The 144,179-nt window shown below is 39.9% G+C and overlaps 2 protein-coding genes across 2 annotated transcripts; one reads left to right on the top strand and one right to left on the bottom strand.

Annotated features, from left to right (window-relative positions):
• The first annotated feature begins 41,377 nt into the window (after nucleotides 1-41,377).
• Nucleotides 41,378-111,647, top strand: LOC124171857 (terminal nucleotidyltransferase 5C). The gene is made up of 2 exons (XM_046551215.1): nucleotides 41,378-41,529; nucleotides 107,187-111,647. Exon 2 carries the CDS (start codon nucleotides 107,199-107,201, stop codon nucleotides 108,438-108,440), a length of 1,242 nt encoding a protein of 413 aa, XP_046407171.1. The 5' UTR covers nucleotides 41,378-41,529; nucleotides 107,187-107,198; the 3' UTR covers nucleotides 108,441-111,647.
• Nucleotides 111,648-138,327: 26,680 nt separating this feature from the next.
• LOC124170683 (probable DNA double-strand break repair Rad50 ATPase) lies at nucleotides 138,328-140,092 on the bottom strand. The gene is made up of 2 exons (XM_046549584.1): nucleotides 139,349-140,092; nucleotides 138,328-138,360 (listed from the first exon to the last, which is right to left on the bottom strand). The coding sequence occupies exons 1-2, from the start codon at nucleotides 140,090-140,092 to the stop codon at nucleotides 138,328-138,330; spliced, it is 777 nt and encodes a 258-aa protein (XP_046405540.1).
• Nucleotides 140,093-144,179: the final 4,087 nt, after the last annotated feature.

Here is a 144,179-nt window from a genome sequence, read left to right as displayed (position 1 = left end):
CCCTCATATCTGTCAGTAATCTGAATGATGTGACACATTTGGCAATTTCTCTTTTGTGGACAATAACCGCAAACCGCCGCGTGTCAAAATGAATGAAGTTGTTTTTTCAGCTCAACTTGCCGCTTGGCTAACAGCTTGGAAATGCATACTATACAGCGCTTTAGTCATGGTAAGCCTATTCTTCAAAATTTGATGTAAGATCGTGGCAATATTCCATCGAAAAGGAAACTAGTTTTTACTATATCACCATATCTTAAAAACACGAGTAGTTTTCAACCTATGCCGTTCATGCTCAAGTTATCGAGTTTTCGATCGCATATTCATTATAAAATAATAAAAGCAGGTGAAGATTTCTACCGTACCTTAAATTTTGGAAGTATCTACATAAATTCTTGTTTATCCCGTGCATCGTCATATTTTGAGGCAATTTTTGGCAGTTTTAGGTCATTTACTGCGTTTTATTGGTCAATGCAATTAGTTGACTATAAAATGTACTCTATTAGAGATGATGAATACATAGTTTAATTACGAATATGATTAATAGATAATAAATAAGATCGGTTTTTAGCTTCTCTGAAAATTATATCAACCTGGTACTTCTAATTTTATTTGCCCGTAATTTTCCGGAAATTGAAATTTTTTACGAACATTTAAGCATTTTTGCAGGAAGTATGGCCATTACCAGCCATCGCTGTAAGCAGTTATATTTGAGAAGGCATGATCGTTTTAAGTATGTCTTTTTTGGAATACCTATGGTGCGACCGAAGTAAGCTGAAATCATTTTACAAAATTTAATCTAAGGGGAAATTTTACGATGGCATCCATCGTTTTATATACATATTTCATAAACCACATCACAAGGTAGCTCATAAAGTACTGAGGGCATCAGTATTAGACCATTTAAGTTAAAAGTTCTTCTCTAAATCCAAATATATGGGTTTTGAATGTTGTGTCCATTTAGCTCATTATGAAACAGAAAATGGAAGTATTTTGAAGAAAGCAAAAAAAGCCTGAAGAGAGAGAGAGGAAAAAATCAAATTTCTTTTCATTTATTTGGATTGGTCCACGAATATTAATAGAGTGGTGTTTTGAATAATAATAATGCCACACAAGTTCCCGTATTAATTTATATATCACTTTCCAAATCAATAACTGGATCACATGAAAGACTGAGTTTGTAATTTTCACTTTTACAGCGCACCACTTTTAGCTTATGCGATTTGCTGTTTTCTTTTAATTTGCACTGGAGGGATGTAATAGATGTTGTGCCCGCATTTATGCATTACGGATATTCCTTGCCACCGTTAAAACAGATATTGCTGTAAAATAGTAAAACAATTTTTATGCTCACAATATTCTCCATGGAAGAAGAATGAGCGTGAAATTCCAAGTTTAAAAAATTCTACTTTGCAATGATATTCAGTCTCGCGCCTAATACGAGATTACTCCACATACTGACCATGAATGATTAGCAGAGACGCAATAAGACTCGCTTTCTTGGCCTAAAAAGGTGGATGTACGGTAATGGACAAATAAAAATCCATGTTAAATAGAATTTTTACTTGAGAAATTCATTTGCGCATGAACGTGGTATATTTTTTATCTATGTTTGTTTTTCCAACTCTCCACGAGGACTGTGAATGATCACAGTGCTGAAATGATAATTGATTTCTTGCTGAAGAAATATGCCAACAATCTTTGACTGAGAAATAGTGGTCCACAGATAGCTATACATTTTACAATATTATAAAAGTATGTGAATATATTTACAATTTCGTTAACGTATACTTTCCCCGTTTTGTTCACTGTATGTTCAAATTCCTGGACACGAGTTGACTACTCCAAGCTATAGAGCCGGTGTATAGCTTATGAAATTCACGCATAAATTGCACAACTGACGTTTGGCCGGATTAACAGCGATCTTCTAGCCAATATTCACTGCCGTTCAGTACACGGCAAGGGTGTATTATATCCTTTACAGTTACATTGTTTCGCGCGCTGTGCCGACTGTCTTCTCGCTGAAAACTAAAAATTCAAAAACATCGATGCATCTAGTAAGATAAGAAGAAGCCCTTGAGCCAAGAACGAGAAATGATATTCCAAAACTACTATCGAATAATTTCCCATTTTAAAGTGAAGTGAAAGTCAATTAAAAGTGTTATGAGGATCAGCGACTCAACCCGACGGTTGGTTGGTATAGGTGAGGGTAGAGCTCATAACCAAGCCACACATGCAGGGTAGGGTGGCCAGTTTACTTCGCTGGGCCACTTTCCCTTCGATTAACAGGCAATCGCTCTACCCATTACTCCTAGGAGGCTAGCTCCCCCCAAACACGAATGAAAGCCGATCTTAAAAATTGTTACGAATATCATTTACTCACTCAGGGATTTAATTGGCTGCTAATTGTGAAGAACGCCGAAGAAGTGCCCAAAACTTCGTTCTGTGAAGTGGAGAGACCCCATTAGAGCATTGCCCTTTAGATTTTCTAAGGGGACTAGATTGACTATCAAATGTCTATGGACGTCCCTAGCAATGAGGCTGTGAAGCTATTAAGGCAGCACCCCGGAGTCGAATGGCGTGGCTATAGTTTATTATGTGGCAGTCTGACGCACCCATCATTAAGTGGCGGGAATCGCGTCAATAGGTAGGTACGCGAAGTATTTTGGCCGTATTTATTTGTTAGTTTATTATGGACATGGTTGATTTCATGTTTTTTCTTGTGTCTTTGTTGATTTTTTCAGGCGCCCTTTTGATGTGTATTGTTGAGTCCTTAAGTATGAGCCTTGGCTCGGAGCCCAGTGCGGTTATGCATAATGCTGACACCTCGGACCAGTGTTGAGATTGAGACGCGGGAAGTCGGGTGCCCATCAGGGTGATCGTTGACTTCAGAGACTCTCGTCATTATCGATGAAGTCGGTATTTCATTTGTCGAAACATGGAAACCATTCCAAAGTACTGCATGAAACAAGTGGTTTTGCACTCAGTCACGAGCACAGATGCAATTATACTCGAAAGATGAAATTCGCCATGTATAAATCGTTGGTCTTGGCAAGTACGTATTAAAATTTCCTGGCAATCGTGAGATATAGGTTCGAATCCCGGCCAAGGCAAAAATTTTTAGGTAGATTTTACGATGATGGATGTTGTTCTTCGCCAGTTCGTAAAAATTTCTTTGGATCTGAGGACAAATTTTTAAATGGAATAAATTTAACTTTTTTCTCTTTTTAGGAAGCGCTCTTCTTATTTTCTGCGAATGGGAAGAAACAATAATGTTCTTATTTCTATTTTTATTTCTGAAAGATATTAGAATAGATTTGACTGCAATAAAATATATATTCGAAAAATTTCAAAACAATTATAATAATAATAATTACCTTGATAACCATTTACAATCCATTGCGAAGCATAAATGCTCTCCGCACACTGCGCCGTGGACGAAAATTGATGACGGCCCAAGAAAATCGACGACCTTCAAATATTTTAGATAAGTGAGCATGTATTTTATAGAGGCGGGATGGCGTATCCCTCAAATACTTTGGGAATACTGCCAGAGCAAGCCGCCTGTTCTTACGTCACCAGTGTCGTGAATGCCATTTGCTGTTTGGCTCAGCGTTGCGAATTGGGCGAATTTCAAATGGAGTTCCACAATGCAATCTTTCTGCGGTAAACCATCTCGTAAGAAATGTACGTACCAGAGAAGCCAGAAGGGGCACTTTACTCTGACGACACTTGTCTGCTTAAATAGCGCCTATATCTGATAAATGCTCTCAGGTAGGCAAGGGTCCAATTTTGTTGCTCCTGTCCAATCCTCCCATTTTTTATCCTCTTCATCCGTCTGATTTGCTAGCCATCTGAAATCGACGATAGTGCACCATCTAAGAATCTCATCCTGGATTTAGTTGATTTTTTGTGATTTTATTCATTCGTAAAGCAATGGAAATTCTTTGAGCCTTCCTTGGCGTCAATGCTTCCATAGAAGTTCACGTAAATTCAGCTGCGGGTACAAAGATGGATCTCATTTGAAACAGATTTTGGCATTTCTCTCCTCCGTAATAAATGAACTGAGCCTAGCTTTGGTTCTCACGCCGTTATCGCCGTAGATGTTTCGCGCTTCTTAACTTGACCTCTTTGAACCAGTTCTGCATTAGTTAATCCGGAAAAAAATCACGGTGTCTCTCAGCCAGGTTTTGTCTGCGTCCCTCACTTGAGAGTTATATTAGGCGTTGGAATTAGCAGTAAACAACCCGTTGGCAGCATATCTAGAACACGATCTCATGGTAATGCCCTTCGGACAGCCGGATGATTCAATCTTGTAGGGCATGCGGAGAAGTGCCAGCCTTTTTCTCTCGTACCGTTTCCCTCAATAGCACGCAAACAAAATACGTGTTCTGCCGAAGAAGCTACAGACATCATGGCATATTTTCCCCACCCAAACTTTTATGCCAGTTTGAGGTGTGACTAGGTTCGCGCGAATTAAGTCATCGCAAGTGTGCATTACAATCTGAAGGTCAGAGTGAATTTTTAATGTAGTTTTACAGTTAGACATGAGGTAGATTGGTATGATGTGGTATTTGGATGAGGCTAAGGACGACTAGGGTCATTTACACCATGAGGGAAGGGCAAGAAGAGAAGGGAGGAGAGAAACCCGGCGTCGGCATTAGCCTGCTATTAACGAAAAGCGCCAAAGGCTTAATTTCCGATTCGACTGACGGAGTGTTTTACTTGAAGTGCCTTCCTCGAAGCACTCTATCAGGGATTTGGCAGTCTCTGTTAAATATCCACCATCGCCAGGAAATGAACTCGCACCTGAAGAGTGGGAACCAAAAATTCTAGCCACGCCTACCGACCCGAGCTCTGGGAGTAAATTGAAGTCGTGGCTTCAAAAACGACACAAGTCCATGAAGCAAATTTTCAAGGAAAATATTATTTTTCTGTACATTTCCAAAGTCAGGGGCGCTCACCTGCTGATGTCCATTCCCCCCAAAAGCAACAGTCTCCCTCAGCAACGGGATTCCTAAGCAATTTCAAAATCCCCCAATTTTTTTTCTTTGGCGCAACTTGTGCTATGTACTACCACTTTGGACGACCCTGCCCAAAGCAACAAACTTCATCACTTCAGCAATTATCCAATAATAGATGTATTAGATTACATAATATCCAGCCATGGAATATGATCAAACAAATAGATCTATTAGCCCTAAAAGTATGTATATTTTTTTCATGGCATTGGACCAATATCTTGGCTGTTTAATTGGAACTTGAAATGGTGGGGCCATAATTGCGTTCATCATAGTTTCTATGAGTCCAATGGCTAAACCATCCAGTTCACATCGAAAATTTGAAAAACTGCACGTTTTTGTATTGCTAGTGAAGTGTTCCTGTGAGCAGGAAAATTAACTCTACGCAGTCAAACAAGAACTAAGTATTCACATTTTTCAAATAAATCAGCAGAAAAATGGATATAATTCTTTTTGATCTATTTAATATTTTTGAAATTTTGCATTTGCTCATTTTTGTCTGACTTTTGATGTAGTTATTTTAAATTGCCAAACAGGGCATATTTTCTCCCTTTTCAAATCATTATTATTATTATTGTGTATTTTTTTCTATTTTATTATAATTTCTTTCTAAAACAATTATCCATCAATCAATGAGAGATGAAAACATTTCGATAGATTGTTGCTGTGGTTATAATGCTTTGACGCCTTAGGTCAGTTGCGCTGAAATCGTGAGCGTGACGACCCTCACATTGCGACTCCATCCTTCCGACTTTCATTTGTATTTCATTTGTCCTTGAAGGTCCTTGTCCCTCCGTAGGCAGTCGTGCCTACCGAAATTATTCCAAGGAGGCGCATTCCCCCAATTTGCCCTACATGTGTCTATCGCCGCCGCCTTTCTCGCCATCATAAATATTATGTGATCTCGGATCACGTTTGTTCTCTGCAATTGGGACTTGAAGGCAACCTCGCTTGCGCATAAGTGAGTGTGAAATAATCGAAGGTTGAATCATCCAGCACCTCTACCACACTGATTGCAAATTACTGCATTAGCTGGAGACTACGTGGCGTACTAGCCATTTATCTGAAGCCATGAAGTTTTGAAGTATATCACGGTGTTTTCTCTTTCAAATTGCAAATACCTCAAGTGTATATGACAGGTGCAAGTTGTTTATATGAAATCCTTCATTGTGAATGCTCCCCCATCACGAATTCACGATCAAAAACGAATAATTTTTTCTATATGATTTTTGAAATAATAATTTTTTCCGATGTCATATTAGCTCGCTGGTTGATTAATTGGTTTATTCAGATTTATTTCCAGAATTAAGGGCGATTATTTCCTAATTTTCTTACTATAAACATATTGTGGCTCCAATAGCTGCTGAAATTTGATGGTAGCGTAAAGAATATCACGATACAGTGCCTAAATTCCGCATATTTTCACGATTTTTATGTTACCGCGTAACTGAAACCCGCTCTTACCAAAACGACATCGATATCCGATGCATACCCATAAGTATCGTATTAGGAATTTCAGTAATTATCGCAAGGAATGGCCATTTTTAAGATTAAGTCAGTTGCAATAGCTGAATATGAAATGGGTGGTCCAATTTTCCTCTCGAAATTCGTTGAAGTACTATGAGTAGAGCTTTTTTTAAAATATCGTCTAAGTGACATAATTGCCGTCTTTCTCGGTGGATGGCCTGGCGGGCGGACGCCTCACCTTGGTAAATATGTCGACACTATTTTGGGCGAGCGGTCTCGTTGCCAGCGAGCGTGCACCCCGCCGCGTGACCGTCCCGGCCCAGCTCCAAGTCGCTCGTGTAATCGTGTGTGATCCGCCCAAATGCCACGCTCGCCAAACACTTGATGATTCAGGGACCCTACTCGCCAATCTGCACATAGGCTGCCTTCCGGGTGTAAAATGGCATCTCACGAATTGAAGCATTGCAATTTTGCTATCTTGGCCTGTATCTGTCCATTTATAATCTCTAGTCCTTTATCATGAAAATAAAATAAGAGAGATAACCTGTAAAACAGACAGATTAAGAAATTCGTTTTTTTCCAGGATCGGAACCAGTGTAACGGAAGAATTTGGACTTATTAATAGGTTAGTTAATTTGCAGTATAGCCAACTAACTTATGTAATCCTTAAAGCTTGTTTCTGAATTTTCCTAGCATTTCAAACAGCATTTTTTGCATGTTCAAGCTTCTAGGCTTTCATGAAAAGTTTGCAAGTTTTGCCTCTGCTTGAATGTGGAAGTGTAATTTGTTAGTTTGCGTAACATTTCTTTCACCGTGTGGTTGCATATGGCCATCCTCTTGCATTCTGCATGCTGGTGATTGATCACTCCCTGTCAAGCACCCTAGAGGTGCCTCGCAGGGTATTATGCAAATTTAGCCTTAGCCTCTCTGTTGTGTTATAAATTAGCAGGATTGTCATTGGGTTCGTGTGGTGGCTAGAGAGTTGGCTTTTCACCCCGTGGATACGGGTTCAAAATCCGGTGAATGAGGAGATTTTTCAGACTACTCGATGGCTTAAGCTGTAGTGGATACAGAAACAACTCAAAGGGGCACAAGCGATATCTATATGTAATGAAAAATAATCAAGTTACATGCGTATTTTAAGAAAGTTTTATTTAAATTAATAATAACATATTCAAGATAATGACATCTTATGATATGAAAAAGTTACAATTGTGTTTCAACAATGTTAGGCAATGCGGACGGCCCCTCAAGGGGCGGAGCGCGTCCCTTGCGCCCCCCTTATGTATCCGCCACTGAGCTTGAGTGCTCTGTGACATATCAAGTACAACATTCCGTCCGTCGAACGGGACGTTAAGGCTGGATCTCTTTGGCATCTTCCGACAAGCGCAAGCAAATGCCGATACCAGATTTCTCTCTACCATAATTTCCTTTGACTTCCTTCATACGCCAAATGGACTCAGTTGTGGGCCATCTCATCCCATTACCACACCAACATGCTTCTCAAGTACAAATCCGCTATAAATCTTGCATTACAGCCAGACATGATATTATACTTTTAATATAAAAGAGTTGAGTCCGTAGTTTTAGCTAACGAGTATCTCCAGCCATCAGAGCTCATTATCATGCCCGCTCGATCCGTAGCACGGAATAGTTAATTTCAAAATTTCACAGGAATATGGTTAAGAGCTAACCCTCAACTAATTAATTAATAATTTTTTTATTCATTTTGAGTCATTTTAATTTTGAATGTGTTTTGTATTTTTGTTCTCACTATAAAACTATTAAAATTACTTTTATGCTGGCATTTCCGTTGGTATACTTCGCATAAAGTCTAGTCATCTGCATCTTTTTCTGTACGTGTAAACATGCATTTTTGACGGTATCCACATTGGATGATCCATGGTGTGGATGAATAAAGATTAAGTTCTAGATTAATATTAATGAGCAGAAACGGGCAAGGTGTCTTTTATCGTCACATATTATTCGTTCAAAACCAATGTTTTCGCATTAAAAATTTTGCGTATGCAGAGTAAACTCTTGTGAAAATCTGCCCCTCTTTCAAACACATAAATTTTGTATCCAAGAGATCACTGACAAAAAAAATTCAAATTAAAAACGTATAAAACGAATAAGATATGAAAATACAATCATGGATCTAAGGGAACAATTCATCAGATGCTACATAAGGAGCAGACTTCCCTATAGAAGCGAGGCTTGGAAGTTGACAGAAGCGGAGAAGTCTAGAGTGGAAGCATTGGAAATGTGGTGCTGCCGGAGAATGATGAATATAAAATGGATCGACCGAGTTGTTAGCGAGGAAGGACTAAAAGCCGCTATACACGGCGAATGATTTCATTCGCATGATCATTCAGCATTATCGTGCGCATGATCATTCACCGTGTATGACGGAGCAATTCGCGAATGAGCCTCCATGCGAATGAATATTCAGCGAAAATTAGAACATGTCATATTTTGCTCGCATGATTCTGTGAATGATCATGTGATCATTCTGTATGATCATTCGTATTTTCATTATAAGGAGAGTGGGAGGAAAGAGAGGTTTTCTAAAATCCTAAAAGACGGGACAACTTAGTTGGCCACATAATGATGAAAAGGCTAGTGGATAGAGAGAGAAATGAAGAGCTGCGTCAATCAGTGAAGCAAGTATTGACTAATGATGATGGCGATGATAGAAGGATCATTGAATAACTTTTGTACAATTTTAGTGAAGAAGCATTGCACTATTCCTTCGTCTAAGTTCAGTAAAGCAGGTCATTTTTGGCAGTCATATAAATAAATGTAAATAGGAAGGGGAATCGATCCATTTGCCTTTTCTGTGAATATTCGTGCTACATGTTAATGCAGTTATACAATGTGAGTACATTTTCACAGATTTTCATTAGGTACGTCGCCTTTCGACGCTGAGGCCGGTCTTTCGAGTACAAAGTTTTACAGGGTAATCCCAATTTGTTTGTGTATATAAAAATTATACAAATATAAATTGGGATACATTGGCTCCTACAAAACTCTGCTCTCGAAAATGATACCTAAGCGTCGAAATACGTCGCATCAAATAAAAATCAGTGAACATTTACAAATATTGTATGCCGTCATCAAGGAAAATATTTTTTATAATTTTTTATGCCATGGTATTTGGAGGAGGCGATTGACAGTTGAGAATATTTGCGCCATGAGGGAAGGGTAGGAAAGGAAGGATAGAGAGAAACCCAGCGTCAGCATCAGCCTGCCTTTCACGAAAGTTGCCTTGGGGACAACGGCTTATCGTCCCATCCGATGGAGAGTGTGCTGTACTTGAAGTGATCTCCACAAAGCACTCAACCAGGCGTAAGGCCTTTCTGTGGAAAGGTAAATTTTATATTGGTGTATTTAATGCGAAAATTTTATCTCGATCGAATCATATTTCAAATTGTGCCACTTTCTTTCCTTTTCCGTACGAGTAATTAATTAAAACATATTTGCAAAACTCCAATTCATTCAGCTCTATTCGTTTCTGCAAACGCTGTATCTGAAGCATGAGGAGGAAAGCAGGGCTCATCAGTGCTCATGGACGCACTGGAGCGGCTCAGTATGTATCTCCCGTCCTCGACTATTTCATTGTTCGGAGGGAAGGGTATATGTGGGCGCAGTGGTCAGGGGGGGTGGCGTTGAGGGGGGATGGCGATGGAAGGGTGAGGTGTTCCCTGTGCGCCGTCGCATGACATTCACATTTAGACTTCACTCTGCAGTGACGGATTTAAAAGGGGAGCGCTGAGGGGACTTTAACCCCTTTCCCCACAGAATCGTAACTTTTGAGCGTCGCAAATCAAAATTGCAAATCAGTTTTAGGCCTATTTCGCGACTTGGATGCAGTTAATGATGAAGTTCCGGGATTCGCGGTCATATGAGCAGAAGTATAGTTGAAGCTTTTTTTAATTTTCATTATTGTGCATAATGAAAGTTAAACTTTATCTTTAAATTTCTTTAAAAACTACGAAATTTGGATTATAAATAAGAATCTGATATCCTTTTATACTAGGTGTTAATTTTTCACTTTGGCAGTAATAATTTAAGTTCCTAAAACTCAATGAATATGACGGTATTTTTGTCTCTGGCTTGATTAGCTAACTGGTTGCAAACATGGCAGCCCAGAAAAGTCTCTTCATTGCTATTATTCAGGAGATTCGGGTTCGAGTCCCGGCTAAAGCAATTGTTTCTGTATGTCGAATATTACCATTGTTGTGTATTTACACCCGCGCGTGTGATTGAGTACAAATTTGCTTATTATATGCAATGCTTGTCCTATAGCACACCAACTTCCTGAATCTCTCTGTCCTTAGTTGAAGGCATACCACCTTTGCCAAAAATAACGTTTTAGGTGCTGAAAAATTTACGTTGAAAAGATCTTCTGCGGAATGTTCTCATATTCATCCTATCTTTATTATTTTCCTCGTGTTTTAAAAAATTATGCTATCCCATATTAGAGAGACGATTATGGAGTAAGAATGAACATTGTATTTGGTTTTCATTAATATTATGCCAGCTGATTTTTCTTTTAATACTAATATCAAGGAGCAAGTTTACTCTGATGAAAGAATTAGGCCTAAAGGGTATCTCGTGCCTCATATTTTTAGGGTACTTTGAAATGACTGCAATAATTAAAACTGCAATGCATCGCTCACCTAGTTAATCAGTCTGCGAAGCTGCTTTCATTAATTATATTTCCGTAAAATAGTGTACAGGAAATTTTACCTACCCTGAAATTCACCTCGAATTTACTTAGCTGGGATTCGAACCCGAGGTATGCTACCAGTAACATCAACCATCATCCGGTGGAGCGAATGTTATCGAACCTCCGGGTTTCGAATGCATGCTAAGCCAAATGATTTTTCCGTAGCGAATTGTACCCATGGTTTAAATAACTCTGCAGCCGTGCGCGTGACTGCGCTCAAATTTACTTGTTTCGTACAGTACTTAGCAACTAAGCCAATTAAATACCCATTCTTTTCTATAAGTAAGTTAAAAGGTACCGGCAATATTTCTTAAACACTCAATTTACGAGCAGCTTTAATACATTTTGTATAATATTAAGGTAAGCAAGGAAAATTGTCACCAACTTTAAATTTACTAATACACTATTTTCCACCAGATGAAGTCAGAAACAACTCTTTGTGCTCATGTTTTATTTTTAATACGCTGAATTATATGGTATCGTGGTTGGCCTTTCGTTTTGAATTAGATCCGTGTACTTCGTGGTGACGAGATTAAAACGTCGAGTTGTGCAGCCCGGAATCTTCGCTGAGGAATGTGAGTCTAGCCCGCTCTCAATGCCGCTGCGCCCTCCAAGGCGCCATCCCCGCTCCGCTCATTGAGATGCGGCCTCCCGAAATAGACGCACCTTTCGACGGGGTGCGGACGAGGATGCCGCACTCCCACCACTGCCGCTCCCGCGAGCGGATCCCCGCTCACTTGCCGCATTCACACCGCTTCCGTGGTGGCGACCCTGTGGTCTTTGATGGGGTCGGGAACCTCTTCACCTCGGCCCGATTGCCAAATGCATACCACTTGACTGTCGTATCAACCATGCTCCCTGGTGGTGGAAGCCGGAAGATGTCATGCTCCCTACTCTCTACACTCAAGGTGAATCAACGACCTTTTTACGTCCCTCTCACTGATAGCTCCAGCGATAACTTTTGTGGCTTCAAAAAAGTGTACCCATAATTTTCTGAATTAAACTATCATTCTACCATCCCTTTTTCCGTCGCTTATCACACCAATTCGAAAGTTTATTTTGTCACTCCTTCAGAAGCTTAACTGACATTAACATCGCTGTTGGCTGCCAGGCGTTCCGATTGGCTAAAAGACGATGACAGAGACGCACAGTGAGGGGTAATCGAAAAAAGCTGGCAAAAAATCGCTGAAGCCTTAATTATTGCTATGTTAATGAAACTATTTTAAATTATGTGTATTTTAAAGAAAGAAAATCTTATTTATGATAGCTTATTCCACAATATTTTTTTTGAAGGACGATGAAAATAAAAAAAATAAGGTTAAGTAATGCGAAGAGCATAGTGGGGTAAGTCGAATTTTTTTTTGATACGGGAATATCGACGAAAAGATAGAACGACTCCATTTATGATAAAGTTAAAGCTATCAAATAGCTGTGCAAAGAGTAAATAATAATTAAAAATTGCTAATGAAGGCTGAAACTTGAAATTATGGTCATTGAAGCGAAATGATGTAAAAAAATATCATAAAGAAATGCTTTTTAGCTAAAAAACAATGGCTAAAAATCTTAGTCTCAATCAGAGGATCTCATCTTTCAAAATATTTTCTTCCATCACCGGAATTTTTTCCACCTCCTCTGGTAATTTTATCCTTTACGGTGAACCCCCGAACAAGAAATAAAAGGATCTGATGTTAGCAGAAGCCTATGGCAAAGGTTTGTGGCAATCCTAGACACTTTTCTGGGATGTTATTCACGAAATCTTCTTATATACTTCTGCCGGGCTCCAAATGCAACTTTACAGCAGAAATAATATCATATTTCCCTATTCTAGCTCAGTGTATTAAAAATTTGTGAATAGTTGGACGCATGTTATACCATGGATAAAGTTTTTCGTACAATTTATCTGTTTTAAGGTAGTAAGCTGAGAAAATCATATCATTTACTTGAATTCCAGCTGATAGAATTCTCAAAATTGCTGAGAAGAGGGTGATAAGGTCGTCCGAAATTCCTAAAAAAGGATTTATCTTTGTGCTCTATTAGGATTGTCGATTAATAATTTTACCAACCCGAAGATATTTCAATAGAGTAGCAGGAAGTGTTAATAACTTTTTTTAACCAAATGTCATTCAAATTGAGAAATCTACTATTCACTCTGAGGAACGTATCCCAATTACGAAAAAAATTGATGAAAATACGTTTTTTTATCGCTGCAAGCAAAGTTTTTAATTTATCGTCTTCGAAAAAAGTTTTTTGTGTACAAACTCTAACACGAATGATTTCTTCTACTTCATCAACACCATAATATGTAAATCTTGGTGAGTCATTTTTGTTACATACATAACTACTCGGCAACTACGCTATGACTGTCCTTCGGCATAAACTTCGACAATGAAAACTTAAGGGAGACTGATGTTTAGCACTCGGCTAGAGATGAGCGAGCCAATAGCTAAGACGGTGTATTACGGAAAAACCTAATTTGTTGAATGGAAAAATTTGCACATGTTCAAATTAAAAGTACAAATCAGGGGATAGAGGATAGATAGAGGGATAGCCACCGAGGACAAAGACGCATGAACCGTTAGGTTTATTGCCGTCCGAGCTTGGCTTCCGCGCAAAGACCCAAGGGTAAAACCGTCATAAGATGGTACATATCACAGAGTCACCGCAAATGATAAGTAGTTAAATGCAATGCACTCGAGATTTAGGGAATATCCAGTCCCTCAAACGGACTGCTACGCTTATCACGCAAAGTTCCCGAGTGCCTACCCAGTATGTTGACTAGACTAGTAGACTGGGAGCGAGAACCGCCCGACATCAATTTGCTTTACCACGAAAAAATCGGACAGTTACCAGTGTGCACAGGATTTTATTGTTCAGTTACATAGAATACACATCACTCAAATTGTTGATGGAAATATCTCCGCGGAGGTAAGCGGAAATAAGTAAGTTTATCTTGATTTAGTTAAAATTTAAGCGAAAAACAGTTATTTTTTATTAATGTATAATGGTCATTCGGAAAGTGATATTTTCCAAGAATAATAACTTAATAGTATCAAATAGATATATACAAGCGTTGTAGAATAACCAATAGAACAATATTTACGTTTCATCCGCACACTTGGGCAACAAACATTGAGATATTTTGTAAAAAATTTAGATTTGGACTTACGTGATTTTTCCACTTTTTGAAGGATAATATAGATAAAACGAACATGAATACATAAAAATGAGTGAACTTATTCGGGTATGTAGGAATTCTAGAACAAAACCATGCAACTTTTAGATCAATACAAAATGATTTTAAAAATCCTTTTTTGCCAGCTTTTTTCAACTTCCGCCCACTGTGAGACGGTTTCAGCGACGTAAAAATAGACATGCACATTTATGCGACCAAAGATACAAATATCCATCCCTTGAGCAATCGTGGAAAATGATTGCGTGAAATAGTCATTTTTCGACATTGGAGAGATCACCAGAGCTGTCACTCTAATAGGAGGGAAGAAATGAACGTATGATCCAGGATGTAGTGCTCAAAGCAACATACAAGTGCAGAGTTACAAGAGAAAATTTTGATCCAGGGAACTGAGTATAAAAGAGGCCTCAGTCCACCGCCTTCGAGTTTCATTCACGCTGCTCCTTCAGCCGCGCTTCAATTGTTTTCCAACAATGCCCACGGTGCGGCGATGTGTGCAGGGCGATCCAATAATTCTAACATTTGCAATAGTGCATTTGCTTCGGCTAAGAATAGCATTGAATATTTATGAATGTAATAGTTTATATCATTCCATACATAAATATCGGGTAACCACCGCATTTATACTTTATTTCCCCGTGAAATTCTGATGCTTCGCCTTCAACTACAGTAGTAGCGGCTTTTGTTAATCAATTGAAATGTAATTTGGGCGCAGCAATTTTATTGGCCGACAGGAGAATTCTCTATTATAATAATCATTATGTAAAAGTCGGCTCGTTAACTATTTTTAAAATTTTTTGATTGCATTAGAGTTTAAAATAATTGAGAGACCCGGAATATTCTATAAAAACAAGCTTGACCATTTTCGTGGAAAACTGGTTTTGAATACCTCCAGTATTATTGTTTTTTATTGGACATGACGCAGGAAAAAATAATTTTTCAATTGCCAATGCGCGATCAGTTGCACTCAACTAAAAGGAGTAACAAGAAAATCGCGGGTTTTATTAAACTGTAGTTCCACTAAGAAGTTAGATAATTTGGCCGTTAAAAAGTCAGCCATTGAGCGAAAACCATGGATGCCTATTGGATGAAGTAGGGTGATTTTCCGGAGGGACAACATACGAACAACATATTGATGCTTTTGTATTGGTGATCAGGTCGACATCGGTAATTTTCGTTGATTTATTGAAGATGCGGGAAGGTTGATTTAACATTTTGTTGATACAGATGCTAAATTGCAGAGAAAATGAAATTTTCATACTTCTGCTACCTTTACATGATTACTTATATATTCCAATTAAAATCTACTGCATTCACCGGATTTTGTCACGGGATTTCTTTTCCCTTTTACAATTATAAAAGGTAATTTTTTGCATTAATTACTGTGATTTCTCCTTTATTAAAATTCAAATTCGTAGTATTAGCGTTGTAATCCCTTGAACACGAATTTTCTTCTTTATATTGCCGTAAGTACTAATGCACTCACTTCCGATGAAATGGATATCATCATAAGCACTCTCACAGATTAATAAAACACATTTAATGTTTTTTTCGACATTGTACAGATTGGAATGCATAGAACCGATAATTGTTATAGCGTCATTCTGCAACCAATGCGACACATCATACGTAATGTATTTGAAGAAACGGAAATAGTTCTTCGTAAACGCGATTTACGATGATATAAAGTATGAAATACATAGCTCATGTATTCATCGTATTCTATAAAAATTAAGTGAATAAGTAGTTCTATGTAAAGTTTCTTTTGTTAAGGATGAGTGACCGTACTTTTTACGGGAAATAACCACTCTTCAGAATCCATAAAAATCGACAGCAGCGTGAACCTTAGATGTTAGCCATCATTTGAAGATGGTAACTGCGTACTTTTCGTCTTAACGTTATCCATTTTACTGTATTAATGATGTTATAATGTGCATAATTTATTGTTGGCTGTCATTCAGTTTGCAGTTATGTTTGTCCTTTGACATCATCAGGCCAGGATGATCTGGGCCGCATATAACAGAACTTGGGCTTCTGTTAGCGCGGGTTATCAATATCGTGCTTTATAATTTATATTCAAAAAGAGCAAATGTATTACTGTTGTGATACCTATACGCAAATTCTGCAAACCTATGACTAACGCCAATTTTATCTTTCGAATCCAGGGGACGATGAAAGCGAAGAACGCCAAAACCGGGTGGTAAATAATTAGATTACTTTGAAAAATACTTCGCGGGGTGTGCAATTTTATCACTGAGAATAAAATGTTTAGTGTAGAGCTCAAAAAAGCTATCACAAAATATGGTCATTCGCAGCTCATTATACAGTTTTGCATCAACTCCCTTCATATTTGTATATCAGGCGTATTTTTTTCAGTACGGTGCTGAAACGAATTTCTTTTTCGGTGCATAGCTTGGATTAAAAAAAAACGTGTTATTGTTTCATTAGGACATAGTTTTCATAAAAATATGAAAGTAATACACTATCTTAAAAGTAAAATTATCTTAGGAGATGCCTCCACCGAAGTGCTCACGAACCAGTGCTTCTCATTGGTCGTAGGTTTAAATGCCCGGATGATCTAAATCATTGGTGGGACTTCTCGTGTCATACTGAAGCTTGTTGTTGTTGTTATTTTTTTTTTGCGTTATCACCAAACAACCTCACAAAGCATATTTAGTCTTCCAAGTACACAATTTTATGGGTAGCATAGAACAGTCTATCGTATTAACCCTAAAACGACGGACTGGGTCCAATGGATATATTGTTATATTATTCATCTTATTAGAGAGATTTGCGGAACTAATATTTGAAAGATGCTTTTGTGCCGGTATTCTGTATGACGCTTGATGCGTTATTTTATGCGTTGATGCGTTCTGTATGATGCGTTATCACCAAACAACCTTACAAAGCATATTTAGTCTTCCAAGTACACAATTTTATGGGTAGCATAGAACAGTCTATCGTATTAACCCTAAAACGACGGACTGGGTCCAATGGATATATTGTTATATTATTCATCTTATTAGAGAGATTTGCGGAACTAATATTTGAAAGATGCTTTTGTGCCGGTATTCTGTATGACGCTTGACAAACAATTTTTGACCTTCCGAGGACGCTGTCGGTTTAGACACTTTATACCAACAAAACCCGGAGAGCATGGAATAAAAGTTTTGAATAAAATTAAAATGTGGGCAATAAGCGGTGGCAGAAACCCGCAATCGTGAAATATGCGAGTATGTACCGACAGAGAGCATAATAAAAGCATGGAGGTCAATCAAGTAAAAGAGAATATTGACAGATATGGTTGATAGACTAAAAAAATCAGGCAGGAACATAGCATGTGATATTTTTTTCAAAAGCTTGTTTCCTACCCTCCAACTAATTTCCAAAGATTTAGAAGTTGTTGGGATGACGAGGAGAAATAAAGGAAAGATTCCACCCGAGTTCACGTCTGTAAAATCCAGAGAACATAATGCCTATTTGCTTGGGTTTCATAAAGATTCCATATTACCGTCATATTGCCCAAAAAATGAAAAATTGCAGTTTTGCTGAACACCATGCACATTCAGCCAAAAATTGACGACACCGCATAAAATAATAAAAAACCACAAGTGATTTATTTTATGATAATACCAAGAGTGGTGCAGATACCATCGATAAAATGGTGCGCAGCTACAGTTGCATAAGAATGAGCCGGAGATAAAATCTCGTAATATTTTATAACATTATTTATATCGGATCAATTTATACTTATGTCATACTGAATCATTTAAACAGTCAAAAGTTTTCAAATGAACCAATAAAACAGCGTTATTTTTCTATCTGCCTCGGAAAAGAGTAATCTGGATGCCCTGAAAGTGTTGAGTATCTCCAAGAGAGAAATCAACAATCGAAAGAATTTACATCGTGAAACAGAAAATGTGACACATCCCTTGACAATCTTAGCATTATTATGAGGAAAAGTAGATGTCATATTTCTCATTATAAATAGAACAGAAAGACACGAACTACCTGTTCACGAAGCGCGAGAAAAAAGCGCCAATAGCATTCAGAAATTTTACGCAATCAGTAATTGCAGTGGCATAGCAGTTTTTAATAACATTTGTAATTGTATAATTCTTTTTTTTTCATTAAATTTGCATAATATCTTATTTTACAGTGCCAAAAGATCCATGACGTAAGGTGTGTAAACGTAATTGTGTCAATAGATACATATAAGAATGTCATGCTTTTCTGCAGAATAAGCTCTCAACAAAATAATTTGACAGCAATAAATATATGTGAGCATATGCTGAGGAAGTAAATAAGATAAAAACTGTCATTTAGCTCAGATAAAAATTCATCATAAAATGATAACAGTTGGGAAAAAAATTTCAGCGTCCATTGGACCCAGTCAGGCTAAAACGCGACAATTGTTTTCATCCCTCCTAAGGTAAACAGTACATACCTGAACATTGAAGTCCACATCGCCTGCAGTTGCAGCGTTTGAATTAGCGTGAAGCTTTTTTGATGCTCAGGTAATGCAGCAATGGATCAACATATATTCCCATGAAATGCACCGTTTGGTGGCCGCTAAATTTTAAATCGTATTTTGTGAAGTTGAAAGGAAATAGCTGTTGTAGTCAAGAACGCTATTTTGCTGATATATTAAACAGCTGCTCTGGTTTTCGAATAGGAGTTTCTTAAGTTCCGTCGTATTTCAAGCAAAATATAATGTTTCAGTTACACTCATTTGTTATCCATTAGACTACTGAAGAACATTTTACATAAAAGCAGAACATCTTTCTGATACAGGCTGATTATTTGTGTTAGACCATACCTACCGGTTGGTTATATAGTAAAAAGGTTAAGGCTATTAGTTATTATTTGAAAGTACGCTAAAATGGCACAGATGACTAAGAAGCTTGAAAACATAAGTACCAGGTACTACAATGCAATTATTCGTCATCAAGTGCTTAATTTAATCAAGTCTGTAGCCAGTGATAACTTAGGCTCGCATATTTGTATTTCATTAGGTGAACCAAGTTATTCGATGTTTTTAGAAATTTACCTAATTATAACATGCGCGTTTTATTTATCTAATGGTATCAATTCCTCTTTTAAAATTTGTGATATATATTTATCAAAGTAAATTATTAGTATTATTATATTGGATAATCTTTCGCGAGTATAATCGTATCTCTATTTGCGAATGTATAGATGATTGAGGCATGATAAGAGAACAATAGTGTGCATCCGAAGAGGATATTAGTAAAGCATAGAAATCTAAACTTGATGTAATTCATGGTAAGTTTTACTTTCCAAATTTTACTGGCGCATAAACTTTTGCTATTTGCATTTAATTTCATTTTCGGCAATTCTATAAATCGAGGATGGTCTCTCTTTGAAAGGAAATATTATAGGGGAAACTAATCAGAAAATTGATTTACATGATCCATTATATGAAGATCCGTTTAAAGTTTTTGCGTAACTACTTGACAAGCTTCATCTGAACGATGGGCTTGCAAGTACCATCCCTTTTTTTATGTTCTCCACCTCTCGAAGACAACGCTCATATCACATCTGCGCTCATTTGAGCTTTCATTGCCCTAAAATATGATTTTGTTTCAGTTTTAATGAATAGAATTCTAATTCTAGCATTAATTATTTTCAAAAAATTGTTCGAGTAGTTGTGAGTCGTTCATTTTCCGTGCAGTATTTGTGATCTCTATTCACATTAAGCCGAGCTCATTGCCATTAAATTTTCACTTGAACAAGCGTTTCTAATTCCTAATCTGATATATCTGTAGCCTAATTCTCATAAAAAATTCCGCGTGTTTAAAAATAAGCTGTATTTCCTATTCTTACTTTATTTTCGTTTTGTAATCACTTCAATGCACAGAGGAATTTTAATTTCCATCTAATGTTTTTAAGTCAAGGTACACAGAGAGTATGAGGGTTCCAGGTGAACCCTTCGAAGGATACAACGCACCGGGGCCGGGAACCAAGCCCGTGGCTTATACGCCCGATCACCCATGGAGGGGCTGGAAAGGAAGGAAAAAGGATAGAGGCACCGCCGCGATGGGAGCCCGTCGACGCCTCTGTGAAAGAATAGGAGCGGAAGGGAGGGGACGAGGGAAAAACACCCCAACGCTATAGAAGCGAAGAGGGCCCTACTATTAGCGAAACCAAGCATACGCAATTAATGTTCTAGCGATCCTAGTGGATTTTCCTATGAGGAAGAAAAATCCATTGATCGAATCGCTAGAAAAGTTAAGGTACACAGTTGGAATGATTTCTATAAAGCAACTTTTGGCTGCTTGTTTTACAAACACTGGAATGTACCCTGAAAAAAATTCTGTTTCTCACTGCCGCATAAAAAAATGTTATCAAATTCGTTTGAAAGTTTTTCATCCATGCTCTTGCATAAACGATGAAATGAACCATAAAAGTAAATTTCAGCTTCAGGGCGCCCACTCTGTGAACTGAAAATCTTCTTGGATATGAAACCGGTGCACATGGCTTCCGGAAAGGCTTCAGAACGCTGTCTCTGTCTGAGACTTCAAATGGATCGTGGGACGATGCGATCATTTGTCTCGGACACACGCTATTAACTTTGATTAGATCGCGAGGATGCATGCAAACGCTTTGCCGTAATTTTCGTGTGCCCGTTCATTAGCGAAAATCTCATTTCCTGCGTGCCGTTGCTACTCGGCACGTGAGCGCTCGTCTCATCGCCACGGAAAGCGACGAAACGAAGCCGTGAGCGTGATTGGTTCGTTTGGCGAGCGTTTGGTGCACGTAGCGTTCTGCCTTCGTATTTGTCGACCCGTCCGTCCCGAATGCATGAAATTTGCGCTCTTGGGAAACAAAAAGTTTCCCAGCCCATCGGTTTCGCGACGGTATCGCAATGCATTGTCCTCATGGTCCACTGCCATTGGCTTAGACCCCCCATCCCCTCCCCCCTCCTACTTTGCTTCGGCATTTGCCCTCTGGCCACCATCGCAAGGCGTTGCTACGATATTGCTTGCTGCCCCAGTAGCTGCTGGAATACTCACCTGCTGTCTCCTTTGAAAAATCACCTTTCACAAGTGATGCCCGTGTTGCCATGCGAAGATAATTCTGTTATGTGTGTCACGTCATTGCGATTTTCTCATGCTCGTTCGAAAGGAATTATTTAATTCTTTGATTTTTCCTTATATTTTTCAGTAAGTTCCTAGTTTAACCTATTTTCAAATATTGGTTTGCGATTCAATTTTATTCCCAAGAGAATATAATGCATGTTTTTTATGCGCTGGGCATCGTCCGTGGAACAAATGAAAAAATTACACAGGATTGAGCACAATTAGTATTATTCTGTTCTGCGTTTAGCCGAGAGATGTATCATACATTTTTAAATGCATGAATGGAGCTGCTTCTGTTGTAAGATCTAGATAACAGGAGCACAAAAAACCATTCTCAGGGACTTGCGATCATACTATTACATTCAATTTCTAAGTTGACTTGGTCACGTTTTTTCAACGACGATTCCTTTGGCATCATTGATATTACTTTACTGAAGTAATGAAAGTAAATTAAGAAACGTTTTTTTAGCGTCATAAAAATCTGTTGCAATACAATTTCACTGAAGCTGTCGGGAAAAGCCCGGGAATGAACTCGAGTTTCCACGAAAAGGCTGATATCGTAATCTTAAAAAAATGAGACAGCAAATGAAGTAATTCAATATGAAATTTTCTGAATTATCAGCGGGAAATTTTATGATGAAATCTCATTGTAATTATAAGCTAAAGCTAAGCATTGATTCAATCAATAACAATTATAATTGGTAATTATCAAACTTAAAATTTAATAGATACGAGAGAGTATAAATTAGGTACACCATACCTATGTTATATCCATGATCATAAACATTTAGTCTTTTTAGCTGTGTTTATTAAAAAAATCTGTTAAAATTAAGATTAATTTAATTACTTGTTTTTTTCTTAGGTGTAATTGATCTATGAAATATGGCCTCAATGTTTAAGGCATTAGACATCTACCATTAACGCGTGAAAGTAGGAAATAGCGTTGGCAGTTTATCTAAGCTAATGGAATGTAATCGAAGCTAATGGAAAGTAATTTTCCTTATATCCTAAAATAATGATGTGTACTTAAAATACTGGTGAGCAACCAAAAGTCACGCCAACCCCTACACATTAAGTTGAACACCTGAAAATTACCCTGACCATCAGCTATACATTTTTAAAATAATTGGAATGCTTTTGTAACCTCTTAGGTAAAGCGTTCCCTTCCAATCGATTAATAGACCAAATTAACTTGATAGCTCCTCGCTGCGTTCATTAGAGAGCAGAAAACAGCTAGAAACTTGAGTCAAATAGCCAATGAGAAAATTAAGAAGCATTGGGCGATACATGGGAATTTAATGCGTTTGATACTGCTGCATTACCTCCTTGTTGTGATGATGGCATTGATGTGTACTTATTGCAAGTCATGAATCTCATCGATAGCTTGTGGAGGGAACCTGTGCAGTTGGCTTAGAAGCCACTTACTATTTCCCGAGCAGTATTAAAAAGATTGTGTAAATCAGTATTCCGAAACTATCGCAAAGAATACTCTAAAGGTATTTCATCTTTTATTAAAGACCCGCCTTTATATTTAAACATAGAAATTTTAGAGCCAAAGAATGAAACATTTCTCGCATGTCAGTTATAATTTAACCGAATGCCAAAAATGTTGAACTCTGTTGTGAGTTTCGGAGTCTTTAATCCTTCGCCCAGATGCACATTTCCTAAGACTTCACTGCAAGAGCACTTGCACTATGAAAATGTCTTACATTCACACTGTTAACCTCGTTCGGATGAAGAGATTTCTCAGCAGTGGGTGTGACCGGGTTTAAAGGGTCTGAAAGCTTTTGAAACTGATCATTTTGTGCCTGAAACCTAGGCAACATGCGCGCACGGCTACAGAGCTTACGAAGAAGCCGCGCACCAGGAGGACTGGGTAATCACTGGGGTTCAGGTAGGTGAGGGTAGAGCTCGCCCCAGAGCAGCTGCGAGTGCGCTTCTGGAGAGGGGAGACAACTCTCCCTGTGAACGCCGAGGATGCCAGTCGGGTGTGTGCAATGACTTCGAGCGGTATTCGAACCCCGGACTTTTGGATCATCAGCCGAACTCTGGGAACGGTGGAGGAAACGACCGAGGAGAGGCAGCGGTCGCGAGGTGGACGGAATGGAGGGGAGGAGGTTGGAGGGGAAGTCGGTGGTGGGGAGGTTACGATCACGTGTGGCCTCTTTCCGAGGGAGGGGTAAGAAAGGGAGAGCAGTGGGTTGGGGCAGTGCCTCTTACGTCAAACGCCCGAATCGCAGCCGCCAAGTCATTTGAATAAGCAACCTCACAGTGGGTAGGTCGGCAGATATCTCAAGAAAATCATATCGATAGCCGTTGCTCTCCTAACGGGCTCCCTGACTATTTTATTTAAATCATCTTCATTTGTCAACATTCCTAAGATTGGTTTGGCGCAGCTCTCCATTTATCTCTCCTATCCGCTAGTCTTTTCATAGCGACGCATTGCTCGTCTTTTACATCCTTTACAGCCTGTCCTATGTAACTCATTCGGGGCGCCGTTCCTTGCCCTTCTCCCCTTCCACCTGTCCTCCTACGATTGTTTTCAAAAGACAATCACGACTCATAATGTGGCCAACTAAGTTGTCCCGTCTTCTCCTGAAGGCTTTTAGGGGACTTCTATGTTCTCCCATTCTTCCCAGTACTTTTGCATTATTTACTCGGTCAATCCATTTTATCTTCATCGTTATTCGGTAGTGCCACATTTCGAATGTTTACACTCTAGGCTTCTCTTCTGTTTCCAACGCCCAAGCCTCGCTCTCATCGAGAAACTTGTTCCATATGTAGCACATGATGAATTTTTTCCTCACTTCTAGCATAGAGTAAATATACTTACTCTATGCTTCTATGCTTTTACTGTCAGCTGCTTCTTCTTTTTGTAGAAAGCTCTCTTCGTCTCCACTATTTTTTACTGGCTATTTTTTAAATTTTGTCGATCATGGTAATTTTTTTTAATTTAAAAGACCAGTATCCTTCCACTTCTTGATCCGTCGCCTACTTCTCGAGCTATTCGCAGCAAAAAAAATCACTGGAAGTAACCCTTTTTCCGATGAGTTTATGACGTCACGACCTCATGCGAAGCGATTCACCGCTTTTCAACAGCTCCTTGCCATGTGCGTGGGCAATGCGTGATGGTCGTTGCTGCTTACATTATTATGAGGGCTTCCTTTCTTCAGTTAAAAGGTAATGGACGAGTAAATTAACCAGAAATCAAAACACGTCACTAACTCATGAAATGAGGGCAGCAACTTTCGCGTTTTAATATTTCAAACTTACGAGAATGAGGGCTAATGGAGAGGTATTTTTTCACCGTACCATATCTTTCAGTGATTTGTAATACCAAGGTTGGTTTGATTTGGTGAGGGTATGAATTACGCCGCATGTGTATGAATTTCACGCATTCCAAGTAGGTCACAGCCTCCTCGCACATCTAGCATTTCTGGGGGTGTCCGAGGGCTTCAACCGGGATGAGAACATGGGCCCCCTCGATCAGCAGCGTTCTACCCACTGTGCTACCTACCCTATTTCCCGTCCATACACCCAAATATTTTCATAAATTGGGATTTCGGGTCTGAGTGAATTGCCCTATTGTGGGCTCACTATTGTGTTCTTGTTACAAGTCATTTTTTACATCCTTTACATTGAATAACGGTCGTCTTGTTCAGATAAACGGCTTAGGAGATGCAGAATTATTTGCAACATCAGGGAGGGAGGAGAGAAACCTTTCGCCGGCATTAGCAATTGGCGATTGGGGAAAAATTTAATATTGTGCTAATAAAAAAATCCGAAGTGATGGAGTTCAAATTTCCATATTGAAATTAATGATTGGAATTTTCCATGTTAATACATTTTATTATGACATGTCACTACATCATCTTGGAGGTACGAATGGTGAGGATGATGGCGTAACATTGAAACCATAGGTGAAAATAAATGTCACAGTCGTGGGAAATTGCAAGTATTTATTTCAATAATATATTGCTGCTTCCGACGCGCAATTTGTCTTTCGTACCAAACGCTGAGAATACTGACAACGAGAGATAATTTGAGCGTTAATGCTTTGTTATTTTGGAGTAAAATTCGCGATCGTTAGTGTCAGTCTTCTACAGCTAGTGTATTATCGTCTCAAAATTATTTTGGGAGAACACCTCTCCATAAGGTGATATGGCGCAGTGATTTCTCTTTCCTTGTGCCATTTATTGGTTATCATCGTAATAGTCTTTTAATGACTTTGGCGTCTTGAATCCCGAAATATTCGACGCCGCGGCCTAATCAAGCCACCGAGAAAGCAGGTGAGCACTCCCCAAGGCCTCCCTTGTCCACTCCACCACTAATCGTCCTTCACGTGAGCCCGGGAGCGAATAGTTTTGCAAGGAGAGCGCTCGGCCCATTCTCCAATGGAGGTCGCTGCAGCTCTCCGAAAATCACGGGCCTCCTCTTCGATGACTGGATGCGAAGATATCGAGGACGGCGTCCTTGAACAAACCGACTGCCTCCCGCCACCTTAGTGCGCTGCGCTCCAACGGACGCCACTCCGTTGCTTGCGGAGACAGTTCGCACGAAAAATGAGGAGAACTCCCGGCAACAGAGGGTACTTTCACTTTCTTCAGGACTTATTTCTTGTTAAAAAAAACTGCAGCTATCGTTGTAAGCTTTAAAATTAAAATTAATGAAAAAATTAATAATTTTCCTCGGTATTTCATCAGAAGTGAAACTATTATGGCCGAGTGTTTATTGTACGTTGACAGAAGTCCGCTTAATGAACCCTTAGGGCCGGTTTTATAATGTCTAATTAAGTTTTTTTCGGAGCATAAAAGACAGGCTTAACAACGCCTTCCACTTGTGGTCACTGTTATCATGAACTACTTTTCATTACTTTAACTTTCAAATATGTTTTGAATAAGACTACGATAGTATCATATTCCGTTTGACACTGATTAGACATCATAAAACCGGCCCTTAGGGTTCATAAGAATAACCCTACTCAAAGTGCAGCTCACACTCAACCACAACATTTTCACATTTAATGAATCATCAAGAAAAAACTTAAGGACTTGAGAATGTTGAATACGGGGAACTCTTTATGCTCTAAAAATTTCAGTATGGTAACGTAAACCTTTTAATAATTTATAATGTGGAGAAAGCTTCAACGAAGAATTAAGAGGACGCATAACTTCCTCTCCAAATGCGTATTTTCTGTTATTTTCGAGACATATTGCTTGTTTTTAAACTAACTCTATGATCTGCAAACTTTCGGAGTGCAGCCAGTAGACCCTTCTTGACATTGCTAAATCTGCCTCTCTGAAGCACAAAATGTTTTCATTTGAGGATTTACCGAGGGAATATTATAGGAACTGAGATACAGTGCAAAATTTTTATTATGGTGTACTCTTTATGCTCTAAACATCTCAAAACTTTAGCCTAAACATTAAGCTTGAAATAATGGATGAGTCACTTCCACTTTTTTGTCGATTCACATTCTTTCACATCGTTTTTCGATTCTGATTCCATCGATTCTTTATTCATACTAACAGGTTGGATATGAATTTGTCGGTAGCGTTGCTATTATTCATTTTTAAGAATTGGATGGAATAGAATAACAAGCACAATTACGTGGTCCAAAAATTATATTTATTGAATTAGCGAATTGATAGTAATATAGCCTCAGCTTTAATTAAATAATAAACACTCTAAATGTTTCAAACATAAATTGTTAACATAATGATTTAAAGTACACAATAGTTTTTGGCATCCTTTATGCTCCAAGCGTGTCGTCTGTTTTCAAAATATTTATTTTTCTGCAATGAATGGAATCGGAATCGGCTTCAGGTGCTCGATTCCGATTCCATGTCCGAGAATCGTTGGAATCGAGAATCGACATTTGGAATCGTCTCCTCCCTACTTACAACACACTACTGACAAAGATCGGTGAGACGAGAGTGATGCTTACCCAATAATAACGCATTGCTCCCGCTTGACCAGGATTTATTTGGATTTTTTTGCCATGTATTGCTTATGAAATGCTCCAGTTATCATATTCCACTATTCGAGGTAAATAATATAAATATACACTTCCCAGCGTTTTCCTAAATTTCAAATAACATTTGAGGGAGGTAAAATTTTCAATTTTGATATTTAGGTGAATGTTGACTAGAGTTTACATTCCGTACTCACTGCTATTTCCAAGATCGAACCGAGTTTTAACGAGTAATACATTAGGATTAAACAAATACTTGTGGAACGGCAGTGACTTGTCACCTTAGGTAAATGTCATTTCCACGTCATGGCTTTATTTCATTGACCGCTGTTCAAAAATTATGGGCTTTCAATTTTATTCATTCTCGATACTAAGTTATACTAAGTCATAATAATAAGATACTATTTCAAGGTCGGAAATGTTTTACTCCGACTTTCGGAGAGCGTTGAATGTTCGTGGAAAACATTCAGATTGCAACCAAAATATGAAGTTTTACTAGGCAAAACCCTGATCCAAAGTGCATCTTAGCAAAACAATTGCGATAAAGGGTAACGTTGGTTAAAGTCAAATTGAAAAGTTGAGAGGCAAATGACTCGCTTTCATATAAAAATATTAATAGAATAATAATTAATTTAACTATATCAATGCTAAAAAAACTGTTTATTTTGCACCGTCAAACGACCTCATCTCAATTGATAATTGTTTTTTTTAGAAATACATTACCGTACCATAGCAAAGCGCCTTACAAATCAATTAACAGCAACACAGACCTAATTTCTGATTATCAAAAATATTGCAAAAATAAGTACCTGCACCTCTAAGGCTCTCGTAGATGGTGAAAATAGAGATCAATGTTAAAGAGGAAATTGGAATGCCAAGTCATGTAGATATGCATAGGAATCTATAATATTCACTTTTATTTAATGGTCAAATCGACTTTTATGCCATATTTATTCAATTAAATCATAGTAAGATCAGTTATTGAAGTAATCTGATTACGTGCGAATCAATATCTACTATATTGAGGTACTTTCACTTTATTTCTATCATACATTCTTTATCATGACACCGTTTACATTAATTTCTGTTTAAAATAGCGATTATAAACCTGTGTTCACCTCCATTTTTCTCTTCGCGTAAACAAGCTTTTTCATTGAATTCCATGTAATTTTCGTAATTTCAAATGCAATTGCCATAAAAGCTATTGGGGATTTTTTGAACGAAATTCGGAAGAGAACGTATTTTAAAATCCCACGAAAAACATATCAACTGCGGCAAGGCATGCGTGTCAGTCTCTTCGTAAAAAACTCATGGCTTTACTGAATATCACTTCAAACTTTCGATTTCATTAAGGAGATATGTGGTGATCATTGTAATTACTTACACAAGTAATAGTTTACTTAGAGTTTTTGGGTTGTAATGCTCCTGAATGTAAAGGTTTACTTTACAACTTTACACTTTACAACGGCGAGACACGGATCTTATCATTTATTAAGTTCACGGGTTGAATCATTGCTCGCTAAATTTCGGCAAAAGTAGTTTATAACTGGCTCCACTACCATATTCTGAATTAGTAAATTATGCATGCCACTGGCTTTGCCCGGGATAAGCTCCACAATCTCTTAGCTAGAACTACTTCACTTAAATTCGTTAAGTATTTGGAGTCTCTCACGGTCCCTTTGTCTGTAAAAAGAAGTTTCCACTCATTGGTATAAATAGTAACTAACGCCTTATTTTATCTACCTAGCAAATGCGCAACAACATTAATGGACCTACACTCAAATGGCTGATAGTGGTGAACATGCTTTACCGGGATGGCTCATGAACGCGCCTGCAGCGAGGCAAATGGTGAGACGGAGTTTATTTTCAAGTCTAATGCCATGGACCTGCATGGTAAGCATTTTTTTATTAAAGTGATGGACTCCAATACAATACAAAAAATAATTATGTGACTAACAATGTGAGTAATATGAGGAAAAATAAACGAAATTTTAAAAACTAACTTATAAACTTGTCAGCAAACCCTCGTTACAGTTACTTGCATAAAATGAGTTGTTTCTTCCTCTTCTATCACGCCTAAATTTTTGTCGATTCACGCGCTTCTGTACTGACATCTCCAGTGTAACATTCCATATTTTTAATACCTGATACCTTTTCTTGGTTCATCGCTTTTGCATTATGATTTGTAATTATATTTGAGTACTTGATGTAGACGTAATAATATCATTTTCGGTCAAAGATTATATTATTTCAGCAGAGTGGAATAGAAAAACTTAGGAATACTAATGAAGTCATGCCTTTATAATTGATAAAAATAATGGGTCTTTTGGTTAAAAAAAAGGAATTCTATGGTGTAGTGGTACGTACGATCTTAAATAGCGAGCAAAACTCAATCCTTCACGAAAATTTATGGAGAGAATATTCCTCGAATTCCCCTAAAAGACGCCTTGTGGGTCATTTTGCTTCTGTATTGGACAGTTTGCAGTCACGCACTGTCATTTGTGGCGTTTCGTGCCCGCATAATGCCGTTTATCTGGCTTTCTCTGCATTCTCTGGTGATAAATATCTCTTATCTTCTTCTTGTCATCACGCCGCAGTGTAAACCACTCTTTATTTACTTTGGGCTCTCGGAATGCCGCGTGTTGCCTCTGCGGTGTCGTCCCGGAAGAGAAACCACTGCGTCGTGCACCGCGTATCCGCTCGCGTCCGTTGTATGCGATGCACACACTGACGAACTCACGTCCAGAGGCAGGAACGAACCCACGGGAAGGGGGGTTTCGGGGCCCCAAATTTTTTCCCTCCAAGCGACTACCCGAAACACCTGCTTAGGAAGCAACAAGCCCAGAGGCACTTATTCTCTGACCCTTCTCTTAACCATTAAAAGTTGTCTCAGATCCGAAATTTTCTAAAAATCGGATAATATTAACTGATAACACCACTGCCCTAGGGTTTTAACTGTTTTTGAAGAATCAGGCGGATTTTGGAAGCAAATGCTTACGGTGACCACGTTGTAATAACTAAGGCCGTTTCGGTAAAAATGTTGACTATAAATTTCAGCATTATTTAAACGAAATTTAATAATATTTACATTATTTTATAAAATTATGGTTTTTCATGCCACTTAGAACCAATTGGAATTATGCATTACTTTTTCACGTGTGTTTCCTCTCCCCCATATAGTCTGTACGTATTTTGTTCAGTAAATTTCGTGATTGTGATACACAAGATCAACAATTTTAACCAGAAACCAATTGCCCAAGTGTTGGGCTCTCATCCAAAGGGTCCCGGGTGTAAATCCTGGGATGCCTTCAAAAACTCCTCGAAAAATCCCAGAGTGTGAGGCGGCCCAGGAAAACTGGCCCCCTATCCTGAATGGGTGAATTTCACATGCAGATGGCTTGGTCCGAGGCAAGCTCTATCCTCACCTATCCAAAGCAACCGACCGATTGGATCAAGGAGTGAGTGAATTTAGGTTCTAAGAAAGCTACAAAATCATTCGAAACGGGAATCACATTTTTCCTATAAATTATTGTTCTTGGGTTTGACTCCGGGTAGAGCTGTTGAAGGCTTTATCTGGAGTATAACCCGAGAACACTTTCTAGACGACATTTCCCCAGAAAATCAACGATACTTAAGCATGCTCCTTTGATTGAAGCGCATGTGTTTGCTCTTTCTTGATATTTCCGCCCGCTGGAACACTCAGCCTCGATAGCCTAGTTCGCAACGAAAAGTTTCCATTGCATGCTATCTCGGAAATTTTTGACTGATTCGATAGTGCGCCAAGACGTCAAGCGTTTATTTACACAGGACATTTCGTGCGTAATGCCAGTTATAAGGCGATATACCTTTTAGTCGCGAAGCGTCAAACAGCCTTGAATAACCTGTTGAGTGGCCGCTTTGCGTGAGGTAATGATGAGGATATTGTTACTACGATATTAAAATTTTATCGATTTAATGATACTGCGAGTTCTAAACAAACTGACTACACAATCCATTGTTGCTTCTTTTTTAAAATTAGAATAGTCTCTTTCTATACCAATTCAAGAATGGGGTGCAGAAGACGGGACTGACTCCTCTCCACGAATATCATGCGAGAGAATTCTCCAGCTGGCCACCAAGTGCGTTGTCCTCCACCATTGGTATTGGTCTGCATTGGTTTACAAAAGTCGCCTCTCGCGTCGTTTACAGGCAGGGCGATCCCAATTTCTAGGGCAAATAACCTATTATTAAGACTGTTAACCGATATTAATATTCCTGATAGTATGATCAACCGTATCCATGCTTTCCTCGCGATTTGATATATAATATTGCAAATATTGGGAGTAACTGGATCTTTCTGTACTCAAGGTCGTGGAAATTTTTGATTACCCATTAAAAAGCTCACTATGTGGCAACAAATCAAGCTTCTAGGGGACGGACTTGGGCTGCCTCTATGCAGTAAGCAGTGAATCTTCCGGATTTCATTCAACGTTTATCCATTTTTCTGGACAATATTTCCTCTACTTTAAGTATAGTGGGATTAGCCTCGGTGAAAAATATACGGAATCACCCGCAAAGCACAAATTTTGCGAAATTTTCAGAGGGGAAAGACGCATTGATACTTTAACTGGATTAAGCACTCGACCGGAAATCGGGGGATTCGGGTTCGAGTCCCGGTCACGTCAAACTATTTTTTCTCTGTGGAGTTTTCATATTTCCTCAATGCATTCCCTTCCTCGTCTCCTTCGCGTAAAGTTGGCTCCTTGGCCGCATAGAGTAAGGGAATCAGTGGGGGTAGTCTTTAAAGATCGAAACCCGAATTGGCGGCTCGATTTGACTCAGGGATTTGTCTACTACGTCCCGCTCATACGCGAAAGTTGGTCGAGCTCGAATCGCAGATAGACCCAGCTATGACGCATGGTTCTAATCCGATTAGAACATTCGTAGGCAGTGCATACACCGCGGTGAGGATGGAATGGGAGACGCGAAATTATGGGGGGATTTCTGGGCCCCCCTCCAAAGCGTCGCGACCGAGTGGAGGCAACTACCCTTACTTTGCCCACTTGGCAATGCGTTACTAATTACTAACTCCATCGGAAGCGCTCCTCGACTTTAAAAACTTTTCCTTTCATGGATTCCTCAGATTTGGGAATGCAACGTAAAGCTATTACTTACTGTGTCATTTGTCCCCTATGTGCGCATTAAACGGACAGTCAGAGCCACTGAAGAGGAGGTTTATATACTTGCCGGCTTCTGGACCATTACCCAGTCTATACTTCTATTGAGATCACATTTGCGAACGAGCGGGCCATCTCAAGAAATCCGAAAAAGATCTCAATCGCTTTGCATTATGTTTTATCATTGGCAAATTGACCATTCTTGATTAAAGATGACTAAGTACCTTAATTATTGCTTACCGCGGACATTCGTAGATTGTAGGATGAAATCCAGTTTCTATTTGACTGCTTATTGAGTCTAAATAAATTGAATTTGGTCTAGAATGAATGATATCTTAGTATACCAAATGAGGCGCGTGATTGAATGGAGCACTGACAACAGCAGTGGCGTAACTAGAAATTTGCTTTGGGGGGAATAGGATGGCCTAGGGAGGCGACCCTCCTGTTCACTTTTTTGGAAAAGTTTTGGAAAATGACATGCCTGATTATACAATCTACATAATTTTGGCACTAAAAATTAAATTTAAGCAGGTGCAGATATTAAAGTTCAAAACTAGACGATAGTTTTAAATATTTTTTTTTCTTTCTCTGAGGATTGGGGGGGGGGGAATATATCCCCTCATCCCCCCCCCCCCCATAGTTACGCCACTGGACAACAGGTTTTGCCGCCAATGGAACCATGATATCAATTGCCTGCTGCTGCTCGCAGAAAAATTAATTTTACTTTGCGCTAGAATAGTGCTTCATTTCTGGAATGTTTCTTATTTACATTGCGTTATTTGTGTTCAATGTCAAATATTTTATTAATAACTGTATTTCGGTTACTTTCCAATCGTATTGCATCGTATTAGTATTTTCTATAATTTTTCTCAGCACTGCTGAAGGCTGTGTCTTTTCAGACTGATGGCATAACGTTTGGGATGCAATTGGGCATCACTAGGAATGAGAAATCGAATATAATAATAATTATAATAATTTCGTTTATTTTCGTGGGCACTGAGGCCCATGAAAAAATAAATGTACAGGTTTTTTTTACATTTTCAGCATTGGTACATAAATAGAAGAAAAGAAATAAAGAGAATCTCAGACAAATGCATCCGGGGCAGATCGCCAACAGCATGAAAACAATTCAGCAGAACTATACTTTCAACAAAAAATAAATGCAAAAAAATATAAATGCAAAAATGCCTCTTAAGAAATACGAGTCAATCCCTGAAGAAATTGGATCAGCGGAGACGTGGTCCAAAGGCATTTTCGGAAGTAAAGATTCGTTTCCGCCTTCCTCGAGAATTATATAATTCTTGCGTAGCTTTCCCGACGATGTTCATGATGAATCAGCGGCGGATGGGGGGCAAAGAGGGCCGCCCGCATTGGCGAACATTGCAGAACCACAATTTTAACTTTTATTAATCGCGAGATGGTACTGTCTTGTTAATGTGTATAATCAGTTTATATAGAACTTTCTTAAACTTTACATGTGACTTCATTGCTTTTTTATTATGATAAAAGTAATGGTAGATCATCATGGCATCTTTTGCGCCCCCTTTGAGTTTTTTCTGTATCCGATTCTGTAATTAATGCACGGTTCTGGGTTTCCAGCCGCGTTTGTTGTTTACAAAGTGACAACATTGTCGAAAGCCATCTTGCTTTCGCTCTCAAGTCCAAGGTGAGAAGCCCTCCCTCACGATCCCATGGCCACGCCGAAGGCCCGTTTTCTGCTGTCGTATCGGTGATTACAGTGACTGACCCCAACCAACCAGTGTAAAAAAACAATGAATTTTTTTCGCATATGGTTGCGTTGGTGGTGTGAAATGTTATTTGTGTAAAAAAGAAAACTAAAATCCAATAATTTGACAATGAGCATTAAGCATTTGAGTACAGTATAGTGACGTTAAAAAATTACTTTTCGCCGCCTTATATTGAGGTGGCTATTCTTAAGCTGAGTGGTGATGGATTAGCGCTCTCTTCCTCACGTTTCTGATTGGGTAGCAATGGCCTCAGCTATATGATATCATTCTTGTGGATTGCCTCCCTGTTCTGCCAGTGGTGTCTCTCCTTTTCCATTACGTTTGCTCCTTCAAAATCAATGTTATCTCCTGCCTCACCTCAAACGTGGTCTACAATCGCTGTCGAATTATGTTGTTTTCGTTTTGTGGCTCGTAAACTGCCTGTCACTTGTGCGTGCCAAATATGGCATCTTCAGAAGTAAATATTCGTTATATCTTTGGATTTTTGTTACAAATGAGCGTAAGGCTACCTACAGGTGCTGCACATGATACGCCGGGAAAACCTAAGATCATAAAATATTCCCATAATTTATTTTATTTGTTACCGTTTCCTCGACGGAAATTGGACTAACGGATGCGTGACTAGATATTTGATGGGTCAAATGACCTTGTAAATCGTTTGAAAAAGAATTTTCTTGGGTGAACAATTGGAGACTAGATAGATCATCCCCCATAAATCCTAGATTTATATCTGTAACCCTTTCTAACCAAGAACTGTTTCTGGGAGAAATCAAATTTCAAGATTTTTCATTTTGAAAACTTCAAAATTTTACACTCAATGATAAATATCCTGGCAGCTAAATATTTCGTCATGGGTATGGGTGTTTGCGTTAATGTCAGCCCTCAAGTTACCCATCGACGCGTGTTCCCGTGACGACGGTTTCTTGCTGTATCCTAAGAAGCGCATTATGCATCTCTTCATTTTACCCCTTCGCCTAGTTTCTTATCACCGACCTTCATCCATTATTTTCTACCTCATAAATTAGCGACAATGATATCGCCGCCTCGTACACCGACTGCCGGTCTCCAAGCCAATCCACTGAAATTGCCTTGCTCGAACTTGAGTGTGCTTCCTCTTCACTCAGCTCGTCCTCTAAACATTTCACGGGCCTCCCTTATCTCTTCTAAGATGCATCTTCTGGATTTAGCGACCTCTGAAGATTCGATTCGCAGAAAATACTCCCTTGGTGGTATAATTGATCTCTATTCATCAACATTGACTTATTGACTTTTCTTTCAGTCTTCTATCTTAGCCTTTGCTATAATCGGATTTTCTTCGCTTTTTGAGGCACAACCCTCAACCCACCCCATCTCCAAACAATATTCCCTTGACGTAGGCATATAAAACATCAACCGGTGGAAAACCCGAGAAACTTTTCTGCTTCTGATACGCCGGGAAAACCTAAGATCGTACAATATCCCCTTAATTTATTTTATTTATTACCGTTTCCTCGGCGGAAATTGGACTAACGGATGCGTGACTAGATATTTGATGGGTCATATTACCTTGTAAACCGTTTAAAAAAGAAATTTCCCAGGTGAACAATTGGAAACTAGATAGATCATCATCTATTAATCCTAGATTTATATCTTTAATAATAATTGAATCAGTTGCAAGTGAGCCTGTCAATAACGTCAGCAGCCGTGGAAACGTGGAAAAATTTCAAGCTTATAATTTTCTGCGCCATAAACCATGCTGTCTTTTTTGACACAGAAATGAATGGCGGAAATCTGAAGCAAATTTTAGATTTACATTCCCTCTTACATTACATTTTAAAATTACATAAATATGATTTTTTAAATAATTTCATTAAATAAAATATGTCATCAATGAAAATTTAATTAATTGTGCCCAAGAAATTAGATTAACGGAGACGTGTTTAAAAACGTGTTTTGTGCATCAATATTCGTTTCACCCCGTGGGTCCAGGCTCAAATCCCCGCAGAGATTTTTCATAGATTTCCCAATCCAAGCTTGATTACCTTATAGAAGACACTTCAAGCTCCGAACTCTGCCCGTCAGATGAGATGCCAATGTGTGGTCCCCTTGCCAGTAATGACTCAATTTCCCATCCCTGTCGCTCTTGTAAGTATCCTAATGTTTTCAAGGTTGGAGCCTGTGACATAACCGGCAATAGGTTGGCCAGTTAGTAATTAGCGTGTGGATAAGTAGATGTGGTCAGGGACTGGCGAGGACATCAATGTAATATTTTGATCTCATTACTTACACCTTGATCAGGGGTGCGAAGATAAATGTCCACAAGCCATATGTGGTCCGCTACAGAGTTTTTCGTATGGATGCGACTGTGTGGTCGACTACTCAGACACGAAGTTGCAATTCATTGAAAGAATTCAGTAGATGGAAGGGCAAGATAAGTATCTAAGAAAACAATCTCAACCGTCAACCTAATCTCTTCTAAGTTTAAAATTGAAAAAAAAAATTAAAGTCGCCGCTGATTCAGCGAAAAGATGAAAGCGATTTGGAAAAACGTAAAATCGCTTCATTCGGCAAATTTTTCATTTCATTCATTTCAATTTATTTTTGATGTGCGACGCATAATTTCACTGACTATAATCCAATTTTAATTGAATACCACTGTATGCGAGTACAATCATTTTAACAGCAGCCATCTGCTAAACTCGTATGGCTCAAATGAAATCACGCTGACAGCAAATTCCAAAGGGAATAAATAAAGGCATGAACCAACCTCTGCAAAAAATAGCTGAAATTGTTCCAAAGATTTCAGTTCGGAACTTAGAGAGTTATCCGAAATAGATTTTAGGAGAAAGAAGAAGACAATTCAATAGGCATAAGAGACTATGCTACTGATCAAATCATTGGATTAAGGCGATTCTTCGTTGAATTTCCGTTCGTTTAATATGCTAAAAGATACTACTTTTTACTTTCCACAAAGTGTTATCATTACCCCGAATGATTTCTAAAACATTTTCAAGGGGGGTTAGCCAACTTATGATATACGGGATGGAATCATGAATTGGCTCTCTACCTGCGTAGCAGACATTCAGATTGCTACAGAACTAAGGAAATATTGATTACTTTGAGTTTTTCCGCAATTTTCCGTAGCTGACACAGGTAGACACATCGTTGTGCCGACACTCGAGCCAGGTGCGAGATCTTAGGATAGAACAAGAGGACCAATTAATGAAAATATTGTATGGATGAAATATACGTCGAGTATAATAATAAATCTCTGAAAATATTCACACATTTACAATAATACCAACTTCAATGACCTTAGCTGTCGACGCACCCCGTAACCCCAAACCTACTACTACTACCCACTTCAAAATATTTTTCATTTTCCTTTTCATAACACCGCCTTTTTTAACATTGACCCGCTTCGTTTAAACCCACTTTGGAGGTGCAGAGAAATGTTTAACACACTCCTTCAAAGGTCTGAATCTGAATTTAATGCAAGATGTTTTGATAGAAATAAGAAAAATGTGCTTTCATGTTCGCACGCTGCTACGGTATGCGTCATCATTATGACCTTTTGTAACCTATGTTAGATTTTGAGAGGACTGGGCGTCAAATATTGTTTAGGACGAAGTTTTTGTGATTTACCCTGCCTGTATCTTTCAATTTTCCCAGAAAAAAAAACATAATATTTGTATGATTTTTACTGCAAAATTTGGAGTTTACAAGCTAGAGAAGAGTGGTTTTTACGAGGATTACTCTTTCCATATTTCATCTTCGAAACTCACGAATAAACCTCATTTCAGGTGGAAGAAGTTTTCCTGTTCTATCTGCTCGTAAATACTGAGTTCACTGATTAAATTTTGCTTATAACAATGCATTAGCCGTATTCATGAGAATGTGGTTGGGAACACTCCGTTTTTTAAGTGCGAACCATGTTTTTTAAAGCCCATATCGCTAGTTGTCTAAAGAAAACTACTTTTGGCCGCCCCCAAAATGCTAAAAAGAGATATTCAATACTCGTGCAGTTATCATTAGATATGTTGGCGGCACATCCGACTGCTTACGTCCACACGAAATTTGCTTCATTGTTATCGGGATTTTGTTTGCAGAAGGCCTTGTGCAGCCAGTCGGAGTGTCCTGAAAGCGTGATGAAAATATGGAAACATTCTTTACAGATTTTTTCTTCGTTTCGTCTCGAGAGGCAAGACATGGGCTTATCGTTTCGGATTTGAAGGGAAATTTTCCCAGATTGGAACTTGAGCCAAGATAATGGCTGATTACTGTGAGTGGTGTATTTCCCCGTCATCGCGTGTTGGTAAAGAAGTGAGAGCATCGAGACACAGTTGATTGGTTTTGCTTGTAAACATTCCGAGCGATACAGATATCCGATTCAAAATAACTTCCAATGAATGAATTTGAAAGGGTTGTCTTATAAATCTCTCATTCCTTTCTCGGTCATGATTAATATCGGTTGAGGATTCGATAATCTTTATGATATTTTTTCAGCAGCCAGGAGATGCTATTGAATAGCAATCACAGAAATATATATCACGCTCACAAAATGCTGGAGAAACATAATTATATGTTTCGTTTTTTTTCAACAACTGATCGTTATATATCGCCGAGATACAACTATGGAATCTTTCCCGACGCAAACAGACTTTAATATCTTTTATTCAACTGAAATTTCGTACGTTCTGTCTGAGAGGGTGTTCAATCCCATACCGATTGAGAGCATATTGCAGCGCCATGTTCATTCGATGCGCATTCACCTTCTACTTTTTCACAACCATCTAAGCCCCCTCGTTGCCGTTCACGGTGTACGGCAGCGGCAAGGCCGCGGAATCGAATTCCACCCGGGTGGAATTTTCACTACCCAAGGCTTGTCATTTCAATATATCCAACAATTTTACAACGGAATACTCTTAATATTTAATTTGCCTCACCAGCGATACCATTATAGGTGAGTCATCGCAAGCGAGTTGCGAATGCTTCAGAAAGACCGTATTAGATTTTGTGGAATGAAATATGCATAGCTTTGGCTTTCAGAAAGGCAAAAAGAGAGAATTCCTTAAGGCCGCTATACACGGCGAATGATTTCGTTCGCATGATCATTCAGCATGATCATGCTCATGATCATTCAGCGAAAATTAGAACATGTTCTATTTTGCTCGCATGATCCTGTGAATGATCACGTGATCATTCAGCATGATTTTTCGCATGATCATTCACCGTGTATATTACGGCCTTTAGATAGGCAGTGTTCTTTTTTCCTTCTAAGGTCATTCAGGGCGCGTTAGAAAAGCTTCAATTCCATTATTTGAGAACTCGTTCACATTCCGTTCGTTTGATTAAATTATGTGGCAAATGATTGAACGAATGCCTACCGAATCGATTATTCAAGCTATAACTTCTTCAGAAGATCTCAGACTATTAAAATATTTCTCTCACACACCAAAAGGAAAATCGATGCTCATTCTCATTAATAGAAAATTGGTTCCTTTAGTCTTGATATATTGACTTCCAGATAACATTCATAGTAATGTAGTCGACTCTATGGCATGAGATTTACACTTTCCGATTCTTTTAAACCTATCCTAATTCGTTGAGCTAATCATGGCAAGACTAGGCCTAGATGATATTTAAAATTCAACGTAAGAATAGAATATTTTTAATATCGATGATCAGCGCATTAGATTGCTAATATCGAGACGATGAAAGTATCACAATGTACAGTATCTTTATTGGGTGATATATCGGCACATTCTTTCTATAGGGCGACGTTTTTGGTCTGATGCTATATTACGATAATATCGTGATATTTGTGTTGTGTGCAGTGCATTAACATTTCATATTGGGCGATATATAACTTTTTTGTAGGAAAACTAAGCATCGCCAATAGTCACAACTCAGCGTTGGATTCCCAAATGTTTCAATTGAGTATTTTAATATCTTTAAATATTTATTTATATAACTCAGGCCTTGGTGAGATCCCATTGCTTTCTTTTAACTGAAAATTCAACCCATTCTGAGATAGCGCAGAGCAATAAAGCCAGTGGCCTGTGAACCCCCGCGAGGTTGGAAGACTTCCACCGTTTCCCTGAAGCAGGATCGCTACCGGCTCTTGAAAGATATTGGCTTTGAATAGAAAGATATCGGTTTTATATTCCATAGTCGCGGAAACTAAACAGGCGGCTCATTACGAATTTTTAAATGAAAATGAACACACGGGAAGGGCTTTAGGATCTTCACATGAATCTTTCAACGAGACATTCTACGCTCGAGGTGAAACGATGGAAATGAACCGTTCTTGTTCGAAGTGAGCCGTTACTCGCGCGTCGTATATAGTTAGTTACTCATTGAACTTTCGAACGATACCCGTATTTTATGTGTGTTGGTCATGAGCGACCGACATGCGCGATTGGGATCTTTTGTGTGATTGATTAATGAACGGGATCGCTCATACGAACGACACCAACTTTTTGGTCGTTCGCCACCAATTTAGTTTGTCGACCGTTCGCGAGCGATGTCATTATATCGGTCGTCAATCCTTCACAACCCAAGTCGGTCGTGATTGATCTATTTCAATCAGTATAGTGACCGATGATCGACCATTCGCGAATGACTCACTCAAGTGAATGATGAACGGTGATCGACATCACTGAAACGACCTACTCGACCCATTACTCTTTCCCTAAATCTATGACGTCATCAAAACTTGGACTAAAATTCAGAATGCAGCTAAGACCTCTGCAGCTTTCATTCGTCCCGCTGATATCCAAAGATAAGGGATGAGAAACTAGTTCTCACGACAAGGTACTCGCTTCGATGCCATTCGATTCGTAGCATTGAGCGAGCCGCGCTTCCGCGCGAGTCGACGCCCCGTCGAATGCCAGAGCAGCGACGCATGTGCGAGTCGACTCTAGCGGCTCCATTTGGCTGCGATCCTCGCGTGTCGCCCAGACAACAAGGCGCTGGGAGCTAAGCGTCGGTGAGACGGAGGAGCTCAGTTGATTGCAAACGCGTGGCGAGGTACAACGTGTGCAGCTCGTATGTGATCGCAGTCAGCTAATCGTGTCGTTTGTGATTGGAAGTGCTTCGCTCGTCCAGGCGTTTCGGCCAGCCAACTGCCAACATCATTTCCACTAGTACCCGAAAACAGGTGAGTTAAAGGAAGATTATGTATTTGCGGGTGCTAATTACTTACGGACTATAGCGCTTGGTTGATGATCCGAGGATATTGGGTTCAAATCCTGGGCAAATCCTTCGGTCAACCCATCAAAAATACCATGTGCAACATGGTCCCGGGGAAGGCAAGAGCCCCGAAAATGTGAAATGTACACGTATATGGTTCACCTCACCATTTAAAACATATGTTCGGGTGGAATCAGTGGTTGAGGGAAGTTATTCTCGAGATTTTAATCAAATCATAAACAGTGTTTGCTATATATTTGTTGCTTGTCGCAGGCATCGCATGTTATTTTTGTCTTTTGGGGGTGAATTTTTGAGGTTTTTTGTGGCCAACTATCAATCAAGTTGTTATGCTGTAAGAGGGTATACATAAAATCATGTTATTGAGAGACGTCCAGTGTTATCTTTTATTGCGGCGGGGTTCCATGCGTGCGTAAAATGCTCAGAAATGTTTGGATAACCAGATTTATTTCGGCGCGGTGCGATGTGGCGCTTGTGCATGCATTACTTATCACGGATCCCTTTCTCTTTCCTCGTATCTCATTCTTGGAAAATATTGCTTTTGAGGTATACATTGTGTTCTCAAGTCACGTGCATAAGATAATTCTGACGGAAAGGAGACCGAACAAGTTTAGAACTAGGCACCGCGCAAGTCATCCCCATCCGTCCCTTAAATCGTGCATTAGAGTTTCCGAAATAAATTTTAAGATAGACTGTTCTCATCTCCCGAGTCATCTTCGCCAATGGGAATCTGTTTGGTGTGTTGACTGAGGTACGGTCGTACCACCCCGAGAGTTCGGGTTCAAATCCTGACGGAGATATTTCCCAGAATACCCAGTCCCTGCTCGGTTGATTTTTGGAGAGCATTTTAATCCCAGCAGTTCGTCCGTCGGATGAGACGTTAAGCTGAGATCCCCTTATAGCCTTTCGTTGAGAGCATGCTAAGAAGACGCCAGGTTTCCTCTACCCTTCCTTCATGGCGCAAATGACCTTAGCCATCTGTCCTTCTCCTCTAAATGCCGTACTACTCATCTTCTCTCGTATATTTTTATGTATAAGAGTGCTTTCGTATTCCGTGAAATAAAAATTTCACTACTTTTCATGCTGTACAGTCCCTTTCAAAAGTCAGTCCACACACCAGGCGCAGCCGTCTCCATTATTCTACGAAGTCGACCTTCGCGTATTTCTTACGCGTTCCTTGTCCACTGGGGATCGATTTGACTTATTCGGGTTGTGTGAATGGTGTGACTTGACTACTTTAACCCTCGCCAAGAGCACCAAGCGCGATTTCAGAGGTAGGAAGGCCCCGTGAGCTCCCCTCCCCCCCCCCCCCCAAAGTCAAACAATTCCACCATCGAAGAAAGCGGAGAAAAAATTAAGGGTTTTTCCGGCAAGTAACCAACCCCGCGAGGAAGAGAGGAACATATTATTCGTTTGGTATACTTAGACAGCATATTTAGTACAAATAAGATTTTCGGAGCACTTCGAGCATAATAATCGAATATTTTTTCTCCACATCGTCATGTGAAGAACACGTAAATATATACGCCAATGTTAATATTGGCATTTGTGTCATAGTTACCATCCATGCTTGCGTTCACCCGTGTTGGCGGTAAAGGGTTTTCACTCATTTGTTTCAATTTTAAAAAGTGACATTGCCGTTATTCCCGAGGTTTGTTTATTTGGAACAAGTGTTGCCAACATTTTAAATACTGCAACTTATTCCCATTCTGTAAATAGAAAATTAGAAGTATTTTAATTTTTACCTGGTAATAACTGCCGTCAGGACAATTGTTTTGTGAGAAAAGGTAATTTTTACATTATATTTTTCGGATGAGCAATCGAATTGCCTTTAATTGCTTTTAAGATACATATAATTTTTCACTGAAATAAATAGTGAGATATTTATGGGCTATGAGAAAAGTGGCAGGCTTTTATACCACAATGCGTAGCTGGATATGTTGTCCTTTTCATTCTGGGGAATACTCGTACATCAGTATTGTTCAGTGCTTTTTAAGAAATAGTGCGATAAACATAAGCCTGCAGCTCGATTCTGTAAATGTCATACCTGTGCTTCGCGTGGTTCGAACCACAGTGGAGTTCTCACGCCTCTCACCGTGAAAGACGTTCAAGCGATCCTGTAAGCCTGTGTCGTGAGATGTTTGACGGATTGCGAACGATCACTTCAGTTTCTTATGTTGGTAGCTGTGCGGATGCGAGGAACGAATCAGAATCTCCGACACAAACGTACTTCAGCGGCCAACTGCAACTTCAGTTACCATAGAGAAACATATACAATGCCGTGGAATATTCACTCCCAACGTAAATAATACTTCTTTACTCAATTTTGAGTGAGGTCTTTTCTTTTAAAAGTACCTATTGATGATAAGTTACGGTTGCTTAATTAGTTAATAGCTATAAACTGTATATTCCCTCTTTTATATGTTGTCAAGTGCTGCGTATCAAAGTCAGTTATCACGTAGCGGGCTCGTAATTGCACAATTAGCTCTAATTTCCTCATGATATGGAGCTAATGCTTACGCGGAATGAGAACAAGTGTTATTTTATTATTTAATAATGGTTCACTCTCGTATGAGTTTGAGCTGTTCTCATCATTTCAGTACATAATTTTAAATGCGCTGTGGTGCGTATACATATGTCTGATTGTGCAAGCACATGCCACTATTCACGATTTATACTGATTAAAATGTTTCTGGCGCGAATACGAGTAGATTATTAACAGTTTCTGCTAAAGGACGAGATGTTTACATGTCTTAGTATTTCTATTATGTCAACAGAAAAACGAATCATGTTGGTCGTGTTACTGAACGGCAGCAATAATGCATGGAAGAGATGGAATAGATGATCAATGTTTATCTTAACGTACTAAAGTATGCCCCGGCAAGCCATCTAAACGTCTACGAATTAATCGTGGTGTGAACTCAGTGATCCATCGCCAATCTCGCGTCTCGAAGGGATTGTTGATATCGCGTATCTGCCGTCGAAGTATGTGCATCTATTGCCTCCGTCGACATTGATGCTCATGCAAAAGTAGCGGAGGCATGTAAAGAGCCTCCATTCTCGTTAATGAAAACAAATCGAAGGCTTGAACTTACGAAATAAATATTAAATAAATCTGTTAACATTCAATACCGCACAATACTTTTACCGTTGGTTCTACTCCAAATTAATATGAACATTAAGTTGTGAGTATTTTACTTGTACATTCTAGAAGATGTACAAATATAAGATAATTGTCAAACCCTCAGCGCAAGGTTTAACTTCCCACCAACTTCAATCGCAATGAACGCCAATCAATTTAAATAGGACGCGAATGTAAATTTAACTTTATGCATTTCTTTTATTTGTTTTTAATAGATATTACTTATGCGAAGTGACAATATGAAATAGCCACCATCGTAATTAATGAATAATGTGCTATTAATTATCAATCACAGCGTAAATTCATAATGAAAAATTAGAGCGCATTGCCGCGACGAAGCTACCACGGACCCTCTTGGGCGTGAATACTTTCACGGACGCGGCTGTGAGAGTGACGTCACTAAAAAGTTTCAGAATCGCTCCAGCGTCAAAGCCGTGAATACATTGACGAAATCCGCTTGTGACGGCCATATCACATTTACAGAATCGAGCTGCTGGTATTGTGATTGTAGGTCAACCATGGTGGTCATGAAAAAACATAATTTACCTGCCCTACTGAAATGAAAAAGGGAGTGTACATAATGAATATTAAAGGTATCCTGATAATGTTGGATTAAATGGAAGATTTTACGAATCATCCCGCCTTCGCCCCTCCCAACTTGCACTTACCACTATGTCACAGTAACTCCCATTCGCGTTAGGCCCTATTATTCTCTCTATATCCTTACTTTCATCCTTCCCCTCCCCCTATCTCTAATCTCTCCTCTATGGATAGCACCTCTTCATTCCTTTTCCTCTACGTCTACCTCACCTTTTCAGTTATTTTTTGATATTCACATCACGGATGCCTTTCATCTTTTCTTGTCCCTCTTTCTTCGTCGTCAAGGTTTCCGCACCATAAAGTGCTACATCCGAAGCAGTATATTTGTTAGCTTATAAACAGATTCAATTAACTACGCAGAAAAAATCAACAGGTACTCATGATCACTATTTGTTCACCTGCAAGACTGGCTCAAGGTATTCATTATTTGAGTGTAAGTTCTATTATTGCTGAGAAACCCCTTAATAAATATAGTAATGTGGAGGAAATTGGCACGATTGATATCATCGGGCGCCAACTCATACTGATTCTAGCACAAAAAAAAACGAAAAATGGGAAAAACTTAGTTTGACCTCTCAATGAAAGGGGCAAAGATAAAAATGTACTAAATGTGCCTTCAAATGTTAATAAATAGGCAAGTCATGTAATTATTGCTTCAGATGGTTTTTTAAGTATCAAAAATATATTTATGATAGCTATTAAGGCATTCGAAAATTCGATAAACATGAAGATGCGGGTAAATTAATTACCGATACCTGGAATATATTGAGCATTATTTAAATATTTGCTTAGGGAAATGTAAGTAACGACTTGAATAAATAACTTACGAGATAAACAATAATTAACACACACAAGTATCTTTGATTTCTCGTGTGAAGAGACACTTAAAAAACTGTACGATTATATGTATCCCTAGAAATAGTTTTGGGAATAATGGATGCGCCAATCAGTGTGTCTAATATTTTTACAATTAGAGCAATATGCATCGATAGTGTTTGCTAATTATGTGTTAAAAGCATAATCTAGAAGTTTATTTCAAAGGAAACTTTCAGAATACTCCTCAAACGTGAATTCCGATTTCCGCTTCGGCCTTATATGTGCGTTGCGACGCAAATACCTATCGCTGTTTTTGAGCATAAGGTACTACTGACTATCTATCTCAGAATAAGGGTGAGAAGCTATGCTTCGCCTTTTGTTCTGGCACCGGAAGTCGGGGAAGGGAAGAATTTAAGAATAGAATGAATGCCTATTTGAGAGTAATTGAAACTGGCCCTACCAATGCATAGGCAACCCTAAGTTCGATCTCAGCGGAAAACGAAGTTGCTCGTGCTAGCCGTTGGGACAGACTTTTGAAAGTGACTCTACATTAAAACTATGTCCAAAAGAGCTAATTATTTTGAGGTAATTAACATGCATGATACTTGGTTCTAATCGCCATATATCCTGGATATTGCGTTTCTAAGTATCAATTGGTCTTTTCGTTGTTATGGCATTCATTGGTTTAGCTGCATTAGTACTAATGTGTGTCAATTACATATCGCGTCAACGTTATAAAGTTTTAAATGGTCTTATTTTAATTGGCTGCTTTCAATTAAAATTCTCGTGAATGGCGAGCACATCAAGAGGGAATTGATTAGTCATGGTGATGTGGAAATATGCAGAGTTATTCATTAGCCATAGTGGCCGCGGGGTAAAAACCTCGCCGCGAAATCGAAGGTCGCAGGTTTGAGTCTCACCTGGGTAGGTTGCCCCTATTTTGGACATGGGTGTTTGTAAGCTTCCTAACTTTTTGTTCGTTATGTACCCCTGCTGTAAAGGCCTTTCGTGTTGAAGTAAAATAAGAAAATATTAGTAATCCTTTCTATGTAATTTCCATAAAACGGGAGAATAATGAACGGAGGCCCACTTGAAACGATTTTGGTGAAGTAGATAGTAGCAAAGAAGCAATGCTTATCAGTTTTACTTTCAGGTTCTAAACCCTCGTAACCCCCATTTTTACGGCATTTTCGCTGATTTTTTTAAATTTTATTTTGGTGTTCTCTTTATGCAGCACTTATTCTAGTTTGTGTTCCCCCCCTTCCCGCCGTGCATGGGAATTCTCAACCTTCTTCCGACGCAACACCCGTGAGTGCGTCCATGTTTTAAATGCTACCGAACAGCTGAAAGACTGTTTAATGGACGTAAAAATTTTAAGAAAGGCAGACAAAAATTAAATTGAATTCCATGCAATGCTGAGGAAAAATAACTTTTACGTGTAGTATACGAACTTATTAGGGTTCTAGGCTGAATTTCGATCGCGTAAATTACTCGGATGGCCCTTAGGTCGACTAGTCCGAGCTCCTTTTAACGCGTTTGAACTCAAAGTATGAAGTTAAAATGACGCACGCCTACCTCTCATCCGCTCGTTTTTTTGCCTTTTTTTATGTAACCCAAACAGGTGTGCTATCGCATGGAAATATTCATTTTAAATAGAGTAAGCAATTGTCAACGTTTGCCTGTAACTAAAACAAAAAAAAAATATGAGAATACTGGCCGCACTTTACGATAGCCGGAGGTAGGCGTCCTCGCCTTGAATGCCCTCTTCTTGCATAAGCGTTAAAATTGATACGGAATAGAAACAAATAGCTTGAAACTCCTAAAACTCAATCATTCTCCGTTGCCTGCACTTCATTTGCGTGTCTACTAGATTGATTACTTCCCCCTTCTCCCCTTCCCACAGCCAACTCTCGCCACGGAGGCGTCACACCTGGTCATGCGGTCAAGCGCATTGAGGAGGAGCAGTGCTATTTCAAGGGATCGTGGGTCTTTGCTTTTCCCATTAGATATTTAGCATTTTTCCTGTGATTGAAAAAAAAAATCTTCAAGCTCTCCCCCGCGATTAATACGAGCCTCTATTCACCATTCACCATTGAGCCTCTAGATTTTTTGTCACTCACCACGCAATTAAATGGGTTTACCAAACTCACCATTCGCGTCGATGACGAGGGCAGTTTTCCGAATTTAACGGAGAAATAATAATTAGTTAGCCAAAATTTACATTCATGTTCATGTACCTAGTTTTTCAAATTCTTAACTTTTCAGTAGTTTTCCTCCCGTTTAAATTACTTAATGTAGTTGAGAATAAACGGATGGGTTTGGACTAATCACCCCATTGCGGACATTTTTGGAGACCAATGAAAATGCGCCCGAATTGGACACTAACATCAAACTTCAACGGGAAGGACTGGTCTCCTCCATGTAATCAATCCCCCTCATGCCCCAAATCAGACCGTGGCTCATCAGCATGGCCCGATGAGTGACCTCTTATCTCACTGGATTCAATCCTGTTGTCATAGCGGCGAGACCGTAACGCCACGAGCTTGCTTACTTTCAGAAGAAGTCCGGGATTGGGTTGGCCTGATGGCTACCATTTGCTTCTTTTCCTCGAGGCCCGAGTTCACACCCGCTAGAAGCATATGATTCAAATCTTCCGATCCCGGCTTGAGTGTTTCGCGCTTTCAGTGTAGCACACCGTCCGTTGGATGGGACGTTAATTCCTGTTCCTCTTGGTACCTTCTGTTGAGAGCGGGATGTCGGCGCTGTGTTTGTCTCCGCCATACCTTCAATACCCTTCCTTATGGTGCAAATTCAAGTGCTGCTAGTCACCCCCTCCCAAAACCTAATTTCCTCTCATAAGTCGGTCCCAGCAGTCAGCGTCAACGTTTTCCACTGAACTTAAACTTTGGGGTGCTTCCGATGCCCTCGCTAATATTTCAAAGGGTCACTTGACTAGTTCTCAGTATTAACGCATGCCTTCCCGAGGAAGTCTTCCTTTTATCTTTAAAGGTCTCGTTATCTTCCGTGATATACGACAGGCAGTCACAAGGCAGAGCGAAAGTTCCATTAGAGGTAATTTTCACTTTGAAAAGTTCTTGTGCGTCCCGCAGAAAGAGAAGAATAGTTCAGCGTAGCAATGGGAATGAAATCACCGATGAAAGAGATTTTGTTGGTGGTTTGTATTTTTACTGCGGGAAATATGCGATGCGTATAATAACGAAAGGTAAACAAAAAAGTGTAAGAAAAGCTTGATTTTTGACAACTATTTAGGGAGCAATGTTTAGAGCGGCCGTCCAAAGCACACTATAAAGCAGCACGAGAGCATGAGGGAGATTCTTCAAAATCCCTTGGAGCAAGAAATATTTTACTTTCCCTATTTATGAATGGTGAAATTAAGAATATCATTTTCATGCTACTCATTGTTTTTACAAGCGTGTGTTTGAGAAATTGACACTTATTTGTTAGTCAACATTTTTTTATTGGAAATATTTCTTAGTAATTATATACCTAATTGCATCAAATTTGGTCATCAATGTTTTTATATTGGTGTGGTTCGTAAAAACTTAAATCGGATTTAGAGCCAAGTCGACGGCTTGAAATCATTAAACATTTAGACTCCCAAATGGGGCATCACAGTATAGCTCATTTCTGGCCCGATCCTATACAGAGGTTTTTATGAATCATGTGCCAGGAAAGTAACAAATAATTAATATGGTTGCTTGAAGTTAGGTCTGGTATTTACATAATACACGTTGGGAGGATTAAGAGCAATCTTTTTCAAACTTTTTACTCTTTTGGTATCTTTACACACCATTTTCCCCTATAATTTGGAGCTTAAATTAAGATTTCTTATCGTTAATTTTTCAGCAGGAACAAGTATTATTTCACAGCTTATTTTGTAGTGTAGAATCTTCGAATTATGCATTTCCGGTTTAAGTAGCAATAAAAGGTCTTTATTTTGCCATATAATAACGCTATAGTGGTATTATAGGCTACCGCGTGATAGGATATGCTTATTTGGCGAGGAACACTGCAAATTTCGGGTTTATGAATACTCACCTGATGACAATAGTAATCTGAAACATGCAACTTGCAATTATTTTCTGCACTTTCCTACTTCATCTCGACTCATTCGGTGGATTAGAACTATACTTACCTAAGTGGATGAACTGGCGAAATGTATTTATCCGCATACTAGAAGTTGGTTTTCTTCCATTTATGCTAAGAAATCTTTGAACTAGCATACTTCTCTCCAGATGGAATCAATATTCTGTTATAGTGTCATATTAACCCAATCCTATTGCTAGATCGGGAGTCAGGTGAGATTAAATGTATGGTTATTAGGCAAAGGCTCGATAAAACTTTGGTTGAGGGAAGAATTTAAAAAATCAGTTACATGGTGGAAAGTAACTGGATAAGGGGAACTGATCTCTACGCCCTCTATAGAATCGCAGATAAAGGAAGGGTCTCCAATGTTTTGCGTTCATTGGAGACCCTTTTTTAACCGTTAAAAATAAATAGAGCTTCACCTTAGAATGAGGTGAATTTGAGTGCGCCTTCGACTTAGTCTACTTATGTATATTCTCGCGCTTTTACATGTTTTAACCTGAGAATATTAACTTAAAATTTTGTAAGAAATTATTAACCCTAAAACTTACATTAATTTCTAATGATTTCGCATGAGCTGGAATCGGTCTTTTAGCTACTTTAGGACAGCTCATAAAGTGTTTTGTAATGCTCTTCGCATGATGCAAATCACCCACAAAAATGTTGTGTGTTTTCCGTCTTCAAAGGTGAGATTTTCAGCAGTGGAAGGGGGTTTAATAGTTTTCCGAGACGAAAATCATTCTTGCATCTCTTGGCTTTTGCAAACGGAGATATTTGACTAATTTCGAAGCCGATGTACACATATCAACTCCTAGTAGAGTCAAAACGCAAGCGTAACTGGCACTGATCGACATCGAAAAAAAATTTATTTCTCAAAAAATGGTCGTATCCAGTCGCATGGAGAGATTTCCTTATTTGGAATTTAGTGAAATTTTATCTCCCCTATCTGAGGTCAGCAGTAGCAGTTGATATATTATGACGACAGTCGGAATAGTATGATTAGAGTTGGAATAAACTTCGACATTATGATAGAAAAACTGGAAAGAGTACGATAAGTACTTATGTGAGGCTCTGAGTTTCTTTTCACTTATTTGAGGTCACTTGAGACCTCTTGTGGGTGAGAGGTCATGATAAGCCAGTTCTTAATCTCTACGGGATTTTTGGCTGGCTCTCTGCTTGTCATGGGTTCAAAGATAACTTGATGACGCTTCTTTATTCCCGAGAGGGGGAATTGGCGTATAGCACACTCTCCCACCCCCTTCCTCATATCTTTCGAACTTGGGTTATCGCGCGAGATTAATAACTTCGTGGCTCCCTCGCCGATCGCCCTGCATATGAACCCCATGGCATTTGTAAATTATTACTCTTTTGCTTCAATTGTTTCATTCCTTCATTCGTTTCATTACAATTGCTTAAGGATTATGAATATGTCCTCTATTCTGGCCTTTTCCTGTAATGGCTCAACAGTTGATGGAAATTCCATTCGTTATTTCTCGTTAATATCAGCTTATAAGTGGAAAGCCCTTGATCACGCCAAAGGCTAAAGAGTATTGCACACTGCTCACTGCCTGAGCAACGTTGTCTAATTCGGCTATCGAATATGCTTTTTATGAACTTATTGCCGCATTCCGATTGAATGAAAGGTTGACGACTTGCGATAGCGTGCCGTGCAATTCTCTTCGGATGAAAATAAAAAGATTTCCATCTTAATATACCAACCAAAACATAATTTTTCTTTTCCAGATATATATGATAGCTATATTGGTTGATTTCCCGATAGCGACTTTTTCCAGCATTCCAATTATTCCCATATATTACCACTTTTATCATGGTATGACTTCCAGCCTTCGTCGATCAAAACTGCCTAACCCTTTCAGTGCAGCGAACCAATAGATCGGCTCTTACGTAGTACATTTCTTTTAATTTGCTTCAACTCATTACATTGATACATTTTATTTTGGTAAACGTAAAAATATTTTGTCAATATTATCCATATTTACCTCCATAGTTAAAAAATCGGCCTGTGGATATGTATAAAAGTTTTGTATTGTTTATTTTCAGAGATGCCACATTTTATGAAAATGCCCTCCACATTTCTCGCCAGTACCCCAGGAAGAAGGATTGCACGAAGAGGGTTAATGCATTTAACGATATATGTCGTAACAAGTGTTGAATTGATGCGTCGATGGATGTTTGCTGAGCTGTTACTTTACCTGTATAAGAAAAAGGAGCCCTTACCATCTCAAAAAAGCATTGCTTAAAATATATTTCTACTTTGATATATACCACAGCAGCAACTAGCAAAAAAAGAAATTCGACCATAAAAGGCGGAGACTGCAGCAAATGAATTCTGTATTCAATCGTATTTCATTGTATTGCTCAAATACAAATTTTGGCATTAGTTTATAGTCTTCTGGTGAGTTAAAAGCGTCATGTCAGGCCCGGACCATGGGCGGAGTGGAGGCGGCACGTGCCCTGGACGGCGGATATTAGGGTGTGGCAAAATTCAAAAAGTTATTTAGATTTTCTAATTAAAGTATTTTACAATCGTAATTAACAAATTATTAAATATTAATTTTAGTAAAAATAACTAATGGCAAAAATATATCAAATAAATACCTTACGGGGTAATATTTTAGTGGTGTGAGAGGGGGAGGGAGGGGGCGAGGGGGAATCGGGGGCGGGGGGAAGCAAACTGGTATTTCCCCTCTCCTGACAAAACTCCTAGTTCCTGCTTTATGTTCTCAACTATGCTTAGTGGCCGTGTTTGGCAATAGCACGTTGTGGAATTCAGTGCGTCAGTGAAGCGTGCTCCCCGAATTCCCCAAGCCCTTGTTATCAGTGCGGAGAGGGTGCGGTCGGCAGGCCGTCTGTCAAACGGCGCCTGCCTCGAGGGGCCATCGCCCCGGGCAAAGAGCGACACTCGGGGTCTATCTGGGAAGAGTTTTAGTTGGGGATTGATGGGCTGCACGTCTGTCTACCACCCGCATGTCTCCTTTTATAAGCTCCGGGTTCCGGGTGCCCGATGAATTGCGGGCGAACACGCCACGCGTGAATGCGTTCACTGCCTCCCATCGAGTCCTCATGCAGCGAGCAGCTGTCGCCGAAAGCAGTGATATCGCAAGTCAATTGGCGAGGGAGTAAGAGGGACAATTAGGAGATTATTTTTTTCATTTCACTTCTTCTCGTGTGAAAGCCAAGTCAATTTGGAGGAATGTAACATGTAATGGCCGCTTTGAAATGAACTCCTGTCTCAAATTTTTCATTTCGGTTGGTATAAGTGATATAAGTTTGTCAATGCTTGCTAGCATGATCTTTTTCTGTGGTTAAAAATTATTCCACACTTCCACTGACTTCGTAGGCAAGTTCTTGCTTATTATGTCTCGCTTCTTCAATCATAAGCTGATATACTTCCTTAATCTGTATATTTCATGATTTCGTTGTTACTTCGCAAGAATTGTCACAGAATGAACACATCTACTGCCCTCCATTTACCCCTACGTACGAGGATTTCAGGCGCTCACCGTGCATGTGTTGATTTTGGTTTCAATTTTTTTCCCTCAGATGGAGACTTAATTTTCCTTAAAATGAATAAATCTGTATTGGAACTCAGTGGCAAAATTTTATGGTGCAAAATAACGAAATTCACTAGTTGCGGATTACATTGGAACATCCTGGTGTTAGTTCAAGTCCTTGAATTGTCGCATGATTACTTTTCTCAGTAAATTTCTGACATTCTGTATTATTCGGCCAAATTACAACATCATGCAGCAGTGTTTCCAAAATCATGGATTGATGCTGCACGCATGTGAATTTTATAACCGTTTGGTAGGAAAGTGTACTGATTAAATTTCCAATAGAGAAAGGACCTGATTCCATATCATACAAAACTATTTGTGACGAAATTGGTAATAATTCTTGACTAAGTGCGATGCCCTTTCATTCTATGGGCGGATTAAAGTTGCTATTTTGGAAGGATTCATTACTTTCCGCGGCGCCGTGGTGATATGCAATGCCTATCAGCTAAAATGCATCCGAGGTCTTACGTTCGTAGAAAAATGGCTTTCAGATATTCATCAATTATTTTTACACTTTTTTTGTTAACCTAGTGACAGAAACCTAGTAAGAGAAAATTGGAGAGCCACATAAAAAATTATTAAATATTCAAATTTTCTAAATATAAAAGGGGTCGGCCACCCCCATAAATGCGCTCCAGTTCAATTCATTCTTAGCTAAAACCGCGAGTCATCCTTGCCATCGCTTGAGATGCTACATTGGTTATGGTCATTTTGTGTGCATTGGGAGGCTGTATGACTATTTTCCATCCTCATTCGTAATGCCAGAGTAGCGTTGAGGCGCGCTTCGGAGCATCCGATTGGCCCGCGGCGAGGCTGGCTGTTGGTTGCCGGGCGGCTTTGTGCCTCGCTCCCATTGGTCCGATTCCCGGCGACAGTGGATAGCACGACTCCCTAATCAACCACCTCCCTCCCGAGACATTTTTCTGCCTCGCCCTTGGCTTTTTCGACTTTTTTTCGCACGGAATTCTGCTGGCGAAATGCTGGCAAGAGGCCAATCGACGGTGGTGACATCCGCACTGATAGTTGCAGAATCGTGGTTCCTTAGCGCCTCCAATTTCGTCAGTTTTTCCACCGCAGCTTGAGAGCAATGTTTCATGTACACTGGCGGTATAAATGGACTGGTTCCCATGATGTCGCATAAAATGCCATTCGTCCTGATCATGTTGACGCGGTACGTGGGGATGAGTTTGTCAATTTTATATTGCATAATTATAAGAAATTTCACTCCACTACTGAATATTAATTTTAAAATAAATAAGCTATCATCGATATACCAGTAAAGGCATACCTAGTTTCCAAATGAGTATGCTTGCAAGGATTAATGCGCGGATCACCGCACGGGAAGTGTCACAAAGGCAAGTATCGCCCGTCATATCTTAACTTTCAATACCAGATTTCTTAACCAGGGGGGCATCACTGTCCTGAAAGCTTTTAAATTTTCATTTCTAGGTCGACTAATTTCCTTCAATTTTATTTGTTGGCAACATTCATTCATTTCATTGGTTTTTCTGCGGTGTTCCAAATATAAATGAAGCAATGATCAAATTTTTCATAAATACACTTACCAATCTTGTGTGATGTGTGCATGATGACAAGTTCAGACACTTTATGTAGATCTGCTTCCTTGAGTCAACATCATTGGCAATGAGTAATGCGTCAATCGCGAACTTTATCTCAAAATAAAATATCTTGGGATGGTGACGTCGAAGATATTATTCTGTCCGAGAAGCGTAAGTGTGCTTGAAATTATGTGCACTTCAGATCAAGTAATTCTCACATTTTTTCCCTATGGATGCTTATTAAAATTAAAATTGTTTGCCTACTTAGAAAGGCGAAATAAATGTGTAGGTTACTGAATTATACTGAATTTTAAAATGTTTATTCTCAATTATGGTAATGTATTCTAATTAGCTAGTTACATCGAGCAATTCTCGTAGGTCGGCCTACCTGGACAACTGCTTTTACGTTAGCCTCCCTGAAATGCATGATCTCTCGCTGTCAAAAGACCTTATTGCAAAACAGTAGCCAGTATGTACATGCACGAGTATGTGAATGTATCCCAAAATGCATAACAGCTAAATTTTGTCGTTATGCGAAATGAGGCAATTTAAATGTAATTCATCCTGATTGTTCGCAAACTCGTGCTCGAAGGATTCAATTATTGATGTTTTTCAAATTTATCATGACTAATATTTCTTACGTGGGCGGTTTATTTAGCGTGTTAAGTCGGAAGTCAGTTTGCGAAATTTTTTTAGGAATTAACTTAGCCCCAGTTGCATACAAATCATCATACCAAGAATCATTTTCATTCTTAAATGTGAAAGTGAAATATTATATAATTATTTTCCAAGAAGAATACGCATTTTTTTACCAATTACTTGTCATGAAACCGTCCTTGAGCTCCTTGTTTTAAGTACGCGCTGCTGAATGTGTCACTCAGCTTTATCGCTAGTAGGTAGTTGTGCTCCAAAAACTAGTCGTTTCAAGATAACTGAGTCATCCTGTTTGAAAACAGCTGGCCGCAGAACGGTTTCGAGTTTTATCATTCTTCAACAAGTGAATATATAGCACCATTCATTTGGAAAGCAAGTCTGCTTCTTCTTTTCCATTGGATATTATAGCCAAAAGATAACTTCGTTATGCAATCCAATAAAGGTTTTCTCCGTTTTGTCTTTTTTCATACTAGCGGTACAAAAGAATTCGAAGAGACGTATCCCGCTTGATTTATGCTTCCGGAGTCCTACCGCGTCTTTAAATTTCGCAGAAACAGCAGTTAGATTGGCCGGGGAGCAATCCATGAGTTGGTTCACTAACGGGAACAGTGGGTGCCATTAAGATCAACGTCAGTTCTGACAAATACGCGTTGCATGTGAAATTGGTTTTCTCAGTCTGCTGATGAAATAATCATGTCACTAGCGTATCATATCTACAAATAAATAAAAGCATTCAATGAGAGACGGCGATGAGTGACATGCTTTTCAGGCATGTCGTCTGTTTAATAGGCCTTATTTATTTTTACTCTCCTCCACGAAGTGAAACATTTTGAAATCCATAATAACTGAAAGGAATGCATAATAACTGTTCCTCAAAAAGCACATTTTTTACCGTCCTTGAGCTCAATGAGTGGCATCCCTGTCTTCTATGCAATGAGTTTAAACCATTGATAAACCTTAATTTCAGCGACGTATCATGAGAAAAGTATAAAATGTGTTCGTGAGCTATTCGCTTCATTTACTTACATGCCTATTCTAGCGTGGACGTTTTACCACTCTGAGGTAAGGGCTTTATGATTTCAATCAATTTCCTCCCCCTTCCAATAAATTTTGAATTCCTTGCTAGCGTTTTATATCTGTCCGAAGATTTCCCATCGATCTTGTTTTTGAAATCACATGTTCCTCAGGGGTAGATTTTTGCAATCATCTGTTTGACATTTTTGTTACGCTTATTCAGAGCTTGATTCGGTATTTGGTCTTACATTTGAATGCTTTAGCATGTTTTAATTTTGATTTCATATTTTTCTTAATATTCCAATCAATAGAAGAATACCCATGCAACAAAAAATTCAATCATGCATGGTGGTTCAATCCCATTAAAAAAGTGTTTCGGCCTATTCTTGGTAGACCTTAATGGATCATTAATTAAATTTTTAATATTTCGTTGTTAATTTATTTCCGCTACTGATTTCAACACATAGGTATGTGCTAGCTTAGGTATTGGGATTTTTAGTGTGCCCCTCAGTAATGGCCCATAGGTTTTTAAATCCGTCAGGCCATTGGATTTAAGTGAATTATTTTGACTCAAATGTCTATCCGCAGTTTTCCTACTAGCTTTCATTTGATCGCTAATTGGTTATTAACCCTTCCATGATGTCAAATGTAAATTATCACGTTATTTTCGGTATATGGTCATATTTCTCGCTTTCTTGTCTAATTTCTTTGTGTGGTTTGGGGGGAGGTGCGTGCGTGCGTGTCATTCTTGTGTGGCGATTGGTTCGGTGACATGTTCGAGTCACATATCACCGATCTAATGTCAGTGGAAACTGTGAAATCGATTCCATTCGAAGTTAATTCTTTTCTCAAAATGCAGAGCGTCATAGGTAAGAGTAGCGGTCGCCGAAAAATCAATGTTGGCATGAATTAATGCTTCCTCTTAGTAGTTCCCCGCGTGTATCCGCAGGAAATGAATCAATGTTTGCTTATAACTTTCTTGTTGTTGAAATCCAATATGAGTGGGTTGGAAACCAAGGGATACAAGCGATTTCTCTTTTCTATACAGAGTTAGGTACAGAAATTAGGTATAGAAAACAAAAGAGATCAACTATTTACTAAGCAGTGCATTTGATTTTCCACTTTGATGTCAGCACAGAAAAGAGACTCACTCGTGTCCCTTGGCAACCAGGTTTTTGTGTATTTATTCTAACAATTAAGTTAACCTAACCCTATTGAGAAAAAAATCACTTGTACCCTTGGCTTCCAACCCACTCATATATAGTCCTCAGCATGTTTTGATCATAAATGTTGATTTCCCTGACTTTTTTGCTTAAAAAGATGAAGAAGCAAAAGTGAACTTACTAAAGACACGTGTCGCAATCGCATAAGTATCATAATCTTTCATAGTGACACTGAGCTTCTTTATCCTAATATTTTCTCTCTTGATTTTCCTGCTTAAGTCTCCCTTCGCTCATAATTCGGGGAAAGCATTGCGGGCGATTCGTTGTTGTTTCACGTTTAGAAGAGCGCATAAATTACGCAACCATTTATTCCATCTCTTTTAAAGAATCAATAGTGCAATCGTTCACGGCTACCTTCTTCAGTTATGACTCAAACGACAAGGATTCTCATGGATTTTTCCCTTTGAGTTCGTCTTTTATCGATCGCTGAAAATGTTAATGTGCTGATCAGAACCCGATTGTCGTTAACGGGTGACTATAACCTCACGTTCGACTTTAAATGGAGTGAGAAACATAATTATTGAGCGAAAGGCGAAAATAATGGAAAGAGTGCAGATGATAATATTGTGGCTGAAGCCAGTGGCGCAGCGAGGGTATTGGGGATTAAACCCCCCAGAGCTCGGAGAAATTTTAAGTTTTATCAACTTTTACTTAGTTGGATTGATACTATTAATAGAATAGTGTAAGGATTAATAAAATATCCCTCAGAAAGCCGTAAACCTCACCATTTTGAACTTTTTATCTTAAAATCCCGCAATATATTAATCTCGCACCTACCGCTTATACTGGTGGATATTCCATAACCCCACACACCCCGTTATTAGTTGCACCTAAACCCCCCAGCCTTAATTCCTAATTGCGCCCCTGGCTGAAGCAATAAGTTGATAAGACCAATTTCACGTGCACACTTTTAGATTCCCTGCGAGAAATCTCCCCCGAGCGGTAATGAATGCATTTTTCCCACTGGATGGTTTGTAGAAAGTCATATTCGCCTCGACAACGGTGCATTTGAGTGAAAATGCGAGTGGAGCCGTCCACTGAGCATGCGTCTCGCATACGCGAGCTGTGTAGGCCAGAGCTCCCGTCGTGCATTGCGAAGTCTCTCGCCGAGGAAGCGTCGCTGGTCGTCTGCGATCGGTCTCGCCGCGCTGCTGCGACTCTTCCTGTCGGCACCCGGAACTGTTCGCATCGACCTTGTGACCCACACAACAATGGGCCAGACGGCGAAGAAAGTGTCGGCCAGGAGGAATCCGCGAAGGCGCGCTCTCCTTGCATTCATTGGAGCGAGGGTGTCGCGCGCAGCCGGCATGATATTAGCACATGGAATGGCAATGGGAAATCTCTAGATACCCTTTTGACTGGGAAAAAAATTGCGTCAAGAGTATCGACAATTTCGCAATGGTATTCATGGAGTGTTAAAATCTCATTAAAAGTGCTTTCCAATTCTTCGGCACAAGATATTGAAACGAATACTGCCCAAGAGGTTGTGCCACTTCCTGTCAAAGTTTTCATGTTAATGCGTGCTGCGGTTGGGGCTGGCTTTTGTATACTGTTGGAAGCTCCTCTAAAATATAGCGTATGAGTTAGTATGGTGTGTACTTCCTAAGTGAATTGTATTACCTCGCGTAATTGTAGCTGAGCTGAGTATCAGCATCTTGCCAGTTGAATTAGAAATATTTATCTCCGCCGGTCGTTTATATTTATCGTTTATAAAATATTTATCGTTTTTTTGTGACGGATTATTCCCGTTAAAGTTATGCTGCCATCTTAAAATTTTCGGGTTAATTAATTAGACTTTTTCAACACTTATATTCTTCGCAAGAATAAAAACATTACATCTTAGAAAATAATTATAGGTTAAAGTAAAATTTTCATGTTAGAGGTGCAAACTAATGACGAAACAGTCTGATATATATGTACTAAAATTTTAAATATTATGTTAATCCCAAACCAAAAAAGAGCACTCAGGAAAATACTCGTGGATGAAGTTGAAAATGACCTTTAGGATTTTCTTTATTTTGCTTCAATTGATTGGTCAAATTATTCTCCGGGAGATATTCCATGAATAGATAGTTTCTATCCATCTCAGATCCAGTAAAATGTTTCAATGATGTTATTGAAATAAGATATATATCAATATTTTAAGCCATATAAAATATCTCTTACTCAAACCACCATTAATTAATCTTCTACATAGATTATTGACTGCTCTAAATCTTCAATTCAGCTACTATTTGGTGTCAGATAATCTTAGTGCAGTCTCCTGCCACAGTTTTCACAAGCGATCGCTCTGTAAACGAATCGTTGGGGTGGATTTTATGTTCAAAAACGTATTGAAATTATGAAAAATTAAAACTGTAAAGGGTCGAGCGATTTGTAATTACATCGCACCATCTGGTGAGAGGCTTCTACCTCCAGAAACTTACATTTCAAAATATGCTAGTTAAACTCAATGATTGGCATTGAGCCAATGCAGATCCAGCTATAGCGTTTCAGACCAACGTGAAAATTCCGATTAAATTTCCATATCTTCTTTTTCTTCCTTTTCTTTCTGAATATGTAATTGGCAGGAGGAACATGTGTGAATATAAATGCTTATTATAGGGACGTAGGTTTTTTTACTTGGCTTCAACTGGTCGAGCAGAGTTTCATAGTCACCATCTGTCATCGAATGAAGCAATAAAGGAAAATTCTCCGAACGTGACATAAAAGATATTTTCTTACTTTATACTTGTATTCTCGGATGTGTTTCTGATTTCTTTCCTTTAAAATGCTGAGTCCTTCTCCTGCATAATAAACCCATTAATCCTCAACGAGTAATTGTTTTATTAGCTCAACTTTGGTTTGATCTCCTGACCTACAAAAAGAAGACAATTATGGTTCTAACAAATGTTTAGATGACTGATTCTGACAATTGCTTTTCTCATGTTTAACTGAATCTTCAAATCTTTCGGCTTCGACTATGACCACTAGCCATTGGCAAACCGTGGCTGCCAATTTTTTTCGCAATTCCGCGCATATTTGCTTCCGACGCCTTAAATTGCATTTGCTGCATACTGGATTTTTGTTTAGAATTTTTCAGGAAACAGTACAAAATCTTGGTTTATTTCCTAACTTTGCTTCTTCATACCATAATTGCTTTGTAGTTTAAAATTATTCCATTGTAGAGCTCTCCATTAATATACGGTACATAAAATGGCAAAGGACTCAACGGATTTGTGCATTGAAGTCCGTGGATCGTCTTTTACGGTGTGGTACGGATCGAAATAGGAAATTTTCACTCGTGATTTGTATCCTCTTTTGGCTGTCATTCACTTTGCCGCGTTAACTGTCTCCCACGCGAGTTAATTCGCGCATCGATATCCCAATCCACATGTGACGAATAAGGAATCTATATTGCGCCATTATTTATCTCGCAGTGGAAGCGGAGAGCATATTAAAGCAGCCATTGATGGCCTTATCGTTTCCAGATAGGTGTTTCAAGCAAATCATTCATATTTATTTCCGAATCCCCGTGCTGCCGCATCACACGGTCTCCATGGTAACCGTGCTCCGCTTGCAGTGCTGCAATTCCACCCGGCTCTTGCTTACCCAACTTTCCTCGAAGAAGACTCTCGTATGTACAGTCACTCAGTCTATGTATTTGCGGTTTTATCTTTTCAACGGAACTATTAGGGGCTTAATTTTTTTCCTTCGGGGATGCGGAGTAGCTTTGAAACTGAAACATTAGCATTGTTTACTAGGAAATTCCGACGGTTGGATCTATTCATTATTAAAGGTAATGCATGGAGGCCTCTTCACTCTGCCCCGTAGAGGATTGGTTTATGTTGCCACTCAGGGCGTATGGTAATAGGTTTTTCAGATCTCCTCTGCAACGCCGAGTGCAGAGTGATCTCTGATGTGCGTATTCTTTTCATTATAAAATGCTCTCTTCTCCTGAACCACAAGGACCTTTATCCTCTTCGAGTCACTGTCTTCCTAGCTCAACATTGTTTTGGTCTCATAACAAAATATAGATTTATCCTCAGTGCATGCAATACAGTTTTTCCAACATGGGGAAGAGCCTTGAAAAGTTGTGGATTAGATAGGTTATATCTTCACGATTGTACTCCTATTCATCTAGGTCATACATTCCACCTCTGTACGCGATTGTGCATCTATATATAATACATCTAACATCTCTAGGGTGTTTGGCAGGGGGTTATCAATCACCTGCATGCAAGAGGATTCAAACATGCACACCACAAAAAAATGTTACAAATACTAACAAATAAAACTTTCACATTCATGCAAAGGCAAAACTTACCAACTACTCAGGAAGGTAATCTGCCTATGAAACTAAAAAATGCAAAACATTCTGTTAGAAATACTGTATTTTGAAACATACGTTAAGGAATACATGAGTTAGTATGCTACAATACAAGTCATTTAACCTATTTGCGAATCCAAACACTGCCGTTATAGTCTCTTATCGATCGTGGAAATAACGACATTCTAAATTTATCTGTTCGACAGTTTATCTCTTATTATATTTGTAAATTCGGCTTATAGCACTTTTAGTGGCCGACTGAGGAATCCTGAGTGGCATAATTCTTTGATTTATTCCTCAAGTTAACACAAGATCATGAAGCGTTCACCTAAATAAGATTGACCCTTGTCCTAGGTATCTAGTTCACCACGTAGACACAGTGTGGCGCGCTGAGGCCAGCGTTGGTGAAAATGTTCAGTTTGTCGCTTGGTCTGGGGAGAAATGTGTCGTGAAAACAAACATCCCCGTGAAACGCGAGAGCCGATTGGATTAGCACGGTGCACGTGGTCGGGTGCCGCTGCGTTGGTGCGGCCTTGCGAAGACCCGCAAGGTCGCTTTCCTCGGCTCCTCGGACGGAGGGCAGAAGCCGCGCTTGGCGTTGCGTGACGTCACAGCCACGGTGATACTCGGAACAGAGCTCATTTCATCGTCATAACTCATTCCCGTTGCCTCGGCGTCTTGTACTTACAAAATTAATCATTGAGAGTACATTTATACCGTTTCACTAAGAAATGGATGTTTATGTACCTGGAAAGCATAATTGTCAATGTGTTGATTGTAACTAAGCTAATGTCATATCATATTTAGCTTCTGGTTTTCGCTGTGGGTCTTTTTGGGACTTCAGTTTTGTAGTTACGTCATCTACCCGCATTAATAAATGGTCCTTAAAATATTTAACCGTATTTAAAATAAATTTTGACAGCTGGTTGTGTTTAAACCTCGACTATACCGTTCCACATGTGACGAGCAGATAAGAATCGATTTGTAGGATGATATTTACCCCGCCAGACTTCCCCTTTCCCCCATATAATCGTGACTGCCATGAGTATTAAGATCGGCAAAACGTGGAAAAGGCAAGCCTCGCCGCTCGTGGAGGAGCTAGCATTTATTGTTCTATTGGTGAGGTAGAACGGTTGCAGTGGCAGGAAAGTTGCGTGGTAAACGCGGTCATCCGATTCTGAAGCCAATGCTGCATTGAATGTTTTCCCTTTCCCTTCGCTCTTTATCCACATCTATATGATACCCTGCGAGCCAACTTAGGGTTGTGTGGCAGGGGGTGATTATTTTTTTCCCGGACTTGAACTCTCCTACATGTCCGGACCACCACAATTGCACTTGCAAAATTAGGTAGAGGTAAGCTCCAACGGTGCGAACTCACACCATTCATTCCAATATCTACGAAAGCACTTCCGCAAACATGGCATCTATCACAAACTTACGATACGTACGCATCGACTAATTATCACTACTGGAGCTGTGATTCAGGAATTAGTTTAAAAAGTATTGAGTTACTAAACTGTCTTAAAAGAATACTTTTCATTACAGTGAGTTCTTTTGTGGTCTTCTCTCTTGTAAAGAAAGCATTTTTTAACACCTCTGTTCTGGAAACTACGTCCCTCATTTGGCGTTCATCTTACAATCTGCTATAATTCGTAGGGGTTCTGAAATATATTCTTCATTTCATGTCAAAATATTTCGCCCTGTAACTTGTACATACTACTAACTATAACATTTAAATTAAATTCAGACAATAGCGTCCATTTTAATTGTAATTTTAGTTCGTTGTCGTTGAGACCTTGGCTCACACCTGCGAATGTATCGCACCTGCGCTGTTCCTTCGTGAGCTCGCTTGCGCTTCTCGCTTCGATTGAATTTTCCAAAAAAATAAACACTGCTGATAGCACTCTAAAAGAGTAATGGCAAAGTTCGATTAAAATTTGCATGCTGTAATTATCGTATATTTATTAAATGTAAGACATTTTTCCGCATGGGTCTAGATTCGCATGGCTGTTCCTACTCTCCAAATACGTTAGTGATTTTCTGCCTTCCTTGACATTTTCCTTTACCAATTTGCTACCGTATTCGGACCCTCAATTTTGCTGGCGCCTTTGCTCGCCAGCATTAGTGATAGTGGGTTTTAATCGATCAAGTTGGCGTCTGCAGTAATGAGGAAGGGGAAACCGTGAACAGCAGTGTTACAGTATACGAGGTGCATTCAAGCGCCAACAGGTTATTCTGCACAAGGAACTGTTGCAATCATGCTATTAATAATTAATTTCAATTTTTATACTTCGAGGAAAATGCTTTTCAGTATCAGGTAAATTAAATGATCAGACCTAGTATACTCCTACTAGTTTAGATAACGGCACAAATGAATGATTTGGGGTAGCACGGATTCTGTATTAACTGACTCAATTTCGGGCTATTTTGACGCAACTCTCTAATCATTTCTACCGTCACCTAGTCTTGTCAAGTCTTATTTTTTATAAATTTACCGCTATGAAGCTTTTGGATCCATTGAAATAAAGAGTTAAATTCCAAGCAGGGAATCCAGTGTTTAATATAATTTTATTTGTCAGAATGCAGGTGTTAACTGTTTTCTCGATTGATTCAATGATATGAATGAATAACTGGTCTGATACAAGCTGGATAGGAATTTCCCACGTTGACATAATGCCACTTCGAACATATTGTTATTGATTACACATTTATTTTAGAATTTTCACAGCTGTCGTGGCCAACTGCTTATCAATTCTTTTGCTATCTCTTCTTCATTATGACCGGGGAAATACCGCATGGCTCACTCATCTTTCTCCTGATAACTGCATTTGCATCTACTCGCCGTTAGGTTATTCTCCATTTCAGTAGGTAGAGACTGGCGAAAAATTGACTTGGAAGAAGAAACAAGTAATCTTGACGTAAATTATACTTCTAGGCTGAGATTTCTTAATTTTTAGAAATTTGTTGTGAATGTTAACGTGCTAAAATCCTGCGTGATGTAAAATGCGAACGATATGTCATTCCATCCGTCACTTGAAAGTGTTTCTAATTTTTTGACCAAACATAAGGAAAAGTAAATGAAAGAATTATTTCGTACGTGTAAGTATGCTGTAAGTATTAAAAGATGTAACCATTTTCCGATTTAGCACATTCATAGGATTATATTTTTTGTTGCAATTTTCTAGTTTTCTACACTTTTCCTCCATTCTATCGTAATGAATACTTCCACATAATATTCTTCGAGTCACCTCTAGGGTTTTCGGCAGGGGGTGACTTGTCACCATCATACAGCAGGATCCCTACATGCAAACCTGGCTGTCATAAAAACACATGCATAGTAACAATTACAGCACGTACACAATCGTGCAGGTGGTGTGACCTTGCGACGAGTGCTTTGCTCTATGCGACCCAAGATTTCAAGACAAATACGCACATAGAAAGCCGAAACTTTCCGTTAGTTAATAATAATTCGTTTCCAATTAGTATAGTAAATGCATGTGAGGTTAGAAAAATGCAAGTTGTTTACCGCGACGAAGTATGGGTCAAATGTAAGAAATCCTTAAGGCCGTTTTACACGGGGCACGTTATTGCGCAGGGTAGAAATGCATTTCATTCTCAATATCGCATGAAATTGCGCGAAAGCACGAAATAAATTTGAAGAGGGGCTATTTTGCTATCTCACGTCCATCCATTCTCGCGGGTGTTCAAGCAATTCCCCGCTCTACACGACGCAATTTTGATTGCGACTTTGTACACACCTCAGATTGTTCAATTACGCACCCCGTAGAAAACAGCCTTTATAGTTCCCACCCACTTACACGTAGTTGGTGACACCGTAGGCCTATTTACTGGATCAGATTGAACCTTCGTTCAGGGATGGAATAGCTCAGAAGTGTGTGGGTAGCAAGGAATCTCGTGCAACCAATGCACAAAACTGAGGATTAACTGAGAAACGGTAGCATGAGCTCGTAAATCTTCAACACATTTGTGAAAGGGTTAAATCCATTAAATTATCGTCGCGGATAGGTGGAGAAGTAGGCGGCGGGTCGAGAAATGGAAAAATACAGATGCCTTTAGTCTTCAAATTCGATCGTAATCGGCTGAAAAAATGCGTTTAACGGGCCTATTTTTGATCCAACTTAATGCGAATTCACTAGAGACTGAGACATAGACTCGCGAGCTGGTGGTGATAGTGCGTGCTCTGGAGTGAGCTCTACCCTCACCTATCTTACCTAATCTTAGAGTTGAATCACGGTGTGAGCGTCATATGGTAAGTTCGTCTTGAAATGGTCTTATGACGTGAGGGCCTTGCGACATAAGCGGCACCCAATGCCTCTGCCATTTGCTTCCGCGTCGATTACGCTTTTACTCTTCGTCACATTATTGACGTCGGCACGCTTCGATGGAGCGACGCACGGAAGATCAACGTGTGTCAGGAAGTTGAAAAACCATGACATGACCCATGGTGTGGTCTAGAGCCATGACCTTATAGATTCTGTATTTCTGAATGTCGGTCCAAATCGGATGTCTTCAAATTTATACGATTACGGGCATTGTTTAGAAGTTTAATGAGTGGACCGCTTGCAGCGCCCGAGTGACGGATCACTTAAATGGCTCACTTCAACGAGAACGGTGTATTTCATCGTATGAAGGTTGCTGCCTCGACCAATGAGTGACTCATTGAACGGTTCATTTGAAGACCCAACAGCTCTCCGGATGTGGTCATTTTTATTTAGAAATACAGAATGACCCTCCCTCGTGGGTAGACCAGCGTTTCGTTGCTGACCAGAGGGTCACGGTTTCCATTCTCACTCAAAGCCTTTCTCTCACACACGAAAATAAAGTCGTCGAGTTGCAAGGTGGCACGAGGAATTTTGAACGAGTGAAATAAACGAGCTTGTAGCTTATTTCAGGGTTAGCACCACCCTAGCCTATTATGTAAAAATCTTGAGTCTAAGCTACGTGAGCAAGTCATTACGAATGAAATAGCTTTTTCTGTGATAGTGTTGAGTCGCTCGTGGGTGCCGTTCTTCCAAGTATGCGATCGATGTAGCCGTTGCGGTGGAAGTGTTGTAAATCGGGGGTCTGTTCCCATAGCCCATGGGCCTCACTACGCAGTTATTTTCTGCGTATACTATTGAGATTTAATGTCATGAGCGAGTAATGCAGAATTGCACCATATTTATTTCAAATGTCACGGGAAAATAGTATTTAAAAAATACGTGTCCTTCTCGTGTCAATTTAAATATGGGAGTCCAATGCATGCTGCATGCTGGTGATTGATCACCCCCTGCTAAACACCCTAGAGGTGGCTCGCAGGGTATTATGTAGATGTAGATGAAACATGGAGCCCACGAGTAGGATACGGTTTCCAAAGCGTGTTCTAAATCGTACTGAAGTTAAATAAGTATTTAATCTTTTTCCCTTTTAATTTTTTTACGGTTAGCAAAATATCAAATGAAATACTTATTGATGAACTAGCTTAGCATCTCTGTGGCGATAATGTTAACGACAGTTGGAAGTCATTTCTCACCCTTCTGAGAATTTATTACATGTAGACCCGTATGCTGTATATAATTATGTTGTTCTTTAGCAGCCTTAATCCCTTTTCCGGAGCTTTTCGTGCAACTAAAGTTTTTTACAACCCAAGAAATCTCTTTCGTTATTTAAATCTCAAAAAACAAAACATGGACGGAAATGATAAAATAATTGACTATAAAAGGACGCACTTAATACATTTAACGTTAAATTAACCTTAACCAAATTCTGAGCACAATCTCACACTAAGTACTCTCCACGATTAATATATCACTATCCAATCTCTTACCTGGCCTTTATTACGGATGGAAACTTTCAGACACCTTGCGAATAGAGTTCACATTTATGGCGTTTTACTGGCTTACAATGCTTGTTACGCATGAGAAAGTCAGAACATGGGTAAATTGGGTGGCAAAAAATGGGTGAATGCCGACGTAGTTTGGCGTACGTGTAATAAACACGCTCATAATAAGCCCACGGCTGTGTAGAGACTGCCCTTACACGTTTCTGAGGATGAAAAAAACAGTGCTACATAAATAATGTGCTACTAACTGGGGTCAGCTGACACGGGTGGCAAGCGAAAGTGAGAGAGAGAGAAGTTACCAAGCAAAAGCGAAATTAAAATAGTGAGTCTTACATCGTCCACATATTTGATTTCCGTAGCATATGGTTTTTCTCGTAATTATTCTCGGTGATATCTCGACGGAGAGATGTCTAATTGGCAGCTGGCTGCCATGGAGAGAGTAACAAAGTTCATTTATCAATTTTATTTAACGTACATCATACGTATAAATAAAATTACAGGATGAACGGTTATAAGAAAGATACTAATTCTATGTATTGTACGACTGGTCATGTACATAAACTATGCTGATTTAAATTCAATTTTGTACAAAATTTCCATCATCTTCGAGCAAAATATCCTTCGATTCTCAAAGACATTTTGGTCGTTACATGGTGTTTTAAGGGATTTGCAAAGTATACTTAAAGGAGTAATTTTACAATAGAAGGCCTGCAAGGTCCATCGTGCGACATCAAAGGGTGCAGCGTACGGCACCCAGCCACTGCCTTGGGGCTCGCGCGCCCATTCCGTGCCGATCACATTTCGCGACTTCGTCTTCGCGAGCGCGGCTCGTCTCGAGTGGATGCGGCCGAAGGCGGGTGCCGTTCTCGCGATTGCGTCGTGCGCGTAGCGGTTAAACGGAGCGGGGGGAGCTGAGTGTATTGTGGGAGGGGGGCGTGTGCGTTGCTGTGGGATGGGGAGTAGTGGAGCAGGCGGCGTCTCTGCCTGCGGTGTCGCGCCATTTTTCCACACCGGGCGACCTTCAACTTTCACTTTCTCTCCCTTCCCTTCGAAGGCTGCCCCCTCCCCTTTCCCATTGCCCCCCCTTCTGCCCCCACCGCCAAAGATGCCTCTCTCCACCGTTTCACCCAAATCACCCTCGACGGATACACTCTGCGTTACGGTGAGGTAGATCTTTAGTGCGTGGTTAGTATTCCCTCTCTTTTGTGAACAGATATTATATGGCTTAGTTTGAATACGCCTATCTGCATATCAGTATGATAATGGACATTAGAACGTACTTACACTGAGTGGCAGCATCTTCTGGTGTTTCGCACCGTGTTCGTTGTTTATAGTGACAAGTTCGCCTGCGTTCCACCAGTTCCAAGTGTAGAGTCTACTACTACCTCGCTTGAAACCATAGAATGTGCTACCATTCATTACTCAACTCCGTGGAAACTTTCGCCCTATGATATCCATTCAATGGTTTCCGGCTCACCTTCGCGGAAGTTGAAGTTCATAAATGGCGAAACGAAGTCGTTTTGTCATTTGTGATTACTTACTCCTGGCTGGATTAATTGATTGAAACATTGCATAATTTCACTCTGCTACATATTTAGTCTTTTCCCCATTAACGGCGGATATGGGTCATTCTCCCACAATCGTACAAAATTATGCCCATGGGCTGCCATCAAGAAACCAAAACCGGCAAATCAAAAAAATAAAGAGGCAAATTATTTTATGTACCCTTTCACTAATTTTAGTGATAAATTAGCAAAGAAAAAAATTCCCCAAATTTAATGTCCACGGACTATGACTTGTCATGCCCGTGGACAGTCCCACATAGATTTTCGATGATGTGTTTATTGCATTAACAACCTTTACTGAATAATTTATTATAAAATCTACGATTAAACAAGCTACAGTAATATAAACATTCCAAAACAGTCTTTTGGGGTTTCTTTTATTTCATGGTATTATATTATAAAATAAAAAACAATTGTCCTACCGAAAAAAGCAATATCCGTGGGCACACTGGAAAAAGGGGGAATTATTCTTAGGATATGGTTGCAGCCCTGAACAACCAGTGTATAGAGAAATATAATGTCATCTATATTTGTTTATTTAAGTTTATACTTGCTTTAGTGAATATTTCCACGCTGGAAGAAAAATTTTAAGTAAGAGCCAAGATCATCAGTCACGTCCGTGGACAGGTAAAAATTAGTAAAAGTAAAATCTTTTACTAATTACAATTGAGATATGTTTTGTAGCTATAAAATGCAAGTTCAGTGTAGTAAGAACAGAGCCTTATTATAAGTCCCAACTATAACTTAATTTAAAAGGAATCACCATGCCCATGGACATCATGTCTATGGACTGCAGGTCCATGGACATGACAAATGGTAACGGACATGATGATACCTACACTGACTAGTTACACAAATGTCCAATGACAAATTAAAAAATAAATGTCTCGTGAGTAATCACAATATTGCGCTTCTGCTATGTCCGTGGACATATATATCATGTCCGTAGACAGCACAAAAGTGAAAATAATAGTAATTGTAAATATTACGAACGATCTCTTCCACTTACGTCATTAGATTGTATGATTGACGAACCATAATTACCCAATTTTGTTTCTCAATAAACAATTTTTTTTCATTTTTCCTGTAGAAAATGTAAGCTTTTTGGAGATTGACCCACATCAGTCATTTGGTTTCCTGACCAAGGAGACGAACGATTTATAAATACGTCGCTATGCTTTCCCCTCCGAAGTGCGGCGCTTTTAAGTTTCGGGACCCAATGCAAAAAGGGTCCGGGATTTCACTTAAAATTAGAAACAGTACTCAGAGACCTGAAGTCTTCTCTCTATTAGCATCATCTTGAGATAAGGCTCGATGTCATAATGTTTTCCATACAGGTATTTTGTTGAGTATTTATTGCTTCTATAAAAAAACGTGAGATAGGAATTCAACTCCTTCATTTGGCAAGTGTTTACATATTTTGAGCGAGTTTCTAGCATCAATATTTGCTGATATTCTAATGATTAAGGAGAGCATTTTACCAAAAGTTTATAATTTAAATCTGAAATACGATATTTAAATTTTTTATTTTTATGTTTCATAATTCCCATGAATATTGTTTTGATTGCTCAAATTTTATCTATTTACTTTTTCGCCGTAATAAAATATTTTCCATTCTTTTTTCATATCCGGGCTCTGCATCGGCATTATTGAAGTTAAAAATATTTTCGTAATTTTAGTTCATCAAAACTTTTTTATTTTAAGACTTCAGACTTTTTTCTAAGTTAATTTTTTTCTTTACCCGCTAGAAGTCTTCTTGAATATGAAATACGTTGATGCACGGCAAAATGGAAAGAGAAACGTCACACGCAGCACACATGTATCGTGTCTTGTGTCTTTTACCACTTTTACTGCATGCAACACACCTTCATGACGGTTGCCTTAATATTGAACTCTTGGGTCTTCTTGTGGGTCTAACCGAAAATTTTCCATTGACCTCCTTCCGGAGGCAGGTTTTTGGTGTGCCATCACCGTATCATTTCTCGGAGAATAGTACCCAAGTGGAAAATATTCAACAGAAATATTTTTTTCGACACAAGTTCATGTAAATAATGTGCATTTACTCCTGCCAAATCCAATGAGTGATTTTTTTTCCACTTGACTAAATTTTTTCGATGCATCTGAGCATCCTGTCCCTTCTTTCAACCATACTATTATAGTATTTTAACCGACCGCACACCTCGGTCAAAAAATAATCATTCGTATTTGTCGTCCTTCTTACCCGTCTGCATTAACTTCTCAGTATAGGATATTGATGGCATCCATACCTTTCTCTTATCGTAACATTTCAATGCCAGAAGATTATCTGGCGGTCTGTATTGCATGTTTCCATTTTCGGCGTCTCCTTTACACTTTTTCTGGCGGTTCCGCATTCATTTTGTGGATATGTCCTGAATCCAGGAAAATAATAAGACTTGTGCACCAGTTGTCCGCGAGCAAATTATGACTTTTAAGTAAGAGTCCATTGAGGTACAAACGATATCTCCCGATTTTCCTGAGTCTTCATGCTGCGGCACTGTTTCGGTTGTTGAATCCGTTTAGACTTAAAATTATAACATATCCCGTGGCACAATCACAAAAATATACGGTCATTATTCTAAATGACTTTTTTGAAAGGAATTTACTGCTTGAAAGATACTATTCTATTAAATAAATGCAAGATTTCGTCGATTTCGTCGTCGTACAAATTAGCGGAGGAAAAAAAGGATTGAAAGAAGCGCTTTTTCAGTCCACCACAGGCAGAATTTTTAATTGTCGATCACCAGCATTTCATTTTTCTGTTGAGAAAAATAAAATCGGGTATCTGTCTATAGACATATAATTTCTAAATATAGGCGTGTTGATGAGTGGGTATTTGGACCAGTACTCGTGAATTGGAAGTTTTAGTGCCAGGCATTAGCCAGGATATCGCCAGAAAATAATGCATTTCGTCCAGCCACGTTTTGCTCACTCATTTGAGGCGATGCCAAATTTCAGCTGAATCTTTAACGGTAAATATGCAAAACCTGTTAGTTACAACACTAAATTTGCTGTGAAAAAAATTTAAGAGCTCTCAGAAGCATCTGCCTCACAGCCAGAGAAAGAAGGATCAAAATGATGTAGCTTCGGCGAAAAGTCTTGGGTTAGCCAAACAGTACCTTTTTCACTTGTCTTCTTTTTCTTCGACGATTTTTTTTTCTCGTATTGAGAAGAAGACCCCTCAGACGTAACCTCGGAGAAGCGCAGCTCCCGCAAAATTCTTGATGTAGAGGGCGACGATTTAAATGCTAATTCACTATCAACCTCGACTGAAGTGGTTCCTGGTAAAATTTCATCGTCGGAAAGACGTACAGGTCTCCATCACCACTATCATTCCGAATGGATAACTCTAACATATGTTGATCGCTTATGAATGATCTCTTCGCCACGATTTCAGCAATAGAAATCTGAAGCGACTGAATTCAGTGGTATGCAATTTTTTCTCAGCACTGAGGAAGAGGTATTCAAGCACAGCTCGACAACCGAACCGAGACGCACGAACTAATGAGTCTAAAATTTAGTTGGTCCTCAGTTCATAGTATTTTTTTGACTTTGAACGGGAGTGATAATACAGATATTTTCCTAGAAAAAACTAGGATGAAATTAACGCGTTGATGAAGTTTCGGAGAAGTCCAAAACGAGTATTTTTTCCTTATTGTGGGGCATATTTTCTAAATAAAAGCAAGGAATTCATGTGTGTGACATGAGCTTTTATCAGAAAATCAATTTTGTATCGGTTAATTATTGTCCAGTTAGTGTTGTTTTGCGAGGCTGCACGTGGAATTAAAGCGCATTTCATCAGCACTCAGTCCTAAATTGCAATTAGTATTTTAAGTTTGTTGGTTATTAATTATTAATTTTAATTAAATTCATATTGAGGGTAGAGTTTCTTTTGAAATTTTAAAAATATGAGTTGAATACAAAAAAATTAATTATGAATGAGCAATTTCTGATTTCGTAGTACATAAAAAACTCTTTGTAACTAAAAATAGCTTAACACATAAGCCCATGTCGCTTGGAAGGGCGTATACCTGCAATGCGCTGAACTTCCATCTTAGCTTGAGATTAAGGTGTGGTCCTTGGGAGAATGAATGAAAAAGTAGGGGATTTGACTGTGTACTTGCTGTAGAATACGTCCTCTGATGTATTGAAACATTGCCTACGCATAGATACATGAAGAGCCTCTTTGAAGTCCGTACAGCAAGCATACATAAGAGTAATATGCGCCGTCACAAAAGAGTTAGCAAACTCAGGCCGGATTCAACAATAATTGTACCTTCTCACGGGAAATACACAGACAAAAGGTGTCCTAAGAATGCCACGTAAAGGATAAAAACAATTCATGGTTTTATAGGCTGATCTAAATGGAAATTAACTCGGATGTATTCAACGCTTATTTCAAAATTGTCCAACGCCCATTCGATGCCACAGTGTAATAATCCGGTTATGGTAATAAATGTAGCACCTCCCTTGGGAATGTTGAAGCAGGTGTGGGATTTTCAAATACGAGGTACGCTCGGAAAGTAATTTCCGTTTTGAAGTTAGAAAAGAGCAAGTGCAAATAATTGAAGAAATTTATTGCGTACATCTCTACCACTCTAACGCTATTTTCGTCGCAGATCCCGTGATTTTCCAAGTATTTGTCATAGCCTGGCACAAATGTTTGCATACACTCTTCGTAAAATATTGCCGCCAATGGTCATCCATCAGGTTATATGTTATTCAAGCTCTTCTTCGCTGTTTGTCGATGTTTTTGACCTTCCTCCGTACAGTCTCGAACTCGCTCCAAGCGAAATTCACTTTTTCTGCATCTGAAGAATTTATTTGATAGTCAGCGGTATAACAGCAAAGAAGAGCTGAAAAAACATGATCCCTCATGGATGACTACACTGGCGGCAACATTCTACAATATTTCCAATAGAGTGGTGGATATGTGTTCTATAAATTTCTTTGAAATATCTGTATTTGTTTTTTTTTTTAATTTCAAAACAGAGCAGACCGAACGTACCGCGTGCAAGGTTAGGTGAGAATTCACATAGTTCCAATCCATTTACTTGGCCATGAATATGTAATTATGTCATCGAAATACTTCTCAGCAATGTGCATATAACAATAGGGTAGTTTCCTTCATCAAAGAAAACGAAAGGCATTGTTTGCGATTCCTTACCCAACATAAGTGTATTCATAATATACAAATTATGTGGTTTTAGAAATACCGGTGTAGACGAATGGCAATAGTCAATTTTTATCCTCATTTGAAAAGGGCCAGATTGGCCCCATGCGATGATACTCCACGTGACATCACAGGGACCTAGTTTCTATAAGAGTGGACAGGAGTTTTAAATCGTCTGAGATTAAAATGCATACTTGAGGCACATAGCTCAGGGTTACATGTCTTAATAATCACCGATTAAAACTGCCTCAGGTCGGAAAGTTTTCTTAGTTTGATAAGGTATTAATAATCCTTATTTAAACCAAGCGCCACCAGCTAGCAGGGTACTCTGCTACCTGCTAGCATCTTGCGTCGTATCAGCGCTCAAGCCTCGCCCCAAGGTCACCTCACTTGCGGCAGCGGGAACCAGAACGACGTCACACTGAGTTTTCCCGGCATTCATACTTAGCCGTCGCGTTTTCGCGCGCTTGAAAATTTTCACTTTTAATTTAATCGCAGAAAATAGATATCGTCATTTAAAAATCTAAATGCGTGAAATAAGTACTCCAGGAGTAATAATCTTTCGATTTAGGCAATCAAAAAAATAGCAGGAAACCACCCTATTGAAGAACTAAGCGTTTGGTGTTAGAATGAGGATTCATTGACTATGTGGGCCCCTACCACGCATCATGCCAGTAGAACGGGCGTGGAGGGTCAATTCCGTCAAATACTATCTTCTGTGTTACCCTCAGTCTCATCAGGATGTATGAGGTAATTTTATCTCTATTGAACGATTGAATATTGTTGAACGTCTGTGCACAATTAATTTCTGGGCCCCATGTCCCCTTCTTTGTTGACAGGAGATTTTTCACATTTTTCTTGTGCTCGTAACAAATTACTTGATGAAAACTTTGATTTTTATTTTGAAATTTTCAGGTTAGATAAAAAAACTCCATGATCAATGAAGGACTCCTTCCCAAGCAAAAAGTTTTCACTTCACTACACCCGTAAAAAAATTGAGCCGAAGCAAGGGATCACCATCATTCTCAGGCCTGCTATTTATTTTTATAATTTCCAATGCCTATTTAATAAGTAAACCAGCTGACCCGGCTAACTTCGTACCACCTAATAATCAATGAACAGTTTAGCTATATCAATTACATATCAAGAGTGACTGTACTAACTTTGACTAACTATAATTAAATTTCGCTAAAATTGCAGACGTAAGTATGACAGTGGCTTGTTAGAAAGGCAATTTCTTTAGTCAATCTACATAGTGTACACCGCCACGCACACACATTTTTTCAAAAAATTTCGTATTTTTCTGTTTAAACTTAAGAAGCTATGGACATTGTGGTCTTATAAAGCAAGTAATAAATTCAAATTTTTATGCATTCATTGGTTGCCTATTTGTTTGTTACACTAAAAAAATATTTTTGAGCCGAATCTGTTGCGTAAATTGGCCACCGTTGCAAGTTCACGCCACGCTGACCGACGCTCAAAATCCCATGAAAATAAGCCCTTAGGGAGCAACAGAATAAACGTGCACCATGCGCAAACGTACCCTATCTACCTACACATTCGACTTTGTCATCGTTAGTCTAATACCTACTGATATACAACAGTTTTTGTTTTGTTATCAGGCACAAAAAAGTGGATAGTTTACAACAAGTATGTAACTCCCACTCATCCATTTCTGATTTATATAGTTATCAATTATGTGCGGAAAGTCTTATTTGATGAGCTCCTCTTTCAATAAAACGGAAATGCAAAAAATTCCGAGGAACTGAAATCAATACGCTCGATTCTTTAACAGGAACACGATCATTACCAATTGTCAACAATTACTTGAAGATTTGTTTACACGCATGGTAGTGACGTGTTTGTTGAGACTCAACTCGGGCTGTGTCATCTATAATTAAATTATTTAAATATTACTTAATGTGTTATAACGATTAAATTGTTTTTAATATTGTTACAAAGCTGTCATTAAATTGGTAAAAACAAAACATCATCTAGTTTCGACCAACTTGAGAGCTTTTGCAGTATTACTAACTCCTAAAAATGTACACCTGAGATCAAGTTCAACTTTTTTCGTGAACTCTCACTATTGTTTTGATATTTATCCTGTTATCTGGGGCTTAGACGAATTCGAAAAACCCAATATCATTAAAATCAGTGCAGCCATTCTCGAGTAAAAAAATAGTGTGACTAACACGATATAAGAGTTTCTTTCTTTCACGGGGGCGGCGCATCTAGCTGTGATCATCGTAAAGCAGTCTGAATAACTTGGAATAATCATGGAAATTTTTGCACACGAATCACGGGCATCTATTAAATTGTTCAGCCAATAATTTGAAGATCATTTTCCATGTAAATCACTCTTGAAACAATCACCATTTCATTGCTATTAAATATCCCTGTCTTAGGAAATAATTTTTTTTTTGACGATCAAACGTCAAGTAAGATACGAAATATATCAATGAAAGTACACATAACAATTACCCGAAGGTGTTTTAAACCACAAGGGGCTCGTGATTTTCTGAAACATGGTCTGCGAGGCCGAGAGCGTTTAATAGACACAATTGAACTATTAAGCTATAGGTTTTTAAAAGTTTTATTGTAATTTTAACTACATAAATGTTTAATCCCTATTAACTGCATGTAGCAATATGAAATGGAAGTTGATAGAGCGATATTGGTGTCTCGTGAGAAAATTATTCATCGTAGCAGAAAATCGAGCCATTTATCTTAAATCACGTGGACCTGCGTGCGTACTACCGTGCACTGTGGGATGTGGGAGACCTTATTTTGGGTGACGTATTGATCGAACCCCGTAATTTTCATTTGCTAGTACTAAAATTTCGATTGCCATTGACATACTCAGCATTTACCTCATTATTATCAAGATGGAGCTGATAAGTAGCCTTAAATGACAGGTGGAGATACTTGATATGATAGGTCACTCGCAACTGATAGTTAAGAAAAAGGAGTGTTAACTTTAGAGTATTAACGCTTTTTTGCAAGTGGCATACATTACATAGTGTCCTCCGCTGATGCAATCGAGGTCGTTCATGGAAGAGGTACGACCTCACACCAGTTTGCTCCGAGCAAATATTTATCACTGCAATCCGGGATTCATTGGAATGATTAATTTGATATATTCTAATATTATTGCGGGAGTGAGCGTTTTAAAAAATTGCTCATTTCCATGCCTGTAATCTTTGGATATAGTTTAAGAAAACCGGGACTATAGGTGTCGCACCATTTGGATATAGTACTTGCCAGGTCACAAGTCCACGGATATTCTGTCCCAATCAGCGAAACAACAGTATCTCTTTTATCCATGGATAAATAATGTTTTTAGGAATATAATTCATGAGAATCTTTGCTATATAATTTTTAAAAGCCTGAAATTGAAATAAATGAATTTTTTATCTTAAGCTACACATAAATTGTGATGGGGAATGGGGTATGACTGAATTTCCTGGTTGAGAATAGTTCGGAGCTTTTCGCTGAAACAACGCAATCCTTGTCGTTACCCGATCTTATTTCTAAAGAGTTATTATGTGTAGTCTTTCGTTGTCTTTTTTGAATTTGTTCTTTCGTTTCATTATGTGCTTTTCAATGCATAGATTCGGCATTCAACAAAAATTCTCAGATGCAAACGTGAGGTTATGTGCATGTTGTGAGAAGATTCTTTAGAGGTAAAAATGAGAAAACAAAGGGGAAATAGTAGATAGTTTTGAGAATAGGAGGCAGGTGAATGGAGGAAGGTAAATGGGTATGAATTGGAGGAGACGGTAGAGCGGTGAAAAGGTTCGTTTCCGCTTGTCCGCAATGAGAGGTTAGCGGGGGGCAGCGGTTAAGGAAGAGCTCGGATTAACCGCAAAGATAAGACATCGGAGGTGCCGGTGTTGCCAGTTAGTTTTGTCTCAAAACCAGAGTGGTACGCGCGATCCGTCAGCACGTTCCGATTTGGTTTAATTTCTCGCCCCCTCCGCCCTCCTGAGGATATTCAACGCTATAACTCCACGCAGCGCTATATATATAGTGTTCCCCTCTCAATAGTGATGCTTTTTATTGAGACAGCGAACGCTAGCTAATTGTAAGTACCGTAAAAATTATTATCTCTCATGCATTACTCGTTTTTATTGCTAATTTCGCTTCCAGGGTAGCATAATTGTTGCATCACTTATAGCTATATTCTTCAAGTTGCACATAGTTTTTGGCTTTCTATCTAATGCTACATATTAATAGTTAAGATTTATTTATTAATTTGTAATTAACATCTACCAATTAACCTCGCCATTTGTTTTGACGTAATCTTCAAATTGATCTGTCGCTACTATCAAAGCGTCGCCGACTTATCGCATAAATCTCATCTTCCCCTTCCGCGTTTGGTATTACCAAGCGATGCCTTCAGTCATATTTTTTGTTACATTTCTCGATGCCATAATTAAAAATGCGGAGACACTGCACTCCTTCGTCATACTCCCTGAAATCTCATATTGACTATACTTGACTTTCAAGACTGTTGAAACCTCATCTGGTCGACGCTTTCTCTGCGAACGGCGTTAAAGCAAAAACTGCATGCTTAATCATTCAGATATTGATATGTCGTATTTTATTTTGAAGTCGAGCTTTCTAAACGGGAGAATTTTTCTATAACTTTGTGTGAGAAGTATTTCTTCCTTCACACGGATGACAGTGATAAAGTTGAATGTTCCGAATTGATTTCATAGTTAATGCAATAAATACGCAAAGATGTGATTGAGTAATCAGGACAAATACTTTTCGTGGACCTTTCCATCTCCCGGGTTTTCGCCGCGTTTTGTTATCAGAGGTGACAAGAGATCCACGAATTCTGAACGCCACGGAGGACTAAGAGGCAACAATACAAATACTGCTGTCTTATAACTATTAGTACTACTGTTTTGATTTGGTCAGCATTCTGTACGTCTTCAATTAATGGTAATGGCCGGGAGAAGGTAAATACCATCTCACAATCAGTAACACTTGGTCGATAAGAAGCAGTTCTAATAATATGCTAGAAAATACCTATAAGTAAGCGTTGTAAGTGAAGTTTTGCTCTGTCACACACGAGCGTTGAAGATACGAAGGAGGCACCAATGAAGCCTTTTCACAGATACGAAAAAACATAGCCAACCCTTGTTGATGAATGATGTTGTCACACGCTGTTAATTACTTGTCTGCTTGTATTTTGTGTGTCAGTATCATTCATACGGCAATGCATTCACTGAATAAAAATTGATTTCAGCACCTCTCACCATATATCTCTCGCAAAACGTGCAATAGGGTATTTTCTTTCATCAAAGAAAACGAAAGGCATTGATTGCGACTCGTTACCCACCATTAGTGTATTCATAATATACAAATTACTTGGTTTTACAAATCCCAGTTTAGACCAATGTTAATGGTCAATTTTAACCTCATTTGAAAAAAGTCAGATTGGCGCCCATGCGATACCACTCCACGTGACGTCACAGGGACCTAGTTTCTATACGAGTGGACAGGAGTTATACATCGTCTGAGATTACCAATGCATGCATGAGGCACAGACTTCAGGGAAACATCTCTTAATAATCACCTATTAAAACTGCCTATGGTCGGAAATTTTCCTTCGTTTGATAAGGCATTAATAATCCTTATTTAAACCAAGCGCACAATCTGCTACCTGCTAGCAGCCAGCATCGCAGGGGCGCACAATATCCTCTACCCAAGGTCACCTCACACGGAGAAAGCGGGATTCAGAATGACGTCACACGGGGTTTTCCCAGCATTCATACTTAGCCGTCACGTTTTCGCGCGCTTGAAATATTTCACTTTTCAATTAATCGCGAAAAATAGATCTCGTCATTTAAAAATCTGAAAGCGTGAATTGCGTACTCCAGGAGTAATAATCTTTCGATTTGGGTAATAAAACAATTATAGGAAACCACCCTATTATGACATTTACCTTTACCTAATCGTAAAAGGATACTGATGCACATAATTCTACTAAATTAATAATTGAAGTGTGGAGAGAATTCAAAACTGGATTAATGTATTCCCTTTATGAAGGTTAATTGCTCCTTGTTTTTGTAGTAGTCACCATAAGCGTGAGCTGCCACCTCATAGGATTTCGGCAATATCAAAACTCATCGGATGAATGTGGATTCGATCTCAATTTTCTTCTCCATCAACAAGATCATACTAATTTGAAATGTCAATGGTGCAGTCCTCTTCGGGTATCTTCTTAGGAATGATGGTATTCCTATGTAAGCCCCAAGTACAATTTTTTGCTAAAGTTTCGTCCTCAAAAGTGCACGTATGATGGGCGTGGCTATAGCGAGTTAGCGAATAAATGGGCCATAGCGAAAATTCAAGTCCTGGTGGAGCTAATTTATTGCAGACCCTGCCTTGCTGTTGTTCATCCTCCACTTCCGTAAAGGAAGGGGCAATACAAGAAACTCACTTAAGGAAATAGCGTCGATGAAGGCGGCCGAAAAATATCATTAGCAACGAAAATCTGTCACACTTCCCCGCTATCAGCGGCCAATTGTTATTATAAGATTCTGCATTCCTAATGTCAACAAAAGCAACTCCGAAGCTTTCACAGGCATTGTATCTCCTTTTGATTGCTTGTCACAGAGTGTAGTAAAGAGTCCTCTCTCCTACATTTAAAATTACCTCTGCAAGGACAAGTCCACATGTCTACTTAATTTTCCGCAGTTCCCTTAATCGTGCCTTTTTTTTGGAACTAAAGATTAAGAATGCCTCATGCCTTTTTGCATTGCTTGCTTGTTTCTTCAATGATAAGATGTTTTTATGTCACACTCTCCCACTGTTCAATTCGCTTCTTCACGTATCCATTTTCAGTCTGAGGATATGCACGCTGGTCCCTTATGGCATTTTTATCTCTCAATCCCTTCCTCGTGATGGCTTCCGCTCATCCATATTGCTACATTCACCTTCTCAACGATTCCTCTTCCCTATGCCCCTATCTTTACTTTCTTCTTGATTTATTTTGTTCCTTTTTTTAGCACAATGCCGTTCTTCCATACTTCCGATCAAATATGTGTACATTCTTTTTTATTTAAGTACTTTTTCATCGACTATCCATGAATTTTTCGGTAATTTGTACTGAAGGCTTCTTTTGTAGGCTCCTGTTCAACAATTTGAGTATTCCATGACTATTTTCCACCGCATTTTCTCTTAGACGCTTCGCCTAGGTTCATTAGTCTCATATCCATCTTAATTTCTGTAGCCTTCTGTGGGTTCAATGTGATCTCACGTACCATTTCAGTAATACATCCTAAAAACTGCAGTTATTAATATTTCCGCTGGCCTCATCAAAAAAATCTTAAGTCCGTTATGTAAAACAAAGAAGAGTTTTGGCACCCTAACCTGGCAATGGGAGTTTAATTTCAACCTTAAAACGTTTTCTACATATTTCCGCTCATTATTCCTCACGAGTGCTCTGTAGAAAACAAGGTTCACGAGAAATTTCGGGGTGAGAGTAAATAATATACACTTGACAATGAGGTCGATTTAATTCACACGTGATTTTTAAGAGATCGCTAAAAATGTTAGTAAATTCCATGTGCCCATCGGAGCTGAGAATTTCTCCAGCGAGTTTTCTGCGCGCTTCACAGCCCAAAGCTGCGGAACGCTTTGTGTGGAGCAGAGTTGGAAATGAGCGTAGCCGTTGTTGTGTGCTCGGATCATTTCTGTTTCTTTGCCTCTCCGCTGCGACTCCTTCCAAAAATAAACCCTGGCGGACGGAACCCGCTGCCCTTGGCCCTGGCCTTGAACTGCTCGCATTTGTCGCCATGGCAACGCTGAAAGCAGATCTTATCGCTCTTCTTTGCCGTGGATGGCGTCTGCACTCTCCGTGCGGAGACTGTAGCCGCACCTGTGTGCTGCGCCCAAGATGCGGATGGAACACCCGTTATTCCATGCATCGCTTCGGCGAATCTTCCTTAGTGCACATGATACTACCGAGGTATGTCAAGCGCACCAGTCTGCTCATCAGTGAGGCAGAAGTCGATCAGTCGAATTCGTCCATGTTATTGAGAAATACTATTCTACATACATATGCACAATACTTTCCGAACCACCTCTATGGTGTCAGGCAGGGGGTGATTAATCTCAAGCATGCAGCATGCAAGAGGATTTACTCGTGCGCACCTCACGGTGATAAATAATGTTTCGCATAGTAACAAATTATATTTACACATTCATGCAAAGGCAACACTTGCCAACTACTCATGAAGGCAATCTGCCTATGAAGCTAGAGTATATAAAACATGCTGTTAGAAATACTACGAAATGCTATTGTACATTAAGGAATACATAAGTTAGCAGACAACACTACTAGTAACCTAACCTATTAGTAAGTCCGAACTTTTTGTAAGCCGAGCTTTTTCTCTAATTCACTACCTTTTCAAATGGATGAGAAGCACTATTGCAACTAAATTATCAGTTCATTGTGAGTAAAGGTTGTATTTCTTCCATTCAGAGCCGTTTCATAGAAATAAGGCTTTAAGGGAACGATTTTAATTTTGTTGACTTTCGTGAATATGCGATTTTTTTCGCTTATTTGTTTTCGAAATGCGTTAATAACATCAATTGCGTACCCAGGATGAAAACTAGCAAACCGTGGTCGTTCAAGTTATAACGCATAAAAGGTTATGAAACCAAAATTTCAAGAAAATTAAAACTGCGTTTTTTTAGTTCTTAAAACTATTTTCTCCGAAAAATGTTTTTATTTTAATTATACGATTTACACTTAAATCACTATTCTTGGATTTAAAGGAAATAGGCTCAAAATTTTCATTTACAACTAAATTTACTTTAGCTTGTAGGGGGGTGCAGCTTCCCACTTCTGCCACCCGCTGGGTACGCCCTTGAACAATATTACGATACCTTACGTGGATTACGGGAGCAACTTTGTGTGAAATAGTCTGATCATTCAGGGGAGCAACTTCACTCTGAGTGGAATGTTATTCGACATGTACATTTATCGATGCTTGGATACGGGGATTTTTATGTGGTGGATCCCAACGAAACGGCTGTAATCTATTAGGCACTTCAAAATTTTATTATTTTAGTAACAGGTGGACTTATGGGAATACTTTTATGGGATGTATGGCGTTACCTACCAGTGTGTTACTCTTCTTCGCCTTAATCTAGTTCGGTAGAATTTCAACATAATTTGGGTGCTTATACGTTACGAAATTGCACACGTTCATTTCATGCACTTTTCGAACACTCGTCCGTATTTGCATTCATGCACTCACTATACTTACACAGAATGCAGGTATTCCTAAGGTTGTAGTTGGATACTGGATGTAGAAGACCATGTTCTGGGAAGCATGTTTCGAAAGTTACACGAACCCTGCCATATCCTTCTCTTGTTTCTGTCAGTGGTTAACCTTCGTAGGGATTGAATGGTATGTAGCTATAAATATAATGATACCAGAGAGGTTGTGTCCGATAAGGAATCGAGATTTTTTCGGTAAACGATAAGTCTTTAAAATTATTTCCCTTTTTCCGTCTGAATGTCTACCTCTCGTGACAGAAGTTTTTACAAGTGATATAACATGTGTTGTATCCTTCCTGGGATGTTGGTGACTCCATTTGTTGTATTTTGTTGGATGAGGACTTCGTTTGTGCCAGTAATCTAATGTGCATTATAAAAAAGAATTCTCCGTGATGAAGAGGAATAACTTCACCGAAACGTTTGAATTATTTTGACGCAAACAAACTATTCCTTGTTAGGACATTGGTCTTCAGAGCTTGACTCTGGTCTTTAGTCCGAATAAATGGACCGAAGTGAAATTAAGCCCAGAAGTCCTGAAACTTCACAATCAACCACCCGAGTAAGCGTATATAAGAAAATAATCACCTAGCCAGCACTGCAGAGAGGACGCACCGGAGGTTTTTACTTTCTATTCTCTCGGTTTAAAGTGCCTGTACTTTTTCTCAATCTCATTAGCGCCTCACCGTTATTCGGATGTTGGCATGTGTTGTTTCCGCGATGTCCTTGGCTGCCGAAAAGCCTCCACGCCGGATGCGATGACGACGGATACTCTCGCGGCATGGAATGTCGACTGGCGTGCATGTCATCACATTCGCTCGATTTCCTAACCTGACTACACTCTCGTTTTCGAGAGGCAGCCTCGAAGCGGGCTGCAACAAGTGCGGCACAGTTTTCATGCGCAGGAGCGCGGCACGGAGACGGAAATTTGGAGCGGGGGATACTATTGGGGGGGGGTTCTACCCCGACCTTTCGATTGGTATCCTAACACTGACAGAATGGCCTCCGGTTAAAATTCTTGATCTTCATCATTATGATCGTGAATTAAACTGAATATTATATTTGCATACTAGGGATGCACGGATCCAGGGTTTTTTCGGATCCGGATTCGGATCGGATCCTTGATTTTAGGAGCCGGATCCTTCGGATCGGATATTTTCGGATCCAAATACATTTTCAAATTCCTGCAATTAAACGAAGTAATTATTCAAGTTTATTCTGGGTACCGCGTTATTTTGGCCTTAAATTATTTCAAAAACATAAATTTAATTACTTGTTTTAATATTTTAACAGATATAATAAGAGAATTAAGAAACCTTACATAAAATTTACGGCAGAGTTAAAATTCCCTGGGGCACTGAGTGCCCCGGTGTACGGAAATAAAAATAAGTTTTTGCATTTTATATGTTTTTTAACTCTTAGGGGCACTCAGTACCCCAGTGTACGGTTAGTGTAACAGAAATGGAGGTGTACGGTTGCAGGTTTACAATCGAAGGAATGCTTTTTAAATTTTCATACACATTTTAATATTTTTATAAATTAAAAATCATTTTTGTAAGCTTTCAAGTTGTTTTTTTAATATATTTACATGCTCAGGGCCTGAACTGTTACGTTTGGGTTTGGAAATAAAAATAGGAAAAATCTTCAGATAAACCACTTACCAGTGGCGTAGGACAAGAATCGCATGCGACACATCCGAAGAGAGAATCGAAACTCTTTCCACCCTTATGGGGCGTTGTATTCACTGAAGCTATTATTTAAAAATTCGGATCCAGATCCGATGTCTTCCGCGACTTTGGATCCGATGTATCCGATGAAGGGCAATATCCGCGGATATTTGGATCCGAGGTATCCGATTCGACCATCCCTAGTGCATACAGATCATATTCGAGGTGAAGAAACTCTAAAATACCTAAACGTAATACCTATTCTCACTTGTACCAAAGTGCAGAAATTTCCCACTCCGCCTGTGGACAGACTCATAGCCAGAAATTTTCTTTAAGGGGGGCTTTGGTGGTATGCGGGTTGTCTACACTGGTAACTTTCGTCATGTCTACGCCTCGGAAAATTATAAGTTTCATTTGATATACCGCAAATTTAGCTGATGCTTGAATTTACAGTTATCGTAGGTTTTTATCGAAACAGCCGTAGTTACTATGAATTGGTATTCGTAGAAATATTTTTTCGAAATGTCTGATTTTTCCAAAAAAAAATGTTAGGGAATAAGTGGTTGTAGACGATATTATCCGATTTTTAGAATGTGTCGGACCTGATAACCTGATCTCACGAAGTCAGAGGATGAGTTCTACTTGTCTCTTGGTTGTATGGCGTGCCATCTTTACAAAGGATGTCGTTGGGACTGAAGCAGTCAAATCCCACCCCTTGCAACGTGCCTGGATGGAAATGATTAGATCGACTTAAAAATCATTTGGCGTTGAAAAAATGCCATTATTAATGGGAAAGATGTTTTTAAAGAAATTGGCGAAAAAAGTGTTAAAGTGACTCAGGCTAATGCATCGGTTTTGCTCTGCGGGTGAAAGGTGTCAGCGACCGATATTTCGTCGCGAGCGTAGGCAATAATTGCCATTGTCCTTATCACAGTATATCAGAGAAAGGTAAACAAAAAACAATTTTAGTAAGGAGAATTGCATTCATATGGAATATGGTAACTTAACATTTTTTTCCCAAGGTGTTACAAAACTCGAAAATTCACGCTATCATTATGCACGAGTACTTCCAAATTTCGGTTAAAGTTTTGAAATTTCTTTCTACATCTACATCTACATCTACAAATTACCCTGCGAGCCACCTCTAGGGTGTTTGGTAGGGGGTGATCAATCACCAGCATGCAGCATGCATTTGGACTCCCACATGCACACCACACCGTCCAAGAAACGTCCCGTATAATAACAAACTATACTACTATATGCTGTTAGAAATAGAATATAGAATAGAAATTCAGAAACATGCAGTAAGTTTTACATAGGTTAGTAGGCTACACTACAAGTCATGCAATCTATTTATGCGTTCTATTGCTGCCGTTATAATCTCTTATTGATCGTGGAAAAAATGACATTCGGAATCTGTCTGTTCTGCAATCTATCTCTCTTATTTTATTTATATGATCTGATCTTCCGTAGTACGTTGGCGTCCGCAAGATATGGTTAACTTCGTCAGAAAAGACACTGCTCTTGAATTTATCTAAAAGGTTTAGTCTATTTTTCAATCTACGGTCCGACAGAGATTCCCATCCGAGTTTATGTAAGAGGTCAGTTACACTAACAAGACTATCGTAACGACCTTTCACATACCTGGCAGCTCTCCTTTGCACGCGTTCTAACTCTGTTATTAAGCCTTTTTCATGAGGGTCCCAAACACTGGCAGCGTATTCCAAATGTGGTCTAACGAGGGAAAAGTAGCTAATTTCTCTCACTTTGTCGTCGCACTTTCCTAATATTCTTTTAACAAAACCCATTTTACGATTAGCTTGACCGGTTATTTCTCGAATATGTTTATTCCACGATAGATCATTATTGAGTCTAACCCCTAGATATTTCACAGATTCAACTGCCTTTAACTGCGTGCCCCGAATGACATAGTTACGCTGTAGGGAGTTATTCTTCTTCCAGAAATTCATTACGACGCATTTTTCCAAATTTAATTCTAACTGCCAAGCATCGCACCAAGCTTCTAATCTCAGCCTGATATTAATTAAATAACGTGTATAGTGAATTTTTCATTTCTAACTGTGGATGATTCCGTGTTTGTGGGATATAATTACAAGCTACAGTTCAATTACCACCGTTTGTATTTTGGGAGTGGATTCAAAATTCACCTCGCACTCCACTGCCCGGATTTAAGGAAAGGTTTTAATAAATTCCCTCCATTTAACGCGTGTGTTATGCATAGTAAGAGATATCGAGTGTATGGCAATTGGTACTCTATAACTAAATGTCTGAAGATGTGACGACAATTAGGTCACTTTTTACCCATTTTTTCCTTTTATTTCCGATTTGCGTATCCTTCAAATCTCTCGTATTATACTACACATTGCATGCATTAAATTTTTATTGAGATTTTCAACAACACGTGTATCGACACTAAAAATTTATTGAATGCAGGAGAGAAACAAACGAAGCAATGGACGCATTGGTTCAAGTATTGTCATCAGATACGAAAATCTTTTTGGATAGTTTGCTATTGTGCTGGCATCCGTTGACCATCATCAGCACACATCTTTGACATAAATCATCAGCAATCTTTGCTGCATTCATTTGTTCTCATAAATTAGACCGAAATGGTGCTCTCGATTTCATAGTACAATGTCCATAATGTTGTGGTGCCTTTTTAGGGATTTTGGAGAAAAATGAATTAAGGGATTTCTATCGAGTGATTTGGCCCACTTACAGAGACCTTTCAATTGTGCCATTTGCTTTCTATTGTCGGCGTTGGGCGCGTTCGCGAATAGTTGCGATTTGCTTCACTAGAAGTGTATCCCAATCTGTAACGAACTGCGCAAGCGTGATAACCTACATTGAATTTTTGAATTCCATTTAGTCGTCTGGTAATCACAGGCAATATCAAGCAGTAACTTCGCCGTTCAAAATCGCAAGTACTCATAGGTGGTGTATGATATTCTACGCGATGACGTCTGAAATCTACGGCATGTCAACGGCGACAATTATGAACAAATCAAAGCGGTTGAAAATTTGGAAACTTTCCCAATTTTACGATACGAGCAAATATAGGCTTTTTAGTGGCTGATGCCAATATAACATGCAATACGGGCATGGGCACGCAATCAAGAAAAAAGAAAAAAATAATATTAACATGCGCACGCGTGTGCCGGTGTTGTGACTTCCCACCTTCCAGTCATGGCTTCATAATGCCGAAAATTACCGCTTAAATACACTCGGATAGAAATAAAGCACAGTTAACTGTCTGTGATTCAAATTCCTGCAAGCTGCATAGTAAAGAGAAAACGTTTGCCACACATATGTCAAGGTAAAAAATCATTTAAAACGATGAAATGGAAAGGGAGTTGGTTGGAATCGTCGCCCACCAATAACTCGAATTGTGCGTGTTACTTTCGCTCGATGATACTGAAGTAGGAATCTCCATGTTAGCCTCGACTTTTGGCCTCTACGCAGCCACCTGAAGCGCTTTTGTGTACGTTTATTCTGCAAACCAAACTCGCCTCAACATCGTCTCGGAAAGGGTAAAATGTGGCTGCATCGCTATGGGGTGTGTGGCGGAGACGCGAGTCTTTCTTCCTTGAGAGTGGTTTGTGTTGATGGCTGGTGGGTGGGTCCCGACCGTGTTGTCCCGAGGACCGGTTTGTCTCGGCGGTCGTCCTTGGGAACGCGGCGGTCCAGGAGGGGGGGGTGGGCAGGGGGTGGGGTGTTTGCCAAGTGAGAGTGTGCGGATCCTGCTCTCGGCTCGTCTTGCGCAGTTAATGACTCTAAAGGGAGTTCTATTTCTTTGATGTAAGAGTATTATTTGCATTTTTTAACCGAGTAGGTAGGCACATTTTACGAGAGGGTGTGCCCGTAAATTTTACAGAGGATTAGACGGTTAAAATGCTACCCTTGAACTGATGCTATAAAAAAAATGAAGGCACTAGTTCCAAGAAGCCTTCTTGACAGGTATTTAGGATGAGCACTTTTTATGCTTATCTTTTGGTGCTACTTGAGATGTTGCTTCAATTTTTTCTGGGATAGCGTATTTCATGCTCTAGCATGAGTATTCATGACTCGCGATCCAATTGAGGGCTTAAGTAGCTTGGCATATTTGCTGAAATAGTTTTTTTAGGAAACCTTTGGTGAACAGGCTTTCACTGCTTTTAAGTTAATGGCTTCAAATGTCGCATAACACCCAAGCGTTTTTATCGTTATCTCTACCAGGTATCAACTTTGGCATGCTTGCATTCGTAGCCCACCTGTAGAAGGTAACTAGAGCGGTGTGTTAATTTGCTATTTTTGAGTATCAGGGAATTAAAAGTACATTTTCCATTCGCAAGTAATGTTATGTCGCCGACAAAGTCCTGTAAGTGGGTTAATTTGGGCTTGGTCATGGTCCTGCTTTCTTTTCACTTTCTGATGCGTACGATGCCAACAATTTGGGCGCACATACAGAGAAAGAAGCAAGAATCGGTCATAGATACAGATAGAATTACTTTCCAAACTGTAAGTCATGATGTACCGGATTTGAGTCCATTTTCGAAATATGTCAGGACATAAACCATTAACAAAAAAGGTAGAAATAAAACGCGCGTATTGAGTTCCATGAAGCATTTATTAGAGTAATTTATTTTTCTGGTGTAGACCTGCCTGTACGTCCAGAAAAAAATATCACCCTTAATTTATCGATTCGGTCGAACCTAGAAATGTAATGAAATGTTACTATGTTCACTACATCGCTCTGAAAGTTATTTACTTAAGCAATGTAAGTCTAGCACGTTGCTTGCGAGTCTCAAGGGGCTCCTAACCTGAATAGTTTACAATCTGTGTGACGATTTCTGTCCGCTCGTAACAGTTCTTGATGAATTTTGTAGTTCTCCTTAGTGTATTATAAAGTTCACGGATGTAGTCCCCCAGTCAAGGAGCAAGCGGCCACCTTTTGGGGATGAAGTATCAAGTCACTTTTGCAAATGCGTTCGCTCGTAATCTACACTATCCCCCTCTCCAGCACCACATCCCCCTACTCCTCCTCCCCTCCCACCACTACCTCTCCCCCGCCCCCATCGCTTGTGTGTCCTTGAGGTAACCGTTCCATGCTCCGAGAGATCTCCGTTCCCTCTGGCTGCTCCAGAGGTGGGTTGGGGGGAGCTGCCTATTACTCTCCGTGCCCTTGTGCATTTCAACGGTTCCCCTGGAGAGCCCTCCCCCATCCCCCTCTCGCGCCACCTTTCCCCCACCCCCTAACATACTCCCCCCACCCCCTCAGCACCGCTAGGCTCTCTTTCTTCGCGTCCTTCGCCCCCCTCCACTCTTCAACCCGGATTTGATGCTCTCCTCCCACATCCCTGCCCCCTCGTCTATTTTTATGCATGGCCTCCCTTTGCCATAACTCGAGAGTGGCTTTGGTGGCGCGCGGGGATGCCCGCCGGGAGGCTGCAATATTTTTCCGCTCTCCCAGCCCACTGTCGCAGAGAGAGAGATTCCCGTGGTGCGAGCATTGATGACGGGTTCACGGCTAGAAGCTTGGACGCCGGGATGTTGCCATTAATCGCGTCGAGTAGCGTTTTTCTGAGCTAATGAAACGGTCAGCAATGATCTTTCATTAATCTCATTGGATGACTGCCTTCTCAGAGCATTTACTTGGTGACAATAAACACCACGGAGATTACTGTGGTGATGGGCCTGGGGTTCATGGCAAGAACGACGATCCAGGAATCGGATTGGTGTGGCGGCTAGAGGTTTGAATTCCCATCCCGTGGGCTAGGGGTTCAAATCCTGGCGGTGGCAAGGAATTTTCAGAGACAACGTGATACCTGCTTGAATGTTTTACGGATGACAGGCCAACCTCACCATCCGTCCGTTTGATGGGACGTTAAGCTGTGGTCCTCTTGGCGCCTCTCGTCAAGAGCAGGCCAATGCTGACGCCGGTTGTCTCTCCACCTACCAACGCTTTCCTCATGGCGCAAATGAACTCGGCTGTCGGTCGCCTCCTTCAAATATATATATACCAAGAACGACGAGGCTTAGGTGCCAGGATGTTGCAATTAATGAGTTTCCTTTTACTAATCAAATGACACGGTCAGCAATGATCTCCCTCACCTTTCATTTACATTGGATGACTGCCTTCTCAGAGCATTTGCCCTGTGTACATAAATACCACATTCATTGGGGGGCTCTCCATTGCCGTACATGGGTTGTCTCTTCGGGCCGTAAAAATTATCCTATATGCCCTTGAAATTATATTATAAAACAAGTGGAAAGCGTCCTGTAGTTATTTTAATAATCATTATTATACGTTAAAATGGTAAAATGTTACGCGCCGAAAGATTGGCCGGCTGCGTTTCGTATCCATTCAGAATTTGTGCGCTTGCTGATAAGCTGCCGTTGTCAAAATCACTCACTTTCATGTAAAGGATCACTTTCACTCCTATTCGGAGAGCGCAACTGAAGTGTAGCTAACGCTGTAGTTGAGTGGTAACCACCGAAAAGTGGATGAAGGCATGCACTTCTTAGTTTTCTTGCCAACTGGGACTATTTGGGTGGTAAATAAGTTGGGAATGTAGGGACTGTTTATATTGCTCCACATCTCGGCTACCCCGGGTTAAGCCTTCGGAGACGTAATAACACTCTCATGCGATCATCACTCACACACCCCTCAAACGGGACGGAGATGGATGACGTTTAGTTAAAAGAAAATTTGCAATAAGATAGCTTGAAATGTCAGGCCAAATTACAAACCATCAAGGTGGTTTGCCACAAGATGGTCATGTTTGTTGTTAAAGGATTTGAAAAATGGGAATTAACCTAGGGGAAAGCGTTTTGGGAAGTTTTCTCTGGATATTACAAAATTCCTCAAAGTTCGATGTGGCCCAGGGTAAGGAAATGCCCCCCCCCCCCCCCAACCCTGAATGTGTGATATTCTCGTCTGTGGCTTGGTCTGGGGTGAGCTCTACCTTTACCAACCATACCGACGCCCGGGTTGAATCACTGAGTGATGGAGAGTGAGTAGCGATTACGTACAAATAGTAGGTTTGGTTGATGTAAATCTTTGTGCCTCAAAACTTTGTTTCTCGTGGATCGACAGCAGTCGAACAACATTGACCTGGATTCCTGGCACACGATACATTTCATTTTCGATGATTTGAATTTCATCGGATAGGTACTTCAAATATGAGCCGTTCTGCAAATAGCTTGTCCCGCTGACAATAAACATAGCGAGTTAGAGGCTTTCATTGAAATTATGCAGTGTGCCTGCGTACTCTATTTACGCCGGCGAAGAATAACCAATCGAGTGATGTTCGACCTTGTTATATTCATTACCGCCGATTTCGCTTGCTAATTTTAATCAATCAAACCAATGTTGAGCTCAAGTTTCCAGATCTCTTCTCCTTTTTATCATATTTTCCTGCTTTTCCGTGGCTTAAGAAAAATTCATAACTGAAATTATTTCATAAATCTGATGAACCCAGCAGTTGAAGGCACGCACCTGGGTCAGTTGCACGACTAACATAGGGTCGAGCGGGGCTGCTAAGATTTTTTAAATGGTGTCTACAGCAGAATGAGGATGAAATAATTTGAAGCACGACCTTTTTGAGCCAGATCATATATTACACGTAAATTAATTCTGTTCAACTTGAAGAACTTCTGAACTTTATTAAAAAAAACTTGAGCGGTGCTATTTGAGCGGTGTAAATGATGAAAGTGAAATTCTGAAATGACAAAAGTGACCGGAGGTATTATGATCATATTAGTGCGAGGTGGTATCGTAGAATATCATACCATTTGCCCAATTTTAAGCAAAATAGGAAATTGATTCGTCACGTTTTAGTATAAATATAAATTCATTAGTATGATAGCAATCGATGTTTCCAAATCTCTTCAAAATGAAAACTTTTAAGAACCGCACTATGCCATATAATTTTGAAGTGAAAACTGCGGGTGTATTTTCTAGTGCAATTCCATAATAAAATACAGGGAAATTATCTCTATTGCACAGTATTCGATCCTGCTGACCCGAGGTTACAAACAAACGTTTTGCTTATCTCTAAAAATGCGTATACATTCCACGGTCATTCACCTTTTCCCCCGAAAATGTGCATTGGAAAATAGCTGTTCTATTGGCTCTGAAGCAATGCTTGATTACGAATTATAAAATTTCAAATAACGCTCAGGTAATTCAAAGGAAATTCATTTTTAATTACTAAAGCCCCTTATGATTTAATATAATCCTTTACGAACAAATTTACCACATTTTTCATTTTCCCCCTATTGCATGTGATACTCTCGTTTTTAGATCTATTAGAACTGTTTATTGTATGAGAAAGTAACTTTCAGAGAGAAAATGACGGTTGCCACATCCTGGTTGAATGATCTCAATAAACCCAGTAAAATTTGATCGGAATAGCCACGCGGGAGGTAATCAGATTATTTGATTGATGGACATGCACAAATCGTAGTAGACCATTTTTATTAATTTTATTGCTGGTGCTTGTATGACTTATCAAAAGAAATGGGAGTAGATATGCACTGATGAAAGAATGTCAAACCTTTTTTCAGTAAGGTGTCATATTAATAAAGCACTTGAAAATCGACTTCACCTGCTATTATGAGAATTCTACTGCAGTTACTGGTGCTGATAAATTCTTTGAAATTAAGCCTGCACTCAATGAGACATCGCTTTAGCGACTAACCTGAACTACAGCGTTTTCATCAGCTATGGATTTTCAAAGCGTGCCTATTAGTTAATTTGGTCTGAATAGCCTCGTGATCGAATTATCCCCGGCTAACCCTATGCCACAAATGAAATTTAGGTGATGATGATTGAAGGACGAATGAAATCGTATGCTGGAAGACGTAATCTTAATTGCATTTGGTGATGATTCGATTTTGAAGCGGGGAAGGTACTTCAAAATGAGCCATCACAAACAGCGTTCCCTGATGAAGGACACGCTGCCCGAGAAATCGTTATCTACATCAACCACTGGGGAAGCCGGAAAGCATTCATCATCATAAATGTCGGAGGAGTTGATTTGGGAGTAAGGTTTATGCTCCACTTTGCTTTGGAATCAAACTGGCATAGTTTATCAAGAGTAATGCGGTAAGGTTTTATCTAGCGTCGGTACAAGTTCACTGGTAAATTGAGTTATCTCAATTTGATGACAGCTATGTGCAGAAATAAAGGATTCATCGTGAAATAAATTGGGTCAGCAGCTCTTCGCGATCATCCTCCAAGGAATTTTGCCGGAAATGAGTGTTCGCAACGAATTACTACATTGTGCGTCACGTGCTTCAATAATTCCGCTATTAGACATGTGCTTATCGCCAGAAAGTTTACTTTACGCGAGAGAGGAATTATGATGGAATAGCGTAAATTCCTGAATTATTTCCCCAAATTGGCATATTGTGGAACTCGGTGCCCCTTGCTTCGCACCCACCATGGCGAGTGTGGAGAGCGTTAGGAAGTGAATTCGTGGCTGGAGGCGAAGTGGTCGGTTGGCATTAAATGCAAACAAAAAGTCTCGCGCGTAGGTGCACGTCAGTATATTTGTGCATGATACATGCTTTCGAAAATACATCGCGTAGTATATCTCTGACATGACGCGCACGTTCGCAATTCAGGAAGCCTATATCGAAAAAAAATCATCCCGGTGTTATAATGTGAATGGAGTGAAACGGTAATCGCATTCACTGGAAGGAAGTGATAAATTGTAAGTATTCACGTCATATATTTGTCTCTCGATCCCTGCCACCCACGCCCCATGGAAATAGTATGTATAGGGCAAAAATTCTGTCCCGGTGTGCTTGGTGTTTTTCGGAAAGAATTCCTTTTGCCGTCGTTCGGGGACTTCTGCGGATCTCTCCTCCGGGGAATCTTTGGGACGTTGACGCGGGAACTGCGGTAAACCTCGACAGACGACTCTAGCGGACCTCAAACCGGGAACGTCCAGGACCCCGACCATCTGCGCCGCCTCTCCCTACTCGCCGCCGCGTAAGTTTTCTATCCCAGAATCCCACCTCCGTGCGCGCCAGCCTCAAATCCCCCCGGACAAGCGTAAGATTGAAGTTAAGCTCCAGTAAAAGCCGAATCGATTATGAGTATTTGTATCACTCTCCTTTCTGTAATCTTATCCCGTAAGAGCAAAGGTACCAAGGATAGGTATTAAGACGCCCTTTTAAAGCGTAACAACCTGTAGCCCATCAAAGTCAATCTGGATGCAGGGCACGCAGGTCGGCACTTCTAGTCAAATTCTTCGAGAAACTGTGGAACAAGACGCGTTACGCCAGCCAGAACCTCGTATATCGTTTGTTTTTCTTAGCTTTATTGTTTATTTCCCATCGTCGTAAACCTGACCTTCATTAACAATTTTTTACAATATCACCATCTTGGTGGCACTTCATTAACAATTTTTTACAATCTCTCACCATCTTGATGGCAGGGTTCCACAATGCCTCACCCTAACCATATCTTCCCGATTGTAATAAATTGAATAAGTTGATTTTACTCTAGTAGGGTGGTTTCCTATTATTTTTTTATTGCCTAAATCGAAAGATTATTACACCTGGAGTACGTATTTCACGCATTTAGATTTTTAAATGACGACATCTATTTTTCGCGATTTAATGAAAAGTGAAAATTTTCAAGCGCGCGAAAACGCGACGCGTAAGTATGAATGCCGGGAAATCTCTCCGTGAGACTTATTTCTGGTTCCCGCTGCCCCCCTGTGAGGTGACCTTGAGGCGAGGCTTAGCGCTGATACGACGCAGGCTGCTAGCGGGTAGCTGAGTACCCTGCTGGCTGGTAGCGCTTGTCTTAAATAAGGATTATTAATACCTTATCAAATGAAGAAAATTATCCGACCTTAGCCAGTTTTAATAAGTGATTATTAAGACATGTTTCCCTGAGCTCTACGCCTCATGCATGCATTGGTAACCTCAGACGATGTATAAATCCTATCTTCTCGTATAGAAACTAGGTCCCTGTGACGTCACGTGGAGTGGCATCGCATGGGCGCCAATCTGGCCCTTTTCAAATGAGGATAAAAATGGACCATTGCCATTCGTCTAAACCGGTATTTCTAAAACGAAATAATTTGTATATTTTGAATACACTAATGGTGGGTAACGAATCGCAATCAATGCTTTTCGTTTTCTTTGATGAAGGAAACTACCCTATTGTGAGTTCATATTTCCGCACCAATGTAATTTCCTCATGTAAAAGGCATTGAACAGTTCCTTAAGCTTCTCTCTCCACCAGTGGCGCAGCGAGTGGGGGGTTTTGGGGGATAACCCCCTCGGAGCTCAGAGAAATTTTTCAGTTTTATCCATTTCTCTTATTTGGATCAGTAATACTAATAGAAAAGAGCTATGATTTGATATCCCTCATAAAGCCGTAAAACTCGCCATTTGGAACCATTATTCTTAATTTTTTTCTGTAGGAGGGCCCCCGCAACTCCTGCTTACCCTGGTGGGTATGCAATACCCCCACACCCGTAAGTACAAGTTGCGCCTAAAACCCCCTAGCCTTAATTATCAGCTGCGCCCCTGCTCTCCACAGTCAAAAGCTTTTGCGTAAATTTTTGGGTGATGTGCCGAAGTGTCTCTTACATCCAGCGAAAGTTTTCCCCTAAGTTTACTCCCAGTTTTAATATTCTTTAACTACACCTATGACAGTTGTGTGGCAAACCACCTCGATGATTTGTATTTTGACCTGAAATTTCTAACAATTTTTTGCTGTTGTTAACTGGACGTCTTCCATCTCGGCGCCGTGCTCCGAAAATTTTGAGGGGTTTGTAAGAGATAATCTCAGGAGTTTTATTACGTGTGCTGATTATTTCGGCATGAGCTACTTTCTTTCAACTCGTATTTTTTTACATTATTATTTTAGTGTCTCTAGACAACTTCTTATTTCAATAAAATATAATTGTGGAGAATTGTTATTTCATCTCTGATAACGTTTTTATTAGATTCTATCTCGGACGTAAAGTGTCACTCAGGAATATGTTTGTTTATTGGCGATCCCAAGAGTTTGAGTGTAAATGAGGAGGAAATACAGCGATTGCTATTAATGTCCATATAGCTAACAGTGCATGTATGAAGGTATCTAACTGAGAATTGGAATGAACTCAATTTGGCCGAGGTGCAAGATATGTTTCGCCACTGCCACCCCTACTAAATAAGGTATAATCGAAGGGGAGGGTAAAACGGAAGCGTGAGAAGATTTCAGAGCCCACGAGAGCGGCTTCATGATGAATTCAGTGAAGCTCGCGAATGAGAAGCGGGCTCGCGCTGGTAAAGGCAGTCGGAGGAAGGGTTACTGACACCGGTAGATGAAATATTGCATGAAGATAAATCACACCAAGGCCAAGGTTTTGGGTTCGATTAAGATTTGAGAGCGAGCGTCATGTGATTAGACGTAAAAGTAAATAGTCAAAGTTTTGGAAGTGGTACAGTTTACAGGCATTGTTACATTACAACACGCTCTCCTTATAATTAAAATTTTCAGAAAGAAAACTGCGTTGAAAAACAGGTGCTAATGAATATCAAATAACTGATAAAGGGACTTTTTCGCTAAGGAAAAAAAGGTTGGGAAGATATTCAAAGTATAACGCTTTGCGGCGCGGAAATGTGAACAGTTGAGGAGGAAGAGATATGACTGAATTAGTTCGAGGTAAAGGCGATAGAATTTAGGATAATTTAGGGGCGGAGAGATACACAAATAAGAATAAGTGCTGCACATGGTTGTTACGGCGTGGTGTGTATGGAGTACGAAGCGGGAAGGGGTTGTGGAAAATAGTATTGGGGCAGAGAATGTAATGCAAACGGGGAAGGGGGCTGGATGGAAATGGTAAATGGAAGAGAATTTGGTCCTTCCGGCAATTTTATAGTAGGAAGTACAGTGTGGGAATACTGTCAAGCCGGGATAGTACGCTAAGTTTTCCATGCAAACATAAATTAACCGGTGAAAAGCTCCCGATTTATTTTATTTTAATGCAAGTTAATAATCACGTCACGAATTAATAAGGACCAGCATGCAATATTTTTCCTGAGATGTCATCATTACATTCTTATCGTTCATTTTTATTGAGAAATTGAGCGCTAGCTGAAGAAATATTTTCGCAACGATTTTGAATTTCTAGCTGAGGTTTGACGCTGATTCATGCCTCATTCCTTCACAAAGTAGAAGTAATCCTCGAAATGTCTGGAAAGTACTGGAAATTTTATTGATTAATGAATGTATTTTGTGCTTAGGATTTCTGAAGGAACAAAAAGAATGATAGGTGTTTTTAATGTTGTGATAATAATTATGATGTAAATGAATGCTGCCCGAGTATTTTCCGATGTAGGAAGAGGGGAATATGCGTAAGGAATTCCTTCCACAAGCGAAAAGATTTTTTTAAGGGCACCCTTCCTCAATCGACAAACCTTAGTCACGTCGCGCACTTTCTAGTTGCTCTCGAGACTACGAATGCTAATGGTGGCCGTTGAAGTATGTCAATCTAGCCTCCTCTCGCTCTAACTCGAAGCCGTTCCTCCTCGGGATGCAAAACTTGGCAGCGGGTCTCCGAGCCGCTTCAATATCGCTCACGGACGCAGCATTCCGAGGCAATTAGAGTGCCCCGTCCACGGTGACCTCCATGCGGCGCAAGTGCGCGCACCGTCGCCAAAGAGAAGTCCGACTTCAGCGCCTCCCGCACTGCCTCCAATTTCTCTTCGCTTCTATTCACACGTAGCCTTGCCGGCCATTTCCTCTCGATTCGAGTGTGCTCCTCAGAGAACCCTTTGCTACATAAGTTGAACCGATTCAGGCGTGATAGAGTGCGAGTAACATATTAAAATGAAATGCAGTTGCGCTTTTACACAATGATTTGATGCGTACGATGCGTTTCAGCTCACGTCTGGTACAAGACACTGCCTTGTAACAGATGTTGGCTCTGTCAGCCGAAACGCTTCGTACGCGTAAAATTATTGTGGAGAAGTGTAAATCTCTTTCATTTCACCTTCGCTAAATGCTGACGTTTTGGTAGGTTCTGCAGTCACGTGGTAATCTTGTGGGCTGCTGATTGGAGGATACCTGGTTCGAATGCAGGGTGTGGGACACTTCGAGAGAATGGTGAGCCTAGGGAACGGAACTGGCCACCTTGCTCTATATCGTGAATATTATAATTCTCCTGTTGGCGTCTTGAATTGTCTCTGCGCATTGAAATAGGCTTAAGAGCCTCCACTCACATCGCTGATGGGCAGTGATTCGCATTTCACAAAAAAATAAACTTTAATGAGGAACCTCAACCTAGATATGTCATCCTAAACCCTTAGAGTGCCAATCGATTTTCTAGGCACTATGCCAAAAGTGCCAAGGCATTGTTGCTGATTATGCAGTAGGTTAGGGAAAAATTAGGTCTCAAAAACAAGTAAAGGTATATGTTCAAAAACTTAAGGAAATCTTTATTATATGTTTTTTCACCTCATTATTATATTATTGAACGAATTTTTAGTAATATGAGTTAATTTTTATAATTTGAAGAAAATAGTTAATGTTAAAATAAAATGAATATTGACAATTGTATGATTAGTTAATAATCAGCATCTAATAGTGACATTGCATGAGGAGCGCTCCCCGGCACTCTTAAGGGTTAAGTCTTTAAGATCAAGCGCTTTTCTTATACAATATCACATTCGAAGATTGGTAAATTTTTAAAAAATTGCACATTTGTAGCTCTGGCACACATGAACTATATGTCACTGTGTTTTGCAAAATTAAATGGCCCAATCGATGCTTCCAAGAATATTATCATTGAGTAGAAAACGTTTTTTAAATAAAGAAGTATTGAAGAATGAAATGAAAAATAAATATTGAAGTTTTATTTTTTATTTATTATTCCTAGAATTAACTTCCAGTTAGAAAAACATAAAATAGAAGATGCAACTCTCGCTAGAAGTTGTGAGACACCCCAGCCGCAGTATCCTTAGTGATGCTGCGACTTGCAATACGCCAGGGTCCCACGGCCAGCCTACGTTTGGGCAAGAGACGGGGCCAGGGCCAGCTCACCTACGCAAGCAGTACCCATCAAATGGAACACGATCATTAGAGCTGCATTGTTTTCGCGAATGCGAATTTTTGCTATATCGTTATTTTGTGCAGTTTTTGAATACAGCATTGGGATCTAAACAACATTCACAATCATTGAAAAAATCGTTAACAACTTCACGATTACTAAAAAAACGTGAACGGAAATTCAAAAAAGCGTGAAAGCACAATTTCTTTGATTTTCACAAATCGAGGAGTCTTATTCATCAGCAACACAATTAATATCCGATTCCAAACGAGGCCTTGTAAAACCCCATTCTTTTGACGCCTTTGCCGAGGTTTTAAAATGAAAATCAAAGCTACTAGTAACCAACGATTTGTAAAGTTCTAAAGATGATGAATTTTCAATATGTTTCATATTGACGAAATCGAGCCTATGAATGGAAGACATTTTCAGTGGGACTTCAGTGCCCGGCGATGTGGAGGACGTGTTGCCGCGACGACTTCAGTCCATAGGGAGGCGCTGAAGGTGGAAGGCATTTAATCTAATGGCTGATAAATATTCTCAAATCCAAATGAATTAATGTCACTCGCGGGAGAAAACATTTAACCGTTAACCTTAAATTCAAGGATGCATTGTGTAAAGATATCATTCACGGAACTCTCGGCTCGAAAATGGGCTATAAGAGAAAGATTGCTTTTTGAAAAAACTGTAATGAGAGTTTATTCTTGGCTGTGTCATCATTCTTGCCGTGATCTATGAAATACTTGTGGACAGATATTACTCATTGCGGTAATTGGTTTACACAGACTCTAATCCCAGGAGTATTCGCGCGCGTCTGTGCTGATAGTCGGTGCCCCGTCTTTTCCCCTGTTGTCCATGTTCGATGGCTCTCCTGGCGGTGCGGCCCGCCTGTCACAACGTGGTCCGCCCGCGTGCGTCATCGCGCGCGCGCCTGCGTCGCAAATTGCACGGTGCAAGGAGCGTGGGAGGTCGGCGACTCCCACGCGCGGCTCCCCGCACCACGCGCGAATCCCCGCGCCGGCTGCGGGTGGGGATTTTTTTACGAGCCTATTTCGTGAGAGCTTGGCGGTAAATGTTTCGGAAGCTGATCGTAATTGAGTTTGTTTACTATCTATTTTGACATGCTATTTCGCTTCCGCAAGCACCTATCACGGGTCCCAAATTTGTCTGACGTCGGCTGCCGAGGGTAACGTGTTTTAAATATGGCCGGAGTAAATTCAGCTGTATTAGGATGACGCTATCTTATGAGATAATGAGTGTATTGATCGCATATTTGCGTTCGATTCGGGGTAGCGCTTCTACTGTGCTCTATTTCAACGCAGTCAAAATTTTAGGTTCCGAGTAAGAACATAATCCTTAATGTGGCTCGGGATTCGGGTTACTACGAGCGTAGTGGAAATTTGAGAATGAAGCAAAATTAAATAGTCATAACAAGAAGTCAGTCACTATTGAAAATAAAGCTTCTAGTATTATTGCATGCATTTCATTACTGGTTAGGGGGAGGTATTTCCTCGAGTATCCATTGCATGTCTTTATACCCCGTCATAAAACACGCGTAAAGCATCAGAAAGTTAAAGGAAAGTGCAGAGCTCGTAAGGCGAGTCATAATGATGATCCAGTGTCCGAGTGGGGGTTCAGCCGTGGCCTGGCCTAAAGAATGGGCTAGATGTTCTGTTGATGTTTTCCCGCGGCGTGTGTGGCCCCCAGAATGCGACTCTCTGGATGACCATGGGCATCTTAAGTCTTGGGTTTGATAGTTTTGTTGAGCGTAATGCGCTTGAGAGAAAAATAAATTTTCTTGGTGAATAAATTAAATATTATAAATTAATGGTATTGATTTTTGAAAATGATGTTTACAATGGAACATTTCTTCGTGCCCTTTAGTTTTGCCTTTCTACTTCGGTATGTTAACGTTTTTTATTATAACAGCAATCGGAGAAGAGATTAAGATTCCACTCAAGCGCCTCGTTACTTCTTAATCCATACACTCATTGCATTCGCCTTTCGATTGTGATGAGCATGCATATATTGTGATGCCAGCACGCAGGCCACTGCGAGTTTCGGTTTTGTTAAATAATTTAAATTTGTGTGAAAGCCGTCAAATTAGAATTATGTTATGTTTATATTATTATGTTGAATTACTTTTCTAAAAAGAAAAAATATTTTCATGGAAAAAGTATGCTTCGCATGACTCACCTCCATGTTGCAGACTTGGTTAAAACCAAGCTCCTTTTTAAGTAATACTATTAATAGGTTTGTTTTTCATGTGAAGGTTGGACTTTTCCCCGGGTAGTCTTAAATAACGGACGGAATGACGTTCGTTTTCGGTGGAAGCTTGTTGAGCGCCGTAATCTCGTTTCGCGGAAGACCCGAGTGTTTGTCTCCGAGGATTAGGTCGCTATGTTGCTCGCTGGATATTGCCCGCTCGCTGTTTCCCCTGAGCGTGAGACGTTTTAAAGTGAGAGTACTTTGGTATTTAAATACGTATACACCTCGATTTTGTGTTAATATGCAGTGCTAGGTGAGAGGCGAGGAATAAACCTATGTTACTAGGAACCAGACTTTTTTTTCCAGTATCATTTTACCAAGTATATTTTCTACCGATGTCACGCTCCGTTCAAGAATCATACACGCTCTCTCTATCTACTGTTAATTCTCGAAGTCAACGTTCGTGGCGTGCTCTTGTCTTAAGAAAACTGCGTTTTCGTTCAGGAATTCCAATTGATGAGATGATGTTGTTAGGTCGTGTCATCCAGAAAGATTAACTTAAGAGTCATTATGAACCCAACGTTGTCGAATTTCTTATCCACTGGTTGGCGCTACGAAAAGGCTGCCCCTGGAACCCAACATCTGAAATTTTAAGTTATGAGCAGCGCTTCCGTTCTTACGATTCTGAGATGACAGGCGAAAGAAAATGCCAAAGAAAATGATTATGCATGAGCGTGGTTGTCAAGCGAAATTTATATTATGATTATGTTATGACGGAGTGTGTTAAGGCAACGAAGAGATATGACTGATTGCCTAAACGAGACGGATTCTGTTCAAAAGGAAATGTTTTGCGTGTGGTGGAATGGGATCAAGGCGCGTGGAGATGAAGATGAACTAGGTAAGCATTCGGGGAAGGGTTATTATGGGAATGCGGCATGAGAGTGTTAGAGGGGAGAGTTGGCGACACTGAGCTGGCGTGTGGACGGGTCGGAGGTCAGCGTCCTGCCAGGGCTGTGACGCGGCCCGGTCGATATCCCGGCATGCACTGCGCTTTCATTAATTCCCTCGGCCCATTCAGCGGCGTCGTATCTGTTGCATCCCTTCTACGCTCCATCCGCTCTCCCTTCCGCCTTCCCATTTCTCTCCACTCCTTCCGTTTGTCTGCCGAAAGCTGTATTTTCGGCTACGTTCATCTCTGCTTTCATTTCTCTACCGAGATTATATTAGGGTTAATTTAGTCACGAATCACCAGTTTTCGTGGCATAGTATGTATTGCCCCCTTCCTAAGTTTGTGATATTTATACCACTGTAGATTATCTAGGGATGGGGTCCTGCCTCGTCTATCCCATTCAAACTAAGGGTTGAATCACGCACAGAATGAACCCTTTCGACAGCGTCGAAAAAAGGGGGAAGTCTGAGGGCATTGATGTTGGAGGCGGCGAAGTGAAGTGTTTTCTTTATATTCCTGGCCCAGCATGCATTGCCACGTTCATAATTCTCAATTTTTTTTCGCATGATAATACTAAAGTTTCGCTTTTGAGGATTCGTGATACATATCAATCTTATTATTGTTAATTTAATAATAGGTCTTTAGGAATAAAATATCGCCACATTCGTGGCTACGGCAAAAGCTTTAGATCATGCAAGATGATATACCTGGTGCTCCAAAATATTCTGCCGATTTCACACAAGTGATAGCCTCTTTCTTTTCGAGGTTTATGGGTACCAGAATATTTTTTCTTTTGTCTGTAGTGTTTTGATAATGACGTAAGAAGTGTAGCGGTTACTAAAAGTATTTTGCTGATAACTTGGCTCTGTATTACAGATGATTCCGTTCAATATATATGGACATGCTCGACTGTTAAGTTGCTGACTCCACTGCAACTCCAGTGCGCGGCACCCAGTTAACTCGGGACGAGGACTTTTTCGCTAGTCTTGCTGGGAATGATGAAAACCCGATTATTCCAGCAGGTGACCGAGTGGGAGATCCGTCAGCAATTTGCTCACCACGTGCTCTGTCCAATCTTTGGTATTTAGTATGGACTCTCCCTAAATCTTGCGAGAAAATTACTTTCAATGTGTGATGAATTAAGTAAACAACAACACAGACTTTTCTTCTGGCCAGGGATTGTTTGGTGGCTATGTGCAAAGTTTGCTTATTGCAGCGGCCATAATTTGTAGTTCTAACAATGCAAGCTTGCAAAAATTGCATCGCACTTGTGCACTGCCAAAAACGTATGAATTGGGGAGACCGCGGATCCCTTATCTTTCTCTTCTTCGTGTGACGCAGGGATGACGCACTCGGAACACCCCCTCGCACCCCCCTCCCCTCCGTTTAAAACCCTCATTCACCGCCCCCCACCCCCGCCCACGCACGGCCACGTTTTACGTCACAGCGGCACTTTGGCGCTGTGTCCGCGTGGCGTCGCTGCGGGCGCCGCTCTCTCATTGGCCCGCCCACTCCAGTCTGCACCCCCACCTCCGTTTCGCTCTCCTTTCTCCGTTTTTTTCCGCCCACACTCGCGAGCTGCTAACGTGGGCGGTTGAGGGTGGAATTTTTGAGGTGGGGGGAAGGGGGGGGGACTGGTTACATTCGGAGTGAATGGCACAATATCGCGTGTTCAATTTTTTTCTTCATTTTTTCTGTCCTCAAACAGTTGCAAATCCTGCATTTTGTTCGCCGACGCATATTTTCAGTCGCTGTATTTTGTCGATTTAAGTGAAGACAAGATTAAAATCGCAGTTGAGAATTGGTCAACAACCTTTCTATCGCGGGAATATTCTTTGAAAATGCCCTCATAATTTAGGTGCATGTGCATAGAGCAAGTAGCTTGTTTAATTTGCAAGATACTCCCCGCAGTTTTTCAGAAGTGTCTTGCGACGAAAACGCAAACATACGTGTCAAAATCCTGAATGAAAAATATTCTATAATCCACGTCACGTAATACATTTTCGAACGGGACCGTTGCAGTATTTCAAGTTCATGTATTTGAAGCGTTAGGTAAGTTTAACATAGTCATAGTTGATGCCAGACAACGCTAATGACGTGTCCATATTGTTGTGATCTCTCACTAAGAAAAGTGAATCAGAGTGATCGCCGGTCTCTGAGCATGTGATCAAGATTAAAATGAAAAAAAATGGAGAGCAGGTGATGAGTTTGTTGAGTCTGTTTGTCTGGTTACGAGGCTACTGTCTGTTTTCGTTTACCATATATTGATTGCTAATTTTCATTCAATTTACTGCCTATGAAGGAGAAGTAACAGGGTATTAATAACATATGTATATGTACCTCATGTATCAACGTTTCGAATTTACAATTATAAAGATAATATTGGGGTTTCAATGCTAGCCAAAGGATTTTGTTAATTGCCCTGAGCGATCAAGTTTTCATTTGATCAGATAGCATGTATGAAATCCGCATAGTAAGCAAGTTCCTAGACGCATTCTTGCGTGTATTCGTTGCGTTCGTTGGCCCACGATGGAATGATAATGCTGCGCACACGAAGGCAGTGTATGCTCCGCGCTCTGCCGTCGACTAGGCGCGAGTGTGTGGAGCACCGCTTCGGGAGGGGTGCGGGTAGAGGGGAAGGGGAGGGGTGTTATGGGAGGGGGTTGGTATGGGAGGGGTATCATAGGAGGGGTGGCGGTCTCCCGCCGCCTCCTTTCGTTGTCACTGTTGCGTCGGCTCCCGAGGCGAGCACCTGCTTCGTCCTCTCTACTCCCGGGTGCGGCATCCGCTAACGCCCTCCGTCCTCTTCGCCCACAGAGCAGCACCGCCATGAACGAGGAGACTCCGCCTGCTGCGCCGCCTGCCGCGACGACGCCTCCGGCCGACGCTGCACGCGACCGCCGCCACGCTGTGCTTTCGTTCGAGCAGGTGCGGCGCCTGCACGAGGTGATGAACGAGGTGGTGTGCATCCACGGGCGCGGCAACTTCCCCACGCTCGAGGTGCGGCTCCGCGACCTCGTGAGCGTGGTGCGAGCAAAGCTGGAGGATTCGTCTCCGGAGGGCGGCGGTGGCTCTGTGCGGGTGCGGGACATTCGGCTGAACGGGGGTGCGGCGAGTCACGTGCTGGCGACGGGACAGCCGCAACCTTACAACGACCTCGACCTCATCTTTGCCGTCGAGTTGGGCTCCACCAAGCAGTTCGAGCGCGTCAAGGCGGCCGTGCTTGCATCTCTGCTGGACCTGCTGCCGGCGGGCGTGAGCCGTCGCCGCATATCGCACGCGTGCCTCCGCGAGGCGTACGTGAGCAAGATGGTGAAGGTGTCCGACGGAGACCGCTGGTCCCTCATCTCGTTGGGCAGCTCGGCCCGTGGTCGGAACGTGGAACTCAAGTTCGTGGACACGATGCGTCGCCAGTTCGAGTTCTCAGTGGACTCGTTCCAGATCTTACTGGAGCCGCTTCTGCTGTTCTATGAGTGCAGCGGCGAGCTCTCAATCGGCGAGAACTTCTACCCGACGGTGGTGGGCGAGTCGGTGTACGGAGACTTCGGCGAGGCGTTGACTCATCTCCGCCGGCGGCTCATCGCCACCCGACACCCTGAGGAGATCCGCGGCGGTGGTCTGCTAAAGTACTGCCACCTGCTGGCCCGCCGCTATAAGCCCGCCGACCCGCTGCACATTAAGACCATGGAGCGGTACATGTGCTCCCGCTTCTTCATCGACTTCCCGGACATCGGGCAGCAGCGGGCCAAGCTCGAGAACTACCTGTGGAATCACTTTGCGGAGGAGGAGACGTTGCGCCACCGATACCTGCTGCTGTTGCATGGCGTGGTGGAGGAGTCGACGGTGTGCCTGATGGGCCACGAACGGCGGCAGACGCTGCAGCTGATCCAGGAGCTGGCGTGGCTGGTGCTGTGCCAGGAGCCATCGCCCTGCCCCACGTCGGCCCCGCCGTCCCCGGCCGCCTCGCCGCCTCCGCCGCCCCCGCAGCCTGCGCTGCTGTACGCGGGAGGCTTCTATTACGCCCCCGTGCCCTGCCTCTCGTGTGCCGCCGCTTGGCTGCAGTGCACGTGATCCGACCCCCCCGCCGCAGTCGTCGTGCGCCTCTGCGAGAGCCCCCGGCGGAAGGTGCGCCGCCGGCGGAGGGGCAGGCGCTGAGGCCCCCTGGATTGTCGTCACGGACGATGGTGCCCACGGTGGCCCGGATTGGGGAAGCTCCGGGTTCGGCGAGGTGTGTGGGCCTGCTGGATTGGGTGTGTGGCAGAGTGAAGTGGTGAGAGTGGTGTGGACGACTTGCAGTGGGCTTGTGTGCACGGATGAATTGGTACCTGGAATGTATTATCGAAGGGATGTCGCCTCCCTGCGTACAAAACTGTCAACATTCGTCCCTTGTCGAGGGGGCGAGAAAAAATCATTCCGTAATGTTTTTGAGGTTGATATAATTTGTGTTGTGGCTGTGACGGTCGGAGAGGAGGATTTAAGATTTTTTTGAACATTTTACAATGGATAATGGGGCCGTAATTTGCCTCTTTCTCAACGAGGTTTAGGTTTGGTGTAACTCAGCGTATACTTAACCTTTAATGAAACGGGGGCACGGTTAGCCGACAAGAATCGAATGGCAAATGAACAGTCATATCATGAGCTGTTACACCAAATTTCGTGCCGCTATACACTAAGGGAAGCGGCGCGGAGCTTGGTGTTTCTTGTGTTATATCTTGTATTTAAGCAAGCCATCTCATAAAGCTAACATTCTCAAGTTTATATCGATTTATAGCGTTGGCTGTTATCTTTTAATGAAGACTGTCCTCCGTTGATCATTTTCCCACTTTCAGACGGGCAATTAGGCCTACTAGAGACCAATCTTTCAGTTTCACAGCATTACTGCGACTTTTTGAACTGATATTTTCCGCCAATTTCCACTTACGTGTTTTCAAATTCTGTAGTGACTTTCAAGTATTTGTGGCATTAAAGTATAAAAGTTGTAATTATTGTTGTCGCATAATATTGATCGAGGTTCATACCCCTGCTTAGAATACGTGCCAACTCCTTCAGCATGTCTTATGTAAACAAATCATATTTGATTAAGCGTGTATCTGGGGAGGGACTAGCAGGAAAAATGATACAAAGAACGAAAGAGAAGGCTTTGAAATAAATTAAAATCTTCTTCTTGGAATGTCGCAAAACGTAACGGTATAGCCTCTGAAGCCTCGCTGACCTTAATACAAAGAGAAGAGGGAAAGTGGGGAGACGTAAGAGTGGTCATTGGCTCTCTGAATGAAAAAGAATGCTTAGAGCAGGGGTGGGTAATGCAAGTAATGGCTGCATTGGCTTATGAAAGAGGTCAAATGCCGCACCGCATGTTGTCTAAACTAGCCGAGTAATTACGTGCTGCGGCTGCCTAAGTTGGGAGTAGAAATCGCCCGTCTTTCCTCGACGCCCCACTGAGAATGTTAACCCCGTTCGAGAGTCCCCCCTCGGTGCATTATCAATTTGAGACATTATTTTGCGTCGGTCAAGTCGGGAGAGCGACATTTGAACAAGCGCAATCCTTGCAGAATGCATTTTCCTCGCCGCCCCCATAAGTAATTTAAGTTGACACAAGGTTGATTAAGTCAGTGCAGATATTTGATCACTCTTCCAAATGTGTATGGTTTCTATTTTTCTGAGTGAAGATGTTTTGTCATGAAAGGGCGAGAGGGTTGGTCATGGTTTACTCTCATAATGTACCAACCTCTCTATTTTTGATTAATGTGCATTTAACGTGTAAAATTTAAAAAAAAGCTATTGTCGTAAGATCTTGAATATAATACCCGCATATACTGTTCCATGTTGGGAGTTCTTATTTTCGTTGCTTAATGTGTCTCACTAGTGTGTGCTGGCATTCATAATATTAAGCAGATTTTAAATTGATTGCCTCTACAATGTGTTGTGTTAATTTTAATTATTCTGTAGTTTCTTAATAGCTTGTCCGATTAAGACAAAATGAGTACCTTCCTATTGAAGAGAGTATTTAGTTATTAAATGTTTTTTTTGTGTTTACAATGTAATTTGAATGCACGATTCCAATAATTTTTTGTGGAGGATAAAGTATTTTGACTGACCTTATCACTTTATCTTTCCAACGTACAATTTTTACCCTATTTTAGAGCTCACACTCGATGGGTAGAGGGCATGGAAAATAAATACCGGTGTAATAAAGCTTCATGGATATATATATTCATTCATAAACATATAAATATATATTGTCCTACGCATATAATTATGCTAGAATTATAACTAAGTGGTTCCCCTTTCCCCCTTGGCTTGCGGAATCGTGGAAAAATATCTAATTGTTGCTATAAATGGCGGGACGCTCTCGGCGTGTGTTCAAACCACGCGGTGGTCAACCCCAATTCTTCGAGGGTGGAGGAAGAAATTGTTTGCTTGGGATACAATTGACAAGGCTAGTATTTGAAGCTGTAATTGATCGGTTTTCACTATCCCATTGAAGAATCATGATACACTGGATGGTGTCAGTTGTTGTGAAGGAATTGGTTTGAGCCGCTGGGATTTGAGAGGTCCAAGTTCTGCCGAGATGAATACATTCCACCTGCGTGCAACGAATAGAAGCGGATCTTGTATTTTATGAACGGTCTGCTCTTTTTCTAAAGTTGACTGCGGAGGAAACGTCCTACTTAAAAGTTGAGCTCTGTTATATTTTTTAAAGAATGAAGAATTACGATATTTCAAATAATGTTTTATAAAAAAAGTTTAAAAGATTTTGCGTTATCCACCTTCATTTCATGCTACTGGGGCGATTACAATGTTCCTTCACTGGAAGGGGAAGTAATTAATTTTGATTTTTTTACCACTGGGAAATTTCTGCATCAGTATTGGGTGGATTAGGGGGAGGGGAGAAACATTTAGATGGATCTGCGTGTAAGCGTGGATCTGCCCATATGTTTCCTCTGACGACCACCTCCACGGACTCGGCTAAATAAATATATTTTTGGGAGGGTCCTCGGATGTGTATGAAATGCAATTAATGATCGGGCGTCGTCTTTAATGGCATGACTATTGAGCGCACGCAAGTCCCGTGTAAAATGAACGCAAGTGACTGAGGGAGTGGAGAACTTACTTCCATGTATGTAAAAAAAAGATGCTATTTTGAATGACCCCCCGGATTGTGGGGCGCCGTCATAATGATTTTAATTTCCCCACTACCCTTATGGTGTTCTCATGAATATCCATTGTGAAGAAATTTCTTTAAATTGTGAAGAATAAAGATGTACGTAAAATATACGTGGTGACTTGTTATTTACGGCCTCTGGATTGCGAGTCCTCCTTAGCGCCCTTCAAACGACCTTATGCTAGCGGGGAGTTCGCTCTCTCCAAGACATGCGTTTGCAGTTGTATGCTGTATGTCAGCTTTCTGAATTGTATTGAAGTGAGCACGTGTGGAAATGCTGGTGCCAAATGTAGATAGATGTAATGTGTTCTGTATTCAAAGGATTTGATCAGTATCAAGTGAGAGGCTGTCAAGTAGTTAGCCTTGTCAGGGGTCAGTGTTCCTTCAGCATATGTGTTTGCAGTGCACCTCGGAGACGTAGGGTGCAAGTTACGAGTGTATTGTGTCTCAATTGCCTTAATTAATTGGATGATTATCTGCTATTTCCGTGCGTTGGCATTCATGAGAGGATGCTTTCGCCCGCTAAGCAAAGGTAGTAACTTTTCCCTTGGTCTCTCAAATGGTGGTTAAGAGGCAGATAATGGATAATCCATGGATAAATGGTAATTTTGTGGTTGATGGTGCACTTAGTTTGAAATTGTCATCAGTGGAGACATAAGATTTAAGGAGTTAAGTAGTGATGTTATGGCAAAGCTTATGGGGGAATGAGTTTGTGGTTGTTTATGCTCACTCCTTGGGATTAGTGTGCCCTTTGCTCACGCTCCGTCACCACGTAGAAAGTGAAAAAATTTCCCATTGCCATTCAAGTTTGGTGCTTTGGCTTGAAGCGTGCCAATGTTTACGGTCGTGAGGGCGTTGGATCGATGGAAGGGGCTGCGTGCTGCCATCCCCTGGGCTGCGGCTGAACTTCAACTGCCTCTGGCTGCTGTTTCTGGAATATTCTCTGAGGTAAGTGGATCATAAGCGCGAGGTGCCACTTCTCGGCGGTGGGTCGTTTATTGAGATGTCGTGGTTGTATTACCTTAACGGAACTGTTAGTTCATATCGGAAGAAAGCACGCAAGTGACGTTTACACGTTGGCAACGTCACTGATCCGTCCCTTTTTCTTTAAGTTCTCTCGATTGTGTAATGTATCCTAATAGTAGATTATTAGGGAGTTTGTCTGAAGGTTGAGTGGAAAGACTTTCTAGTATTTGGTACCTTATCTTAACCTATTGTACGCTAAAAACTCAGAGTATGCAACATGGTCGGAGGCTTTTAGACTTATTGATCTCAAAGAATAGTTGATCCATATGTTTCAATCGATGCGAGAGATGCCAGCTAAACTAGCGAAAGTGACTCCTCGTAGAGAAAGAGTACATCATGGATTTACGCAGCCAAATGAATGAGGTATGGAAGATGACTTTTCTGTACGGGGGTAAACGGTCTGTTTCGAAAATGAGGAAAAAGTCTTCGTTATCACTGAGGGACGATGTTTGAGCAAACTACGTATTTTTTCTTTTGGGAACTTTATTGGTATAAAATGATGCATTTGGCTGTTTTAATATTTATGTCTCAAACTTAAGTGATAGTAACTTTTGGGAAAAATATAAAAATTTAAATTTTCAAAATGTCAAACATGCATAGGATATATTTAATCACTAAACGAATAAGGGCCTTCAGAAATGCCATACATTCTTTTGAGTATCCTAACCTAATGCAACCCACAGTGCTTTGACTTCGACAGTGGTACAAATCTGTTAGGTTAGTCCAAAACCAGTGACGGATATTGTGAAAGCCACAAATTAATCGGTTTTTTGTACTTACCCTGAGTTATTCGCGTAGCAAGCATAACTACGTAACATATGCCCACCTACATAATTAGGCCAACAATTAAAATTGGAAGGTTGTCTTCCCATTTCGTGGGTGTGTACATCAGCAGGCTTCAATTCTGCTGATCTGAACGAAATTAGCTCAAGATAAATTAAAAAACTATTTCAGAGGGCCCTTACAATTCGTTGTGGTAGCATATATCTAAAACAAATATCAATAGAACGTGGAAACCCAGTTGACTTGAAGTTAAGAGTATTGAACTCTGCAAGTGACGCACAAGAAGAAACACGTAAATGGCCATTCAGGTTGCTGTGGCCTTGCGTAATCGAAAGGAATGCACTGCGGACTGTGAAAACTTCTTGCGAGAAGAAGTCGATCCGATAGTTAGGAACTTAGTACTGCTAAATTTTTGCGAGAGACGTAAATACATAATCGATATCCAGGACGCAAAATTCCTCAGTTGGTGTAAAATGATAGAAGTTAGATAAGGGTCTGTATATAAAACTACAACATGAAGGGCTATGCAATACCGAAGATGTTGGGGTAAGTTTGAAACTGCATATGAGACTTATTTTTCCTGCGCTAATAATTTCTATGTCCAACTCTGCATTGGAGATTCTTTTTTGCGGCGAAAATTCTACCAAGTTCGTATTATTAAGGGGAATAGAAAATGTTTCATGAATGACCTTGACCGCTGTCACATCGTATTTCATTCGAATGCTACAACTGATCATGCTATTGTTTTTAAAGTTTTTCCGCCAATTATCGTCACTGGAAAAATGAGAAATGAGTTAGTCTCCGAAAATATTTATTTTTCAAACTAACATTAATTGGCTAATATAGGTTACCATAGAGAAACAAAAACCTGGAGAGTACATTTTTTATAACCACAAAAAGCGAGTGATGAGTAGGATTGTGTATTTATTGGAGCGAATAATAAGCTCAGGGCATGTGACGGGATCCTTCCACATTTAGAATAAGTTTCGGTGTTTAGGCAACACTTTCACTCGGGAGTGGAGACCTCTGCGCCGAAGGCAATGGTTCTTATCTTTCCATTATTAACTAATGTCACATTGTAACGCCTAAATAATGATGCGAATATCGGATATGAAATGGAAAAAGTAGAGAAATATGCTACTTAATGATTTTATATCAGAAAATACACATCATTATTTATTTGTCGATTCATTGTTAACTAATGTTGTCTCTCTACTATATTATGTCATTTAGATACTAATGTATCGATGAAAATCAAGATAATACGATCACTTGTTCTGATTTTCCTCTATGTAGATACCTCGAGTGTCCTTCACACTAAGATAAGAACATGGAAAGCTTAATGCGCAGCGGCGACCTCAGATGATGTATCGTATGTCTGGACTGTCCGGTGAAACTAGAATTCCAAAACCCGTAGTGAGGCAGGAGTCTTAAGGATGGGAGACATGGCATTAACTTAAGACCATTCCAGCTTTGATATTTTTGTGGGGCGGCCATTATTGTTCCTCCATAACACAATGTACACGAATTTAAGTTGCAGGGTCTTTCTGTTGCCCGCATAGTACAATAATGAGTACATTCGATGCAACATCTCTCGGAAACGGATAGTTTTTTACTCTCTTACATTAGTCAGTTTTTAGTCAAAATGTACTTTTAATATTATACACGTAATGTGAAGCTACCAAGTAAAAGTGAGGGAAGTTATTTTTGCTAAAAACATTTATTGAAAATTGCGTATTTGAATCATTTTTGGCGCTTTTTAAATTAATTTATGGAAATCAAGAATACTATTACTTAAACGAAAATCCCGTTTATTTAACTCCAAAATCAAATCTCCCGCAACCAATGCTCGTGAGCTGAGATCGACCGCTGTTTTAGTTGTGTACTTATCTGCTAGAGACCGCCACATGCTTATATCTATAGGTGACAGACTAGTTGTATCCATCTTCAGTGAGTTAGCGGAAAATGAAACTTAAAATAAGAAAATTTTTCAGTAGAATCATATTTCAAACGCGTATACGTATACGCTGAGGGTACGCATTACAACAATTATGCCTAGTGCCTCGTAGCCGTCAGCTTTTTTGGAAGTGGGTATGGTACCGTTGTTCTCTTATTTGTTGCGCTGCTTTAAGTAACTAATTTATTAACTGCAATGCATAGTTCGAATTACTGATAATAAAACCATGACAAGTGTATTCATTGTGTGCTCAGGGAGGAGTTTGCGAGAAATAGTTTTAGGAGTATTTCATACTCCAAGTTAACCTCCAATTCGCATGGTAAGCCATGTACTGACAACAAAAGCGTACCGAGGTTGCTTGAAGATATCTAGAAAGTAGCCGCCCCCTGACACTAGAAATGGGTCAAAATAAAATCTTTAATTTCAAATTTTTCAATTTAGGCGCCCCCTTATAAGGCCCGGAGTAGTCGCCCCTGGCCCCCTGGTGCGCTGCTGACGGACGATACGATCACGACATTCAACTTAAACTGTGTAATATGTAGGCGCATTAAGGAAGGGTCCAAAAACTACATTCGAGATTGTTTTTATTTCATTTTTTATACTCGCAGCATTTTTGTTTATGATCTTAGCCCTGATTTCCGTTCAGGTGTTTCTTTCATTACGTTTTACACCACTGTTCCACTTAAGTAGTAGACTAAAATTTGCGTTATTCAAAATCTTTAAATATAAATTGTATACTTTTCATTTCAGCCTTCCATTTTTCATATAGATCTCCAAAAATTAAAAGTTTTATATTCTTAACGTTAAAAAACGTCAGAGCAATTACAATCAGGTGGTAATACCTGTTGACTGTTAAGAATGAAAACTTCAATTTTCATCCTAAGGCAAGGTAGGCATGTAAAACCTCGTAATAATTTTCGTACTAATCCAAGAAGGGAAGAGCTGTAGGAAACGTTTTCAGTGACCATTTAAATTTTACGCCCGAGAAAGTGTAGCATTTATATATAACCCTGGCAACTGTCTCAACGGTCGTGGTGGGTGCTAGGACATCGCTGTTAAGAGGACCCATCCGAGCAATCGAAGTTGAATGCTGTCGACATAAGCCTGGGCTTTCGAAAAAATTACCCCAGCTTTTGTCGGACGTCGAATTTTTATGTTAGAAAGTTTGAGATTAGGCTAATGTGGAGTAATTCCATCTATGTACCCTGAAAATTTCAAAATGATAACGTACAGTTTTAAGGGATTCATTCGCTGCAGAGAAATGTAAAGTAGTATTGGTTGAGGCTTGTGCAGGAGAGATGCTAGAGCTGACAAGAGTTGCGATTTACTTAAGTGTTGGTGGTGCTCGAGCATTGAAACGCAGGTGTTGTCATTTAGACGGCAAGTAACTTTCAAAAGGCCACCCCTGCTTTCTTTTTCACTGAGAAAAAGTTATTTTGATTACTTTTCCTAAGTTCGTTATGGCTTTAGTTTTGCATTAAGATTTCAGGGTAGGGAAATTAGTTTCTGTGAACAAATTAAACCTACCTAAAACGGCGGAGCGAGCGTTTGACTTCAGGAACAACACGAAATGATGGATCGCTACATTTTGTAAGCAATTTAAGTCTCTTTATGCTAACGTTATCATTGAAAAATGTGTTTTTATATGGATTTTGATAATTATAATATGCGCTCATTGCATGATGAGTACTCCTGGAGTGGGTTAGGATTCCTTCACTTTTATATTCCAGAATAGTATGAACGTGTGTATGTGTTATGTGATCATTCCGGTTGGTTAGTCTTTTGCTACTTATAAATAGCCCAGATTGCTCTTAATTAATTATTAAGCATTGAACTTTCGATGAAGTTGAACAGATTTTTGTGGCATTAAGTTACCATTCGCGAAACGTTACGCGGGTACTTTTATTTATGAAAAATGAAAATGATTCGTGAAAATAACCACGGCAACGAAACCTGCATCGCATTCGAGCAAATTCTGTGCCCTGAGTCATAGGTTGTATTTTTAATTACGAGCGAACTTTTGATTGAAGGATATCAGGTGATTACTTTGCGATAGCTTATATTTAGTCTCTTGTGGACCAATTCTAGGCACTGCTATGGGTAAGTGTTGGGAGCGTTAATTACAAGTGCTTTCAGTAAGTTGATGTAAAGGGTGGTTATTTCTTTAGTGATAGTGCATAGCGTTTTTGGAAAGTAGAAATGTTGAAGGCCTGAAACCCTGAAGGACTTCGAGAAATATGTAGCACCTATAGCGGCAATATGGCCAATGATGATGATTAGAGATACGTGAAAATCGCACTTTCATTTTTATTTTATCGCACTTTCTAAAACAGTTTATCGCATTTTGTAGCGTCTATTTTTTATTTTCGTAATGAGGTACATGACGATAAAATATTAGTGAAACACAGTTAAATGACAAAATACAGAATATTTTAAATAATTATGTGATAGAACAATAATAAATTAAGGAATAAGACTTATAGTGGCGGAGGTGTAGCTTGCCCGCGACCACTTGTAGTTCGCGGCCACGTAGAGTCCCAGCCAACTAGCAGCTGGCCAGTCGCTTACATCCTTTGTGCCGAGAGTGTCGGTGGTGCATTTAAGCTGCGCTTGGCACAAAATGTTCGAATTTTGCCGTAGAAAAGGCAAATTTGCGTTAAAATACCATTAAAGTCCAGTCATCGCATCTATGTCGCATTTATTTGCGCACGTCGCATCTATATCGCTTTTATCGCATTTGCGATTTTCACGCATCTCTAATGATGATATCCCATTGGATAGTGAGTCGGGGAAAAACTTCACTCAAGGGCTATTGGGTAGTCACCCGTCTTCTCCGTTCATGACATTTTGCGTTTTTGTTATCTTAATGTTTCCCTTATCGGCTTTATTGGTAAAGTCCAAAATGTTTTATGGCTGGCTCCACTCCTGGTTTGTTCCCCAGTGGCAGGACACAGCTTTGTCTTGATAGCCCCTCGTATATTCCTTGAGCCGGAATGTTATCTCTTTGTAAAGAAGTCCTTGTTTTATTTTTTACACGAACATGGCACTGTGTTAGACCTCATCGTGAAGTAATTCTTTGGTCCCTATAAAGCCCGCAAAACAGCTGTTATTTTAGGAACGATGTGGTGAAAACCCGAAATAAAATAACCCACGCAAGTTAAACGAGTTTGGGTTACATTCTTGGGAGACCTATCAGTCAGCTCAAAGGTTTTTTATGAAGATAAAATTATTAATTGTTATAATTTTTGCTATTGTGTTAAAAGTTTACCTTATCTAGCCAAAATACGTAATTTAAAAATAGAGCGGTGGCGCCAACTCTATGGGGCCTGAGGGGGCCCGAGCCCCTTCAAATATTCGTTATGGGTATGAGGAAAAAATGTCAGGCTTTTCGATTTTCCCCGGAGTGTCCAGATATCGAGATTCGAGTTATCGCGGTTCTAATGTTGATCATATGACGCTTCTAAAACGCTTAAAAAACTTAAAGTCACTACTTTTAAAATTTCCCGGGGCAAGATCCCCGGTTTGGACCCCCCAATATTTTTTGTAAGTCGGCATCCCTGAAATAGAGTCATCCAATTTCACATATTCCCTAAATAATTGGTTCAGTTCTCACATAAACTAACCTATCTAATTGTTTATATAATATAGATTGCAGATTTAGGGGATGTTAGTTACTTATTATGAACGTTCCAATTTATGTGACAATTCTCAGAATCCAGAAGGGATCCAGAAATAATTATCCAGAGGGATAGTGGGTTCATTGCACTTCCCCAATGCTTTTAGTTTTTGATCAAGTATTTTCGTTAGCTAGAATACATCTAGCTTTGTGCCTAAGGGTCTATTATGCTCCTCATAATTGGGGGTGAGTGGGAAATAGATCACCGATTTTTTTACGTCTGCCCATTCTCATCAAATTCGTAAACTTTTTTCCTAAATAAATGTCATTAAAAATAACTTTTTATTATTACGGAGGCTTCCAAAGTACTTCATTGATCGTATATAATTAGGATATAACTTGCATTGGTCAATTTTGCCTGGAAAGAACTTCCAAAGCGGACCTTAGGGAACAACTGAAACGCGGAAAAATGGGTCGACTTGTAAAATACTGGAGTAATATACGTTCGAACACCACTTCTTATTGTTAATGTTGGATAAAGGTACCGTTGGATGAAGTTTGCATACATTTGTTTTATCATACGTATTTAGGATAGAATATCAATGATAAATTTAACTTCAGAGTGATTGCTATATTTTTACATGAATATAAGTACCAAGGTTCTAGTGTCCGTGAATAATCAAACATACATCCAACAAATTAACCTCCAAAATTTCTTCGTGACCAAGTACGAGAAGCTTGGATGCTACGTAATTCAATCGATAATCAATCATTTCCCACGCTCTAGGGTTATCAAAATGATTTTAAGTTCGAGTGTATCTGATTATTTATTGAGAATTTTCGATACCTTGAGTAGGAAATTTACTCAACGAGCCCCCCCCCCCCCAAAACTCAGCCCTTGCACGGAGTCCGAAATAAAAAAACTCCTACGGCCAAACTTGTACGTTGACGTAAGGTTCCTCATTGGAAAAATTTATTTCTTTGCCGGCATTTTGCACGATTTTTCCACCCATAGGCTCGATCATTTCCAAAATAAATTATAGCCATCTTGCTTCTTACGCCGGCAGAATGGATGGAGCGAAAGCTTGGGAAGACTACTTTAAGTTAGCAAACAAGGGACTGGAATTGCGGCTCTCGCTGGAATAGCTTCACGTCCCCAAGGGCCAACGAGGTTGATTGTGTATGCGAGGGCGCTAGAAAACCTAGAGTCAAACAACGGCTGTGTTCCCGAATGAAAGGAATGCACGGAGGAATCTTGAGCATATGCTCTCGCCGATTGGTGTGCAGTGTTATGCTACGGGATCCCAGTCCTAGTGTCCCTCCCTTAAGCCCGTATGACATTTCCCAATTTATTGGCCAATTCATTGGATATTGGCTTGTGGTCCAACTGACACGCGCCAATTTCTAGTCCAATATCATTTTCACAATATTGGACACAATTTATTGCCCAATTTTTAATTTAGAACAGGACATATTTTCTCGCGGCCAATCTCCAATCAGAAGTCAGTTATGTTGACTCCTAGTGGCCAAAACAAGAACCTCTTCGCAAAACATCAGGTTTGGCTGTAAAACATTGGATTTGTTCCGAAAATTCGCTTGAAGTATCTAAAATGTGGACGAAAGAAGTTCTTTCAATACTGATTAAAGCGTACAAATCACAAGAATGCGTATGCAACGTAAAATCATCAAAATACAATGGCGCTATCTAGCGGGACATTAGAACACTACTTCGGCTAATATTGTTGTAAATACCTATTGATACGTGTCATACTGTACGTAAAGCCCAATATTTTTAAAAATATTTCGCGCCAATTTATTGGCCAATTAATGGGAAAGTTTCATACAGGCTTTCCTCTGTCCAACCACCAGGACGTATGCCTCCCGCGCAATCTTCAGTATTTTGTCTTTTTTGGCGGCACATTAATCATTTGAAACGTAAGCTAGCATTTCGAATTTTTCAGGGCTAGTAGGATAGGCATTTTTCAACTTTTTGTTGTATCTCAAACAGTAACAGTTATCTATTTTCTTCCGTTGGTCTTCTCAGAACCAAAAGGTGCTGTACTCTTAGTCGCTTCCCTGAAATTCCAGTCACGTTGGAATCTTTCGATGTTTTTCAGGAGATAGACTGGAATGCACCTTATTTTTTGTCAGAATCAAGATGATTACGTATCATAATGGAAGGTAAAAGTTTTATAGCATGAATCATGGAAGTGGCAAATACTCATCTTATGACGCAAAACCAAAAGGTATTACATCAGAATCTATTTTTTACAACTATAGTTTCATTTGCAGGGTGAGCAGAATACATAGGCGGCTTAGAGCGCACCGCTGAGCTATGAGTACCAACCCCTTGAATAATTTTTAAAATGTAAATGAAATAATTCACTAAGAAATTTTTTAAAACACGAGATTATTGCGAGATGAAAAAAGTGATGCGTCATGATATAAAGTTTTTGGGGCCCTCGCTTTTCTAAAGGCATCAATGGAAGAGTTTAGGACGCATTTCCATTACAACGATTTATGGGAAAATACTATTATGGGTAAATCGTTGCACACTAACGTCATAAATTTAGATTTTCCTTTTTCATTACTTCGTAGATAGAGATGATTAAATGTTTTCGAACGTAGTCCTAATGGATCAAGCAAAAGTAAATGAAATTATTAACGATCACAGGATGTTAGATATTCAGGAGAAGGAGAGATACAACATTCTTTTCATTTAGCTAGTCTGACCGAAAATCGTACGAAATGTTGTGTTCAGATGTCCTATGATGGTGAATATTCCCAGATATTCTTGAGGCATAACTTTTCACTGCAATAACCAGCTTGAATGAAATTCTGGTTGCGTGAATTTCACATAAAATGCTCACTATATTTTGTTCTCGTAAGAATAAAGTTATTTTTAAATAGTCGCTGGAGGTCATAAAAGGTTTGTGCCAATGGCATGGCAAGTAACCATCGATTCACAAATTACTTGGAAGCAAGCAACGGAGATACTATTTTTTCAGTGTCTTTATACTCTCTTTAGAAAATATTCTGAAGAAGATAAAGGGTAAAAAATCTATCTCCATCAAATTTTTAACTCCCGAAAAAATATCCAGGGGTGAGTCTGATGGGAATAAACCTGCACAATATTTTCCTCATACGTCGGACAAAAGTCAAACAGGTAATGAGAGGCCCTCTCGTGATCTAAGGAAATTTACTTACCCTTTAAGATAATAATATAAAAATAATTTCTATATTTCTCATAGGTGCCCCTCATTATAAGCAATTCAATACAAGACAAACACATTTATCACCACCCCTGCTCTGGATATCCAAGCGGAACTCGAATCCGCGACGTTCGGTTTGACAGGCGAGGAGTCGTAAGAACTAATGGACATAAAGTTATTCATAGCATTAGAATAATTTATTTGTTTTCATATTTTAGCTATCTGTGTTTTATATGGTTGATTATATGAATCACCTTATACAGCTAGTTGCATTGTCATAGAGGCCAGTTTCTATCTCAATAAATGAATGAGCTATCTTTATGATCGATCAATGATAGACAGTGGTCCCCAAGCAGTTGCACATCTTAGAATTTATATAAAGCCTCGTGAATACGTGTTCATGCAACGAAAACGATGCTCACTGAATGGCATACCGAACAGTAGCCCACCTTCTCAACCGCCGCTCTCGCCACGGCAAGGGTATGTTATGATGCACAGTGATTCAGTCGACGACTCACCGCTGGCAGCTATGAAATCACTATTTTCAAAGCATTTAAGAGCATTACGTCTTTTGGCGAAAAATGTTTATTTCATGGACAGACTCCTAAATATTGTGTAAACTCTTTGGATAGACTAATCAAATCGCTCCTGTGACCGTTACATTCGTTCCGTTCAAAAACAGAGACAATAGTATGGTTTAAATAGCATCCTTTCGTATATTTGAAAAATAGGGGACCGTATGCATGTAGGAATAGGGTAGTTTCCTATTATTTTTTTATTGCCTAACGAAAGATTATTACTCCTGGAGTACGTATTTCATACTTTTAGATTTTTAAATGACGATATCTATTTTTCGCGATTAAATGAAAAGTGAAAATTTTCAAGCGCGAGAAAACGCGACGCGTAAGTAGGAATGATGGGAAAAAGTCCGTGCGACGCATTTCTGGTTCCCCCTCCCGCCTTGTGAGGTGACCTTGATCGAGGCTCTGAGCGCTGATAGGACGCAGGATGCTAGCGGGTAGCTGAGTACCTTGCTGGCTGGTAGCGCTTGGCTTAAAAAAGGTTTATTAATACCTTATCAAACGAAGAAAACTTTCCGACCTTAGCCAGTTTTAATAGGTGATTATTAAGACATGTTTCCCTGAGCTCTGTGCCTCATGCATGCATTGGTAACCTCAGACGACGTATAACTCCTATCCTCTCGTGTAGAAACTAGGTCCCTGTGACGTCATGTGGAGTGGAATCGCATGGGCGCCAATCTGGCCTTTTTCAAATGAGGATAAAATTTGACCCTTGCCATTCGTCTAAACCGGTATTTCAAAAACCAAATAATTTGTGTATTATGAATACACTAATGGTGGGTAACGAATCGCAATCAATGCCTTTCGTTTTCTTTGATGAAGGAAACTACCCTATTGCGAGGAAGTGCTAAAATACGCTCTTCGTTGCCGTTGCTTTTATAAAAAAAAAAGACAAAGCCACAGCACTTATTTCCGTATTTCGCTCACTAACGCTTCGTTTTTGCACTAAGCTTAGGTATAGATAAATTCCCGTATACTCTGTACCCTATGGAATAATATAGATGGTTAGAGCAGGGTAGAATACAGTGAGTGCAAAAAGTACTCGGACAGTGCTTGTTCCCAGCCACCATTACTATTCTCTCTCCTTTGCACTTGTTCTTCGGATTCAACATGAGTATTGTTTTATCAACTACTGCTCCGGCAAAGTTTTACAGATTGAAAGAACGATAATTTGTTGCCAATTTGCTATAAATTTAGTCAAATAGACGAATATACAAAAATTTTGTGCGCAAAAAGTATTCTGACATACGGTGCACGTCGATTTACACGCGTTTATCGGAGCCCACTGGTGTCATTGTTGTCCAGCTGTGAGCGCACATGCTTCCCCTTAGCTGTGGCGAGGTGAAACGCGTCTTTGACCGAACTGCGACCCGAAGTGTTGACAGCCGTGGGACGAAAGGCAACTGAAACTACTAAAAGCTGAGCTAAAGCTCATTATTCGGCATCACTATGAATGTAATTCACTGAATCAAATAGCTGGACTTGTCGCACGACCTAGGTCAACTCTGTACGATATAGGTGACACATTAACAGTTTGGGACACATTAAGGTGGTACGTAGGTATGAAAGAGAGGAAAATTTGCTGTTTCAAAGACATTTCACAATCTCCAGCGACGGTTTACTGATTGCAAGATCCTAAGATAATTTTGTCATCATTATCACTTTTAAATCAATAGCCCTGAGCATGCGATGAATAGAATTTAGACATTAATTTACACATTAAAATACAAATTTATTATTGGTCTTGCCGAAAATTATGAGATGTGATATGAAATATATCACTAGTTAATCATAATTTGATGTCACCCTATTGATGAAAGAACGTGTGTAACGAATATGAGTGGGTGACAATTTGCTTTATTTGAATAGATGTTTGTAAATTTTGGAAGTCAATCAATTTTTGGTTGAGGAACTGACTTCTCACTCAGACGATTACGGCCTTATACATTTTGGCGCCCGTATGAATAATATCGGATACATCTCCGAAAACGGATTTCTAAATGCGATTATTGAATTTTGGCAGCGCTAATTTTTCATTTAAGGGTATATTTTTGGTTTTTAATGTAGAATATTTATTATTTCACTGCACCGATATTGGTAACATCCTAGTGTCGGTATTAGTTTGTATTTGAGTTCCCGCGGCACATTGTCATGCGGAATGTCGGCCTTCCATTGTTAAACATTGGTGAAGAGGGGAAGCGCAATGGCGGGAGTGAGGAAGGTGAGTGCAAGGCCCTTTCATGGGTGAGTGTAACACGTGCATTGACGCTCTTGTCGTGTATTTACTTTATTGCATTGAAATAAGGATATTCAACTTTTTGAGACCGTTTTAGGAGATGTATTTAAGAAGCGTGAAGGTTTGCTTTTCAGCCACATTGACGTTTACGGCACTCCTTTGTGCACTCTGCTTGACGATAGATATGATAAGAGTTAATATTTTATGATAGGAGTTAGATGTGTTTGAAGGGATGTAGCTTGTAATTTCGAACGACCGAATGTTAAGTAGAATCAAAGTAATTCTTACCAGCGAACCCCTTCAAAGGCAGCTTTGTGTTCAGTAAGCAGTTGCAGAATCAGTCGTCATGGCCAACGAAAGGGGCACAGCGTTTTTAGTCGGAAAACGGTTACTTTCCCGCAGGAAAATGGTACGTACGAAGCAGACCACCCGGAGAGGATACCCTGAAGGATAGATTAGGTAGATAGAAGGTTAGATAGGATTATTAGATACCCTGAAGAGGATGACAAATTTCTGGTATGTTGAAGGTATTATATAAGCTTAATAATAATCTAATGATATTTGTTCTGCTGGTCAATGTTAAATTTTGCTAAATATTATGGTTAATTGCTTGTTTATTGGTACGCTATTGGTAGTGTCACACAGTAGTCTTGGTTTTTCATATTTATGACAATTTTTGTCATATCTAGCCTTACCGCGGTTTGCTCCCAGGGAAGAACATCATCTTTTGATTTTTTGTCCGTTTTTGACAGGTAAATGATTTACAATATTGGTGGTTGGTATTCTTGGGACATTATTGCGACGTTCTTCCTTCAATCATTGCCATCAACAGGTATTCAGCTTAAAATGGACCGTGCTTGATTTTACTGGACTCGCACTCTCACGAATGAGGTAAATTGTAGCGAATTAACACTTTTGCAGTTCAGACTTATCAGAAGTACTAAGTAGTTGAGCTCAATACTTATTGCCGAAGCATAAATATTGTTTCATAATCGAACATTATTAAAATATTAGAGATTGCATCACCAAACTATTGGCTTAAGATCTAAAAAATGATACACAGGAAGTGAAATCCCTTGTAGTATAATCGTAATTGAAATCTCTAAAGGTACACTAGGACTGAAAGAGGTTTCACTTACTGTGCATTCCTGTAGTAATCTCTTGCAGGTATAGTATTTTTGGTGCATTTTCTCTTGCTCTTCAATTTAGTTTGTTACTAATTTGTCATTTCATGGATACTGGTAGGGGTGTTGGTATAATTCCCTCATAGCACAAATTATCTTCCAGGTGTTTGCAAAATATCTAGAACGTCTTCAGCTAATGTCTAGAAAATATCTTGTAATATCTTCTAGATATTTTGTAGATATCTGAATGTCCGCTTTTTTATATCTACAAAATATATTGGAAAAGTTAATTTCTAGACATTCGAAATGGAGCCATAGGGAAAATTCAGGATGACTGAAATATATTTTTCGGTATAATAAGAGTTTATTTTCCAATGACGGCCTACTGGTGGAGCAGGAGATGATGGTAGGGTGCCTTCTGGGAATTCTTCCTGAATATTGGAACCTTTCTGGCTAACACTTCTTTCTGATGGGGGCTTCCTCCTCCTATTCCGAATTTGAAGTTAACAAAGCAGCTTACAATTTCCTTTTAAATTTCTCAAAGGAGTCTACAACATTATCAATGGATGCTAATTCACTGTCTTTCAATATAGGTCTCGAAGAATTTTTAATGCAAGTTTTTGCCGACATATTTAAACACCTTCATTAGGGCTGTGAATGAATGATATTTATATGAGTACATAACCATGATATGTAGAAGGGTTATGGCAATATTTGTTTCTACAGTAAAAAAATTAGTTCTAAATTAATCATAAAAGGCAGAGACTAGAATATTGACATACCATTTATTCCATTGAATTGGATTTGTTTATTGATACTGAGCTGAGACAGGTCATAGTTACCTGTCAATTTTGATTAATTAAATAATTATGAATTTTTTAAAAATTGCTGATTCTGTTCTTTCATCACAAATATTTTAGTTTTTTTGTAATATGCATCATTTCTTTAAAGTAGATTTTTAATATAACCAAGACATTGAAGATTTTTTCTGAACATCTAGAAGATATTTATGATATCCAAGACATTGAAGATAATTTTTGGATATCTAGAAGATATTTTGTGCTATGTGGGTTGGTGAATTACCATGCTTCATGTAAGAATATTTTTTTACTATGACACCACTCTATTATTGAGGATGTTGAGGGGAAACCATCCTTATTGTGTGGCCCGATTGCTTTTTCTTCATGCATTGTGACTTTTTGGGTTGCTCACCATTTACTAGGAGATTCAGTATAGCTCAACATGGTTATAATTCATTATTGTTTAATACAATTGTTCCTTATTCAAAGTGTTGTTGAATTTTCTGCAATAGGTATATATACTATCCATCATGTGTGGAGCTTAAAGAAGTATTTCAACTGCATTCTAAAGGTACATTGAGGTTAATTCTCTTGCCATATTATAAAGAATTTGGCACAGATGATCATGTTTGTAAAGCTCAACATGGGAAGGAAAGGGGTTGCTCTGCTTCCTAAAAGAACCAAGACCCATCATGTAGACTGATACTATATATTTTAAATATTTACAATATTTGATCATACCCATTGATATTAATTCTACTCTTAGCTTCGTTTGTAAGCATAAATGTTTGATTAAACATAGTATTTACGTGTAAGTTGTTAAATTAAGCAGTGCCTTTTTGCAGACTGGAAAAATCTATCTTTTGTTAAATATTCACATATAAACGCGTTCTAATGCATAATATATATTAATTTAGTTATATAAAGCATGGTTAATATATTGTTGTTATCATTTGTTCAAGAAGCGGAAGATGAACATTTTGAAGGAATCCTACCTGCATAGAGGGATTAAGCACTGGAATTACTGATGAAAAATTGCAAGGTCATCCCTGAAAATGTTAAATTTTTTAAGAGTAACTATTCCTTGATTCTTTGTTTATATCATTGTGGATCATTAGGTAGTGTTGGAAATTAAGAATTTTCAGTGAATTGGTTTGAATTTCATTTGTTAATAGTGTGCTATCCCTGAGAGTTTATTCTTTGTATTATTTAGATGTACATATTTTTTTCCTTTTCGCAGCTCTTATGTAGGTAGGAACTTCATTCATTTATTTTTATCGTGTTACCACCAGACAATAACCTACTCCTATGTATTAAATATTAAGTTTTGTCTGGGGTGTTTACTCCATTATTCGTTCATACGTATGGCTTATATGTACTCATCATGAGGTATACGTCCGGCATCACATTTTTATTGCACTGTAGATATAAATTACTGCATTAATTATTCATGAATTTTCCTTGAACATCATTCCATCTGATACGTCTGGCAAACATCACTCCTTTAATTTTTGTTCCAGAGGTTTTGGTGGAGTAACTGCTTTTGATTCAAATAGTAGGCCAGTAATAACAATTTAAGGTCTAATAAGGAAAATTTAGTTCTCGTTTTTATCATGATTATTGCAAATGAGTATAATATTTGTGAATTCATCTTTTAGAGCCTTTTGTGGTATTTTAAGTAAATATTTTATTGATTTCATTATCTGTCTGAATCACATGATCACTTTTTCGTCCAATAGCTCCAGTGATAGTTTTTCAGGGACCAAAAGAAATGATTGGTTGACCCATTGCTTTCTGAATCACACAATCATTTTTTCATCACCTCTTTCTTTGCTTTCCATATACATACACAAAAGTCATTACTTTAATAGTCAAACGTGGAACTAAAATTGCTGTTAGTAGCCATGCATTCTGATTGGCTGAAAGAGATTACCAGCTATGGATTCAGCTATGGAAGGAGGGTCCTGCCAAGTGATGGAGAATGATCTTGGGAAATGACCATTTTTCCGCCATCATCGGAGTGATCACTAGAGCTTTTGCTGGAAAGAGATGGAAAAAATGATTGATGATTCAGGCACCACTCAAGAGTCCCATAAGACTAAAGACACTAATATATATTTTTTACATTCGCTCATACCTTTTCCTTTAAGTTTGATTTTTATCTTTATCCTTGAAAAAGTATCAGAAATGTGATTTCAATATTATAGGGTAGTCCATATGTTGCTATTTTAGATAATATTGGCATTAGAACTGGACGAAGCCCAGATTCCTCAAATGTGGTGCTTATGTATTTATTATTGCATGAGACATAACAATGGTGAGGTGACTGTTGAAGACTCTGAGGTTGTCGAAGATAAATTATACTGGCAATTTCAATTGGTGCCAGGTCTTGGAGCAGGTGTAGTTTTTCCTTCAAGATTTGTTATTACTCTACTCTATTTCTCCATGTGTATTACCTCACCACACAACCCCTTCCCCAAAGTCTTTTGGTTTCAGGAACTTTGATGCTTCAGTTTCGGGAAAAAATTTTAAAAAATGCTAAGGAAGCCTTAATGTAGGCATATCATTCTCAAGTAATTCTCAGGTCCTTGCATAGGTAGAGTTGATAAAAACAGCTTTTTTCAAAGAACTGGGAGGGTCAAGTTGAAATGTTTTCCGTCATACCCTAATAATCATGCCTTAAAAATGCTGGGATTAATTGTATTTTGGTCTACTATAGTTCATTTACCAGAATGAATGATGAAATGAAAAACTTCTCATAATATCTAAGTATGTAAGTTTTGTAAACCTTAACAACTATTTGCTTTGGAGCTGCAAATAAGATCAGGCAATATCACTACATATAAACTTAAGCTCAAACTTAAATGATGGATAGAATTGCAATTGACATTGGAACTTCCCGTGTCTCGGCTTTGCAAGAACAGCGATTCTCTGTAATTCAAAGTGATTGTGAAAATTACAGAGCAGTAAATGAAATTATAATAAATAATAAAGTATGATAACTAATGTTAGCTATCCTGAAGCTGATAAAAAATCAGCAGGATTTATTGATGATGTGAAAGTACTGACATCTCACGCTAAGTACTAAAGATGTATTTATGAAAAGTATCATGTTAAGTGAGTGGTGTATTGTGGGTAGTACATATACTTTGGCTATCTCTAGGGTTATATTTACATTGCTTAGTCGCATCATCAACTTTTCAACTCTTTTATGGCTGGCTGGAAGTACTACCGATAGAAATTGTCAATAAATCTCTTACTTGATGTCTTCAAAGTGTAGAACTAACTACTACTACTACTGTTAGTCTTATGATTTGATGCAATTTTCATCTATGTTAACAAGTTTTTTTTTCTAGAAAACTATAAAGCTATGAAAAATGTTGTATGCACTTGTCAGTGATCTCTTTTGTTACAGGACCTATTCTGAAAATTTAAATTATTATTCTTTTCTGTGCTTCAATACAGTAAATTAAAGTGATAATTATCCTCTGCAGAGTCAATGTTCTCATGATTATTTTAAGGTAAATGATGGTCATTCCTTTTGACATTTCCTTCGCTAATAACAAGGTCATGGTGAGGAATGAGTTTTTACTGGTTCCTTGGGGGTAGTAAAGCAGCATTTTTCCCGCAGATTGTTTTGAATGCCAGTTGTGCTAAAGTAAAGCAAATACCAGTTCTATTATAGTGAAGCAAAAGACCGGGTCAAGAAAAGTCATACTGTCCAAAGGGTACCTTTAATAAAGTTTTTCTTTTCCATGTGGCCAGATCACAAAGGTATCATCCACATATCTCAACCAGCATGATGGTTTCGAAAACCACCAACAACATAGATAAAAGAAGCTGTGAAAGTCTTCAGGCGAAAATTAATATCCTCCACGGGGAGGACATTTATAAGAAGATAAGAAGACTGGAATGTCTTCGAAATAAGAAGAGTAAACTTCTCTCATCCCTTGCCTTCCTACAACGGTGCCGGGATACAGAAATAATTCCAACTTGTGTGATAGTGAAACACCACCTGAAAACTCCAAAGGCCAAGAATATTCTCAAGCGAACCAGCCTAGCTCTCCTACGTGAACGTGTTTGTGCTACGCGTATGTCACTTTTTGTGGTGGCGGAGGAATTATATCACCTTCATTTGGAGCTTTCTGGGATATTGAATCGTGAGTACTGGGACATCGTAGATAGAATTACTAATAGTTCATCCGCTCATACTCTCAAAGATACCACTCTCAAGCAGAAGCGCAAATTTGAAAATTTCGCATTGAGGCAGGAGAAGCCGCAGACTGAACTACCAAGTGCGGTTTATAATCTATCGAAGAAGAATTTGGCCCAAGAGACAGTCTCAGTTCTTTCAAAAGGGTTGAACTTTGTAATTGCGCCTAAATACCTACCAGCGGAAGACATCATTGCAGGAGCAGAGGCTGCAATACGTCTACTTCCTCCAGACAAGGCTGACAGCATGAGACATGAAATTGTGCGAGTGCTTCGACGTTCAAAAATGCCTAAATTAAATTTACCAGCAGCTGAACTACGTTACTTGAACGAATTAAAGTGTGATAACAACATCCTCATACTTCCAGCTGACAAAGGCAATGCAACGGTCATCATGGATAAGGAAGAATATGGCAAGAAAGTTCTCTCCCTTTTGGATGACGATACTTACGAGATACTAAATAAAGACCCGACAGCCAGAATCGAGCGCAAAGTGAGAGAATTGATCAAGAGGTCTTCAATTCCCGAGGAAAATCATTGGAAATTAATGCCCTCCGCATCCAGAGCTCCACGCTTATATGGTCTACCAAAAATCCATAAGGAAGGTACACCTTTGAGACCTATTGTAAATACCATTGGTTCGCCGACCTATAAGTTAGCCCGTTATCTCTCAAGAGGCATCCAGGATTTCGTCGGTAGAACAGACTCCTTCATAAAAAATTCGGCGCATTTTATAGAGATCCTGAAAGACCTTGAGTGACCGAAAGAGATGTTTTAGTCAGCTTTGATGTCACGTCGCTGTTCACCAAAGTTCCTGTCCCCGATTTAGTGGAAATTTTAAGAACTCTTACAGGTGATGGACTACCAGAAGACTACCCAAACTTGGTAGAATTCTGCCTTAGAAACAATTACTTCCTTTACAACGGGCAAATATATGAACAAAAAAGTGGTGCGGCAATGGGTTCCCCACTTTCACCTGTGATTGCCAATTTATATATGGAGTTTTTCGAGAAGAAGGCACTTGAGACGAGTGAGAAGAAACCATCATGCTGGTTGAGATATGTGGATGATACCTTTGTGATCTGGCCACATGGAAAAGAAAAACTTGAGGAATTCCACGTACACCTAAATACAGTACATCCAGACATAAAATTCACAAAAGAACTCGAAGAAGGAGGTTGTCTCCCCTTCTTAGATGTACTGGTTAAAAGAAAAATGGATGGAAGCCTAGGCCATTCATTGTACAGAAAGAAGACCCACACAGACAGGTATCTGAATTCAACATCGCATCACCACCCACAACAAAAGGCCTGCGTCATTAAAACGCTAACCCACCGAGCCAAAATCGTGTGTGATGCTGAGCATATCAGTGATGAAATGCAACACCTTATGTGGGCACTGAAAGGCAATGGTTGTAGTGTCTCTTTCATTAAAAGAGCAATGAAAGAAAAACACCCTCCTCAAGATGACGGCCACAAGGGGAAGAAGCCACTTACATACGCTAAAATTCCATACATCTCCGGGGTCACCGATAGAATCGCCAGAATCCTCCATAAAGGCTACATTAAGACTCGCTTCTGCACCGTGAAGAAGATTCAGAATATCCTACCTTCACCGAAGGATAGCCATCCTCCCCTGCAATCTATGGGAGTGTATGAGGTTCCCTGCTGCTGCGGCAGAAGCTACGTGGGACAGAGCAAGCGTTCAATATCCCAAAGGCTTAAGGAGCACGAAAGGGCGTTAAAATTACATTAGTGGGACGCATCAGCTGTTGCTGAACATTTTGCCTCCAGCCCTGGGCATAGAATAATGTTTGACGCTACACGGGTATTAGCGAAGACGGGAGAATACTATCCGCGTCTTATACGTGAATCCATCGAGATTGCGAAAAGACCTAATAACTTTAATAGGGAGGATGGGTATAACCTCAGCCGTATATGGAGAGGGTTCCTAGCACAATATAATGGCCAACGGCTATCGGCTAAAATTCCAATCCGGCACAACAATGGGTAGCGAAAAAACATATATAAGCTCGGGACGAGAATAAATTCCTTCCATTCTCTTGATAACGCTCCCAGTAGGAGGAGTGAAACGTCGAGTTAAAATGTTTTCTACACAGCAATACCCGAAAACCACCAACAACATAGATAAAAGAAGCTGTGAAAGTCTTCAGACAAAAAATATGTATGCTATTTAATTTCCCAATCATCACTATCTTAGACGTGCAAAAGTTGCTAATGATATAGCGTGAATTCTAGGCTTTTCCCACAAGTGCAGGAATTTCATGTTAATCACGAATTTCACCAATTCAGAGGTGGTTTTCATAATTTCTTTTCTTCTGCTTGCGCTTCTTCCACCAAAGTTTTTTTTCTGGAGGGGCGCTGCATTTTTCTGACAAACTGAGGATTTGGATGGCTTTCTGATTTTCAATAATATGTATTAGAGGAATAGTATAACACTAATGGAATTGGTGATTGTGAATGACTCGGCAGTGAAAAATAACAGTAACATTTTCTCCAATAGTATTAAATTTTGACGGGGCTCTAATTCATTGCATTTATAATATTTCCTACACGTAGTTATTCCTTAACCCCTTAAGCACGGCGGGCATTTAATTAAATCCCATCCCAGCGGCCGGATGACATTTAAATGACTTCGCCTTTTTGGCATAGTATCATTCAATAATTTATATTTTTCATAATTTACGATCAGTGTTGTTGAAAATTTTTGTTAACTTGAATAGTATAATGCACTACTATATAATAATTTTTCGAGCGATTTGAATAAATATTTATTGTTTTATGTATCTCCTTCTATGAACTAATGAATAAATATTCAGTATTGAAAGATTTAAATTTGGATTCGAATAAGCTTTGAGATCTCTAACATTCCATGTAATTTTAAAATCCTATTACATGATGTATTTTAGTTATTTGGGGTCGAAAATTCCATAACAGATAGGTTACTTTCGATAGGATTACCTGTTTCGCTGACTTGAAAATTTATCACTTCGCCCATTTCTCCGACTTTGTTCTATTATTGCCGTATCATTTCATGTAGGTAATCATGTACTAATGTTTCAAACGTCAATATGTTAATATTAAAATGAATTTACCTTAGAAAATTGCGTTGTGTGACTTGATTTGAAGCAATCCAAACATAATCCCACTGCACATTTTTCTCACCAGTACACGCAGTCTCTTCATTTCCCATATCAGGCACACACTGCACACCTCCTTTGAGACTTTGCTTTATTCCCAGCTGCAGGAATTGTCCTAAGGAAATGTATTTCTGTGAGTCTTGGTACTAAATTCTGTAAGGAGTGACGGCTGTGTCTAAACAGTCCGTATGAAGTTGGATGTTTCAAAAATATTACCTCGACCAATGGCACGCGAAATGATGAGTCAATTTTTTATATGTGTTTTTCCTGTGATCAACATATGAATTTAGGACTGCGGCATTCAATATTCTCCTAAATAACTTCATTCACCACTTGTGATGACGTTTCCTTTCCATTAGGTACGAATGCAATAACAGGTCCTTGACATTCACCCAACCAATGAATATATTATAACCTAACACACAAACAGACTTCTAAGTCTCTTTTTTGCCTTTCAATGGTATTCCCATTTCGTAAGACCCGAAATTATAAATAAAAATACCACACAGGAAGTACACCCGATGAGAATTTCAACGCCCTGTCTGAAAGAACACCACACAGCATGAACGACTCTAGTGGACTGAAGTGCACGCGAAGCTCCATCAAGAGACGAGAAAACATCTCGAAGGGGTCCTGGTATACGCTGACTGTTTAGAAGGAATCTTATCTTCATTGATTACTGTCCAGAAAAAAAGAAAAAATAAATGCAGAGCGAGGCACATGGCCCCTTCGCTTAGGATGCTTAGGACTAACGAGGCGGACCAAACACACTTGGCGCTCGAGGTGACGACACACAAGGAAAAGATGGAGAGAAGTCAGTGAGCTTAGAAGATACCGTATCTCAAGCTAAAGTAGCTGACCCTTCTTGACGTCCCACAAGCAAAATAGGCGGCAGTTTTCAAGATAGTACAGTTGAAGGAAGGCGTCGAGTTTTTGGACAGAATTCGTGAACGTGCTGGTTTAAAACGGAACTTCATCAAAACGTTTTTAAAAATTCTGAAGGCATAAAGTCGCTATGAATATTTTATTGGAGAGAAAAAACATTTCTTCAAAAGATAGAGCAATTAGTTTTAATTTAAAATACAATATCTGGCGGAGAAAAAATTTTATATACAGTAGGTCAGGAAGCGTACTGGGTACGCATGATGGCGGCATATGAAATTGAAAGGGCGTGTACTGGGTACGCATGACGGCGTTGAGGGGTTAATGCATGCTAATGTAGTGGGTCCCCATAAAGATAGATCAAATTTTATAAACTATAAAATTTCTTTGTTTTATGTGTTAGCATTTATTCTCCTTTTATTTTATATCTTCAGTTGAACCCAGGGGCTGGTGATCTACTCCTTGCTTGAACACTTTGAGAGGAATATGTTAATGGTATGGCCAAGGACAAGATGGAAGCAGTTCAAGTTGTTGCTCATATCAAGCACATTGGTATTATTGTGATGAAACCACAGACAAAAATGGCAGGTGTGTATTTATGGTACTGTTTAGAAAATTTAAAGATTTTCTGCGCAGCCATTACCTAATGTTGGTGGTGTCCACTTTCTAGAATGCTCTAATGCAACCCAGAGTATTAGGGCCCTGAGGATTTATAATGTGCAATAGTAGGATGTTAGAAATGTTATAACAGGCTCAGCCAAATATATGACAAAGTCTGTTGCAGACTTGAAATTGATTATTGGTGGTAATCAACTTACAATGATAGGCTCACAAATTAAATCTTGTGGGAAATATTTGGATCATTCAGGTGGCTGATCTATATGGAGACTAACCAAAAGTTCATTCTTACTCACAACATTAAGAAAACATTTGTCCTGAAAATTTCTTCATGACAGAAAGGAAAAGGTCAAGTATTGTTCCCTGTTGTCACGAGATGGAACTTCTGATTTCTTTGTGTTATATACAGCGGATTTTTTTGTTGACAGATTGTTGATTTTTGTAACACTGAAGAAATGGAGGAAATTCACAATTCGGGCGAAGAATTTTTTTTTTAACTCTAAATAATGATAACATATATTCTATTCAATACCAGGCAATATTTGTTATGGAGCATGGGAAGGTGGTTGACTTAATCAAAATATTGAAGGGTTCACACTATCCTAGTAGGCACACATTACATAGAGAGTTAAAAAAGGAAAAAACGAGTCTTGAGGGTGAACGAGTCTTGACTTAAAAGCCATTAACCAAACTTAGTTCTCCAATGGTAGAACACACCCAAGCAGAAAAATATTTGAAAATACAGTAAACTGTCGATTATACTGTAACCCCACCGCGCGGGGCACATTCGGGGGAGGGGGAGATTGGAGGGCAAAAGGGGAGGTCAGAGGTGTAGCGGGGATATTCCGTGCACCTGGGGCGAGGGAATGGGATTTTGGGAAAGGGTAGGAGGGGAAGTTTAGGGGTGATGAGACCTGAGACAGGAGCGTTCGGATAAAGAAAGCCGTTCGACTGCGTAGTTCGCTCAACATAAATTTAATGAGTTTAAATATGATCATTTACAAATACAAGCAAATCAATGGCAAAAGTAACAATTAACCTCTTCTCCTTGAATTCAATGAAATACAACGCATAATTCACTATGCTGCACAACAGAAAAATTTCAGTCCTTAACCTAAACCCAAAAAAAAATCACGCTACACGTTTTCACAATCATAACCCATACAAAAACCACAAGAAAAGGGGACCAATAAAAAAAACAAGAAACGGGGGGGGGGGGATGGAAATATGAAACAACGAAATAGATATTGCACAGAAATTCACACGGTAATAGGGGGGAAGTACTGTCCTCTTCTCTATTTGTGCGGGGGGAATTTTATCAATGTTTTTAATGAATTCTCTTCTTGACTTGGTGAAGTGGGAATTTTCTTCTGTTCCTTGAGGGGGGGGGGTTGGGAATGGGATTTCGTGGCTTTTTCTCTTACAGTTTGTTGAATTTTCGGGGCTCTCGATCTGCTGATCGTGGCGATTCCGTTCCGCGGCGTAAGCTGCTCTGCGTCAACTCCGGCAGGTTCACGAGTGGGAGATGGCTTCTCTGCGACAGTTGGGAGATCCTTTCATCGGCACCACGAGTCTACCTTGCAACTCCGACTCACGTTGGGCACCCTCTCTCTCTCTCTCTCTCTCGGGATCTCTCCACCAACTTTTTTCTCTGCCTCCCCACACTCCGCCTACTCTTGGGAGCGTTTTTTTTTTCGGAATCGCCAAAAAAGAAAATCATCTAAGCCCCTTTTCCTCCGGTGCACCACGTTATATAGCCATTGAGGGGAGGAAACACCGGGGAGGGGGGGTCAGGGGAAATAAAGGGATGATGCACTTGGGGCTGGACGGTCACTTCACCAAGGACACGGGGGGGGGAAAACCACGTTCTTCTTCGTCTTAAGAATTCGACTTGCACACATTAGGAGGGGGGGGGGAAGGGAGAGCATTACACATTGTGGGGAGGAAAATAGGGAAACATCAAATGGGGACTCAATGATTCATGACACTCACGCACACATTCACACGAACACATATCAAAAGAAAAAAAAAAACGGCCTTCCTTTACCTCGCACTCCCGTCTCATGCGCCACTATGTAAGCGGGCAGAATGCACCGGTTACATATGCCCTCCTCTCAAAAGGAGGAAATACGGGGAACGTATTTACGAAAAAAAAATATCCAGGCAATCCGCCCAAAAAAAAAAATCGCGATTCGCGAGGGGAACGCCCTCCTACTCAGGCGGAGCAACACACAGTTAACAATGGCGGAGTACAAAACATCGCCTAGGGAACGCGTCTGGCAAAGGAAAAAAATTAAATCTCGGACATGTACGGAATTAGATTCCCGAAATTGTACGGACCTATCAATCCGCCGTCTTCTCCTTCTAACTCGACGGCATTTGGGGCAACGATACGGCGAATGACATATGGTCCGCTGTACAATGGGAAAAAATAACATTGGGCTGATTGTATCATAATAATTTTCACAAAAGCGCGCGTAATAGCTACACATTCCAAAGAATGCACGAAGGCTCCGAACGTTTTTCGGCCGTTCGCAATCCACTATCGCCTTCACCTTGTCTGGGTTGGCCTTCATTCCCTTAGTATCAATAACGTATCCCAAAAATTGGATTCCTTTCCTGAGGAAATTAGATTTTGTTATATTTAACCTTAAATTTGCTTTCTCGAAACGGTTGAAGACCTTTCTGATACCTTTTTGAAGCTTTCTTTCGATTTCTGGACATAAATGGAGCCTCTCCTTCTCCTCATGATTCAACTCGTGGGCTGGGCTCCTTCCTACCCGTAGTGTTGATAAAATGGGGACTTCCACTCTTATGCTCGGCAGGTTTGGGTGGGGGAAGTCGCTCGACCCAAACTCCGTAAGTTTTCCGCCCGCGGAGGTGGAAAGGAAAAATCCATAAGAGATTGGGGCATATTATCCTCATTCCGATTCCCTTCGCCCCCTTCTCTCTCATTTCCCTCCTGTCTTTCTGCTTGAGTCTGCCCTCCTCCTCGGCTTCCACCGTGGTGCCACGAGCTAAACCCCCTCCGTGACGGATTCCTTATCGCGTTTACGTTAGGGTGGGTCTCTTCTGCCCCTCCAAAATGATTTTGGGACTGATCGAATCGTCCGAGCATAATTAAGAGCTTTTCGTAAGTGGCAACTTCCAAACTACGGAGCAAATCCTGAACATATGGTGGGAAATGTCTTACCAATAATGCCACCATTTCCTCCTCATTCTCCGGCGGCTCACACAGTTTGATTGCTGCGATTTTCCGAGTCGCGTACTCTTGCATGCTACTTCCCGGCGTCCTCCTGTACATTCCCGACATAACTTTAATTTTATAATTTATCCGATGCTCTTTACTCCAATACCGCGCGACAAATAGTTGTTTGAATACTTCCATCTCCTCCGGAAAAGGAAAAATAGTATCCGCCCATCCCTTTGCCCCTTCATCCAACATCTGATAGAAAAACCGCGATCGTATCTCGGGCGGGATGGCGTGAACGGAATAATAGTTTTCAACTCCCCTCATAAATGCTATGGGGTGTTCATGTGGTTTGCCACGGAATTGTAAATTAGCCGGTGGACTCGGAAAATTAATCGAAGAACCCGTACCACCTACCTTCATTCGACGGATCCCTGCTACCTCTTCGGCAATATCTCTAATTCTTTTTTCGTGGTGGATCTTCTCCTCCTGTACACCTCGGGAAATTATTACAACTTGCTCCCTTACAACCTCTACCTTCTCGCTTACTTCCCTTTTTACTTCCTGAACGCGTTCGTCCACTATCTCCCCAATTCCTTCAATCTTCCCATTAATTGCCTCCAACTTCCCTTCTAGTTTCCCCCTTTCATCTTTCTCAGTATCGAAATGCTCTTTCATATCCTTCATGATTCGTTCGAATTTCTCGTCAAGTTTCTCCTCTAGTCTTTCAAATTTCTTGATATCCTCCTTTCTAGCTCGCTCAGCTTTTTCAAATCTCTCATCAAGTCTTTCCTCAGCTCTTCCGAATCTCTCGTCAAATTTCTCCTCTAGTCTTTCAAATTTATTAATATCCTCCCTCCTAGCTTCCTCAGCTTTTCTCTTATCTTCCCTCCTAGCTTCCTCAGATTTTTCAAACCTCTCATCAAGTCTTTCCTCAGCTCTTCCGAATTTTTCATCAAGTTTTTTAAATAACTCATTAAGGCTGGTAATTTCGGTGCCTCCACTCCTGTGCTCTATTCTATCCTCCGCCTTCTCCGCTTGCGGCTCCTCATCCCAGTTAGAAACGTCAATGATTTTCACCTCGCTACTGGCATCGGACCCGTCCTCATCGTACCTAGGGGGTTCGCGATATTCTCTAAAACTCTTACCTTCCGGTTCCATCGCGTACGAGAGTAATTATTACAACAAAATACACAAGGAAAAAATAACAATGAAATTCGCACTTCGCTGAAAGAGTAACAATCATGAAAATCACGCTAAAGCAAATCGCAATCAAGGCTACCACCGCAACACAAGTTACCCACACTTTATCCAATACGGTGGCCAACTGACTGACGCCCACCAAAAACACAATTAAATCCGGACATCTTACAAGAACATGAGCAGAAATGAAAGGGACGCATACAAAATTGGGAATCTGAATCACAAATTTAAGAAAAAATCGCTCCACGAAATTTCCGCGATCTATGCAACACGAAACGAATTTACTAATCACTCCAGCTGAGTCACTCAAGTCTAATGTCCCTGTTCGGGCGCCAATGGTGTAACCCCACCGCGCGGGGCACATTCGGGGGAGGGGGAGATTGGAGGGCAAAAGGGGAGGTCAGAGGTGTAGCGGGGATATTCCGTGCACCTGGGGCGAGGGAATGGGATTTTGGGAAAGGGTAGGAGGGGAAGTTTAGGGGTGATGAGACCTGAGACAGGAGCGTTCGGATAAAGAAAGCCGTTCGACTGCGTAGTTCGCTCAACATAAATTTAATGAGTTTAAATATGATCATTTACAAATACAAGCAAATCAATGGCAAAAGTAACAATTAACCTCTTCTCCTTGAATTCAATGAAATACAACGCATAATTCACTATGCTGCACAACAGAAAAATTTCAGTCCTTAACCTAAACCCAAAAAAAAATCACGCTACACGTTTTCACAACCATAACCCATACAAAAACCACAAGAAAAGGGGACCAATAAAAAAAACAAGAAACGGGGGGGGGGGGGGGATGGAAATATGAAACAACGAAATAGATATTGCACAGAAATTCACACGGTAATAGGGGGGAAGTACTGTCCTCTTCTCTATTTGTGCGGGGGGAATTTTATCAATGTTTTTAATGAATTCTCTTCTTGACTTGGTGAAGTGGGAATTTTCTTCTGTTCCTTGAGGGGGGGGGGGGGGTTGGGAATGGGATTTCGTGGCTTTTTCTCTTACAGTTTGCTGATCGTGGCGATTCCGTTCCGCGGCGTAAGCTGCTCTGCGTCAACTCCGGCAGGTTCACGAGTGGGAGATGGCTTCTCTGCGACAGTTGGGAGATCCTTTCATCGGCACCACGAGTCTACCTTGCAACTCCGACTCACGTTGGGCACCCTCTCTCTCTCTCTCTCTCTCGGGATCTCTCCACCAACTTTTTTCTCTGCCTCCCCACACTCCGCCTACTCTTGGGAGCGTTTTTTTTTTCGGAATCGCCAAAAAAGAAAATCATCTAAGCCCCTTTTCCTCCGGTGCACCACGTTATATAGCCATTGAGGGGAGGAAACACCGGGGAGGGGGGGTCAGGGGAAATAAAGGGATGATGCACTTGGGGCTGGACGGTCACTTCACCAAGGACACGGGGGGGGGGGGAAAACCACGTTCTTCTTCGTCTTAAGAATTCGACTTGCACACATTAGGAGGGGGGGGAAGGGAGAGCATTACACATTGTGGGGAGGAAAATAGGGAAACATCAAATGGGGACTCAATGATTCATGACACTCACGCACACATTCACACGAACACATATCAAAAGAAAAAAAAAACGGCCTTCCTTTACCTCGCACTCCCGTCTCATGCGCCACTATGTAAGCGGGCAGAATGCACCGGTTACAATACGAAGCAGGATATTACAGAATTCTTTATGTTATGTAGTGAAATTGCCTGTGGTAATAACCTGGGGCTATTAAAAAATTGCTATCATATCTCATCAGGCCTTTCCCATATCGGCAGTCAAAAACAGACTAAAGTAAAAATATTTTTAATATAAAATTATGCCGAGCTTGTCGAGTTGTTGAAAATGCTTTCAGGATTTTGTCTCAGAAATTGTGCATTTTAAATCAGCCGATCGGCATGTGAGGGGAAACTGGCATAGATATTATTAAAGTAACCTGTGTTCTTCACAATTACCGGAGATCAAAAAATTGTGAAGAGTTCTTAGGCCACTTGTTTTATTATGAAAACCCAACCATAGAAGCAATACAAAATCTGGCAAATGATGGCCATAGACCCACTAATTATGTACTTATTTCAAATTTGCGATAAGTTTGTAGATTATATTAATATGTAATATAATATAAATGTATTGATTTAATATGTGAGTTAATAAAGTATTTGCCTTTAACATTTTAAAATTATTTTTTACGCAATTGTAAGTACTTATCAGAAGATCCGAGCAATCTTCCTATCTCCTCCCATACTTGATCCTTCTTTCAGATGTTCTTGTTGTCCTGGTGAGCTAAGTCAAGTAGAATAATATGAAGTTTAACAGATTCAATTAGTTTTTCTGTCGAAGCAGTCATTCTAATGAGAATTTTCAGCACTACATCACTAAAAGACGTCCAGTGAGCTATATATAAGGCTCCCCTAGTTCCCCCTCCCCTGAAGACGAGCTTACGAGGCTCAACTCTTCAACTTTATAATGGTTTGTCTGTATTCATAACTATCCTGTCGCTCAAATTTTAGGACTTCCTCTACAATGTAAATGTATACCTGTTCTGGTTTATGAATGCTTTTGTTACATTGTACATAAATACGTACTTAATGGCTCCAATGGCCTATCCTAAAGCGTGGTATTTTTATGGCTGGTCTCTTATGTTTTAATTTATATTTTTCTATAGAAGTCTTCCAGCATATTTGAGCATTTGCTTCCCGCTCATTGTTAATTTTAGGTAACTAAAAAATTGTAATGGCTCAGGCTTGTGGGCAATTTTCAGCAGACAAAATCGGAAGTAATGCATACGTTCTTTGGTCTTTCATAAACCACAAATCCAATTATTTAAATTATGAATTACTATCAGAGAGAGTATCTGGGCAACCAATTTATAGCACTACAATGGGTCGAAATATAGTTAAAATATTCCTTAGGTAATTGTCATCTGATGATTACAAAAAAAAACTCAGTGAACGGGGAAGCAAAGGCAAACTCATGCTAACGTTAACAGAAACAAATTTTGACCGTTTCGTGTTTGCGTAGCCCTATTTCGTCATGGCAACCCATGCGTGAGCCAACGTGGCCTATGGCCAAACCACAGTGGTGGCCAACTGCTGCACAGGCCGCTCTGATGTGTGTGAACGCATTGAACACTACATTGCTCCTTGGCCACGTTCCACGGCCGCTCATGTTTTTTGACTTAATCACTTAAATGTTTTAAATCTGAGACACAGAATTCTGGAGCTGGATCTTATATTTCAGATCCTTAATACCATTACTAATAATAAAATTCACTTTGTTGGAAACACGAGACCATTATGACTCACTAATACACAAAACAATCACTAACACTAAAACACTAAAAATCACTAATTAGGTTAACTCAACTACAACTAGGCCTATTTGCATACCAATCACTCATTTGATAAAACAATTCACTCACAATAAATCAACTGGTCACCAAAACAGGGTATTCTGTAATACCAAGTAGATGCCAGATTATATGCCTGCTGGCTGGCGCGGCAATGTCAACTCACTAGATACGTTGCTTTGCGCATGCTCGGTTGGCGTCCCAGGACTTACATAAGGCACAAGCTTACACGCATCATAGCACCAGCAGCCCCCACCACTACCACTCTTCATATAACTGCATGGGGATGGATTAGGACGTTCTGGCCAGCCCTCCACGGCTACAAATACAAACTTCTTGTGCTATTTTTGCATGTTTTTCCTTCATTTTTGATGTAATACAATTAAAAAAAAAACACTTTGGTTAATTAGATTTATAAATATAATTGATTGGGTATTTATTTTTTTTTCGTTTTTCAAATCTTTGGGAGGGGCAGCATCCGAGAGTCCTTATGGGCAAGCCGGCACTGGTTTTAAGGATAAAACCGATGATATTATAGTTTACACACGAGCCCATATTGAGAGCGAAATGGCTCCTCTATTATCAATTTGAATGTGGATTTGATGATTGATTCTGTGCATCAAGTTTTCATGTAAGCATCTTGCTATCTATCCACGAGGGAGGCAGTGTCTGGCTATCTTTCGTCCTGGAAGCAC

Source organism: Ischnura elegans, chromosome X, assembly GCF_921293095.1.
Source record: "Ischnura elegans chromosome X, ioIscEleg1.1, whole genome shotgun sequence".
Classification (NCBI taxonomy): Eukaryota; Metazoa; Arthropoda; class Insecta; order Odonata; family Coenagrionidae; genus Ischnura; species Ischnura elegans.
The sequence above is the reverse complement of the archived record's forward strand: the minus strand, read 5'-3'. Positions and strand labels throughout refer to the sequence as shown.

Excerpts from the sequence above, each read along its gene's own strand:
- LOC124171857 (XM_046551215.1), top strand. The coding sequence starts at position 107,199 with ATGAACGAGGAGACTCCGCCTGCTGCGCCGCCTGCCGCGACGACGCCT.
- LOC124170683 (XM_046549584.1), bottom strand. The coding sequence starts at position 140,092 with ATGGAACCGGAAGGTAAGAGTTTTAGAGAATATCGCGAACCCCCTAGG. Across the intron at positions 138,361-139,348 it reads CAGGGATCCGTCGAATGAAG|GAAAGGAATCCAATTTTTGG; the intron begins GTAGGTGGTACG and ends TAATTTCCTCAG.